Source organism: Dendrobates tinctorius, unplaced genomic scaffold, assembly GCF_039654945.1.
Source record: "Dendrobates tinctorius isolate UK_male_01 unplaced genomic scaffold, ASM3965494v1 ptg000006l, whole genome shotgun sequence".
NCBI lineage: Eukaryota > Metazoa > Chordata > Amphibia > Anura > Dendrobatidae > Dendrobates > Dendrobates tinctorius.
The window spans coordinates 17,364,115-17,508,293 of NW_027361674.1; the positions used below are offsets into that span (position 1 = coordinate 17,364,115).

At 44.7% G+C, this 144,179-nt stretch overlaps 2 protein-coding genes across 2 annotated transcripts; both read left to right on the plus strand.

The window, feature by feature from the left end:
* The first annotated feature begins 35,068 nt into the window (after positions 1 to 35,068).
* On the plus strand, positions 35,069 to 85,726 carry CUNH14orf39 (chromosome unknown C14orf39 homolog). The gene is made up of 5 exons (XM_073571175.1): positions 35,069 to 35,158; positions 35,220 to 35,276; positions 49,759 to 49,882; positions 53,696 to 53,785; positions 84,951 to 85,726. The coding sequence occupies exons 1-5, from the start codon at positions 35,110 to 35,112 to the stop codon at positions 85,144 to 85,146; spliced, it is 516 nt and encodes a 171-aa protein (XP_073427276.1). The 5' UTR covers positions 35,069 to 35,109; the 3' UTR covers positions 85,147 to 85,726.
* Positions 85,727 to 125,361: 39,635 nt separating this feature from the next.
* On the plus strand, positions 125,362 to 135,376 carry LOC141085799 (uncharacterized). Its single transcript, XM_073571368.1, has 5 exons — positions 125,362 to 125,589; positions 128,005 to 128,204; positions 130,206 to 130,305; positions 134,871 to 134,925; positions 135,195 to 135,376. Exons 1-5 carry the CDS (start codon positions 125,503 to 125,505, stop codon positions 135,374 to 135,376), a joined length of 624 nt encoding a protein of 207 aa, XP_073427469.1. The 5' UTR covers positions 125,362 to 125,502.
* Positions 135,377 to 144,179: the final 8,803 nt, after the last annotated feature.

The window sequence follows — 144,179 nt, forward strand, 5'->3', positions numbered from 1 at the left end:
TGGATTAGACGTGATTGGACAAAGGTGAGAAAGGGTAACGTATCACCGGATTACAGGTATGTATAGCATAGTTTACACATTAAAAACCTATGTCTATAGATCAGGAGGCAGGCTCAGACGGTCTCAGGCCCAGTATGGATTTGACCAGCTTGTACAAAGTTGAGAAAGGGTACATTATCACTGGATAGCAGGTATAGCATAGTTTAAATATTTAAAATCTCCATGTTCTCAGTATGGATTAGACAACAATCTAAAAAGTAGAAAAAAGGAAATGTATTTGAAGCGTATACCAGTATACACTTTTGGTGGTATTTTTAAATCTTCATATATATTTCTGTCTCAGTAAGACAGTCCAGACTCTCCGCAATAGGAAATGAGATGCATACAATTACTGACATAAATTCTAGTGATTGCAGAAATCTAGGAATCCCTATTCACGGGATAATCTTCCGTCACAATTCTCAGAGGCGATGCAGACCCTCAATTAATTAGTGTGTGGAGACAGCGAAAACCTTTCTTTGTGAAGAAAGTGTTGCTGTATCGCAGTACTGTTGATCCCATCGCCATTACTCATATCCATATAATTTTGATCACAGGGAGAGATGTAAACATGGTGCGCACTGCCTATCATGCTCTGTCACGTAACTTTGGAGTGCAAAAGACAGAAGCCACAGGCCGTAGGCGATTCATTTGGATTGGCATGAGAGGGCACATTTAAAAATGTGCGCTGGAATGTCACACGCCTGTGGGTAGGAAAACTGTGAAAGCTGATGAGAAACCACCACTGCATCTCATTGTGAGTCGACGTCCATAAGAAATGGAAGCCATTGATCATCTGAAGCTAGATCCCGGCCAGCGGGACAGGGCATAGCTACGTCTTAACCATCATCTTCTATCAGTTCACCAAATTTGTAGTGGCAGTCCCAGTGAAGGATTTGACAGCCCAGACTACACAGCGGAGGAGCAGGGAGAGGTAAACATTGCAAATGCTGGGGCCCTGCCCAAGCAACGGGGGCCCACTCGTGGGTGTCAGTACTGGCACTGGGCCCCTCATAGTACGGCGGTGTGTCTGATGTCGGGTGTGCACCCCCACCGTCAGAGACACTTGATTGCACTATGAGGGACCCTGTGCCAGTGCCCGCGCCCAAGAGTCGGCCCACCCACCTGTCCAGGGCAACGGCACTCGCACGGTTGCGTGCGCTAGATGGTGACCCCGGCCATGGGGGGAGGAGGCAGCCCAGTTAGGGAGGTTTACAAAATGGCATATGTTGATGTGGGACATTCACCTGCTGCTAAAGGCAAAATTGGTGAAGTCCCAGGAAGAGGCGGACCAAAGAAAGCCATTTTTCTGTCAACCCATGTGTCATCAGGGTAAGGTGTGACAAAATCCTTGGCAACCCATGCATGGTTCATTTTAATGAAGGTTAGATCATCCACATTTTGGGTCGACAGACGTGTCCTTTTTTCTGTCAGGATTGATCCAGCAGCACTGAAGACTCCTTCCGATAGCACACTTGCAGCTGGGCAAGCGAGCTCCTGTAAGGCATATTGTGCCAATTCAGGCCAGGTGTCCAGTTTAGCTGCCCAATAGTCAAATGGGAATGACCTGTGAGGGAGAACATCGATATGGGAGGAAAAGTAGTTTGTAACCATAGTTGACAAGTGCGGTCTCCTGTCACTTTCAATTGATGCAGTATTACCAGTCGTGTGAGCGGGACTTGAAAAATCAGTCCACAACATGGTCATGAAACCCCTGTCTCCAACGCCACTTCTGATATGTGCACGACCAACACCTCTTCCAAGTTGCCCCCGGCCCCTACGGCTCGTGTGACAACCATCACCGCTGCTGTGTGCTGGGAATGCCTCAACCAACCGGTTTACCAGAGTTGCTTGTTTGTTAGCCAATATTAGGTCAAGGTTCTCCTGTGGCATGATGTTTTGGAATTTGCCGTTATAGCGTGGATCCAGGATGCTGGCCAACCAGTAGTCATCATCGTTCATCATTTTGGCAATGCGGGGGTCCCTTTTTAGGATCTGCAAGGCATAATCTGACATGTGGGCCAATGTTCTCGGTGTCAATGATGCACTGCGAGTGCTGGGTGGAGGAGCAATTTCAGGCAAATCCACATCCCTCCAGTCACGCACAAACCCAGTACCAGACCTTGCCACGCCAACATTTTCTCTTGCCCCATGAGAAGCATCCTCCTCCCCTAAATAATCATCCCCATCATCATCCTCCTCCTCCTCTTCTTCCTCCACCTCGTCCACGATAGTTCCCTTAACAGACAATGGCTGACTGTCATCAAGGCTTCCCTCCTCCTCTTCCTCATCATCCTAGGCTGCAGACGCCTGCTCCTTGATGTGCGTCAAAGTTTGCATGAGCAGACGCATAAGTGGGATGCTCATGCTTATGATGGCGTCGTCTGCGCTTACCAGCCGTGTGCATTCCTCAAAACATTGAAGGGCTTTTTCAGAGGTCTTTCAGCTTCGACCACTGCACACTTGTCAACTCCATGTCTGCCCTCAAAGTGCCTGCCCGTGTATCCTCCCACAAATGCATTACGGCCTGCCTCTGTTCACACAGCCGCTCAACCATGTGCAGGGTGGAGTTCCACCTTTCTGCAATGTCGATAATTAGGCGGTGCTTGGGGGAGCAATCGCTGCAGCTTCTGCATACGACTGGAGTGTACCGGCGACCGGCGGATGTGTGAGCACAGTCTTTGAACCTTATGGAGCAGGCCTGTTAACTCCAGATAATTAGTGAGGAAGCACTGCACCACCAGGTTCAAGGTGTGAGCCAAGCAAGGTATGTGTCTGAGTTTTGAAAGGGCTATGGCCGCCACAAAATTCCGGCCGTTATCACTAACTACCTTGCCTGCCTCAAGATGTAGACTGCCCAGCCATGACTCAGTTTGTCACTGAAAGTAGTCTGCCAGTACCTCTGCCGTGTGTCTGTCGCCCAAACACATCATCTGCAACACAGCCTGCTGATGCTTTCCAGTAGCTGATCGATAGTGGGACACATCGTGTGCACCACTGTCAGCTGCAGATGCAGTGCTCATGCGATTGCGCTCTGTGGATGAGCTTTTGCTTCTGGAGGAGGAGGAGGAGGGTCGAACGCCTACAGCCAACTGTTTCCTATACCGTGGGCTAGGCAGCACTGTGCCATCACAGCTGTCCCCTGTGGACCCTGCATCCACCACATTAACCCAGTGTGTAGTGCTGGACACGTAATGGCCCTGGCCATGCCTACTGGACCATGCATCAGTTGAGAGGTGCACCTTTCCACTCACTGATTGCTTGAGTGCATGGACAATGCGGTCTTTCACATGAAGGTGGAGGGCTGGGATGGCCTTGCGAGAAAAGAAGTGGAGACTGGGTAGGTCATAGCGTGGTACTGTGTAGGCCATGAGCTCGCGGAAAGCTGCGCTTTCAACCAACCGATAGGGCATCATCTCTAACGAGATTAGTTTGGCAATGTGGGTGTTCAAACCCAGTGTATGCGGATGAGAGGATGAGTACTTTCTTGTCCTACTCATAGTCTCTGGTAGGGTGAGGTGGACTTGAGAGCTGCATATGGTGGAACTAGCGGTGGACATGGCGGACTGAGAGAGGGTTGATGATGGTGATGGAGTTGGTGCTCTTTCTGATGGCCTAGATTCAGTCTTTCGTTGCAATAACAGTGTGATTCCCTGACTGATTTGCCCTTGCGACGACAACTCAACATTTGCTGCTGGTGGTGTGCTAACCGGTGGACTTATAGTGGGGGAAACAATGCAGCGTTGCTGACTACCTTCTTTGGGAGCAGTAGCACATGTGGTACGTGAGTTTTGGTAGTCCGTCCACGCTTGCAAGTGCATGGTGGTTAAATGTCTTAGCATGCAACTGGTATTCAAATTTCTCAGATTTTTCCCTCGGCTAAAGGTCTTTGCGCACTTCTTACAGATAACCTTTGCCTGATCATTAGGATTTTGTTCAAAAAAGTGCCACACTGGACTCTTCCTACTATGGAAGACATTTTGAGGCCTTGCACGCTGTGCTATTTTGAGCGTCTGGCCAAGCTGTCCTGCAACTCTTTTGGTTTTTGTAACCCGTTTTTGGACTGCTCCGGGCCTGCCAGATAACAGCTGTTGCGATGTTGATGCCCGCTGCGGATGCTCCTCCTCTTCTTCTGAGCTATTGGCAGTGGCACCCTCTACACTCAATGGATGCCAGTCTGGGTCAACAACTGGGTCATCCATCACCTCCTCTTCAATGTCATGTGCACCTTCCTCTGTGTCACCGTGTATGGTGGTATAGTATGCGGGAAGGGGCACCTGAGTTTCATCTGGGTCAGATTCTGGCTCAGTACACTGCGAGGACAATGTAGTGCTCTGAGTGAATGTACCAGCAGAATCATCTATCAGTGGCTGTGCATCAGTACACTCCATGTCAGATTCATCTTTGCCTGGGTAATTCGCGATTTGACTTGATAACCCAGGCATGGTATGTGAAAACAGCTCCATGGAGTAATCTGTAGTGTGTCCTGCCACATCCTTCAATTTTGGTTGGGGTGAAGGACACAAGGAAAGGTGTGGTTCATGAACATGAGCCTCCAATGATGACTCAGTGCTTTTATTTTTTAAAACTTCAGAAGAGGAGGCGATAGAGCTGGAGGCTGAGTCAGCAATGTAAGCCAAAACTTGTTCTTCAAGCTCCGGCTTTAAAAGCAGTTTACCTACTCCCAGAAAAGGGAGCCTTCAAGGCCTTGAGGAGCCAGACTATGACACAGGCTCAACACCTCCTGCATTAGGTGCTATTTTGCTTTTGCCACTACCAGCAGATCCACCACCAACACCATCATTACCAGCTGCCAACCGCCGCCCACTTCCACGGACTCTTCCACCACACTTCCTCATTTTTTGGGAAAATGTACCCAAAAAACCACCAACTATATGGTACTGTAAAACAAGGTACAAGGTGTATATAGTAGTGGGGAGAATTGGAATCTCTGTAGACTTCAGGACACAGTTGGATTCTGTCAGGCCCTGTTTATTTTACACCGCAATGTGACAGGCAGATTCTGGATGGTGTAATAAAGGTGGATAGAGGACTGTGGAGAATTGGAATCTCTCTACACTTCAGGACACAGCTGGATTCTGTCAGGCCCTGTGTATATAACACCGCAATGTGACCGGCAGAAATTGCCTAGTGTATGACAAACTACAAGGTGTATATAGAATTGGGCAGAATTGGAATCTCCCTAGAGTGTAGGTCTGTAAGAACGGACAAACTCCTCAGCTTTTCCTTACAGAGTCACACACGTAGATAGCTTCAATTTGGCCGTGATAACAGCCGTTACACGGTACTGAGAGAGGAGCGTGCACATACACCGCTGTACGGTGTATGTAAAATTGTCAAGCTCCGTGTTTTTGAATACGGACTGACACACGCTGTCTCTCTCTAGTTTTGAATGTAATCAAAGAGCAAATATACTAAACTGTTTGAAAAATGGACAAAACTATAAGGTGTAGGTCTGTAAGAACGGACAAACTTCTCGACTTTTCCTTACAGAGTCACACACGTAGATAGCTTGAATTTGGCCATGATAACAGCGGTTACACGGTACTGAGAGAGGAGCGTGCACATACACTGATGTACGGTGTATGTAAAATTGTTAAGCTCCGTGTTTTTGTATACGGACTGACACACGCTGTCTCTCTCTAGTTTTGAATGTAATCAAACAGTAAATATACTAAACGGTTTGAAAAACGGACAAAACTATAAGGTGTAGGTCTGTAAGAACGGACAAACTCCTCGGCTTTTCCTTACAGAGTCACACACATAGATAGCTTCAATTTGGCCGTGATAACAGCCGTTACACGGTACTGTGTGAGGAGCGTACACCGCTGTACGGTGTGTGAAAAAAATGAACACTCACTACCTCACCAGGACAAAACAATACAATTTGGATTGCTTTTAAAAAAGCAGTTTGAACACCAGTGTGCACACAGCAATGCAGCTAGCCTTAAAAGGCAGGCTAATCACCACCAGCGCTGCTGCACAAAAGCAAAAATCTTCACCTTTTACTGCACAGTAACTACAGTGAAAAGCGCTAGCAGCAGAAGCAGTTTTTTTTTTTCTTTTTGCCTTCCTAACGCTCTCCCTACAGAATCAGCAGCTGCAGCAGCTCTCCCTATTCTGAGATCAGCATGAGTAACATGGCGGTCGGCGTCCCCGTCCTTTTATACCCCCTGTGACGCCACACAAAGCAAGCCAATCACTTGCATGCCCTTCTCCAAGATGGTGGTGACCACTGCCTATGTCATCACGTTGCCCACAGTGTCCGTTCTTCTTGATTGGCTGAAAAAGGGCGCTAAAGCATCTTTTGAAATGCGACTTTGGCGCTAAAGTCACCGACCTCGTGGCCGACCTCACGCTAAGGTCGGGTTTCGTTTCATGAAACCCGACTTTGGCGAAAGTCGGCGACTTTTGAATTTTTTCGACCCGTTTCGCTCAACTCTAGTCAACAGTACTTGCGTTATTCTTTGTTTGGTATTTCGTTATTTACTTTCATCGATTTGAGATCTTTCCTTTGGTTAGCACACTTCTCTTCTTATAGGTAATTCACACTCTGCTCTGTCCTCCGGTTCTTTAGGAGGATTGTGAAACAACTCTTTGGCCTTTAGGCAGTTTAGGCCAGAGTTGCTATCTACTAGTCTACTAGTCTGTGGGCAGGTCTATCTCTGCACCTGCAGGAACCACTAGCGACTGCAGAGTCGGAATATCTAGTCCGTAAAGGACCTGGGAGGGTTTATTGCAGTTTTCAGTTTATAACCTATTTTCCCGAGTGTGTTGCAACAAAGGCAGAGCTATACTAGGAGCTGTTAGGAGCATTCAGGGTGAGTTACAATCCAGTGGGGGTGTCATTTCATTATCTGAGGGTGCCAACCTGCGTGGTCAGGTAGGGACAGACCAAGGTCAGAGTAAAACTTTTACCAGTCTGAAAAGGGATCTGTCAGGTTCAGGTATTTGTGACCCTGATTTTTACGTGCCTTTGTGCATGTGCTTGTGCAGTCATAACATTATCATTTTGTGTAAATGAGCTCTTCCAGGCTATGGGGAGGATGGGGATAGATTAGTTTAAAAAAATGGGGAGTTACCAATGTGTTGTAAGGGTGTGGCCTTTACTGTTGCGTTTCTGCCTCTGCATTTTTTATATCTATTATATAAAGCTCAATGTGGGTGTGTATGTGCGTATGTATGAATGTCCGGGATTGGCATCCGCACTGTTGCAGCTACAGCCAAAAAATTTGGCACAGTCACATGTCTGGACCCCGAGAGCATCATAGGCTATGTTGTGAGGTGAAATTTTAACCCGTGCGTTCCAATTCACCAAACAATTTTGCCCCTATCTACATAATGGGGAAAAAGTGTGTGTGTGTATCAAGCCCCGCCCCTCATTATGATGTCATAATGGTTGACATGGCGACGCTAATGTCATAATAGGTTGCAATGGCGAAGATGATGTCACAATGGTTGCCATGGTGACGTTGTCTTAATAGGTTGCAATGGTGACGATTATGTCATAACGGTTGCCATGGTGATGATGATGTCATAATGGGTATATGGGCACGGGACTCTGGAATGGAGGATGTGTATGAAGGGTATATGGGCACAGGACTATGGGATGGCGAATATGTATGATGGGTATATGGGCACGGGACTATGGGATGGAGGATATGTATGATGGGTATATGGGAATGGGACTATGAGATGAAGGATGTGTGATGGGTATATGGGCACTCGACTATGGGATGGCGAATATGTATGATGGGTATATGGGCATGGGACTATGGGATGGAGGATGTGTGATGGGTATATGGGCACTCGACTATGGGATGGAGGATAATTATAATTTGTTATAACTAAACAAAGTTAGTTACTATGCCCGGGCAGCGCCGGACTCTTGCTAGAATGTATATATAGTGTCATAGTTTAAACTATGTCTTGCAGTTTTGAAATGTATTAAGGAGTCATGTGATATAATGTGAATTGTCATATAAAGGTTATGCATAATGTGATAAGTGTATAGTGGAAATTAAGTATTGGGTAATGCATAGATTAGGATTTAGGACAGAAGATAATGAATGTATTTAGATGATTACAATAGGGTAAGATATAGTTAATATTTGGGACTAGCCCATAGTGGGATGGACTAGTGCCAGTAAAAAGGACACTGCTTCCTGTCTGAAGACAGTTAGCTAGAGAGATAAGGTCAAGTTCAAGGTGCAGTGAGCTGATAATGGAAGCAAGTACATATTGTTCTGGGTGGTACAATGCTTTACAAGAATACAGGTGCTATGGTGAGCACTTCAACCCTTTCTTTACAGAGGATGATGGACGTGGAACCATGTGTGGGAAAGGTAACGGATTTCGGGTGTACTGCGGAACTGGACTGGGACTGACAGGATCATGGAATGTAGTGATAGTCCAGTTAGAACAGAAATAAATTATGGAAATATACTGTACTATGGAAACAAGAAAGGAAAGAGTGTTGTGCCGATACTGTGTGTTACAATCTGATGTACCTGAACTGTTGGATAAAATTCTGTTTGTTGAAATGATCTGAGTGTCTCATGATCTATATGTAGTAGCTCCTGAAGGTGAAGACTTGGAGGCTAGGAATGAGCCAACCTGTGGAAGTTTGGGCTCTGGTAACCAACCCTAACTTTATTTAAAAATTTCGGTTTGGGTACCAGAACTGTACCCAATCTTCAACCAAAACCCAAAGACCATTGAAAACAATGGGGACACAAACAAACTTTTGATCTGGAAAATACTCTTTCTCTGCAATGGAGATCCCCCAGAACTCTGAACATTGCAACGGACGTCCGGGAGAAGTCTCTGTTCGGCAAATAGCACCAGACACTAACTGTCCGGTACGAACCCCAAACTTTTAAGATCGTGTTCGCTCATCTCTACTAGAGACATCTGAGGCCTGCGGCCTACAAGTAAGGCTGGAGTCACACACAACGTATAAAAATACGGTCTGTATTTTACGGTCGCAATACGCAGAAATGTTCCCTGAACAGTGATCTGTATGTCATCCATTGTCAAGACGTGGCCGCATTTTTTGGGCATGCAAGCATCCGTATGAAATCCGTATTGCATCCGTATGCCAAGTTTTTCTCGCCGGCTTGCAAAATGGACATATAATGGATCCCAATGACAGGTTAAAACACAAACGAAAGAGTAGATATAGACACATAGAATACATATACTGTATATATGTATATATATGTCATTGAGACACATATTTCAGAGTTCTACATAGCATAATAGCCGCTAAATCAATTGCCAGCTTCTGTAAAATCATTACAAAACCCGACATGAAAAGACACATGGTTTACATACAGTAAACCATTTCATTTCATTTATTTTTTTATATGTCTTTGACTAATAATTAGATTAGTGTATGTGTGTAAAATTTTGGACATGTATGTGTTAAATTAATGGGTAAATTTGTTGGAAAAAATTGCGTGGGCTCCCGTGGTAATTTCTTCGCCAGAGAGGGAAAGCCAGTCAGTGAGGGCAGATATTAATAGCCTAGAGAGGGACCATTGTTTTTGCCCCCCCGGCTAAAAAAAAATCTGCCCCCAGCCACCCCAGAAAAGGCACATCTATAAGATGCGCCTTTTTTGGCACTTAGCCTCTCTATTCCCATTGCCTTTAGCGGTGGCTAATGGGTTAATAATAATGGGTTAATGTCACCTTGCTATTGAAAGGTGACATTAAGCTGGGTTAATAATGGAGAGATGTCAATAAGACACCTCTCCATTATTAACCCTAGAATAGTAAAGGGTTAAAAAAAGACACACACGCAATAATTAAAAATTATTTTAATGAAATAATCACACAAAGTTTTTGACCACATTTATTGTTCTGCTAATCCAAAAAAAGCCCTTGTTCTGTAAAAAAAATGAAAAAAATAAACAATATATACCTCTCCGCCATTCAGTCAGGTCCCCCGCTGCAATCCAACACAAGGAGTTAACTATGTTACAATGGGGACCGGTGCTAATGCTACCGACCCCGCTGTAAACCACTGCAGAATGAATTAAATCTTGTCTGTGCAGGCGCCCCGACGGACCGGAGATGAACTAATAAGCGTTGGAAAGTTTCTGAACATTTTCCCACGCTCCTGAGTTCACGTCAGGTCAGCCAGGGACTCCGTGCAGCCTCACTGACTACCGCTGACGTCACCCTCTGTTACGCCCCTGTTACAGGTACATTACCATCAGGTATGCCTGCTATTAACCTCCCGCAGCAAAAATCCCACAGCAAAATCTGAAGTGGCCAGGCGGCACATTTCACCCTTTGCATTGCTTTCCAAATCTCTTCTGTCACCTGATCTGTCAATTTATCCTATAGATATCCTCTATAGTGTGTGCAGAGAATATCACTGTGATTTTCTGACCGTAAAATTCATTGCCTTTTGCGAAAGTGGAGACATACCACTAAAGGGTCTGACCAGGCTTTTCATGAAAGTCTTCATTCACTCTTTGTGACTGCAGACTTGTGAATCCTCACAGCACTCACTGTGTTGCTAGCAGTGATACTGGGAAGTCATACGACTGCAAGTATACAGTATGCATATTTCCAGCTACATTCTGACTAGTCTTGAGTGGTCTTGCTCAATAAGTGAATTGAGCGAGACCGCTAGTCATAAAAAAATACCTGAAAGCCTCCTCCTGGTGGCCGCACTTTTAGTACAGCAGCTGTACAGTCATTGGCGGACACAGACAGAAAAGGGCTTCTGTGTATGAACAATATAGGGGCCCTTTGCAGCCCAAGAGCCCCTAAACATGCAAAATTGCACCTGCTTTGGAGGTATAAATGGGCCCCTTTACCTCTTGGGCCCCTGTGCAGCCTCACAGGTTGCAACAATATGTCAACCCCTGCTGTCAGGAAAATATGAATCATTTCCCATTATCCGGGTTACACAACCAAAGCTGACTTACTGCCCTTCCCCCCATTGGTTTCTACATAACCAAAAGCCTGCTACATCCCCCTTGCTGCTGCAAGCCCCCTCTATTTCAATCTGTGAAATTCTACTCTCTCCCCCCTCCCTCATGAATGCGAGGTTATTGCCTCTAGCATGAAGATTTTCCCGCCAAGAATTTCTTTCTTCCTATCCCCACATGCTCAAAGTCAAATTTGATAACTCACAGATCGTTGCTCTGTGAGCTTCCCAGCCTAAGATATGGAGAATAGGCATTTTTGATAATTTTCAAAAAGAGCTGTACCTTCTTGAACACAGCCCACCTGTGAGGCCAGCAGAAGGAGGAGTCACCAGGTTTGTGGGCGAAGCATAAAACCCAAAACGTACAGTTTTGGATGAGTTCACAGCCAGAGAGACAGACAAGGGCACTGTTCTGCCCTCTTAAAAGGGCAAAGAATGTTTTATTATTGCTGGGTTAATTATAGCACCATCTAGTGGTGGCTGAATTTATAGCAGTGTCTTCAATAGCATTATAAAGCCTGTGACTTTAACAGAAGCAATGCACCATGGGCTTAAAGCAGTGCTTTGTGGGAAGGAAGCAATGTATTCTGGGATGAAGAAGGGCCATTTTGCTTCTGTGGATCTCATAGGATGCACATGCTATTTTGTCCTCCTGTGTAACCTTTGTTTTTCTTGCAACCTCTCTACTAGAGTCACTACCCGGCTAAAGCATATCTGGTAAGCTTAATCTTTCTTGCAATGCAGTGATTCAGAGAGGTGTTATTTACTGTCATTAACCCTTTAGTTGCCAGTTCTCAGTAAATGTAATCATAAACTAATGTATTCCTATGTAATGTTTGCATCTCAATGTACACTTCTGTGATTGTGTTAGCTCAATACTTATGCATGTTATTTGTATTCCTTGTAGTTTTACCGCGCATGTTCTATACTCTTCACAAATAAACAAGTTAGTCTACAGAGAACAGTCTGCTTATTTTGGAAGACAGAGCTGTGGTCTATACTGTATGCTGGATTGCACATCGTGTCAGCGTGCCTTAAGGCAGAATAGTAAAACAGATGCCAGACGCCTGCGATAGTGAATTCAGGCTGTAAGGGACTGCTATCACCCAGAGTGCTCCGCATACGGGTACTACAGCAGCTGCCATGCAGCCGCAGGAGACAAGTCCAGGGCCTAGTTAAACAGATGGCCATATGCCTGCGACAGTGAATTCAAGCTGTAAGGGACCGCTATCACCCAGACTGCTCCGCATACGGGTACTACAGCAGCCGCCATACAGCCGCTGGAGGCAAGCCCAGGGCTCAGTAAAGGACCGCTGGTCGCACGTGGTGATTACATAGACTGTACGGGACCGCTAACACCCACTGCTCTGCATACAGGTATCACAGCAGCCGCCATACAGCCGCAGAATGCCACTGCAGCCCGCCAAGTAGTGCTACATCTTTCCCGCCACGCGGAAGCCCACCATACACAGACTGTTTCCCTCCAATATACTCAGCAGTACTTAGCCAAACGCACAATGTCTCGGAAAAGCACATCCTCACTCAAAACGAGGTCACGAGCAAGGTCCAGCAGATCGCCATTAGCAGAGCTAGCAGCTGTCGCTCGCGCCGAGGCTGAGGCAGCCAAAGCAAGATCTTCCTTCGCTGAACTCGAGATGCATCTAAAGCTGAGACAGGCAGATCAAGATGCAGAAACTGCCCATTTGCAGGCAGAGAGAGGCGAAAGCTGCACGCCTGCAAGCCGAAAATGCACGTCTGCAGGCAGAGAGAGAGGCGGAAGCTGCACGCCTGCAAGCCAAACCCGTACGTTTGCAGGCAGAGAGAGAAGCGGAAACTGCACGTTTGCAAGCAGAGCTAGAAAGACTTGCGGCAGACAAAGAGACAACAGCCGCAATGGCTAAAGCAGAGTATTTGGAAGTTATGAAAGATCCTGATTATGAAAGACACAGCAACATTCTCGGACCAGATCTAGAGCAGCAAGATCCAGAGCAACGCGTCGCAGAGTACGTCCGTCAACATTCCAGCGTAGATAACAGCCCTGGCGCATCATATCGATCAGCCCATGCCGATTACCAGCGATCCAAACCTAAGCTTCACTACCATAGGCGAGGAGACGTCCAGCACAGAGAGGTCGACTACAGCTACCGTTCCACTGAAAAGAAGGTACAGCTCCCATCCCGCCTTAAAGAGACACCTTCTTCATCAACAAGGTACCGCACAGGCTATCCGGAGTCACAAGTGTCTTACAGGTATGGTGATGCATCACACACTAGACATGACTATTACACACCGGCTCGTGCCAGCACTGACGGAGCCATCAAAGACCTTGCAAAGTTCCTTGCCCGCCAAGAACTGGTTACAAAGGGACTTGCAAAGTTCACTGACAAACCCTAGAACCATCGGTTATGGTGAGCTTAGTTCCGGAATGCCATTCATGGTCTGGACCTTTCTTGTGGTGAGGAGTTAGATCTCATAGTAAAGTGGCTCGGAAGTGAGTCAGTCGAGCATGCCAAAAGACTGAGAGACGTTAATGTAAAACATCCTCGCACAGCCCTACATAAAGTGTGGGAAAGACTTGATGAATGCTATGGGTCAGTAGAAGTCATAGAGAATGCTTTATATAAAAGAATTGAGGATTTTCCTAAGATAGGACCTAAAGGTTATCTAAAGCTTAAAGAACTGAGAGATTTATTGAATGAGTTGCAGGTTGCTCAGCAGGAAAGAGACTTGCCCAGATTGGCATTCTTACATACAGCTAAGGGTGTCAATCTGATCAGAGGTTTATGTGAGTATTCCCGGCCTGGGACTGGTGATATGCATACCTCCCTCACTGCAGAGTGCCCAACAGCCAGTACGTGACAGAGCAGCCTTTCCGGCGACTACTTATCCTAGGTGCAGTTCCGTGACTGACCTGAGGGTAAAGGGGGAGCCAGAGAGCTGCAAATTCCTAACTGGAACTGTAAACGAAAGTGGTTTTCTTGACACCTGCATACAATTATTAATCTGCAGATTAATCCCACATCTGTAGGGGAAAAAGCATTTGGGGACATGACAGGTTCCCTTTAAGTCTGTGTATTTTAATTTATTCAAAATATTATTTTTCAATCATTAAGGAACACCTTAAAGTGTGAACCTTATCTCACAAACTGGACCGTTCTCAACATCAAATTAGAAAACCTGCTCCACGTATAAATGTATTAAAAGTGAATGTGTTTTTCCACTGTGGGTCCAAAAGCCAAGCTTCACCCTGCGTAATACAGTAAGTGCTCCAGCTCTGGATGCATCGGTTCAGATTTCATTATAGATGGAGGAAAGGCAAACAGTGAGAAACATATTATGCTGGAAATAATGCAACAAAAACAGCACTGGGAGCTGTCCATGAGATCCGATAGCTCCAGATGGCTCTTCTCTTTTAACAATGCAGCCACAGAAAAAGAAAAAAAAACAAGTAAGATAAAGCCAAAAGTTATAAAACTGGAGAAGCAGAACGGCCATCACGTGGATTATAACCATACCATGCTTTTGATTAAAACTCACTAATCAGAAAAAAAACTTGTAGGTTTACTCTAGTGGACTCACAAGGAACTTTGGAGCTTAGTATTGGAGTCCATCTAACTTAGGTAAAAGTAAACCTGTTTCCTTGAGAAATGCTATTAACCTCCAGATATACAGTTAGTCTGTCGATAAGTAGTGTTTGAACTCTTTGTAGTCAGCTGACTGGGAGAGCAGTGACAGAAAGAAAATGATGTTATATTCTCCCTACCACCGCTCATTTCCAGTTATCAGGACGGTAGTAGGGATCGGTTACAGTCATCACTCACTACACAGTGAGTGCTAACTGTATTCACTGCTCGGTACTTTGATTGCAGCATGTTTGTGCAGAGCTGGCTGTCAAAGTTCCGGGGAGTGAATACAGCTGCACTCTTTGCTGATGACATGCTGATTGACAGCCGTCACCTTATTACCTACCTGCAATGAGGCAGTTGACAAAGCAGAGCAGAAGAGTCACCTCCTGAACGGAGAGAGATCGTCATAGAGTAGAACAGACAGGTTTAAGCTGCCTGTGTGTACATGAGGAATAACACTATTGCTGGCCATTATATGACATGTATCCTGTATTTTTTACAAGTTTTCTCCTATCCTGCATATCTTGCATCTGTAATTGTCATTAATCTTTGAGCTGGCGGATGGATACTAGCTTAGTACACATGGATACCTGCACTTCTTTCTCTATAGAACACAGATAGAAGTAGATGCAGCATAAAGGACATTATACATCAGTACTGAGCAGTGTATATGTGAATCCAGCACTGAAGTGAAATGCATATGTCAGAAGCTGCTGTCAGGATTCAAACCCAGCAGCTCTTTCCTCTGAGCAATTCAGCTTGCTGGACAGTTCCTAAATCAGATACTAGTACCTGTCTTGTTCCTGATGGTCTCCAACCTGAGTTTCTGATTGTCTCAACCCTGCAATCTCCTGATTGAACACCCTACTTAAACCTGGCACTGCACTTCATTCCTTACAAGATTGTTGAGCTCACAGCCTTTAGTCTAGCTTCTTTCCACCTGCTGCTTATCCTCAAAATTCTACTGCTGCTACCGTGTACGAACCTCTGGCTATTTCCTGACTACGATTGCTGCTTATCCTCCCAACTATATTGCTGCTCCTTGTACCGACCTCTGGCTATCTCCTGACTACGATACCTGCTTATCCTCCCAACTACACTGCGGCTCCGTGCACCACCTCTGGCTATATCCTGGCTATGATTCCCGCTTATGCTCAAGATCCTACTGCTTCTCCGTGTACCTGTAAGCAGGTTATGGGATGCAGTGACATGACAGACAGAAGGCAGAGCAAGGGTTAACAAATGTAAGAGTTTTAATTTATCAGGGGGTTAACTCCTCGCAGGGAAATAAATGGTTAAACGAGGGTTAAACAGTTAAATGGCAAGCAATACGCAAAGTTAATGAGCGACAAACAAGATAACGGCAGTTCTTTAAATCACTCATCATGTCAGAGGCTTCCCTGTCCACAACTGAACCTTTGAAGGCAGTAGCGCCAACAACAGCTGGTGTGGCGCTGTTCTAGTGGTGTCCTGCAAACAACGGTCCGTCTTCTGGCGGCAGCGGTCGGTCTCCGGCACCTTTCGCTGAGCCCCTAGTCCATAATTTCGTGCGGTCAAAGTAAACAGGGTCGCAGCACTGACAGAGTCCAACGTGGAGTGGCAAGTGTCAACTGACATGGTAGGCCACAAATGTCTGTCCAGTACTCGACTTTCTCTATGCGGCACATGCGCTGTACTCACAGTCACGGCGCACACGTGTCTCTCTCTGAGCAGCTGTCGTCACCTGAATGGCTGCTCTGCACAGCTCTGCTCTGTTTGCGCTGCTCTGCGCGTCCTCCAATACCAGTAAATTTCTCACGCAGTAAGTCTCTCACACAGCTGTCCCAGGTCTGTGCTCTGCGGTCGGGAGCTTTTCCCAACCAACTCTCGCTCGGAGTACTCTGACCAACAGGGGTGCTGCTGCCCATCTATCAGTCTTGGGAACACACCTCAGGATCCTGTACCTGGTCCCTGCTCCTCCGTGCAAGCACTGCACTCTGCAAAACCAGGCACACTGTGCTCTGCACACACACTGTCTCACCAGAGCGCCCGCTGAAGTTCTGCTGGAGCACAGCTCCGCACTGCCTCTCTTGCTGTGGAGTCCACCTCACACCTGCCTCCGCTCTCACTGCTGGTGGAGAACTGACTCTTTCTTTGTGCTCTTTCTCCTCACTGCCTGGCTTAGCCACACCCCCTCATCCTGGGTCAGGGCCTGTCCTGTCCAATAATCTTTCTACCAGGCAACATGGGACGCAGCCTCAGCAGTTTCGAACCCAGCATGATGCAGGCACCTGCAGCCTGGTCTTCCTCCTTACATACCGACCTCTAGCGATTCCCTGCTGGTGCTACCCCTAGTGGTTGCAATATCACTACTCCAAACAACTCAGATTAGTCCATAACAGCTGCAGTATAATCTGCCCCCAACACTGGGGGCTCATCACTTCTTCACTCTCCTATGCTCTATAAAATGTAAAGGGAATCAGTCAGCAGGTTTTTGCTTTGTAATTCAACAGCAGCATGAGGTTAGGACATAGACCATGATTCTAGCACTGTATCACTTAGTTTACTGGATGCAGCTGTTTTCTCTGCAGATCATAGTGTTAACAAGTGGAGAAAAAAAGCTGATTTCTATGATGAGATATATTACAAAGTTTCTTACATTCACTCGTAGTGTTGGTTTATGCTTTGTTTGTTGAAACAAAAGTGACCATTTATGGACTTTTCGCATCTGTCAGAAAAATATCATGCTGTGATTGTCAGCGTACTACGGCCGAAATACACGAATGCAAGTCTATGGATGCGCAAAAAAAATGCATTACACACGGACCAGATGTGTGACTTACGAGAAATACGCACCCGGTGTCCTTTAGAAAAGCCGGCAATTCAGTGCGCGATACAGTAAAATCACACTGAAAGGTTTAATAAAGAAACGAAAGAATAGATATATACACACAGAATACATACTGTATATATATATATATATATATATATATATATACACACACACATACACACATACACAGTACATGTCATTGAGACACATATATATATATATATATATATATATATATATATATATATTTATATTTCATAGAGTTCTACATAGTAGAATATCCGCAAAATCAATTGCCGGCTTCTGTAAAATCATACAGTAAACCATTTCATTTCATGTATTTTTTATATGTCCCTGACTAATAATTAAATTAGGGTTTGTGTGTAAAATTTGGGACGTCTAGGTGTTAAATTAAGGGGTTAATTCGTTGGAAATAAATGTGTGGGCTCCCGCGGCAAAATCACAACCAGAGAGGTAAAGCAGGTGAGTGAGGGCAGATTTTAATAGCCTTGAGAGGGACCATTGTTTTTGGCCCCCCGGCTACAAAAATCTGCCACCCCAGAAAAGGCGCATCTATAAGATGCGCCTTTTCTGGCACTTATCCTCTCTATTCCCATTGCCCTGCAGCGGTGGCTAATGGGTTAATATTAATGGGTTAATGTCATTTTGCAATTGGAAGATGACATTAAGCCGATTAATAATGGAGAGGTGTCAATTAGACACTTATCCATTATTAACCCTAGACTATTAAACGGTTAAAAAACACACACATAGATGCACCTTTTCTGGGTTGTCTGGGTGCAGATTTTTGTAGCCGGTGGGGGCCAAAAACAATGGTCTCTCTCAAGGCTATTAAAATCTGCCCTCACTCACCTGCTTTACCTCTCTGGTTGCGATTTTGCCACGGGAACCCACACATTTTTTTCCAACGAATTACTCCCTTAATTTAACAACTAGACATCCCAAATTTTACACACAAACCCTAATTTAAATATTAGTCAGGGACATATAAAAAAAATACATGAAATAAAATGGTTTACTGTATGTAAACCATGTGTCATTTCATGTCAGGTTTGGGAATGATTTTACAGAAGCAATTGAATTAGCGGCTATTCTGCTATGTAGATCTCTATGAAATATAAATATATATATGTATTCTATGTGTATATATCTATTCTTTCGTTTTGGGTTTTAACCTGTCATAGGGATCCATTATATGTCCATTTTGCAAGCCTGTGAGAAAATCTCGGCATACGGATGCCATACAGATTAGGCCTCTTTCATACTTCCGTTTTTGACCATCAGTCAAAATCCGCCAGGTTTTGAAAAAAACGGAACCGCCATTTTTTTTTGCTGATCCGTTTTTTTCCCCATTGACTTGCATTACTGGCGGATCTTGACGGATGGCCATCCGTTGGATCCGTTTTTGTGAGGATCCGCCAAATCTTTTGCATCCGCCGGCATGCCTGGACGGACCTTGCAACATTATTTTTGCTGTTGGATCCGCATTTTCCATAGCGCATGCCCGGAGAAAGGAAGTCAGGGTGAAAATTAACCGGCGGACGGAAAAACACTCTCTCTCTCTCCTTCCCGGCCAGCAGTTCCTTTAAAAATTCTTCATTCTGCGGATCCGTCACAAAACGGATCCTGTGGCATCCGTTCCCATCAGTTAGCAATGGATCCGCTTTTCCGCCTTTTTGGCGGATTTTAACTGACACAAAAAACTGAAGTGTGAAAGAGGCCTTAGATACGGATTCTTACATGCGCAAAATACGTGACCACACCTTGATTATGGATGACATACGGATCACTATTTAGGGGACATTTCTCCGTGTTACGCATGTAAAATACGGACTGTATTTCTCGTTGGTTAGTGTGACTCCAGCCTAACACCAACGGTTATATATCACAGATCTGCGAACAGGTGGCGTTCTACGGTGTGTGCTACTTTCATGAAAGGCTATATACTCCTCCTTAAAAGGGGTATTCACATTCCAAGATCCTATTCCAATATGTAGTAGGTGTAATAATAATAATATTAGCAAATACCTCAAATTAGAAATTTAGTCTAGTTTTTCTGATTCACTATGTCTCTTTGATCATGTTTTGATCATGTGCAGGCTTTACAGGCCTTAGGTAGTCATAATTATGAGCACTGATATAGTGACAGTTAGTTAGCTAGTTGCTAATGGTCGTAACCAGGGATACCTAAAGTCCTGCAATCAGGGGTTGATTAAGGGTAGCCAGGGCCCCGGGCTGTTCAGACTCTGTGGGCCCCCCGGTCATGTGACGGGGTCGGGAAGTCACTAGTTTTCAAGATGCATACTGTGCGTCAAGGGGCAGGAAGGGGTTAATTACTAAGGTAAAAAAACTGCAAATACGCAACGTGTGCACGAGGCCTCACAAATACTGAGGTAAAAAACACCAAATGCTCAGCGTGTCACAGTGATCTTGGGGTTCTTCTTTACCTCTCTCATCAAGTCTCTTCTCCCACAATTGCTCAGTTTTGCTGGGCGGCCAGGTCTAGGAAAACTTCTGGTGGCCCCAAACTTCTTTAAGGATTATGGAGGCCACTGTAATCTTAGGAACCCTGAGTACTGCAGAAATTCTTTTGTAACCTTGGCCACGTCTGTGCCTTGCCACAATTCTGTCTCTGAGCTCTTTGGCCAGTTCCTTTGACCTCATGATTCTCATTTGATCTGACATGCACTGTGAGCTGTGAGGTATTATATAGACAGGTGCATGCCTTTACAAATTAAGTCCAAATCAGTTTAATTAAACACAGCTGGACTCCAATGAAGGAGTAGAACCATCTCAAGGAGGATCACAAGCAAGTGGATAGCATGCGTGTCTGAGCAAAGTGTCTGAATACTTATGACCATATAAACACAGGAGAAAAAGGGGGAGTAGTGGATTCAAACGTAGTTATGAAAATGCAAAATTTATTAGTAAATGCATGTACAGAAAGACATTACAAGTCAAAATGCAATTTTACATAAAATCATAGGACGCAAGACAGGACAGACCCCGACGGGGAGAGAGAAGTAGACAAACTGTGCACACCAGCAATCACAGAAGCACAGATAATGCAAAAAGATCTAAAATGTATATATATATCCATATATTTATGCAGAATTAACCCAATTCATATGTATTGTGGCCAAAAGAATTGTTTTCATAGGCAAAGGTAAAAGAATTCTCTGCAAGGATATACTAAAGTGCTGCTAATGATAGCAGTAGGTAGTCACCACTAGAGTACTCCCCAGATCACTAATAGGTAGGAAGATTAATGGCAAAGGTATAATATAGTGCTGCTAATAATAGCGGTGAATAGTAGCCACTAAAAAACTCCCAGATCTATTGTGGGTACATATAAGGTAACAATAGGTTTGCCTACCAGAAGTGCACAGATGACCAGGTCCAGACGGCGACCCCCGACGCGCGTTTCGCGCCTACTGCGGGCGCTTTCTCAAGGGAGTGAAGGTTGAATGTGGAAAGGACTTTTTTATATCATAGCATCGCAATCACATGCATAGTCATGTGATAAAAGTGGGTGAGTGCCAATGGATGCGTTTTTTTTACCGCTAAGGAAACGCTTAGCGGTAAAAAACACAGCATGTTCATTAATTTCCACTTAGGTCTGCGTTTTTGGCTATTTCCTATAGTCCAAAAGACGCGCGGAAAAAAACGCATCAAAAACGCGCGTTTTTTGTGCAAAAATAGCGGCAAAAAAGTGAGGTTTCTGGGAAGGAGAACCCGTTTCCTGAGCGTTTAAAAAACGCTACATGGGCACATAGCCTGAATATTCCCCAGTGACTGAGGAACAAAACCTGAAGAATGGCCGGGCTTTCTTTTATCTGAGGCACAGGATTAGTTAGCTGCCCTGTATACAGTATATACATATATATCCCAGCCATGGCAGAGTCACTTGTTGCTATGCATTCCCCCCTAGCAACCAGTGACTCTGCCATGGTAGCTGCCCCTAACTTTGACCCTCACACGACGGCAGTAAGGTAAAATAGCCCATAAATCACGTTCAGTGACCACAAGCTTATCAGACTTCCATATTATTTTACTGTCACTGAATTATTTTATTACAAGGTATATAAGTTGGCATTATGGTATAGTCTATGCATTGGGGCACACTGCGATTATTATGGTGGACGCTATATGTATTGTACGCTGACTAGATATATCCACAAGTATTATGTTATATTCCAGATTTAATCATTTATACATATTTATATAAAAGAAGAGTTTAATTTCTTTACCTCACAAGTCGCCATCTGCAGAAAATGGCGGCCACTGGCATCAGTGCAAGACGACTAGTGGCTGACTTTCCAGAAGGACTTTAAACTGTTTGAATGCAAATAGGCTGAGGTAATGACACTGCACTCTGCTACTGTGATTGTCCTTCACCGAAGAACTAGAAACCGATGGAAAGTAATTTTTGGATTGCCCGTTGAAAGTTGCTTTGAGAAAGACGACAAGATGGAGGCCAGTACCTGCTGGTATCCAGCTGATAATGTCTCTTAGTCATGAATATGGATACAATGCGTATGTACTGTAAAATGCACAGGACAACTACAAGTCCTAGCGGAGCCAGCCCTCTTGAATACAGGGAGATGGCAGCCGTTTTGAGACAAGGAACAGGCAACCATTTTGAGAAAGAGAGCCGTCAGCCATTTTTAGACAGGGAGCTGGCAGCCATTTTGAGACAAGGAAAAGGCTGGCATTTTGAGACAGGGAGCTGGTAGCCATTTTTAGACAGATAGCAGCCCTATAGATGCTTTAGAGCTCATGGATAAGAACCAGTGACATAGTAACAGTGAAATTGCCAATGACAACCAATCAGAAAGCAGATTACCTCAGGCTGAAATGAAAAGCACATTATTGATTGGCTGACATAACCAACACCACAATTTTCCTTCATGAGCCCTAAGATACAACGGGGCGGGTATCTAAATGTATGCTTGTCTTATTTTTCTGTCAGAAAACACGACATTCGGTGAGAACGCCATATTAATAATGTCTCTGCACCAAATATGCTTAGGGCTTCAAGTTTATGTCAAACAGCACTCATGTGTGAAAGCTTTATACATCACCCCCCACAGATAAAAGATGGCTGCTGTTGCCACGTGTTGTTTACAGATTGAATATAAAGGATGGAAGACAGCCGATTAATAAGATGTATTGACCCTTTCAAGACCAATACACTTTTAGTTTTTGCGCTTTTGTTTTTTGCTTTTGTTTTTTTCCTCCCCTTCTTTTTAGACCCACAACTTTTTTATTTTTCTGTCAACATCGCTGTATGGGGGCTTTTTTTTTGCAGGACAATTTATATTTTTTGAATCACTCCATTCATTTTACTGTCTAATATCCTGAAAAATAGTGAAAAAAAAAACAACAATTACTCCAATTTTTTTTTCCAAGTATGCACGTTAAGGCTGTGTGCACACGATGCAGATTTGCTGTGGTTCCGCAGCGGATTTTACAGCGCAGAAACGCTGCATATCCGCATTGTGATGTACAGTAGCCTTAAAATCAATGAAAAAAAAAAAAAAACGCTGTGCAGACGCTGCGGATTTTTCCGCGGTACAAAATCCGCAGCGTGTTACTTCTTTTGTGCGGTTTACCATCTCCCCTGTCACCAAATCCGCAGGGGGAAAACCGCACAAAAACCGCATGAAAACCGCATGAAAAATGGAAGAAATCCGAGTAAAAATGCAGGTCATTTGACCTGCGGATTTCTTCCATTCTGCGCGGAAAAACCGCAGGGCCAAAAAGTCCGTCTGCACTCAGCCTTATGGTGATACTAAAATTATATGACTCTTTGCAGGTTAAAGAGTGGAACTTGGAAAAAAAATAAAAAAAAATAAAACCAAAACATTTTATTTGTTTCACTATTTTCTAAGACCCATACTTTTTTTTCCTGTCCATGTAGCTCTGTGAGGGGTTGTTTTTAGCACACTGAGTTAACATTTTTATTGATGCCATTATGCGGTAAATACATTTGGATCACTTTTATTGCATTTTTTTGCGGTAGGAATACATTGACCGAAAAATAGCAATTTTGAAAATTTCTTTTTTATTTTCTTTTTGTCAACTACCTAACTGTTTCAGTAATTTTATATTTTGATAAGATCAGACTCTTATGGACACGAAGATACCAAATATATTACTTTTTTTTTTGAACAGGGAAAAAGGGGTTGATTTAAACTTATCTATTTTTTTTAGATGTTTACTTAATTTATTCAGTCTTCCTAGAGGACTTCAATCTACAATCATTTGACCACTTATACTATTTACTACGGTACTATGGTATTGCAGTATACAGTGCAACTGAAGGGACCAAGATGGTGGCCATGATCAGGATCCAGGCTGCCATGTTAACCTATTAGCTATCTTCGGTCATGTTGTGGGGAACATAGGGAGCTGGTGAGAGCACACATCGCCAAACAAACCATTTGATTGCTGCTGACAGCTATTGACAGCGTCATTTAAATGGTTAAACAGCAGCGATTGGAGCTAGGTCGCTGCTGTTACAGTCAGATGATGGCTGTGTAACATAACCAGCATCTCCCATTATAAAGAAGGCTTAGCAATTAAGCTCACTCCTTACCCCCTGAAGAACGTGACCCAGAAGCGTAGCTAAGGGATTTGTTCAGGGGTGGGCGAAACTTCTGAGTGGGCCACTAACCGGGTAACCCTGATTACAATTATGGTGGCGCACCCTAATAGTGGATATAGGAGAACCTCAGCAGATTATCTCGTTGTTACTAGAAAAAAATCTATATACGAAGATCGCCACTAATATTACCGCCATATAGTAGCCATATAGTGGTAGATACCTGTCACGATATGAGACTGGCCCTGCGTGGCGCGACCTGACGACCGGTCGGTCACCAAACAAGACAAACAAGGGGACACCGGGGAAACAATTACAATGGTGGGCCTGCTATAGGGAACAGGGAAAGGCACACCACCTGCACTCTGCTGCGGCTGAGTCCTGGACTAACCTGACGTCCCTATACGGCTTCTTTCAAACCGTCGCCGAGCAGGATACCTTGTCCCTCACTTACCCTGCACCTATCCCTCACTAGGGAATTGGTAAGTTCGGACACTGGTCCCATCGCTGCACTAATAAAACACCAAGGGGGTGTTTTATTAGTGCAGGGTTAAACAAAATAACACTTAGCTTTCTCTGCTGCTAATGCTCTGTGTAGCAGAGTAAGGCTCCTGAACTCAGCTTTCAGCAGAATCACCACTACTCCAGAAAGCTCCTCTCTTCAGCAGAACCACCACTGCTCCCGGTAAGCTGAACCACCACTGCACCAGGTAGCTCCAGTCTTCACCATGGTTGGTATCCAAAAAGGACCTGTCATAACCAACAGTCAGCTGATGAACCAGGTGACCTTATATAGGAAGGTGGGAGTGGTCACCACCAGCAGACTAACTAAACATGTAGTAACACCAGCGGCCACAGCGGGGGGGGGGACTGACATTAACCCCCGATGGCCTGAAAGGAAAAAAGTTTATATCTGAGAACACCAAACTGACACAGATCCAAAAATGGATTGTGACAATACCAGTGCTGCAGAACATGTAAGAAATTACAGTACAATTACAGATAGTGACTTACAGCTGACCTTATTTCTGGTGGAGTCATTCACTTTTCGCCTTCTTTTCCATCTGGCCCAGACCGACATAACTTTTTCCAGCCAGGACTCGGCTGCAGAGATTACAACAAAGACACAGATAGTATACTGCACTCCCCATAGTCCTCCATATAGTATATTGCATTGCCCATATTCCTCTTAGTATACTGCACTTCCCATAGTTCCCCATATGCTGCACTCCCCATAGTCCTCCATATAGTATACTGAATTTCCCATAGTCCTCCATACGGTATAATACACTCCCCATAGTCCTCCATATAGTATAAAGCACTGGAGAATCCTCCATATACTATAGTGATCTCCCCATAGTCCTCCATATAGTATAATGCACTTCCCATAGTCCTCCATATAGTATAATGCACTCCCCATAGTCCTCCATATAGTATAGTGCACTCCCTATAGTCCTCCATATAGCATAATGCACTCCCCATTATCCTCCATATAGTATACTGCACTCCTCATTGTCCTCCATACAGTATACTGCACTCTCCATAGTCCTCCATATAGTATATTGCACCCCCAGCTGAACACATTACACCAACAGACTTTTATCCATTGAAAGCAAGTAGAGATCTTGAAGACAAAAAGGAGTTGATGGAAAAAAATATTACAGACCAGGAATGGTTTCTTTAAATGGAATTGGACCCAGAACAAGCTATTCCCCCCCACTCCCCCAGTGAATTGCAGAGCCAGGGGTTTATCAAAATGTGTTGGGGTCATGATTTTGTGACACTTACTAATATAGAAGAATTACAGATTCTCTTCCTTTGTCTTTTAGTGACGTCTTCTTCGCAGACTGCACAGCTCTCTTGTCCACAAAATGGCTGCTGATAGAAGAGCATGTGACCAGACCTGACCATTTGCCTCCTCCAATGGAAAAACATTTCCATGTGTAGAGCTATTCCATTGGAAGATGCTGATAGTAAGTCTGGTCACATGCTCCTTCATCACTGACCATTTTGTAGGCAGGAGAGCTGTGCAGTTTGTGTGGAAAGCTGCATTAAGAAGAGAAAGGAGGAAAACCTGAAATAGTAATATATTAGTAAGTGACATAAAATCATGTCCCTGACACAGCTATTGAATTAATGATAAACTAAACAACCCCCTTTAAGTGGCCACTTCCAAGTTGAAGTGGGCTAAGAAATCTCATTTTATGAGGTGTAGAACAGTCGACAAAGAATTTATAGTCCATTTCGGCCATTAATACAGACTTTTTAAACTTATTTTCTGCCTGTTCCAGGTTGCAAACTTGGCATATGCAGTGGGCACTGACTATTTTGGAGTGTCAGATTACTGACTTAGAGGTAAGCTAAAAAAAAAATAGCCATGGGATGTATAACCTGTCCTGTCACTGAGGCCTTATGGATTTTTGGACTGTGTGGTAGTAATTGATTAGTTCAGGTGTGGTCAGCCTGTTACTGCAATTCTCATGGTGGACGCTAGAGGGAACGCTTTCACTCCGACTTACTGAACCATTCCTAGCCCTGATTTTACTGCCTGCCACGTTTCCCACCTTTTTCGTTACCTCAGAGGAGTCGACGCCCGGTTTATCTTCCACATCTGTGTAAATATGAAGTAAAAAAAAAAAGTGGCAGCTTGTAAAATACACATAGTGAAGACATTTGTGATGTTAGGATATGACGTGCTACACATCTTACAGACACATAACGAGAAGTTGTGTAGGTCGTAATAATGTGCCATAAATACATATAATTGTCTTATAAAACAATCATCCAAGGTGTGAAACATGCCATGGTCTGAGGAACTCCAGACAGAGGACATTATTGGTTATGATGAAGGATATATGACAATATTAAGGCGGCCTCGCCCGCCATTTTTTTTTTGGGGGGAGGGTGGTGTGGGGACATCGAAAAGGGACATAATGAAATAACATATGGCACCCCGTATTGTTTATTGGCGTGTGCCACTTTCTCCTTTCCTTTTACAGACTGGCATATTGCACTCTGCCGTACCAACCTTAAAGGGATTGCCAGGTATATTCTCGTACCCCATTTGACTTTGGGGGCAAGAGATGTGACTACTGGTTGAGGGGTATATATTTGCCAAGCTAATTACTGGCACCAGTGCACAATACTCACTGGGTGTTGCTTGGCTGCCACGATAACTGTACAAACCAGTGTGTAGTTGTGTTGGCCAACATGGCGCTCATATTTGCTGGCCAATGAAGCATATATTGGATATACAGTATAGGTGTCCATTGAGGGTTCTAGCACCGTCCTTTAAAATGGGGACCGAGTTTCCATTATTTAGGGCGCTCTATGGTCAGGATAGCACAGCTAACCCTCTACTACTTGTGTTGTGAAACTACAAGTGATAGAATGTTCTGTTTACCTCATGCATGCTGGGAATTGTAGTTCTGCTGTCTGTATTACAATTAAAGACATACCGGATGCATACACACAGTATATATATCTCAAAGCACAATCATAATACTAATTACACACGATACTATGGAAAATGGGGGCCCCATTTTTAAAGGCATCCCCAGAGACTTCCCCCTCTCTGCTCACTCTCTGTCCTCAGCATTTTGCCTTGTGAGAACCCAACAAACAGGGTGATAGTTGTATCTGTCAGGGTGACGGGGTGAGAGAGGCTGACAATAAGGTGACTTCCTGTAACACCGGGTAAGATAACACATCTGTTTTTATGGAGCACAATGCATTTTACAACAATGTTTCGGCACAAAGGCCTTCATCTAGCTCGGCAGCACTGTCTCCTGTGTAAACAACATGTGCTGCAGAAAATGATAATCAATGTGCACAGAACGATTGTATTATTGTGCATATAGAGTAATATATAGCCATTCAGTCGTTTATCTGACTGTGTATAAATGCACCATAGTACCACCATTTCATACACTGGTAATAGTCCATAATACAAATGCAGTAAAAAATAGGACAAATTTGTTGCATTTTTGCCTGTTGGTTGCGTAAATAGTCGCTCATTATACACAACCGGCGTGCACTAAATTTCAACTTTTTTATGGCAGCATTCTGTGGCGTTACGTCGATAATAGCTTTCCACACAGTCTTTTGCACAACTTCTGTGTTGTCTGATGTACCGGTTTGGAGATTCTACTCTAAATTTGAGATTTTAGACCAATTAGTTTGGTTCATTTGTTAAGCTGCAAGATTTTTTCCTTTAAGCACATTGCTAAGGGACTTGTCCACAACATGGACAATTCTTTTATGAATCAGCAGATGATGTTATTTAATGCCCGAGTTCCTCTGAACAAGGTAAATGTTGATCCTAACCCTTATAGTAAGCATTAATCACTGGAGGTTTCCGAAGAAACTTCTTTGGCCGGAGTCACACTGGCGAGGAATAAGGGAGAGTGAGAGGCGCTAAAAGCACGCATTAGACACGGACAAATGATTCTCTATGGGGTCACTCGCACCAGCCGTATATTTCTCCTCCGTATCCTACGCTCCATGCCACTCGCAGCATGCTGCGATTGTCAGCGTACTACGCCCGTAGTACGCCAATGCAAGTCTATGGGTGCGCAAAAAATACGCATTACACACGGAACACACGTGTGACCTGCGAGCAATACGCAGGTCTTTTGGCTGGTGAACAGGAAATGGGCCAATCCATCATCAGGAAGCCTAGACATGCAAATGAGCTCAAAAAGCGCTCCAGACATCCAGGAAGTACGCCTCCACGGAGTACAGCAGCAGCATGGCGTCCACATATATTAATGTAGAGATGCTAATTGTGCTGGTGCAGGAGCGTCCAGAAATATGGGACCCACGCGACGCAAACTATTCGAACCGCACAAGAAAGGAGGCGTCATGGAGGTGCATCTGTCGCCAGATGTACCATGACTTTGGTGACAGACCACGTGATGAGCAGCATAAAATTCGTAAGTGCAACCATAAAAATATAATTAACGTTAGCGCGCGCTATAAAATGAATCTACAATCAGCCCCCCCCCTTCCTGTGCATGTACTTTTATTAGCCTCATGAGGCCGTTACATTAGGATGTGACACGTGGCTTCACACAGCCATAATTAGGGGTTAGGCCACAAGCTCCTCATCCTCCTAGCCACTAATATTAGTTTCAGGGGAGCTAATGAGACCCTGGGTATCGGCACAATTACATATGCCACCATGGGTAGAACGCACACCCCATAAGGCCCCATGCCTAGACTACTGTTTGAAAATGTGACCTCTCAAATATCTGATTTTGACAATCTTTCCTGTCACATTGCAGTGGAAGATGTGATGAAACGGTGGAGAAGCATCCGGGACCAGTACCGCCGGGAACGCCAGCAGCGGTCCAGGAGTGGGGATGCTGGCCATGTCAAGCGCAAATATATCTACTATGACCGGCTGAACTTCCTCGCCCCAATTCTGGCTCTGAGACCGTAAGTACATACCTCACACCACATGACACAAAAACATTACACAAATACTTTACAGGGACAAAAATATTGATGTATTTTTGCCTCTGTTCTATTTCATAACAGAACTCAATCCACCCTTACGGATCGAGGAGCGGCCTCAGAGGCAGAGCCCATTATAGATCCTGTAGGGGATGAGGTGGCTGGCCCATCTTCTCCCCCTACAAGAAGGATGGCTGAAGAGGAGGCATCACCAGAACACACAATGGCTGCCCTACACAACACAACACCAGGACGGTCTGCAGCTGCAACCTCACCCATCCTGGAAGAGATGGGCAACTTGAGCAGCAGCCCAACTGCCCAGATCAGGCCCTCCCCACAGGCTGCTCTAGCATCACGGCGAATAAGAAGAAGGCGCCAGGTCACCATTCAAGAGAGCAGGACCAATGTGGACACTGGGGTGCTGAATTACTTGTCCAGAGTCACTACAGATGATGGTGAGGAGGCCTATGCACGTAGCCTCACCCTTTATCTCCGTGCCCTTACCCGTGAGGTCAGGCTCCGTATTAGGGGGTGTATAAAGATCCTGCTTGATGCAAGCACCCCCCCAATACCCCATATGAGGTGTTTGAATTTCTGGAGAGGTGGCAGCTCTCACCAAGAAATTTAATGCGCATGAGACCATCCACACAGATGCTTGCTCAAGCAGGGTCTGAACAGCCCCTAATACGTGGGCCAACACCTCAACCCCTTCCTCCCCCTACCCATCCATCTATTCCGCAGCCCCAAATGTCTTCATCAAGCCAACCCCACCAATATGGCCACTTGTACCCACCCAGTGTTGGAGGCTGGTCCCAACCTGGTTGGGGACGATCTGGCTATCTTGGTGGGTATGAGCCACGGGCCTACCAGAGCCAACAAGAAGCCCCTCACCATCATCATTATTACTCTGGCCAGTATCACCAACAGGCCCAGGAGGCTGGACAACAACAGCATCATGGGCAACAGTATGGCCCCACACAGGGCGATGTTGGCCACAATGTCCAGCAGCACCCACAGGCTGTTCCTCCCCATTCCCCTTCCCCTACATATGAGGATTTATGAATCAAAAGTTTGGAGATGTCCAGTAACAGGTAACTGGTGCTTCTAATCTAGTCAAAAAAACAGGTGTTCTCCTTCACCAACATTTAGAACATAATTTAACACTCACATTTTTAAACAATGTTTTCCAAACATATGAAACAATCCATCATGACAGGCAACGCTACCTCACGCCTTTCACACAGATATTACATGTGTGTATAAAAGAGAATATTTAAATGCGCTATAGTTACCTGAAAGGATGAAAATACACTAATCACTTGCTAATGCATAGGAAAGGCGTGCTTGCCTTTAGTTAAGTAGTCAACTTTGTTATTAGCATTCTCTAGTAAAACAATTTGAGGCGACCAGCATACAGAATATAACGCTCTCTCTATGTCTTAACAAGTGAGTTTTGTATTTTCATCCTTTCCAGTATAGCATGCTTAAATATTGTCTGTTCTACAGACAGGTAATATCTGTGTGAAAGATGTGAGGTAGCCTTGCCTGTCATGGTGGAAGCTTTCTATGATTGGAAAACATTATGAGGAAATGTGAGTGTTATCTTATTGACTTTATTTAGGTGATGGAGCTCACCCTTTGTTGCCTAATCAAGGTTAATGTAGGCATGCAGCAATGTTGTTATTGCATAATGTTTGTTGCAGTTTTTTTCTGTAATGTTAATGTTACACCAAGTTAAAGAAGGCCCAAAGGGTCATTTTGGCCATTGCCAAATTTGTGTTATGGCAAAATTATGTTTGCCTTTAAGCAAAACCCCCCAAAAAAAGGCAAAACTAAAAATTTGTCTACTCTAGTTAAAGTCTCTGTGTGATTTCTCACTATCCCTCACAACATACTAACAGACACCAACCAATGCAAAGAAACACTCATAGAATCATAAAAAGGCTTGAGTAATATACACTCACTGGCCACTTTATTAGGTACACCATGCTAGTAAGGGGTTGGACCCCCTTTTGCCTTCAGAACTGCCTCAATTCTTCGTGGCAGAGATTCAACAAGGTGCTGGAAGCATTCCTCAGAGATTTTGGACCATATTGACATGATGGCATCACACAGTTGGCGCAGATTTGTCGGCTGCACATCCTTGATGCGAATCTCCCGTTCCACCACATCCCAAAGATGCTCTATTGGATTGAGATCTGGTGACTGAGGAGGCCATTTGAGTACAGTGAACTCATTGTCATGTTCAAGAAACCAATCTGAGATGATTCGAGCTTTATGACATGGCGCATTATCCTGCTGAAAGTAGCCATCAGATGTTGGGTACATTGTGGTCATAAAGGGATGGACATGGTCAGCAACAATACTCAGGTAGGCTGTGGCGTTGCAACGATGCTCAATTGGTACCAAGGGGTCCAAAGAGTGCCAAGAAAAAATTCCCCACACCATGACACCACCACCACCAGCCTGAACCGTTGATACAAGGCAGGATGGATCCATGCTTTCATGTTGTTTACGCCAAATTCTGACCCTACCATCCGAATGTCGCAGCAGAAATCGAGACTCATCAGACCAGGCAACGTTTTTCCAATCTTCTACTGTCCAATTTCGATGAGTTTGTGCAAATTGTAGCCTCAGTTTCCTGTTCTTAGCTGAGAGGAGTGGTACCCGGTGTGGTCTTCTGCTGCTGTAGCCCATCTGCCTCAAAGTTCGACGCACTGTGCGTTCAGAGATGCTCTTCTGCCTACCTTGGTTGTAACGGGTGGCAATTTGAGTCACTGTTGCCTTTCTATCAGCTCGAACCAGTCTGCCCATTCTCCTCTGACCTCTGGCATCAACATGGCATTTCCGGCCACAGAACTGCCGCTCACTGGATTTTTTTTCTTTTTCGGACCATTCTCTGTAAACCCTAGAGATGGTTGTGCGTGAAAATCCCAGTAGATCAGCAGTTTCTGAAATACTCAGACCAGCCCTTCTGGCACCAACAATCATGCCACGTTCAAAGGCACTCAAATCACCTTTCTTCCCCATACTGATGCTCGGTTTGAACTGCAGGAGATTGTCTTGACCATGTCTACATGCCTAAATGCACTGAGTTGCCGCCATGTGATTGGCTGATTAGAAATTAAGTCTTAACACACAGTTGGACAGGTGTACCTAATAAAGTGGCCAGTGAGTGTATATTTAGACACACTTTGAAAAAAAAAAATTAAAACATAGACACAGCATTCTCTTGCCAAGAAGTTGCCCCCTCAGGTGAGATAAAGTAATTCGTGAATATATCACGCACTTTGAGGCCAGAGAGCGGTCTACGTTGAGGGATGATAGGTGGTCTCACCCTGCGCACATTGTCCGGCCTACGCACAACACCATCAGAGGAGGAACAATCATGTATCCTGGTGAAGTTATGCAGAACAACACAGGCTTTGACAACTTCATTCACATTTTGCTCACTCAACTGAATGGCAGACTGGAGTACCCGCCATTCGGCACAAAGAATCCCAAAGGAACACTCCACCAGTCGCCTAGCACGTGATAGGCGCAAGTTAAAAATTCTGCGCCTGTGGTCAAGGTTGCGCCGGGGATATGGCCTCATGACATTACGTGATAACTGAAAGGCCTCATCTGCCACAAGGACATAAGGGACTGATTGTTCGGGGGAGCCTGGTAGCTGGCGTGGTGGTGGTAGATCCAACTGGTTGGTGCGTAGCCGCCTACCCATTATGGAAGTATTGAAGACTCTAGAGTCTCCCGTCCTTCCATAGGCCCCAATGTCAACAATTATAAACTTGTATTGAGGGTCTACCAGAGCCAACAATACAACAGAAAAGTATTGCTTATAATTGAAGAATTGGGAGCCTGAGTTCGGCGGCTTACGCACCCTGATATGTTTGCCATCCAGGGCCCCAATACAATTTGGAAACTGGCAGTCCTCCTCAAAGTCCCTTGAAATCCTTAACCAGTCTTCCATCCTGGGCTCGGGTAGGACCACCTGATGGAGTCTTGTCCAGATTTCTGCACATGTAGACCTCACTATGCCTGAAATGGTTGACTTTCCAATGAGAAACTCATGGTGGAGGGCGGCATAAGACAGGCCAGTGGACAGGAAGCTGTAGAACAGCAGAAATAGTACAGGTTAGAATGGGTAAAGTAAAAAAAAATCAGTTACATGCCGACCAAACTTGGTAGGGAATGAGAGAAAACAACACACACATATTTGGTGGCACAATGACTAAGTGATATGCAGTACATATTAGATGTAACATTCTGCTGTGTCAGGTGAAACATATTTTGAGTAAGATGAGGGTATTAAACTTTGTCCAAGAAGGCCAAAAAACATAAATTAACACACACATTATGAACATAGAGAATGTGGTCGTGGAGTACATACCGTATTGTGAGTAGAAGTCGCTCCTCTGCAGATATGGCTTTGCGCATCCTAGTGTCCTGAAAGGTGATCCCAGGGCGCACTGTCTCCAAGAGGCGATCAAATGTGGAAATGCTCATTCGACAGTACTGGTAAAATTTGTCCGGATGCTCCCGCAGAGACGAATAGAGGCGGTGAAAATGACCTCTTGTGAGTCGTTGCCTCAAAAGTGGATGTACCCACATGCGTCTCCTCCTCCGCGGATCCACTATCACAGGATATGGTTGGCCAAAGCGCCGTGACAAAAGCCAGGTAAAGAGAACCTGCTCGGTTGTATTGAATGTCAGACCCTCGGCCATGCTGCACAAAGAACACCAACACACCTCGTGAAAGCAAGGTGAGAAATGTACAGAATGTAGGCAGCCACCTGTTTCTGAGTGTCTAAATAGGGTGCAGGCTAATGATTTAAATTGCTTGCAGGCCTCAAAACCGTTAAATGTCCATTTTGCAAGGCTGCGAGAAAATCTCGCCATACAGATTGAATACGGATTACATACGGATACACACATGCGCAAAATACGCGACCTCACCTTGCTTACGGATGACCTACGGACCACTATTTAGTGGTCATTGATCCGTATTACGCATGTAAAATACTGACCGTATTTTGCGCAGGTTAGTGTGACTCCAGCCTTTGTTGCATTTACTCTTAAGCGCTGGAAACAAACACTGCCAAAACTCAGACACATTTTATATGAATATGTATATGATTATATTTTAGTTTTCTTTCTTTCAATGTTCTTTTTACTGAAAAAGTTTAAATGAGATAAACAGTGAATGAGACATGGCTAATATCAACAAGAAAGCATTAACAAGTACTTCCAGTAAGGATTATTTAAGCTGATTCATATACCGTACTCAGTCACTTTGGTTCAGTAATTTATAGAAAACTAGATAATCGATATAATAAAAGAGAAAATGAACAGAAAAAGAGGGGGACTTTAGAATTTTTGGACTCGAACATCCTATTACTCAACAATTATGTCTTAAGCTCTGTGCAAACGTATATCTCAAGGTGCTGCCCCCCCTTTTTTCACCCCCCCACCTCCTCCCTATATTTTATTTTTCAAGTGAAACCATTCTCTGTTACCCTTTGACCCTTTTCATATTTTCTGCAGGTTTCTTGACATCATTTAATGGTTCATTTTGTCCAAAATGAATGAAGTGGACTTTAGTGATTTTAACAAGTTTCTGTTAGAACTAGGTATGTATGTTATGCAACGCCTGTGCACATCTATTTTCTTCTGTTCTAATACCGTCCTTAGTTTTTCAGAATGAGCAAGAATCTGAGAATAAGAGAACAACCAAGGAACTCATTCAACGTAAGTTTCAATAATTGCGAATGACTATTACTAGCAACATTCATCTTGATGAAATTTGCAAACTCACCTATCTTTGTACACCATCAGCTGTATTTGCTCCTGTACTACTACTGCAAAAAGATTTCAGAAAATGGCCCGATTGATACGAAGCATTAATAAATGTCTCGGGATAGATTGGAAGGTTTATTCCTTGACACTATTTATATTTAGGAAAAGTTTGCCCAATCTTACAGAAAATAATTAGTACTGTTAGGGTTGATTCATATTGACAGTTGGTGTTTTCACCCCTTAGATACCCACAGCAAAAAGTCTTGCATTCAAATTTACAAAGGACAAAAAACTGACTGGCACGTCCAGACTAGTGTGAATTGGTGTATACCAGGAGGAGCTACCTCCATATACAATACACAAAATAAGGTTGCACTCTATCATGCTAAAGCATGTCAATATAGAATATATGAAAACTGAACAGCAATACAGCTATGGAGTATTAAGAAAAAATACGAGACACTTGGCCAAATTATATCTGCCCATCAACCAACGTCAAGGTGGCCTCAAAATCTGATGGGGACCTACACTGTGTGAATACCTCTCTAAGGCTGATGTCTGAATTCCTGGGTGAATGTGGACACCTCTGTCAGCAATGCCTGCATTTATGGGTAAGTAGGGACCTGCTGTAGTTAAAATCACCACCTGGTGGAGGGCGGAGTGCTCGGTCAGTAAGCTAATATACAAAAGACAAAAAACTGACTGGCACATCCAGACTAGTGTGAATAGATGCATACCAGGAGGAGCTACCTCCATATACAATACACAAAATAAGGTTGTACTCTATCATGCTAAAGCATGTCAATATAGAATATTTGAAAATTGAACAGCAATACAGCTATGGAGTATTAAGAAAAAATATGAGATGCTTAGCATATAACTTGGCCAAATTATATCTGCCCATCAACCAACGTCAAGGTGGCCTCAAAATCTGATGGTGATTTTAACTACAGCAGGTCCCTACTTACCCATAAATGCAGGCATTGCTGACAGAGGTGTCAACATTCACCCAGGAATTCAGACATCAGCCTTAGAGAAGTATTCACACAGTGTAGGTACCCATCAGATTTTGAGGCCACCTTGATGATGGTTGATGGGCGCAGATATAATTTGGCCAAGTTATACGCCAAGCGTCTCATATTTTTTCTTAATACTCCATAGCTGTAATGCTTTTCAATTTTCATATATTCTATATTGACATGCTTTAGCATGATAGAGTGCAACCTTATTTTGTGTATTGTATATGGAGGTAGCTTCTCCTGGTATGCACCTATTCACACTAGTCTGGATGTGCCAGTCAGTTTTTTGTCTTTTGAATATTAGCTTACTGACTGAGCACTCCACCCTCCACCAGGTGGTGATTTAACTACAGAAGGTCCCAACTTACCCATAAATGCAGGCATTGCTGACAGAGGTGTCCACATTCACCCAGGAATTCAGACACCAGCCTTAGAGAGGTATTCACACATTGTAGGTACCCATCAGATTTTGAGGCCACCTTGACGTTGGTTGATGGGCAGATATAATTTGGCCAAGTTATATGCTAAGCGTCTCATATTTTTTCTTAATACTCCATAGCTGTATTGCTGTCCAATTTTCATATATTCTATATTGACATGCTTTAGCATGATAGAGTGCAACCTTATTTTGTGTATTGCATTCAAATTTGTCACAAAATGCTACAGAATTACCGAAGATGAAATCCACTGCAATTCTGCTGTATTTCCATGTCATATCCACATGGAAGACAAACAGATTTTGCAATGGATTTGTTAGTGGTGAAAAATTTACAGCCTGTGTAAATCCACCCTTAAGGCTCATACCCATCACTGTAAAAAAAAAACAGTTGGATTTCGGTTCAGAAAAGTGGGACAAGTGTCATGATTTTTAACATTTAGCATCAGATTTACATCCGAATATATGCAAATGCGATCCAAATTAACATGAGCTTTTACATAGAGCAATTATCTATGTAATTTACACATAGTTTTCCAAGGAAATATTCTTCAAGATTATACAGTACAGACCAAAAGTTTGGACACACCATCTCATTCAAAGAGTTTTCTTTATTTTCATGACTATGAAAATTGTAGATTCACTCTGAAGGCATCAAAACTATGAATTAACACATGTGGAATTATATAATTAATAAAAAAGTGTGAAACAACTGAAAATATGTCTTATATTCTAGGTTCTTCAAAGTAGCCACCTTTTGCTTTGATTACTGCTTTGCACACTCTTGGCATTCTCTTGATGAGCTTCAAGAGGTAGTCACCGGAAATGGTTTTCCAACAGTCTTGAAGGAGTTCCCAGAGATGCTTAGCACTTGTTGGCCCTTTTGCCTTCACTCTACGGTCCAGCTCATCCCAAACCATCTCGATTGGGTTCAGGTCTGCTGACTGTGGAGGCCAGGTCATCTGGCGTAGCACCCCATCACTCTCCTTCTTGGTCAAATAGCCCTTACGCAGCCTGGAGGTGTGTGTCATTGTCCTGTTGAAAAATAAATGATGGTCCAACTAAATGCAAACCGGATGGAATAGCATGCCGCTGCAAGATGCTGTGGTAGCCATGCTGGTTCAGTATGCCTTAAATTTTGAATAAATCCAGAACAGTGTCACCAGTAAAGCACCCCCACACCATCACACCTCCTCCTCCATGCATCACGGTGGGAACCAGGCATGTAGAGTCCAACCGTTCACCTTTTCTGCGTCGCACAAAGACACGGTGGTTGGAACCAAAGATCTCAAATTTGGACTCATCAGACCAAAGTACAGATTTCCACAGGTCTAATGTCCATTCCTTGTGTTCTTTAGCCCACACAAGTCTCCTCTGCTTGTTGCCTGTCCTTAGCAGTGGTTTCCTAGCTGCTATTTTACCATGAAGGCCTGCTGCACAAAGTCTCCTCTAAACAGTTGTTGTAGAGATGTGTCTTCTGCTAGAACTCTTTTTGGCATTGAGCTGGTCTCTAATCTGAGCTGCGATTAACCTTCAATTTCTGAGGCTGGTGACTCGGATGAACTTATCCTCCACAGCAGAGGTGACTCTTGGTCTTCCTTTTCTGATGCGGTCCTCATGTGAGCCAGTTTCTTTGTAGCGCTTGATGGTTTTTGCCACTGCACTTGGGGACACTTTCAAAGTTTTCCCAATTTTTTGGACTGACTGACCTTCATTTCTTAAAGTAATGATGGCCTCTCGTTTTTCTTTACTTAGCTGCTTATTTCTTGCCATAATACAAATTCTAACAGTCTATTCAGTAGGACTATCAGCTGTGTATCCACTAGACTTCTGCACAACACAACTGATGGTCCCAACCCCATTTAAAAGGCAAGAAATCCCACTTATTAAACCTAACAGGGCACACCTGTGAAGTGAAAACCATTTCCGGTGACTACCTCTTGAAGGTCATCAAGAGAATGCCAAGAGTGTGCAAAGCAGTAATTAAAGCAAAAGGTGGCTACTTTGAAGAACCTAGAATATAAGACATATTTTCAGTTGTTTCACACTTTTTTGTTAATTATATAATTCCACATGTGTTAATTCATAGTTTTGATGCCTTCAGAGTGAATCTGCAATTTTCATAGTCATGAAAATAAAGAAAACTCTTTGAATGAGAAGGTGTGTCCAAACTTTTGGTCTGTACTGTATATATATATATATATATATATATATATATATGAGAGAGAGAGACTGAGAGGGATACTGAGATGGAGACTGAGGGAGAGACTGAGAGAGACAGAGAGAGAGAGAGAGACAGACAGATAGATACAGAAAGATATATATAAATACGTGAGTGAGATATATAGTATGTATATATATAACTAGCTGAAGAGCCCGGCGTCGCCTGGGCATAGTAACCAACTGTGGTTAGTTATAACAAATTATAATGATTATATTGCACATAAAAACATTTCACATCATATATTCAACACTACAGATTTGCAACAAAAATTAACTAAACAATTACCCAAGTATTGATAGTATTTTATTTTCAACTCATTCAAGAGCCTTTTGATAAACATGTGTATCTGTGTACCGTATCTAACCCTATCCTGTGTGATAATGTCTGCTGAGCTGTGTACCTAATCCTCCCCTGTGTGATACTTTCTGCTGAGCTGTGTATTTAATCCAATCGTGTGTTACTGACTGCTCAGCCGTGTATCTAATCCTATCCTGTGTGATACTGACTGCTGAGCAGTGTATCTAATCCTATCCTGTGTGATACCATCTGCTGAGCAGTGTATCTAACCCTATCCTGTGTGATACTGATTGCTGAACCATGTATCTAATCCTATCCTGTGTGATACTGAGTGCTGAGCCGTGTATCTAATCTCATCCTGTGTGATACTGACTGCAGAGCCGTGTATCTAATCCTATTCTATGTGATACTGTCTGCTGAGCCATGTATCTAATACTATTTTGTGTGATACTGTGTGCTGAGCTGTGTATCTAATCCTATCCTGTGTTATACTGTCTGCTGAGCCGTGTATCTATTCCTATCCTGTGTGATACTGACTGCTGAGCTGTGTATCTAATCTTATCCTGTGTGATACTGACTGCTCAGCCGTGTGTCTAATCCTCTCCTGTGTGATACTGACTGCTGAGCCATGTGTCCAATCCTCTCCTGTGTGTTACTGTCTGCTGAGCCATGTATCTAATACTATTTTGTGTGATACTGTGTGCCGAGCTGTGTATCTAATCCTATCCTGTGTGATACTGACTGCTGAGCCGTGTATCTATTCCTATCCTGTGTGATACTGACTGCAGAGCCGTGTATCTAATCCTCTAATCCTATCCTGTGTGATACTGACTGCTGAGCTCTGTATCTAATCCTATCCTGTGTGATACTGACTGCTGAGCCGTGTATCTAATCCTATTCTGTGTGATAGTGTCTGCCGAGCCGTGTATCTAATACTATTCTGTGTGACACTGTGTGCTGAGCTGTGTATCTATTCCTATCCTGTGTGATACTGACTGCTGAGCTGTGTATCTAATCCTATCCTGTGTGATACTGACTGCTGAGCTGTGTATCTAATCCTATCGTGTGTGATACTGACTGCTGAGCGTGTATCTAATCCTATCCTGTGTGATACTGGGCTCCCCTTGCAGTCTGTGTCAGAGGGTGGTCTGTGTTGGTACGGTAATAAATTGTGTTATTTCCAGCTTTATAGAAGGACGATAACACCATAGAAATTACAAGAATAATAGGCAAAATTGTTTGGTGAATTGGAACGCGCAGGGTTGAAATTTTGCCTCATAACATAGCCTATGACGCTCTCGGGGTCCAGACGTGTGACTGTGCAAAATTTTGTGGCTGTAGCTGCGATGGTGCAGATGCCAATCCCGGACTTACACACATACATACACACACACATTGAGCTTTATATATTAGATGAGTGCTTTGCTTGTGTAGCTTACTGTACAAGTATTTTATTACCAAATAAATTATTTTCTAAGAAATATGGCGTTAGGTCTCCCGGCATTTTATTATCCAGCATGTGCCATTTCTGGGGTGGCTGATGGCTTTAGTCTTGGAGGGGGCCAATATCCATGGCCCCTTCCTAGGCTATTAACCCCTTTACCCCCAAGGGTGGTTTGCACGTTCATGACAGGGCCAATTTTTACAATTCTGACCACTGTCCCTTTATGAGGTAATAACTCTGAAATGCTTCCATGGATCCCAATGATTTTGACACTGTTTTCTCGTGACATATTGTACGTCATGTTAGTGGTAAAATTTATTTCAATTAACTTGCGTTTATTTGTGAAAAAAATGGAAATTTGGCAAAAATTTTGAAAATTTTGCAATTTTCCAACTTTGAATTTTTATGCCCTTAAATCACAGAGATACGGCACACAAAAAACTTAATAAGTAACATTTCACATCTGATTAATTTACATCAGCACAATTTTGGAACCAAAATTTTTTTTTGCTAGGAAGTTATAAGGGTTACAAGTTGACCAGCGATTTCTCATTTTTGCAACACCATTTTATTTTTACGGACCACATCACAATTGAAATCACTTTGAGGGGTCTATTGATAGAAAATACCCAAACGTGACACCATTCTAAAAACTGCACCCCTCAAGGTGCTCAAAACCACATTCAAGAAGTTTATTAACCATTCAGGTACTTCACAGGAATTTTTTTAATGTTTAAAAAAAATGAACATTTAACTTTTTTTCACCAAAAAATTACTTCAGGTTCAATTTTTTTTTTATTTTACCAAGGGTAACAGGAGAAATTGGACTGCACAAGTTATTGTGCAATTTGTCCTGTATACTTTGATACCTGATATGTGGGGGGAACCACTTTTTTGGCGCATGGCAGAGCTCAGAATGGAAGGAACACCGTTTGACTTTTTCAATGCAAAATTGGCTGGAATTCAGATCGGACGCCATGTCATGTTTGGATAGCCCCTGATGTACCTAAACAGTGGAAACCCCCCACAAGTGACCTCATTTTGGAAACTAGACCCCCCAAGAAACTTATCTAGATATGTGGTGAGAACTTTGAACCCACAAGGAAGGAGCGCCATTTGACTTTTTGAATGGAAAATTAGCTCCAATCGTTAACGGACACCATGTCGCGTTTGGAGAGTCGCTGTGTGCCTAAAACTTTGGAGCTCCCCCACAAGTGACCTCATTTTGGAAACTAGACCCCCCAAGAAACTTATCTAGATATGTGGTGAGAACTTTGAACCCACAAGGGCTTCACAGAAGTTTAGAACATACAGCCGTTCAATTAAAAAATCATATTTTTTCCACAAAAATGATCTTTTCACCCCCAATTTTTATTTTCCCAAGGTTAACAGGACCCTAAAAGTTATTGTGCAATTTGTCCTGAGTATGCTGATACCCCATATGTGGGTGTAAACGACTATTTGGGTGCTGTCATGATCTGAAGTGATCTGACAGTTTTAAAAGCACTGTGTGAACTTTTTTTCCTTTTGGCAAGTTGCAAAAGTGACTTGACTGTCCCCGGTGGTGGTTAGTGGTATCACACCTTAGGTTTCAGTTTAATGTGCACGTAATTAGGAATCAGGTGTGGGGCTCTATAAAGGAGTCTCAGGGGGTGTAATCACTGCTGGTGATACTGACTGATTCATTTATTCTGAGTTTGTGAGAGCCTGGTGAAAGGATGGAGCTGAGGAGGAGTCCTGCGCAGCTTAGCCAGGGGGGACGTGTGTCAGCGATGGTGTCTGGATGAAGTGCTGGCATGGCGTGGTGGAGTCGCAGTGATGGTGTCAGTGGGAAGTGTCTGCATGGTCTGGTGGAGTGGCTACTATGGAGAGTGGCACTCACCATGTGGGACTTGGCTGCTGAGCTGGACTCAAGCATGCTTGACTTCGTGGCAGAAGCTGAACTTATCCTTGGGACTCTGTTATTAAGCTGCAGCAACTGGTGGTGGACTCTGCTCCTAGGCAGCACTATGGTGCAGGATCCTGTTATGGTGATGGATCCGGGTGGAGGAGAAGACGCACGCAGGTGGAGGGCTCTGTTGCAGGAGCATAAGCACAGAGCATAAAGCTAAGTGGTGTCCCCCTGTATTGTCTCTTTCCCTCATGTGTGTTATTAGTGCAGTGGTGGGATTAGTCTCCGCACCGACCTATTCCCTAGTGAGGGTTTAGGGTCAGGGCGAGCTAGGGCTTTGAGGTACGCGTGCGGCGCCCGGTGCGAAACCGGCATAGGGAACGTTAGGAGTGCAGGGACACTGGCTCAGGGGAGCTCAGGAGGTCTCCAATTCCCTTTTCCCTATCGCAGGGCCCACCACTGTTAATGTTTCCCAGGTCCCCCTTATTATTTAAATTCGCCATACTGGAGGCGGGGTTTCCAGAATGTTTATTAACGTGTAATACCTAAATTCGCCAGGTGAAGGCGGTGTATCCATCTGCACTTATTATTATTTAAATTCGCCCCACTGGAGGCGCTGTATCCAGGGTCACGTGTGTTATGGGTTCGCCTTGCGGTAACACCTGCGCCCAGACACACAGTGACCATGACAGGTGCATTGCAGAGCTCGGAAGGGAAGCAGTGCCATTTGCCTTTTTTGGCTGGAATTGAGATCGGACAACATGTCGCGTTTGGAAAGGCCCTGATGTGCCAAAACAGTGGAAACCCCCCACAAATGACACCATTTTGGAAACTAGACCCCCCAAGGAACTTATCTAGATGTGTGGTGAGAACTTTGAACCCCCAAGGGCTTCACAGACGTTTATAACGTACAGTCGTAAAATTTAAAAAATCACATTTTTTCCAAAAAATGATCTTTTCACCCCCAATTTTTATTTTCCCAAGGGTAACAGGACCCTAAAAGTTATTGTAAAATTTCTACTGAGTACGCTGATACCCCACATCGCGCTGCTCCGGGGAGCTCATGGAAGCACGAAGGGAGCCCCCTCCCTGCCGATGCTTCCCTAAACTCCTGGTACACTGCGATCGCGTTTGATCGCAGTGTGCCAGTGGTTAATGTGTCGGGGGCAGTCCGTGACTGCACCTGACACATAGTGCCGGGTGTCAGCTGTGATAATCAGCTGACACCTGGCCGAGATCGTACTATCCCGTCCATGGGAATAGGGGCCCGGGTCCCATGGACAGGATAGTACGTCAGATGTCAGAAAGGGGTTAAAATTAGCCCACCGCTGTCTGTCTAGACCAGACCTGGGCAAGGGGCGGCCCCCGGGCCGCATCTGGTCCGCCCACTGCCTGTGACCGGCCCGCGGAGGGGTCCTGGACTTCTCCGGTTCCTGCATTCCTCATGAATCATTCATGAGGAATGCAGAGGAGTCCCGGCAGATGCGGCGGTCAGCGGAGCGGACCCCGACCTCCTGAGAGCGGCACAGAAACATTGCCTCCAGCGCATCGCCGTTGATGGCATCTGCTTGCAGCAGTATACATCACACCACGCCACCAACTCTGTGCTAAATCGTGCGGGCGTGGAGGCGTGGTGTGATCTATACTGCTGCAAGCAGACCAGTGACACTGTGGTGCAACGTAAGGCTAGCATCAATTACTTTAGACTGGGTCTGGACTGGGTGTTTTGGTCTGGACTGGGTGTTTACGTCAGGCCAGAGTCTGGGACTCTGGGTAGAGTGGTCAGTGCCTAATAAAGCCCCTCTGAGCAGCACAGGAGTGGTACACAGATACCACTTGCTTCCTCCCCTGTGCCCTGCAGCAGCCACGTTCTTCTGAAACTTGGGCAGAGACTCCCATTGGAAGAATTAGGCAAGGTTAGCTGTTATAGCCCTTAAATATGTCGACTAAAAAAGAAAGACTGATGCAGAATGCAGAGTTTTTAACAAGGAATGGACTTCTAAATATTTATTTGCTGAAGCCAAAGCTGTGTGCTTAGTTTGTGGAGAGCACATAGCTGTGTTTAAAGATTACAATTTGAGTTGCCATTACGAGACTCCATATTTTCATTATATTGTAAATCTTTGCATTGTTTAACATACTGTTTGTTTATGAAAAGATAGCATATGTATACTATATATTATATACATATATAGTATTGGGTACAACTGAGTTAATTATATTAGTCCGGCCCTCTGACCCCATCCCAATTTCTAATGCGGCCCCATGGCAAAATTAATTTCCCACCCCTGGTCTAGACTTTGCTAGTAATTATAATGGGACGCTACATCATTTTTTTGGGGGGTCCCCCATTTTAATTACCTGGAAAGGCTAAGTGTACTGCTGTGAGCTGATAACCTGGTAAGCTCCATGGGAATTACTCCCTTCCCAGGAAATAAACATCTGCCCATGCTGTCTGCTTTCTCTCTGCTAGTTAATAAAATGTTGGGGGATCCCGTGCCATTTTTCTCAGAAAATAGTTTATTTATTAAAGAAAATACATGTAGAGTAAGTTACACAAACACTGTACTCATTATACACTCACTGGCCACTTTATTAGGTACACCATGCTAGTAAGGGGTTGGACCCCCTTTTGCCTTCAGAACTGCCTCAATTCTTCGTGGCAGAGATTCAACAAGGTGCTGGAAGCATTCCTCAGAGATTTTGGACCATATTGACATGATGGCATCACACAGTTGGCGCAGATTTGTCGGCTGCACATCCCTGATGCGAATCTCCCGTTCCACCACATCCCAAAGATGCTCTATTGGATTGAGATCTGGTGACTGAGGAGGCCATTTGAGTACAGTAAACTCATTGTCATGTTCAAGAAACCAATCTGAGATGATTCGAGCTTTATGACATGGCGCATTATCCTGCTGAAAGTAGCCATCAGATGTTGGGTACATTGTGGTCATAAAGGGATGGACATGGTCAGCAACAATACTCAGGTAGGCTGTGGCGTTGCAACGATGCTCAATTGGTACCAAGGGGCCCAAAGAGTGCCCAGAAAAAATTCCCCACACCATGACACCACCACCACCAGCCTGAACCGTTGATACAAGGCAGGATGGATCCATGCTTTCATGTTGTTTACGCCAAATTCTGACCCTACCATCCGAATGTCGCAGCAGAAATCGAGACTCATCAGACCAGGCAACGTTTTTCCAATCTTCTACTGTCCAATTTCGATGAGCTTGTGCAAATTGTAGCCTCAGTTTCCTGTTCTTAGCTGAGAGGAGTGGTACCCAGTGTGGTCTTCTGCTGCTGTAGCCCATCTGCCTCAAAGTTCGACGCACTGTGCGTTCAGAGATGCTCTTCTGCCTACCTTGGTTGTAACGGGTGGCAATTTGAGTCACTGTTGCCTTTCTATCAGCTCGAACCAGTCTGCCCATTCTCCTCTGACCTCTGGCATCAACATGGCATTTCCGGCCACAGAACTGCCGCTCACTGGATTTTTTTTCTTTTTCGGACCATTCTCTGTAAACCCTAGAGATGGTTGTGCGTGAAAATCCCAGTAGATCAGCAGTTTCTGAAATTCTCAGACCAGCCCTTTTGGCACCAACAATCATGCCACGTTCAAAGGCACTCAAATTACCTTTCTTCCCCATACTGATGCTCGGTTTGAACTGCAGGAGATTGTCTTGACCATGTCTACATGCCTAAATGCACTGAGTTGCCGCCATGTGATTGGCTGATTAGAAATTAAGTCTTAACACACAGTTGGACAGGTGTACCTAATAAAGTGGCCAGTGAGTGTATATGTCACTGACATTTTTATATCTATCTATTCTATGTTTAGGCTAGTTTCACACTAGCGTTTATGAGCGCGACGGCCTGCGCACGGCCGCCGCTAAGCCCCGTCCCTGCCGCGCCCCGCCGGTAGCTCCGCCCACCGGCGCATGACGCTGCATGCGCCCTGCGTCCCCTATCTTTATCACAGGGGGCGCAGGCCCTGTGCAGTATGCGTTTGGCGGCGCATGCGCCTTTTTGACGGTGCGCCGACGCAACCAAACTGCAGCAGGTTGCGTTTGGCGCAGGTCGGCGCACCGTCAAAAGGACGCATGCGCTGCCAAACGCATACTGCGCACGGCCTGCGCCCCCTGTGATAAAGATAGGAGACGCAGGGCGCATGCAGCGTCACGCGCCGGTGGGCGGAGCTACCAGCGGGGGCGCGGCAGGGGGCGGGGCTTAGCGGCGGCCGTGCGCAGGCCGTCGCTGCGCTCATAAACGCTAGTGTGAAACTAGCCTTACATATCTATTCTGTTTTGTCAGGTCACGCTGTGATTTTACTGTACACGACTGCTGAAATGTTTGATATTCAAGGACATGGGTGTGTAAAAATTGTATGGCACTCGCTTGGTTGAGTGTTGACTTGTACTGGCGAGTATCATCTGAGATACGAGGAGAATTGCAGCATGCTGCAATTTTTTTCTCAGTCCGATTTCAGCTGAGAAAAAAATCACAGATGAGCAGGGAATCATACATTTTTATTGGATTGCACTCGTCCATTTTACTTGTAGATGAAAATGAACCCTTAAAGATAATCTGTCCCGAGATTTTTGTTACCCCTTCAGAGAGCAGCATGATTTCATGGCAGAGACCCTGATTCCAGTGATATGTCACTTACTGGGCTGCTTGCTGCAGTTTTGATAGAATCCCTGTTTTATCGGCTGCAGATCTAGCAGTTCTCTGAATGCTGAGCTCTGTATATCCCCACCTCCACCGCTGACTGGCCACTGTATGTACTGTATACACTGTGTATAGACAGAAAGCTGCCAATCAGTGGTTGGGGTGGGGTTATACTCATGAATATGGAGGACTACATGGCAGCAGGTTTACTAGTCCTCTAGTGATAATCTCCTGCTGATAAAACAGTGATTTTATCAAATTTATAGCAAGCAGCTCAGTAAGGGTACCGTCACATTTAGCGATGCACCAGCGATCCCGACAATGATACGACCTGGTCAGGATCGCTGGTGCATCGCTAAATGGTCACTAGTGAGCTGCCAAACAGGCAGATCTCACCAGCGATGCAGCAGCGGTCGGCGGTCGTAACTTACCTGTCAGACGCGGCAATGAAGACGTCCTCCCACCCGCGTCCACGTAGGTTGCCCTGTCTCACCCAGGGTAGCAGGGTACTCGGTCCTGGGCCGGTGTCAGGGGGATGCGTGTCACAGCAGCGGTGACCCGGTCCGTGGCCCTGGGCGCCCAATATCAATGGCGGTGATGTTGTAATATAGTTTAAATGGATAGTTCGTGACCCCACCAGTGGTGTTGGCAAGTAAGATGTTGAGCCAACGCTGCGGGCAGATCCGCTGGGACTGATGGTGTGGTGCAGCAAAGATGGTGTAGCTCCCCACAGATGGAGCTGTAGTCCCAGGGCAGTGTAGGTGCAATGATGAGGAGTGGCGCAGAATGGTATAGATGTTGTTACCCAGGTGTAGCGGTGCTGGAATAACTGGAGGACACCAGGGTGTGCGGTTCCAAGGCTTTACTCACTGTTTGCAGTTCACACACACGCCCGCCTCCGTACTGTGTTCTCCAGGTCAGGGCTCCAGCCAACCTCCAGGCCAGATAGGGTTCTCCCTTCCACACTCCACCAATATGTACCTTCACTGAATGACTCCTCTAATGCGCCTTTAGGTGCGAAGCACTCCAGTACTTAGTTACCCTGGAATGCCTCTCTCTAGGTGTTCCTAGTCTCTACTTGTATGACAGACAGCTGTAGCCTGCTTCGGGGACTCCTCACTGCGTCCCGGCTCTCTATTCAGTTGCTGTTGTGTCCCAAGTCTATGATGGGAGCAAGGCGTTAGCGGCTCACTACTCCTCCTGTGTCTGTTGCCAGACATAAAGATCCAATCAACCTCGGGGACCGGGCCCCGTCCTTTGCGCCCTGGACTGGAAGGGTTCTATATCTTTCATCAACCAGCTCCCCACCGTCCTTCTATTCTCCTTCGTTCCGATCTGTTCTCTCTCTCTTATGGAAGGTTAGGTTATCAATCTTATCAGTCTCTTTCTCTGGTCTTTCTCATGCCAGCAGCCCAGATCACTGGGACCTGCTGCAGCACATCTTTCAGACACCCATCTTCTCTCTCTCCAACTAACCAACTAACTCTCACTCTTCCCACTCTTTTGTATCATCTCACTCCACCTGCCTCCCAGCACATCTCGTGTTACGAAGCAGGGTTCCACGAGGGGTGCTCTGCTAACCCCCAGCCTGAAGCTGTTAGGTGGCCCCACTGAACTATCCTGTGTGTGGAATGCAGGTGTGGAGTGTGGTCAGGAGTTCCCACCTTACCTGGATGGTGGGGCACTACACCTTAGGAGAAGGTGCAGTACCTCTGTGACGACTGAAACCTCAGGGGCGCTACACACACGTCGCTCGTCGGCGCCAGCAGGAAGCGGCCGACGAGAAATGGCCCAGGACGTTCTCGCGCGATCAGCAATAGACAGCGGGGGAGCTGGTCGGAGGTAAGTATCACACATAGCGATATCGCTTGCAATATCGCTGCTGTGTCACAAAATCGGTGACGCTTAAGGGACATCGCTAGCGATCTCGCTTAGTGTGACGGGGCCTTTAGTGATACATTACTGGGGCTGCAGGGTCGCTTGATAATAGGGGATAATTAACTGATCGCTGGGGGTCTGAGTGATCCTGAGAATGGGGCTCATTTCAATAGAGCGCTGTTTCAGCAAGCACACTTTCACACGTACTCTCATTTCATCCTCTAAGGGACTTCCCAAGATAACCAAGTACTGCGCTTAGCAATTTCCAGCAGTCCCAAGTCATGGTGCACATACTTGACCAACGTTCAAAAGAGTCTGTTCTCAAGATTGGTAGGGATACTAATAGTGAAAACCCCAGCGATGAATACGCTTGCCCTTATTCTATCAAAAGGGGATAACTTTGTCCCAGTGGTCAGAGCCTCGTAATCAATAAGTTACACACGATCCTGCGACTAGGCGATAACTTACCATTTAGGTGTAAAATTAAAACCCTGTAATTGTCAAGCACTTCTTAGTATAGATGTACCGTACATTTCCATAATTCACCCTTACCACAGTATTTTTTTTTTTACAGGTTATAGAGCTAAAATTTTACATGAAAAAGAACAAGTTCTGGTCTTGAAAAAGGAAATAAGTTTAAGCGATGAAATTATTTTGGATTTACAAAGATATGAAAGAAACAGTGATAGCCTTATGATGTAAGTACAGCAAAAAATATTTCACTGCATATAAAGGACTGTAATATACCCTCATCTTGATATATGACTACCCATACCAGTGGGGATCCATCATTACATCTTCACTGGTCGCATCTCTGTGTTCCAGGTTGTGTCCCCCATAATTCGGTTAATCCTCCGTAATGCGAACGTCTTGCACTGAGGTTACACTGCACGCACTACTTATTACAAGGTTTTTTTCTGTATAATAATCTGTTTACAAAATGCCTCCCTTCTGGGACCTGAGCAAGACAGAACAGGTCCTCCAAAGTGAGAAATGATTTTGGTTGCCCTTCTCCACTCCAGCCAAGAGATGAGGATCTTAAATAGAGGATATCCCATAACCCCTTTAATTAGTGATGCACAAAATGTTTTACACTACCTTGGTCCTGTGTCCAGAACTCCATGAGCGTCTGCTCAGGGCACCGTAAACTCCCACGTCCGTCCCTCATGATGCCACAGGGGCTTTGTAAATGCAAGAGGCACATAGGATGTCGGCATTCAAGTGCCATCCGAGGGAATTCGCTCTGCCCTGGTCCGAATGCCATGGAAGACTGAAATGAACACTTGATCAGTGTAGTGAAAATCTTTTTGCTCATCTCTAACTTTAAACCAGGGCTGTGGAGTCGGTAAGCCACAGTTGCGACTCCGACTCCGACTCCTGGATTTTATCAGGCTCCAACTCTGACTCCGGCTCCGACTCCGGCTCTGACTCCGACTCCTTCATAAATGGCCAATTCATAACAACAAATTTACTGTTGTAAAATATTAAACATCGTGCTTATGCAGTTTCTCACCATCATATAAGTAATCAGACCACTTAGAGCAAAAGCTACATTTATTAGAATACAATTAGAATATAGGAAATAACTTTTATAAACTTTTCTAAACTGTAAGTAAATATGCAATAAACACTTTTATGCAGTTAAGAAGAAATCTATAAATTTGTCCTCAGAAAAAGTATTGCCTCTGTCAGATCCTCCTTCATGGATGCCCTCAAATCTGATCTAATTATTTTGAGAGCAGAGAACAACCTCTCTACACTAACTTGTGTTGGTGGCAAAGCAGTAACCACTCGGGCAACATCTCTGACAATGTCAGGATACAGAGGAATCGCTTGTTGCACTGTTATTTTTGATGAACGGTCAAATTTCTCAATTTCTTTTAGTGCACATGAAAAATTCTGCTGAAATGTACTGGCTGTGTTCCTTGATGGGGATGACTCTTCTTCTATGCGGGAACGCTTTGCACGGTCCTTGTGATCCAAATATTTTTCGAAATTAAATTCTTCATCAGTTGATGATGAGGGTGAAGATGTGGCAGGACGACCAAATTCTTCTTGTTCCTCCTGACTGTTCTGCAACCCTTTCATCCTTACTGCTATTTCAAACAGAGCTTCTTTTCCTTTACTTAGCTGTTGATCATCTAGAAGAATCCGATGCATTGGGTCTACATAAACAGCTGCCAAAAGAATGTTATTTTGTAATAATAGCTCCTCTCTCCGTTTCATTGATGTAGCAATGCCACTTGCAATTAACCCTCCTCTTTGGGACAGGCGAAACATCAGGTTCTTCCACTCCTTTAAGAAAATACCTGGAGTTAAGTCCTCTGCTTGTAATTTTTTAGTCACTGTAAATGGGTGCTCTAGCAATTTTTCCAGCTCAGTCACCTGATTCCACTGACTTTCATTTAGCGTCAGTTGAGGGTTAGCCATGTCTACAAGAAAGGTTTTCAGTTCAACCAAGCTCTGAATCATTAAGTAAGTACTGCCCCATCGTGTGGCTTGATCAATAATTGCCCCTTTTCCAGCACGTCTCTTCAAAATTGAGTCAACTTTAGGGGTTCTGGCAACAGTAGCCAATTTTCTCACCTTGCCAATCAGTGCAGCAGCATGTCCTTCTTGCAGACTGTCTCTTATAGCCAGCTGTAGCGTATGCACAACACAGCGCATGTGATGAATGAAAGAACATATTGACACAGTTTCAACAAGATCATCTAAACTATCATGTTGCTGTTCATCTGAAGCAACTTCAGTTTGCTCCTCAGTTACAATACTGTGTTCCTCTATTTCAAACATTTCTGTGTCTGTGGACCCAGAATGTTCTTCTAGCTGCTGGTCACCATCATTACTCTCATTCATTAGCTTAATAGTACTTATCATATTTGAAGCATTGTCAGTTACGACAGAACTTGCTCTTTTTTAAGTTCATAGTCTTGCAGAACCTTTTCCACCAAGACCTGGAGAAACTCACTGGTGTGATGAGTTTTGGTGTCTTTTACTGCCAATGTCTTGGTAACTATTTCATTTTTGTCACAAACAAATCGGACATTGATGGCAAAATAGTTCACTCTGTGACGTGTGCAGGCATCCATTTTAAGAAACAGAAAGCGTCCCTTGAGAGTTTTTTTAAGTTCTTCCTTTTGTTTAAAAGCTTCTTCGATTACTAATTTTCTAATACTCTCTCTCTCTCCAGAGAAACACCAAGCTTGCGGGCCATTTCCCCATTCAGACACATAAAAGCTGGTCGTGAAAATAATGAAATAGGCACACTATCCTTTACAACAAGCTCTATGATCTGTTTTTTAAATGTATCTACTGTCATTGTCACAGTAACTTTGTCACTGACAAAATATCTTGCAACTGATGGCTGCAAAGTTCTCTGCTCCTTTGTTTGGCTGGAAGAGCTGGGCACTGGTTCATTGGTTTGGATGCAGTCTTTCTCATCCACTGCTTTCAGTACTTCTGGATGAAAGCGCTGTAAATGTCTCTTTAGATTAGAAGCTCTGGTAGGAGCATTTTTATCTTTGCCTGAATATGCACTCATCTTGGCTTCACAGCATTTGTTTTCGTCTGGATCATTTGTCATACACTGACAGACATAATGTTTTCTATCTTGAGTGATGGTGAAATGTTCAAATACAGCTGATTTAATGTGATGCTTCTTTGACATTCTCAGGTTTTTAATTCTGCATTCACAATCCAAATGACAATTGTTTTTCCTAAAAACAATTGTACAAAATTATTGCCAAGTCGTACAACTGATATAGTGGTCAGTAATACTGTTATTATTCCTCATGTACTCACAGTTAACTGATGCAAAGTTTGTTGAAAGGATAATACTTCTTACAGTCTTCCTCTTCTGAGTAGCAGGCTGCTGTGAGATGCTTGGAAGACGCACACCTAGTATGATCTAGTCTAGAGGAGGAGCTTTACTACTAAGAATTTGCAACACATTTTCACTTTCAGTTTCATACATTGTAAGTAGGGGGGTTGGGGCAGCATGAGGTTAACCAAGTATAAGATTAGATAAGGGCAGTGGAGAACAGTGACACTCAAGAAGTAAGAAATGTCTCTATCTCCAGCAGAACTGCTTATCACTGTTGTTCATAGTTTGATAGAACATATATATTTGAGTAACATTTATAAAATTCATATGAAAGTTCAATTATGAAATATTAATACATTTTTTTTAAAGCTGGAGTCGGAGTCGGTACATTTCTTCCGACTCCGACTCCAACCAAAACTAACTCCGACTCCGACTCCGACTCCACGACTCCGACTCCGACTCCACAGCCCTGCTTTAAACCTTCAATATTTTTTTGGCATGTTGCAGGAAACAAGAGAAAATCCACACAAACAATACAAGAGCATAAAAACTGCATCTGCAGATGGTGTCTTAAACTGGATATAGACAAAAAAAAAACAATTCTGCAAAGCGACAGTGCTAAGGGCTTAGCAACCACTGATAAAATCCTTAAAATTTAAATTCTGCTTTTTGTGTCTTATTGTCTCAGATGCACATCAACGTCTGCAATGCTTAAAAGAGAGGAAGAATGTCTGCAAATCCAGTTGGAAAATGCATTAAAAATATCTGAAAATGATAAGTATGGAGATTCATTGTATAATCTTATTGTACATTCAAATCACATTTGTGGATTATGGACGGCAGGTCAAGGTCCATCTACTTTATGCCATACACATGCCTTTTTTCAAACACACACATGTGACAGAGATCTTGGTATTGTATTCCTTTTCTTGCACCTCCAAGTTGTCCTACAAATTTTGATATTAAAGGCAGGTACGGACTGGGGCTGATATTGAGCCCTGGCATTTGAAATCACACAGACCCATGCTGTCCCCATCCCCAAGCACCAGATGGGATATATTAATATTACCCTGGATGGAGGAAAGCAAGATTTACTACAAGACCAATATTTCTAATGATACCCGTGGCCTGCTGGGGTAAGTGATGGAGCCAGCAACTTTGTGCTTCGTCACAATGCTTAACAGTATGGGTGTCTTGAAAACACAGATTCTGTTATCAATGTAGCAGACAAGGCGGCCCACAACCAAAGCAGCCCTTCTGGCATTTGCCAGAATTGCCAGATGGCCAATCCGGCCCTGATTAAAGGGGTTGTCTAGGACTATGCACCTACTTTTTGCAGACTTCCTGCTCTGTCTGGAATGTGCAGTAAATCACCGACTGTAGTGGTGACATGTTGGTCACTGCTGCTGCTACAACATTGGCTGCAACAATCACACATCTGTCAGCATGCAACAGTAAGTACAGAGACAGTCACTGTACACCCTTGTAACAACCCTGCTGGCATCACTGCATGGCCTTCCATCTCCCGCACACCAACTTACTCATTGCTCCAGGTCATGCTGTGATTTCTGTCTGCTGCCAGCTCCATACGTTTTGCCTCTTGTCTCCTGCTTTCTCTCTGCATGTTACCTGGCTGTGTGTATAGGGGACGGTGCCTGAACTCTCTGCTTCTTATGGAGTCAGGGTGTACCTGGCTAATGTGTCCCTGACCAATTACCTAGAGCCCTCTAGTATTTAGGGCTGCCCCACCCACTGGAACATTGCCTGTGCAATGTCTAAACTCAGTGTTTTGCTGCTGAGTAAGCCAGACCCTGTTCTGTGTTTCTCCTTCTCTGGAGGCTACACTCCTAGCTTTGTCTTGTGCCTGTCTGTCTGCCCTCCAGGAGGCTGAATATCCTGGTCTCTGTGCTATAGCTCCTGACCTTGTCTTGCCTAGCATCTCCATCCGCCTTCCAGGAGGCAGTATATCCTGGTCCTTGAGTCTTTGTCTCTGTGCCTTGTCTGAACTCTGTCCTACTCCTGCCGCCTTGTCTTTGGCTTCTTTCCCTGCTGTGTCTTTCCCTGTGTCTTCCCTGTCTGTGCTCTGTACCCTTGCAGCTCCGCCTGCTCTGCACCCTTGCAGCTCCGCCTGCTCTGCACCCTTGTAGCTTCGCCTACTCCACCTGCTCTGCAACCTTGCAGCTCTGCCTGCTCTGCACCCTTGCAGCTCTGTCTGCTCTGCATCCTTGCAGCTCTGTCAGCTCTGCACCCTTGCAGCTCTGTCGGCTCTGCACCCTTGCAGCTCTGCCTGCCCTGCACCCTTGCAACTCCGCACTCCTGCTGCTCCGCCTACTCCGCACTCCTGCGGCTCCACCTACTCCGCACTCCTGCCTATATCCATACCTACTCCTCCCATGAGAACAGGTCCAAACCTGTTCCCGTTAAATTTCACTCCCTCCTATCAGTTCCTGTACCTTCACCTCCTGTGTGATCAGAACCCTACCTGTTCCTCCATATTCCATTCCTTCCAGCCAGTACCTGCTCCTGCTGTGTGAACAGGTCCCTACCTGTTCCTTCATACACCACACCTGCCTGCCCTGTGTCTCAAGCCGTGCCTGCCTGCCCTGTGTCTCAAGCCATGCCTGCCTGTCCTGTGTCCAAAGCCGTGCCTGCCTGCCCTGGGTCTCATTCGTGCCAGCCTGCTGTGTCTTGTCCATGCCAGCCTGCCCTGTGTCTCCAAGCCATGCCTGCCTGCCAGTGTATCAAGCCGTGCCTGCTTGCCCCATGTCTCAGCCGTGCCTGCTTGCCCTGTGTCTCAACCGTGCCTGCTTGCCCTGTGTCTCAACCGTGCCTATCCTTAAAAAGCCAACCCTCGACCCAACCGCTATCGCCCAATATTGCTGCTCCCATTCGCTTCCAAACTCCTGGAGCAGCATGTCCATGCTGAACTTTCCTCCCACCTCTCATCTAACTTGCTCTTTGACAATCTACAATCTGGTTTCCCCCCCATCACTCCACTGAGACAGCCCTGACCAAAATTACTAATGACCTACTTACAGCCAATGCTAACGGACAATACTCTATACTCCTCCTTCTAGACCTGTCTACTTCAGATCCTCTCCTCCTTTGGCATCAAAGACCTCGCCCTATCCTGAATCTCCTCATACCTTTCCAACTGTACATTCAGCGTCTCCCACTCCCACACTACCTCCTCATCCCACCCTCTCTCTGTTGGAGTCCCCCAAGGCTCTGTTCTAGGACCCATACTATTCTCAATCTATACACTAGGCTTGGGACAACTCATAAAGGCCCATAGATTCCAGTACCACCTGTATGCTGACAACACTCAGATCTACCTCTCTGCTGTCCAGAATCCCAGAGTGTCTATCAGCCATATCCTCCTTCTCCTCTCGCTTCCTGAAACTCAATGTGTACAAATCTGAACTCATCATCTTTCCTCCATCTCACAGATCCTCCTTACCTGACCAATCGATCACAATTAATGACATCACGCTTTCCCTCGTACCGGAATTCTGCTGCCTTGGAGTAACCCTTGACTCTGTCCTGTCCTTCAAACCGCACATCCAAGTTCATTCCACCTCCTGTCGCCTCCAGCTCAAAAATAATTCCAGAATCCATCCTTTCCTTAACCCTCAACTGCTAAAATGCTTGTGCATCCTCATCATCTCCTGCCTCGACTACTGCAATATCCTTTTCTCGCACCTCTCCAGTCCATCCTTAACTCTGCTGCTCGAATAATTCACACCCAACCGCCTCCAAGACTTCTCCCGAATATCCTCCATCCTCTGGAATTCTTTTCCCCAACACGTCCGACTATCAACCACATTCGGATCCTTCAGATGGAACCTGAAAACCCACCTCTTCAGGAAAGCTTACAGTCTGCACTGACCCCTCTGCCTCCTCACCACTATTGGAGCTACCGCCTCAACATCACCAGAGCTGCTGCACCCCCCAACCTACTGTCTCCTTCCCCACCATCCTGCAGAGTGTAATCCCGCAAGGGCAGGGTCATCTCCCCCGTATCAGTCTGTGATTGCTAGTTTGTTTACTGTAAGTGATATCTGCAATTTGTTTGTAACCCCTTCTCATGTTCAGCACCATGGAATCAATGGTGCTACATAAATAAATTATAATAATAATAACTTTATAAACAGCATACAAATCTAGCAACTGAACACTCAGACAGGAATGGAGTTGTTGCACCAAACATATTCCAACACCCCCACTCAACAACTACTTATCCTGTTAGTCCCATTGCGGTTCTGAAGACCACAAACTTGGCTCTTGATAATGGCTTTGTCACACCATCGGCTATCATCTTGTCATACTCGCAATAAACAAATTTGAGTACACCACATTCCACTAAGTCATGTAAGTGATGATGTTTTACATCAATGTGCTTAGTCCTTGCACTAATCTTCTTACTGCTGGCAAGTTTAATGCATCCTTGGTTGTCCTCATAGATAACTGTTGGTTGAGCTAATGGCTTGCCGAAATCTTCCAAAAGTTGTTTCAACCAAATTACTTCTTGACTTGCATAAGCATGAGACATATATTCTGCTTTTGTAGAAGATAATGTGACTGACACTTGTTTTCTGCGGGACCAAGAAATTGAATTTTCTCCTAACTTGAACAAGTAACTACTTGTTGATTTCCGATCACTTGAATCTCCAGCCCAATCTGGATCCACATAACCTCTGAGAGTGAGATCTCTTGATGGAGATATCTTAAGATTTAGCCTTTGAGTTTCTTTAAGATATTGAAGAACTCTCTTAATTGCATTCCAGTCTCTTTGGCGTGGCTTGCTTACACGTCAGCAAAGAATTCTGACTGTGGCTGTGATATCCGGACGAGTTGTGGTTGCTATGTACAGAAGCTCCCCCACTGCTTGTCTATAACTCTTATTGCTGGGTAGCAGATCTTCTCTTTCCAACTTTAAGTAGGATGGATCCATTGGTGTTGACGCACCTTTGGCTTCTGATATTCCAAACTGGTTTAGGATTGCGGAAATTTTAGAACTTTGGTTGAGAAGAAAACTACAATCTTCCTCTCTCTAGATTTGGATTCCCAAATAATAAGTCACATTTCCAAGGTCCTTATTCTCAAAGTGCTGGTTGACAATTTCACCTAACTTTGCAATTTCTTTTTCATTGTGGTAGCTCAGTAAGCTTCCATGTCTGGAGTTGGTGAAGGGACTCCAACTCTTCATTAGCAGCATTTATCCACTTATACTTCTCGTGGACAGGCAGTTTTTGCATCTCTTGCCATGACTGTGGCTCTGGTTCAGGAAGTGTTCTGACCATATAAGAAAGGTGTCTATCTGGGATACCTTTGTTTGGCCTTTCTCATCTCCTGACTGGAGGTTGACTTGGTTCTTCTGTGTCTTCCTTGGTGGCTTCAGAGCTTATCCATACTTCATTGTTTTCCTTTTCGGTGTCTGGAATTGATGGTTGAGATTCTTGTTCTTGCTTCTTAGGTTGAATAACTGGTGTAACTTCATGGAATTTGAGAAATAGAGTTTTCATTAATCACTACATCTCCGCTGATTGATACTGTGTTGGTCTCTGGGTGCAGGATTCTGTATCCCTTTTGAGTTTCGCTATAGCCCAACAGAACTCCTTGCTTTACATATGATTCCCACTTGAAACGGTTTTCTTTGGGAACATACATAAACGTTTTGCTTCCTAATATCCTGAGGTGCTTCAGGTTAGGCTTCTCGAAGTTCCATAGTTCATATGGAGTTTAATTTATGGCTTTACCTGGCACTCTGTTTTGAAGATAGCAAGCTGTCATGATGGCTTCTCCCCAATACGTTGTAGGTAGATTCGCATCAAACAACATACTTCGTCCACTTTCGCAGAGAGTATGGTTCTTTCTCTGTACAATGCCATTTTGTTCTGGGTTGTATGGAATGGTAGTCTGGAACAAGATTCCATCCTTTTTCAAAATGGTTTGCACCTTATCACTTGTATATTCAGTTCCATTATCTGCATGCAAGGCTTTTGGCATTCTTCCAAATTTGTTAAACACTACAGTAAAATATTCTTCCAGTTTCTGTGGAACTTCATCCTTACTGTGAAGCAGGTAGGCGACTGTATACCTGGAGTAGTCATCAATAAATATGAGAAAATGTCTCTTCTTGCTAGGAGTTTGAACACTCATTGGACCATATACATCTGTAATGTGACGCGAGTCACGGCAGTAAATATATATACTACTTACTGTTAGTGATGAGCGAGTATACCTGTTGCTCGCGTTTTCCCGAGCATGCTCGGGTGTCCTCCGAGTATTTTTACGTGCTCGGAAATTTATTTTTCCTCGTGTTATCTGCATGATTTGCGACTTGTAGACAGGCTGAATACATGAGGGAATTCCCTAGCAAACAGGCATTCCACACATGCATTCAGGCTGTCTAGTAGTCGCAAATCATATCAGATAACAGCACAGACTGACATCCCCGACACAAAGTAACAAAAAGACAGAAACAGAGTGGAAATCATGACATGTATGTATCAGATCCAGTGGCTGTGCACAGGGGCTGGCTGGGCCGGGTGGCAGGGAGGCAAATGCCCCCCGGGCCACTCACCCAGCAGCTGTGCAGGGCCGGCCACCTGATGGCTGCACACAGCAAACTGAGTGTGGCCGTGTCTGCTGTGCAGCACAGTACTGTCTGTGTAATGCGGCTGGCAGCAGGGTTTGTGTCTAGATCGGAGTTGATTTCTTGAGGTAATGCTGTCACTGGAAGGGGTGGGGCCTCCTTCAGTCCAGTGACGATCCAATAGCAGGAAGTGAAGCTGTGTTTTGGCAAGGCTGCTGGAAAAGGAAACTGAGGGGCTGCACCATGGAGCCCTGTGAGGAGAGGACTGAGGGGCTGCAAATGGGAGTGAGGACGCAGAACTTGGTGTGAGGACCCTGAGGATGTATTTTGGAAAGGAGTTGATGCCACTTGAGTGGGCCTGCAAAGGGAAGATTGTGATGAGGTGCTGTGTGGGGAATGGGGGGGATGATGAGGGGCTTTGTGGGGAGAAAGGCTGGGTGATGAGGGGCTGCGTGTGCTGAGAAGGGATGATGAGGGGCTGTGTAGAGATAAGGGGCTGTGGGGAGAAGGGGGGATGATAAGGGGCTGTGGTGAGATGATAAGGGGCTGTGGGAAGAAGGGGGATGATGAGGGGCTCTGGGGAGAAGGGAAGATGAGGGGCTGTGGGGAGATAAGGGGCTGTGGGGAGATGAGGGGCTGTGGGGAGAAGGGGGATGATAAAGGGCTGTGGGAAGATGAGGGGAGTGGGGAGAAGGGAAGATGAGGGGCTATGGGGAGAAGGGAAGATGAGGGGCTGTGGGGAGAAGGGAAGATGAGGGGCTGTGGGGAGAAGGGATGATGAGTGGCTGTGGGGAGAAGAGGGGCTGTTGCGAGATACGGGGCTGTGAAGAGAAGGGGGATGAAAAGGGTTTTGTGGGAAGATGAGGGGCTGTGGCAAGATGATAAGGTGCTGTGGGGAGAAGGGGGGATGATGAGGGGCTGTGGGGAGATGGGCTGTGGTGAGATAAGGGGCTGTGGGGAGAAGGGGGGATGATGAAGGGCTGTGGGGAGATGAGTGGCTGTGGCAAGATAAGGGGTTGTGGGGAGAAGGGCGGATGATAAGGGGCTGTGTGTGCTGAGAAGGGATGATGAGGGGCTGTGGCGAGATGATAAGGGGCTGTGGGGAGAAGGGGGATGATGAGGGGCTGTGGGGAGAATAGATGATGAGGGGCTGTGGGGAGAAGCGGGGATGATAAGGGGCTGTGGGGAGAAGGGGGATGATAAGGGACTGTGGGGAGAAGGGGGGATGATAAGGGGCTGTGGGGATTAGGGGATGATGAGGGGCTGTGGGGAGAAGGAATGATGAGGGGCTGTGGGGAGAAGGAATGATGAGGGGCTGTGGGGAGAAGGGGGGATGATAAGGGAGTGTGGGGAGAAGGGGGGATGATGGGCTGTGGGGAGAAGGGGGATGATGGGCTGTGGGGAGAAGGAGGGATGATAAGGGGCTGTGGGGAGAAGGGGGATGATGAGGGGCTGTGGGGATTAGGGGATGATGAGGGGCTGTGGGGAGAAGGAATGATGAGGGGCTGTGGGGAGAAGGAATGATGAGGGGCTGTGGGGAGAAGGGGGCTGTGGTGAGATGATAAGGGGCTGTGGTGAGAAGGGGGACGATAAGGGACTGTGGGGAGAAGGGGGGATGATGAGGGGCTGTGGGGAGATGAGGGGCTGTGGCGAGATAAGGGACTGGGGAGAAGGGGGATGATGAGGGGCTGTGGGGAGAATGGATGATGAGGGGCTGTGGGGAGATGAGGGGCTGTGGCAAGATGATAAGGGGCTTTGGGGAGAAGGGGGATGATAAGGGGCTGTGGGGATAAGGGGGGATGATGAGGGGCTGTGTGTGCTGAGAAGGGATGATGAGGGGCTGTGGCGAGATGATAAGGGGCTGTGGGGAGAAGGGGGATGATGAGGGGCTGTGGGGAGAATAGATGATGAGGGGCTGTGGGGAGAATGGATGATGAGGGGCTGTGGGGAGATGAGGGGCTGTGGCAAGATGATAAGGTGCTGTGGGGAGAAGGGGGGATGATGAGGGGCTGTGGGGAGATGGGCTGTGGTGAGATAAGGGGCTGTGGGGAGAAGGGGGGATGATGAAGGGCTGTGGGGAGATGAGTGGTTGTGGCAAGATAAGGGGTTGTGGGGAGAAGGGCGGATGATAAGGGGCTGTGTGTGCTGAGAAGGGATGATGAGGGGCTGTGGCGAGATGATAAGGGGCTGTGGGGAGAAGGGGGATGATGAGGGGCTGTGGGGAGAATAGATGATGAGGGGCTGTGGGGAGAAGCGGGGATGATAAGGGGCTGTGGGGAGAAGGGGGGGATGATAAGGGACTGTGGGGAGAAGGGGGGATGATAAGGGGCTGTGGGGATTAGGGGATGATGAGGGGCTGTGGAGAGAAGGAATGATGAGGGGCTGTGGGGAGAAGGAATGATGAGGGGCTGTGGGGAGAAGGGGGGATGATAAGGGAGTGTGGGGAGAAGGGGGGATGATGGGCTGTGGGGAGAAGGAGGGATGATAAGGGGCTGTGGGGAGAAGGGGGATGATGAGGGGCTGTGGGGATTAGGGGATGATGAGGGGCTGTGGGGAGAAGGAATGATGAGGGGCTGTGGGGAGAAGGAATGATGAGGGGCTGTGGGGAGAAGGGGGCTGTGGCGAGATGATAAGGGGCTGTGGTGAGAAGGGGGGACGATAAGGGACTGTGGGGAGAAGGGGGGATGATGAGGGGCTGTGGGGAGATGAGGGGCTGTGGCGAGATAAGGGACTGGGGAGAAGGGGGATGATGAGGGGCTGTGGGGAGAATGGATGATGAGGGGCTGTGGGGAGATGAGGGGCTGTGGCAAGATGATAAGGGGCTTTGGGGAGAAGGGGGATGATAAGGGGCTGTGGGGATAAGGGGGGATGATGAGGGGCTGTGAGTGCTGAGAAGGGATGATGAGGGGCTGTGGCGAGATGATAAGGGGCTGTGGGGAGAAGGGGGATGATGAGGGGCTGTTAGGAGAATAGATGATGAGGGGCTGTGGGGAGAATGGATGATGAGGGGCTGTGGGGAGATGAGGGGCTGTGGCAAGATGATAAGGGGCTTTGGGGAGAAGGGGGATGATAAGGGGCTGTGGGGAGAAGGGGGGATGATGAGGGGCTGTGTGTGCTGAGAAGGGAAGATGAGGGGCTGTGGCGAGATGATAAGGGTCTGTGGGGAGAAGGGGGATGATAAAGGGCTGTGGGGAGAAGGGGGGATGATGAGGGGCTGTGTGTGCTGAGAAGGGATGATGAGGGGCTGTGGCGAGATGATAAGGGGCTGTGGGGAGAAGGGGGTTGATGAGGGGCTGTGGGGAGAATAGATGATGAGGGGCTGTGGGGAGAAGCGGGGATGATAAGGGGCTGTGGGGAGAAGGGGGGATGATAAGGGACTGTGGGGAGAAAGGGGGATGATGAGGGGCTGTGGGGAGAAGGAATGATGAGGGGCTGTGGGGATTAGGGGATGATGAGGGGCTGTGGGGAGAAGGAATGATGAGGGGCTGTGGGGAGAAGGAATGATGAGGGGCTGTGGGGAGAAGGAATGATGAGGGGCTGTGGGGAGAAGGAATGATGAGGGGCTGTGGGGAGAAGGAATGATGAGGGGCTGTGGGGAGAAGGAATGATGAGGGGCTGTGGGGAGAAGGGGGGCTGTGGGGAGAAGGAATGATGAGGGGCTGTGGGGAGAAGGGGGGCTGTGGCGAGATGATAAGGGGCTGTGGTGAGAAGGGGGGACGATAAGGGGCTGTGGGGAGAAGGGGGGATGATGAGGGGCTGTGAGGAGAAGGGATGATGAGGGGCTGTGGGGAGATGAGGGGCTGTGGCGAGATAAGGGACTGGGGAGATGAGGGGCTGTGGCAAGATGATAAGGGGCTTTGGGGAGAAGGGGGATGATAAGGGGCTGTGGCAAGATGATAAAGGGCTGTGGGGAGAAGGGGGGTGATAAGGGTCTGTGAGGAGAAGGGATGATGAGGGGCTGTGGGGAGATGATAAGGGGATGTGGGGAGAAGCGGGGATGATAAGGGGCTGTGGGGAGAAGGGGGGATGATAAGGGGCTGTGGGGAGAAGGGGGGATGATGAAGGGCTGTGGGGAGAAGGGGGATGATGAGGGGCTGTGGGGAGAAGGGGGGATGATGAGGGGCTGTGGGGAGAAGGGGGGATGATGAGGGGCTGTGGGGAGAAGGGGGATGATGAGGGGCTGTGGGGAGAAGGGATGATAAGGGGCTGTGGGGAGAAGGGGGGATGATGAGGGGCTGTGGGGAGAAGGGGGGATGATGAGGGGCTGTGGGGAGAAGGGGGGATGATGAAGGGCTGTGGGGAGAAGGGGGATGATGAAGGGCTGTGGGGAGAAGGGGGATGTGAATGATGAGGGGCTGTGTGAGAAATTGGGGGTGATGAGAGGCTGTGAGGGGAATTGGGGGTGATGAGGGGCTGTGTGGGGAGAAGGGATGATTAGGGGCTGTGTGGGGAATAGTGGGTGATGAGGGGCTGTATGTGGAATGGGGGAATGATGGGGGCTATGTGAGGAATTGGGGGATGAAGAGGGGCTGTGTGAGGAATGGGGGATGATGAGGGACTGTGTGGGGAATGGGGTGACGAGGGTGTCATGATTTGTAGTCTTGCCCTGTCCTGTATTTTGTATAATAGGTCATTTAACTTTCCTCTGATTCATTTGCTGTAAATTAACCATGTCTCCTTCCCCCAATACTTTGCAATGTCTTGTGATGTACCTGGACCATAATCTAATTTAGGCTTGTGTCAACAGCTAGTGGAACTTTGGCTATTGTTTTCCTAAGCAGAAGATAACCTACAATACACATCCTGTAGACTAAGTGGAGCCCTTACATTTCTAGAATCTTCTGATGGACCAAACCATTGAATAGTAGGTGTGACCCCTACCCCCCTTCAGATGGACTGATCCCAGGAGCCCTGACAATACATTCTTGCTTTAAGATCAGATGTGAGTTGGATGCTAAAAGAGAAGGATGAGGCTGTCTGAGGAAGCTTCGGCCTCTGTGTGATCGTGGTGGATTTCTGGGACTCTTAAAGGACTATGGTTTTGTGATCTGGCACAAGGATTGTCGGGAGGTGCCCCCGAATCAGTTTCCTGTGGACTTATTTTGGGACTCTGCAAATTACCTTCGTGTTGTTCCTGTTTTTTGGTCAATAAATCTGTTGGATTATTCCCAGGCCTGTTGTCCCTCCTTGCTCTGGAGAATACTCCCGTCACAAACTGGTTGGCAGCGGTGGGATCAGAGCAGAAGAAATGGAGGACAACGGCCCATCAACTTCTGGAACCAGAGCCTCAGAGTACAAGAACTGGACTGCAAAGAACCTACAAACAAAGGCCCGTGAACTGGGAGTCAGCTGCAAGGGACTCTCCAAGGAGCAGCTGATTGAAGCTTTGGAAGCAGTTCGCCTGCAAGATGATGCTGAGGAAGGATCCTCACAGCAAAGAGAGGAAAGGCGGCAGTCGGAGGTAAATACCCAAAAAAGTCAGTGGGTTGTGTGGTACGAGGAGGAGATGGCCTTACTGGGAGAAGAGGCTACCATAGAAGATAAGAGGGAGGTCATGCGCACAGCCAAGGAGAGGCAGCGCAGGATGGAGGAGAGGGCAATGCTGGAGAGGGAGATCGCTTTGGAGGCAGCGAGAAGCTCCAGACAGACTGTACCCACAGCATCCCCCATGAGGGAACTCCCCAGAGTGTCCCGCAAAGACTTCAAGCCGTTTAATGAGGCTTCCGGTGACATTGAGGGCTTCTTCCTGGACTTTGAGCATCAGTGTCGATTAATGGAAGTCCCGGAAAGGGAGCGCGTCCGACATCTTGTGGGGCTCTTAGAGGGTGGAGCTGCCGCAGCCTATAGAGCTATGGACCCTCGGTGGAACTGTGAGTATGCAGAGATTAAACGGACTGTTCTAGAACATTATGCTGTGACCCCAGACACTTACAGGACCCAGTTTCGTACTTTAGCCTGTAATGAGGAAGTGTCTTTCAAGATGTATGCCCACAGACTCAAACAAATATGTAATCGCTGGCTGGAGGCAGAGGAGGCCTTAACCTGGAACACCTGTCTCCAGGTTATCCTAAAAGAACAACTTTTTGCCCAGTGCCCCGCTGAGATCAGGGAATGGGTGCGTGAGAGGAAACCTGCTACAGTGGAAGAAGCTGCATCTCTCGCTGATGAGGCTCTCACCATCAAGCCTCGGTGGAGAGTTCTGTTGGAGGATGGAGAGAGGCCTACCAGCTCCACAACACCGGTGGCCCCCAGTTCTTCTGTCCCCATTGTTCCCCGTTCCTCTGAGCCACCACCTCGTGTTGATACCTGTGTTAATGTGCCTCCTGTTGCTTCCACTGCGTTTTCTGGAATACGACGAGGAGAGGAAGTAGCAGAGCGCAGGTGTTATGGTTGTGGGCATCCGGGGCATCTGCAGGCCTCATGTCCAGCCAGCTCATGGAGGAATCGTCCTCAAACCCCTACAGCACCTTCAGGTGGGAGCCGACCGGCAGGTTCCCTTACTCCTCGCCCAAGAGGACGCATTGGATGGAGTGAGACACAGCACAGATGCTATCGATGTGGGCAGCCTGGGCATCTGCAAGCCTCCTGCCCAGCTGTTCAAATGAGGATTGATCCTGTACCCAATCATATTATTAATTATGTACAGCCAAGTGCCATGGAGGAAGACGTGTCACCACTAAGTGAGGACTGGCCTAGTGCCTCACCCACCCATGTTGCACCACTAGGAGTTTATGGTGTGCGACCCGCAGCTATGACGACTTCAGCTCATCGAGGTAAGCACTTGCAGGAGGTCGTGCTGGATGGACAAAGACTTGTTGGATTTTGTGACTCAGGAGCTTTCCTCACGCTGGCTGATCCCCGAGTGGTTCGGCCTGAGGCAATCCATAGAGGACCTGGAATTGTCATTGAACTGGCTGGTGGACAATGGAGGACTATTCCCACAGCCACTGTGGATCTGAACTTTGGTTTTGGGGTCAGGCGATGTTTGGTTGGGGTGATGGGTGGTCTGCCTGCAGCTGTTCTCCTGGGCAATGATGTGGGAAAGCTACGATGCCAATTCGTGGCTGCATGAAGCCACATGTAAGTTACGCCATGCCTGTGTGTACTTAACCAGTGACCTGTAGAGGTCCCTAGTACGTACACAAATTAGGAGGGGAAGGGATTGTCATGATTTGTAGTCTTGCCCTGTCCTGTATTTTGTATAATAGGTCATTTAACTTTCCTCTGATTCATTTGCTGTAAATTAACCATGTCTCCTTCCCCCAATACTTTGCAATGTCTTGTGATGTACCTGGACCATAATCTAATTTAGGCTTGTGTCAACAGCTAGTGGAACTTTGGCTATTGTTTTCCTAAGCAGAAGATAACCTACAATACACATCCTGTAGACTAAGTGGAGCCCTTACATTTCTAGAATCTTCTGATGGACCAAACCATTGAATAGTAGGTGTGACCCCTACCCCCCTTCAGATGGACTGATCCCAGGAGCCCTGACAATACATTCTTGCTTTAAGATCAGATGTGAGTTGGATGCTAAAAGAGAAGGATGAGGCTGTCTGAGGAAGCTTCGGCCTCTGTGTGATCGTGGTGGATTTCTGGGACTCTTAAAGGACTATGGTTTTGTGATCTGGCACAAGGATTGTCGGGAGGTGCCCCCGAATCAGTTTCCTGTGGACTTATTTTGGGACTCTGCAAATTACCTTCGTGTTGTTCCTGTTTTTTGGTCAATAAATCTGTTGGATTATTCCCAGGCCTGTTGTCCCTCCTTGCTCTGGAGAATACTCCCGTCACAGAGGGGCTGTGTGGGGAATTTGTGTGGAGAAGGGGGGATGTTGAGGCGCTGTGTGAGGAATGGTGGTGGTGAGGACCTTCATAATGTGTTTATATATATACTGTATATATATATATATATATATATACACACACTAGCTGAAGAGCCCAGTGCTGCCCGGGAATAGTAACTAACTGTGGTTAGTTATAACAAATTATAATTATCCTCCATCCCATAGTCCTGTGCCCATATACCCATAATACATATCCTCCATCCCATAGTCCCGTGCCCATATACCCATCATACATATCCACCATCCCATAGGCCCATGCCCATGTACCCATCATACATATCCTCCATCCCATAGTCCCGTGCCCATATACCCATTACACATCCTCCATCCCATAGTCCCGTGCCCATATACCCATCATACATATCCACCATCCCATAGGCCCATGCCCATATACCCATCATACATATCCTCCATCCCATAGTCCGGTGCCCATATACCCATTACACATCCTCCATCCCATAGTCCCATGCCCATATACCCATCATACATATCCGCCATCCCATAGTCGAGTGTCCATATACCCATCATACATCCTTCATCTCATAGTCCCATGCCCATATACCCATCATACATATCCTCCATCCCATAGTCCCGTGCCTATATACCCATCATACATATCCTCCATCCCATAGTCCCGTGCCTATATACCCATCATACATATCCGCCATCCCATAGTCCAGTGCCCATATACCCGTCATACATATCCTCCATCCCATAGTCCAGTGCCCATATACCCATCATACATCCTCCATCCCATAGTCAACCATTATGACATCATAATGAGCGGCGAGGCTTGCAACCTACAGTTGTGGCCAAAAGTATTGACACCCCTGCAATTCTGTCAGTTAATACTCAGTTTCTTCCTGAAAATGATTGCAAACACAAATTCTTTAGTATTATTATCTTGATTTAATTTGTCTTTAATGAAAAAACACAAAAAGAATTGTCCTAAAGCCAAATTGGATATAATTCCACACCAAACATAAAAAAGAGAGTGGACAAAAGTATTGGCACTGTTCGAAAAATCATGTGATGCTTATATAATTTGTGTAATTAACAGCACCTGTAACTTACCTGTGGCACCTAACAGGTGTTGGCACTAACTAAATCACACTTGCAGCCAGTTGACATGGATTAAAGTTGACTCAACCTCTGTCCTGTGTCCTTGTGTGTACCACATTGAGCATGGAGAAAAGAAAGAAGACCAAAGAACTGTCTGAGGACTTGAGAAACCAAATTGTGAGGAAGCATGAGCAATCTCAAGGCTACAAGTCCATCTCCAAAGACCTGAATGTTCCTGTGTCTACCGTGCGCAGTGTCATCAAGAAGTTTAAAGCCCATAGCACTGTGGCTAACCTCCCTAAATGTGGACCCAGGAAGACCCCGCTTCTTAACCCGAGACGTAAAAAAGCCAGGCTGGAGTTTGCCAAAACTTACCTGAAAAAGCCTAAAACGTTTTGGAAGTATGTTCTCTGGTCAGATGAGACAAAAGTAGAGCTTTTTGGGCAAAGGCATCAACATAGAGTTTACAGAAGAAAAAAAGAGGCATTCAAAGAAAAGAACACGGTCCCTACAGTCAAACATGGCGGAGGTTCCCCGATGTTTTGGGGTTGCTTTGCTGCCTCTGGCACTGGACTGCTTGACCGTGTGCATGGCATTATGAAGTCTGAAGACTACCAACATTTTGCAGCATAATGTAGGGCCCAGTGTGAGAAAGCTGGGTCTCCCTCAGAGGTCATGTCATGGGTCTTCCAGCAGGACAATGACCCAAAACACACTTCAAAAAGCACTAGAAAATGGTTTGAGAGAAAGCACTGGAGACTTCTAAGGTGGCCAGCAATGAGTCCAGACCTGAATCCCATAGAACACCTGTGGAGAGATCTAAAAATGGCAGTATGGAGAAGGCACCCTTCAAATATCAGGGACCTGGAGCAGTTTGCCAAAGAAGAATGGTCTAAAATTCCAGAAGAGCATTGTAAGAAACTCATTGATGGTTACCGGAAGCGGTTGGTCGCAGTTATTTTGGCTAAAGGTTGTGCAACCAAGTATTAGGCTGAGGGTGCCAATACTTTTGTCTGGCCCATTTTTGGAGTTTTGTGTGAAATGATCAACGTTTTGCTTTTTGCTTCATTCTCTTTTGTGTTTTTTCATTTAAGACAAATTAAATGAAGATAATAATACCAAAGAATTTGTGTTTGCAATCATTTTCAGGAAGAAACTGAGTATTATCTGACAGAACTGCAGGGGTGTCAATACTTTTGGCCACAACTGTATGATGAAATCAGCGTCGCCATGGCAAGATTGTGACATCATAATGAGGGGCGGGGCTTGATACGCACACAGTTTCCCCAGTATGTAGATAGGGGCATTATGACATCATAATGAAGGGCGGGGCTTGACGCACAAACACTTTTTCCCCAGTATGTAGATAGGGGCAAAATTGTTTGGTGAATTGGAACGCGCGGGGTTAAAATTTCGCCTCACAACATATCTTAGGACGCTCTCGGGGTCCAGACGTGTGACTGTGCCAAATTTTGTGGCTGTAGCTGCGACAGTGCGGATACCTATCCCGGACATACACACATACATTCATACATACATACATACACACTTTGAGCTTTATATATTAGATAAATATATATATATATATATATATATATATATATATACATACAGTGGGGAAAAAAGTATTTAGTCAGCCACCAATTGTGCAAGTTCTCCCACTTAAAAAGATGAGAGGCCTGTAATTGACATCAAGGTAGACCACAAGTATGAGAGTCAAAATGAGGAGACAAATCCAGAAAATCACCTTGTCTGATTTGGCAAGATTTATTTTGCAAATTATGGTGGAAAATAAGTATTTGTTCATTAATCAAAGTTCATCTCAATATTTTGTTATACAGTATATCCTTTGTTTGCAATGACAGAGGTCAGACATTTTCTGTAAGTCTTCACAAGGTTGGCACACACTGTTGGTGGTATGTTGGTCCATTCCTCTATGCAGATCTCCTCTAGAGCAGTGATGTTTTGGGCCTGTCACTGGGCAACACGGACTTACAAATCCCTCCAAAGGTCTTCTATGGGGTTGAGATCTGGAGACTGGCTAGGCCACTCCAGGACCTTCATATGCTTCTTACGAAGCCACTCCTTCATTGCCCTGGCAGTGTGCTTGGGATGATTATCATGCTGAAAGACCCATCCACGTTTCATCTTCAATGCCCTTGCTGATGGGATGAGGTTTGCACTCAAAATCTCACAATACATGGCCCCATTCTTTCTTTCATGTACATGGATCAGTCGTCCTGGTCCCTTTGCAGAGAAACAGCCCCAAAGCATGATGCTGCCTCCCCCATGCTTCACAGTAGGTATGGTGTTCTTTGGATGCAACTCAGCATTCTGTCTCCTCCAAACATGACGAGTTTTGTTTCTACCAAACAGTTCTACTTTGGTTTCATCAGACCATATGACATTCTCCCAATACTCTTCTGGATAATCCAAATGCTCTCTAGTAAACTTCAGATGGGCCCAGACATGTACTGGCTTAAGCAGAGGGACACGTCTGGCACTGCAGGATCTGAGTCCCTGGCAGCGTAGTGTGATACTGATGGTAGCCTTTGTTACAGTGGTCCCAGCTCTATGCAGGTCATTTACTAGGTCCCCCGTGTGGTTCTAGGATTTTTGCTCACCGTTCCTGTGATCATTTTGACCTCACGGGGTGAGATCTTGCGTGGAGCCCCAGATCGAGGGAGATTATCAGAGGTCTTGTATGTCTTCCATTTTCTTATTATTGCTCCCGTAGTTGATTTCATCACACCAAGCTGCTTGCCTATTGCAGATTCAGTCTTCCCAGCCTGGTGCAGTGCCACAATTGTGTTTCTGGTGTCCTTCGACAGCTCTTTGGTCTTCACCATAGTGGAGTTTGGTGTGTGACTGTTTGAGGTTATGGACAGGTGTCTTTTACACTGATAACAAGGTCAAACAGGCGCCTATTATTAGTGCAGCTGTTCTGCATTGTTGATCCTGGGGAAGGCAAAAAACCCACAGAGTAGAAGCCAATTTTCTCCATAGGGAAAAAAATTCCTTCCCCTAAGCTGGGTCAACCATCTACCTATAATATTCTGTTATTCGTAACCTTCTATACTGTTACTCACAAGAAAAGCATCCATTCCTTTCTTAAATTCATTCAGTGAGTTGGCTATCACCACTTCCTCAGGAAGAGAATTCCAGAGCCTCACTGGTCCTACCGTGAAGAACCCTCTTCTATGCTGGTGCAGAAATTGTCTTTCCTCTAAATGAAGAGAATGCCCCCTTGTTTTTGTCACAGTCCTTGGTATAAACAGTTCATTGGAGAGATCTCTGTATTGCCCTCTGATATACAGTACTTGTACATATATATTAGGTCTCCCCTAAGTCTTCTCTTTTCTAGAGTAAATAGACCTAATTTTGATAACCTTTCTGGGTGTTGTAGTGAACCAATTCCATTTATCATTTTAGTAGCCCGCCTTTGAACCCTTTCAAGTTCAGTAATGTCTTTCTTGAGCACCGGCGTCCAAAATTGCACACAATGCTCCAAGTGTGGTCTGATGAGTGATTTGTACAGAGGGAGAATTATGTTTTCATCTCGTGTCCCCAGACCTCTTCTAATGCATCCCATGACCCTATTTGCTTTGGTGGCAGCTGCCTGACACTGGGCACTCCAATTTAGCTTCTTATTGACTAAGATGCCTAAGTCTTTTTCCATGTCTGATTTCCCCAGCAGTTTCCCATTTAGTAAGTAATTGTAGCATCTGTTTCTCCTTCCCATGTGCATAACCTTACACTTATCTGTGATAAACCTCATTTGCCATTTTTCAGCCCAATTCTCCAATTTACTCAAATCTGTCTGTAGTTGCAAACTGTCCTCCTTTGTGTTAACTACCTTACATAGTTTTGTATCATCTGCAAATACTGATATTTTACTGTGTAAGCCATCCACTAGATCATTAATAAATATAGAGGAAAAGGTCGCACTCAACGGAATGAAGTAAATCTCTTTTTTATTGACACATACAATTACATGTCAGGTCAGAGTTAAAGTGGCATGAGTGCTACGGGCTGACAATAAAAAAGAAATTTACTTCATCCCATTGAGTGCGACCTTTTTCTCTACATGGATTCAAAGATTTGATTGCTGCGAGGTCAAGCACCCGGGAGTTCCAAGACGACTGCATGCTACCTGACGCATACCACCAGCCGGCATATGGTAACAGCGGTGCCGTCCGCTTTTTCTACTTTGCTACGTCATTAATAAATATATTAAATAGTAGGGGGCTCAATACAGAACCCTGTGGTACCCGTGATAAAACACTCCGGGATCGCCTTTGCTGGGGTCAAAGGTCACGTGTGTTCAGCATGAAACTCAGGCGCAGAGCTGGGATTCGGGTATAACTGACACTGGGTCTGGTTTATTAATGGTGAAAGCAATGCATAAAGAAATAAAACATAAAACAAATCCTTGCCTGTCCGGCACTAACTAAATAAAGTACAACCTAACTACCAACTGGCGGGCTTCTCCCGTCCAGCCAAACCACAGTTGCAGTGGGCACTGCTTTCACTCATGTGTGTCTCTCACACAGACAGGCTCTCTGTGTTCCCAGGCTGAGACACTCACACAACCACCTGGCATCCTTTTATATCCACCTCCCGTTATTCATTAGTAAGCAGGTGCGATACTGACCAGACTAGGCCACATAGGAAAGGAATCTGGGCGAGATATACCTGCCCTCATCCACTATTCCCACATGATTCTCACATATCCCCCCCCTCTGCTCAGACCACTCCGGTCGAGCAATGACACCCGCCAAACAGTGCACTCGAGACAGAGCATCTGCATTCCCCATCTGTACCCCAGGGCGGTGCTCCACCGTAAAAGTGTAGGCCTGCAGGGCAAGGAACCACCGGGTCACCCGGCTATTCCGTTCCTTGTTCAAGTGCATCCACTTGAGAGGGGCATGGTCAGTGATCAGCCTGAACTTTCTGCCCACCAGGTAATATTTGAGGGCCTCTAGAGCCCACTTAATGGCGAGGCACTCTTTTTCTATGACTGCATACCTTTGCTCGTGTTTATTCAGCTTCCTGCTGAGATAGAGGACTGGGTGTTCCACTCCGTCCCTCACTTGTGAGAGTACGGCCCCGATACCGGTATCAGAGGCATCCGTTTGTACCACAAACTCGCTGCGGAAGTCCGGAGTCACCAGTACGGGCTGAGAGCAAAGAGCCCGTTTTAGGCTATGGAAGGCTTCTTCAGCCGCTAAACTCCATTTAATCATGACGGAGTCTTTCCCTTTTGTAAGATCCGTCAGGGGGGTAGCGATGGCTGCAAAATTGGGTATGAACCAGCGATAATAGCCGGCGATCCCCAGAAAGGCTTGCACCTGCTTCTTGTTGACAGGTTGCGGCCAGTCCTGAACCGCCTGAATCTTATCGAGCTGGGGTTTAACAACACCCCTCCCAATTACATACCCCAAATACCGGGCTTCTTCCAGCCCGATATGACATTTCTTGGGGTTCGCGGTTAGACCTGCCTCCCACAGGTCGTCAATCACAGCTTGTACTTTCTGGAGATGAGTCTCCCAGTCCAAGCTGTAAATGACAATGTCATCCAAATAGGCTGAAGCGTACTGCCTATGTGGCCTCAGGACTCGATCCATCAGTCTCTGGAAGGTCGCCGGTGCTCCGTGCAGTCCAAACGGCATATACACATACTGAAATAGACCTTCCGGCGTAGCAAATGCCGTCTTTTCTCTGGTAGCCTCCGCCAGAGGGATCTGCCAATACCCCTTTGTTAGGTCTAGGGTCGTAATATATCGGGCTTTACCTAACCGATCTATTAACTCGTCGACCCGGGGCATAGGGTAGGCATCAAATTTTGAGACCGCATTCAGTTTCCTGAAGTCATTGCAGAACCGGATTGTGCCGTCCGGTTTAGGAATTAACACAATCGGGCTGGACCAAGCACTGTGCGATTCCTCAATGACACCTAACTCTAACATTGCCTTCACTTCTCGGGAAACGGCTTCACGGCGCGCTTCCGGAATTCTGTAGGGTTTCACGTGAACAGTAACACCAGGTTCCGTTACGATGTCATGTTTCATTAGCGTAGTCTGCCCTGGTTTTTCTGAGAAAAACTTTTGGTTGTGAAGTAGAAACTGCTTGACCTCAGTCTTTTGCCGCTCCGAGAGAGTCTCTGCAACCCGTACCTCCGGTACGGTATGCGAGCAGACGGGACGGGCCAGCTCCGCTGACAAGGCAGACCGATCTTTCCAGGGTTTTATCAGATTTACATGATAAATCTGTTCAGGTTTCCGTTTACCTGCCTGGTATACTTTGTAGTTTACTTCACCAACTCTTTCCTTAATCTCAAAGGGGCCCTGCCACTTTGCCAGGAACTTACTGTCCACCGTGGGGACCAGGATCAACACCCTATCTCCGGGTGCAAACGTACGAATCTTGGCGCCCCTATCATAGATTCTTTTTTGGGCTCCTTGAGCCTGCATCATGTGTTCTTTGATTATAGGCATAACAGCCGCAATATGGTCCTGCATTTGTGTGACGTGATCTATCACCGTTTTAAACAGAGTGACCTGACCCTCCCAGGATTCTTTGGCGATGTCTAACAGTCCGCGAGGACGTCGGGCGTACAACAACTCAAAAGGCTAGAACCCCGTGGAAGACTGGGGCACTTCCCTGATGGCAAAAAGCAAATACGGAAGTAAATAGTCCCAGTTCTTCCCATCCTTGTCTATCGCCTTTCTCAGCATCTGCTTCAGAGTTTTTTTGAACCATTCGACCAACCTGTCTGTTTGAGGGTGATACACGGATGTGCGTAACGGTTCGATTTGTAACAACCGGCAGAGCTCCTTCATTACCCTGGACATAAAGGGGGTCCCCTGGTCGGTGAGTATCTGTTTTGGTATAACGACCCGACTAAACACATGCACCAGTTCCTTGGCAATCGTCTTGGTGGCCGTGTTACGCAAAGGGATGGCCTCCGGGTAACGAGTGGCATAATCCAAGATGACCAGGATATGTTGGTGTCCACGTGCAGACCGTGGAAGGGGCCCAACTAAATCCATCCCAATCCTCTCAAACGGGACCTCAATAATAGGTAGGGGTACCAAAGGGCTACAGAACCGGGGCTTAGGCGCAGAGGCTTGGCAGTCAGGACAAGACTCACAATATACACGAATATCGTGATGCATACCTGGCCAAACAAAACAGTGTAATATCCTTTCGGTGGTTTTCTGGACTCCCAGGTGACCTCACATCACATGTCCGTGGGCCAGGTCCAGCACCTTCCGCCGGTAGGGTTTTGGCACGACTAATAGTTGCACCGTGTCTTCCCCCTTTTTCTCTATCTGATAGAGTAAATCATTCTCCAGAACCATGTAAGGACATGCCAACCTAGAACCAGGTTCTACGGGTACCCCATTTATTACTTTTACATTTGTCCTAGCCTGAGAAAGGGTAGGATCCTTTATTTGCTCACTTTGGAAGTCATCTTTCTGAACTTCTAAATCCGGCAAACGGGGAGGTGGACGGCTGTCGGCCTCCTCCTCTACCCTGGTCTCCTCCGTATCACCCGCCATGACTGAAAACGGGAACTGCAGGTCATTTCCAGCAGACTCTTCCCCCGAGTCTTCCGGGGAGACCTCTTCCAGGGGTTCGGGACCCACACGCGCCCTGGGAGAAGAATCATGTACACTATTACCCTGGGGTATCAACTGATTCTCCCACAATTGCCAGAAGTGGGGAAAATCCCGGCCCAGGATAACATCATGCAATAACGCCGGGACGAGTCCCACTTTATGTTGCACAGACCCATAGGAAGTAGTAATGCATATGACCGTGGTGAGGTACGAACAGGTGTCTCCATGCACACACGTTACAGAAAATTTGTCTGCTGGTCCAGTCGGGGCTGACACCAGACTGGCCTTCACCAGAGTCACCACACTTCCCGAGTCTAACAATGCCACCACATTTTTTCCATCAACAGTTAAATCACACAAGTGTTTTTCCACCTCCTTTTGACCAGCACTCACACTCACTACCCGTGCAACCATAGACATGCGGTTTTTAGAGTCTGTGACATCGCACTGCATGGGTTCAGTAGTGAACGGACAGTTCGCAACAATGTGTCCCATCTCTTGGCAGCGGAAACACCTAACGGGCCCCTTGCTTAGACCATAGTTCGTTACTCTCGGCCTCGCAGTGCGGGCAGTCCCATTTTCCTCCCCCACTGTCTTAGGGATTTTTCCATCTCCCCTACTCCCTGGAACAGTCTTACCGGTTCCACGTGGAGACGATGAAGAACTAGGTGGGGTAGCGTCGTCTTGGAGTCCTTCCACCACGGAGTAACGTTCAACCAGATCCACCAGTTGATCTGCCGTCGTAGGATTTCCATGGCTTACCCACTTCCTCAGGGCTGGCGGTAGAGCTCTCAGGTACTTGTCCATGACGGCTCTCTGGATTATCTCTGGCGCTGTCAGCACCTCGGGTTGTAGCCACTTCTTCATCACGTGGATCAGGTCGAACATCTGTGACCTCGGTGGTTTATCCGGCTGATAAGTCCATTGATGCACTCTCTGTGCACGGACAGCGGTCGTCATTCCCAGCCGGGCCAAGATCTCGGCTTTCAGTTTGTCAAAGTCCTGCGCAGCTTCAGGCTCTAAGTCATAATAAGCCTTTTGGGCCTCACCGGAAAGAAACGGGGCAATCAGGCCGGCCCATCGTGCCTTCGGCCATTTTTCTCGCACCGCCGTCCGTTCAAACGTGGTCAGGTATGCCTCGACGTCATCTTCAGTCGTCATCTTCTGCCAGTACCAACTCACGTGAATCACTCTCGACTCGGCTTCCAGGTTAACCTCATGTAGGCTTGCCAGGCGCTGCGCCACTTGCTGGAGAAGCGAACGATCGGTAGCTGTCATGTCCACCAACTCCTTCAGCTGGGCCATCATCACCCGATTAGCTTCTTGCTGGACGGCGGTGGACTGTACCAGCGCTTTCACCACGTCCTCCATGCTCATGCTTGCAACGTGATGCCCGCATTCTCCACCACTATGTGATAAAACACTCCGGGATCGCCTTTGCTGGGGTCAAAGGTCACGTGTGTTCAGCATGAAACTCAGGCGCAGAGCTGGGATTCGGGTATAACTGACACTGGGTCAGGTTTATTAATGGTGAAAGCAATGCATAAAGAAATAAAACATAAAACAAATCCTTGCCTGTCCGGCACTAACTAAACAAAGTACAACCTAACTACCAACTGGCGGGCTTCTCCCGTCCAGCCAAACCACAGTTGCAGTGGGCACTGCTTTCACTCACGTGTGTCTCTCACACAGACAGGTTCTCTGTGTTCCCAGGCTGAGACACTCACACAACCACCTGGCATCCTTTTATATCCACCTCCCATTATTCATTAGTAAGCAGGTGCGATACTGACCAGACTAGGCCACATAGGAAAGGATTCTGGGCGAGATATACCTGCCCTCATCCACTATTCCCACATGATTCTCACATACCCCACAAGTAACCCTGGCCCAATCTGAGTATGCCCCATTAATAACCACTCTTTGTTTTCTATCACTAAGCCAGCTACCTACCCATCTACACACATTTTCCCCTAGCCCAAGCTTTCTCATCTTACTTACCAATCTTTTATGTGGGACAGTGTCAAATGCTTTAGAGAAGTCGAGATAAATGACATCTAATGATTCTCCTTTGTCCATTTGAGAGCTTACATCCTCATAGAAGCTGACTAGGTTAGTTTGACAGGAGCGAGCCTTCATAAATCCATGTTGATATGGAGTTAAACATTTATTAACATTGAGATATTCCATAATGGTATCCCTTAGAAACCCTTCAAAAATTTTACCCACAACAGATGTTAAGCTTACCGGCCTATAGTTTCCAGGTTCCCTTTTACACCCCTTTTTGAATATTGGTACCACATTTGCTTGCCGCCAATCAAAAGGAAGCGGTAATGAGCGGAGGACAGAGGAGCCTCTTACAGAAGAAGTTACAGGTCTGTGAGAGCCTGAAATCTTGCATGTTTTTAGGTGACCAAATACTTATTTTCCACCATGATTTGCAAAATAAATCTTACCAAATCAGACAAGGTGATTTTCTGGATTTGTTTTCCCATTGTGACTCTATTAGTTGTGGTCTACTTATGATGTCAGTTACGGGCCGCTCTCATCTTTATAAGGGGGAGAACTTGCACAATTGGTGGCTGACTAAATACTTTTTTTCCCCACTGTACAATACATATAGGACAGTGAGGACCTTCATACTATATATAGGGGGCAGTGGGGACATCATATTGTATATAGGGGCTATGTAGCCATTTTACTATATATAGGGAGCTCTGGGGTCCTCAATGTATTATAAAGTGCTTTGGGGACCATCATATTGTGTATTGAGGGCTGTAGGACCATAATTCTGTATATACAGAGCTGTGTGGGTACTCAGAGGACATTATTTGTTATAAAAGGGGACATTATTAGTTTTGATAGGGGCACTCAGGTTCCATTATTTATTCATTTTTGTTCTGGGGGGCATTATTAACTTTAAGTGGACACTCAAGGGTATTTGTTGCTGGAAGGGGGCACTTGGGATATTATATAGAATACAGGCCTTTGCACAGTAGGGGGATTAATACTTTCTATGGGACACTTTCATTTTTTGGGGAGGGAGTAATCCTAATAATGGCCCAATATTTTAAATACTGGGGTCAGTGCTCCACACCGCAAGTGCACGCAGAGTGGGGAGTTTTTGTAGGTTGGAAATAGATGGCGACGTCGCTGAAAATGTGTTTTTGTTGTGCCGGCAAGCTGTGGCTGGAGAAGTGGTAATGGAGGTCTGGGCCACATGGAAAAGACTGGAAAAGTGAACGACCCGAAACATGTGTAAATTAAACTGTACTGTAATCACGTGTATGTTATGTGGGACTGGTATCTACCAATATATGGTTACTGTAAGGTGGGAATATTGCTCTTTTTAGTAGTGTTTTTATTTTTTTATTTAGTAACAGCTTAATGTGTTTCAGTCATTATATAGTATTAGGTGTGTGATGGTGTCATTGGTCTTTGTATAGAGTGTCTTGCTATGTAGAGGTAATGGTCATATTATTATGTATTCTCTGTGTAGTGGTGATCGTAGTGGACATTGTGCAGCCGTATTGTTTTGGTCTTTTATAGTAGTCATTTTGATAATATTGGTCTTTGCATTGTGTGTTGTTGGCTAGCATAAGTGGTATACTGTAATTACATATGTACAGATGCTATTTTATATGGCTATAGGGGGTCATATGGGGAAACATACACTTTGGGGCTTGAACCCCTGATGTTTTAGGACCCAGCAATGCCCCTGCGTACTGTGTGTTTACATGTCCGTGTTTCTGGAGTTGTATATATGTTTGAAGGTAAGCTCAGTTATGGTACCATATCTAAGCAGTAAGCTTGGTTCTGGTACTGTATCAATGTAGTAATCTAGATTCTGGTACCATATGTATGCCATAAGCTTGGTATTGTTCCCGTATTTATGTAGTAGACTTAGTAAGCTCGGTTCAGCCCCCTTATCTCTGTAGTAAGCTCTGTTCTGCCCTCATATCTCTGTAGTAATGTCCTTTCAGTTCCTATATTTCTGTACTAACCTCAGTTCTTCTCCCATATCTCTGTAGTAAGCTCTGTTCTGCTCCCATATCTCTGTAGTAAGCTCATTTTTGCTCCCATATCTCTGTAGTAAGCTCCATTCTGCTCCCATAGCTCTATGTAAGCTCAGTTCTGCTCCCATATCTCTGTAGTAAGCTAGTTTCTGCTCCCATATCTCTGTAGTAAGCTCGGTTCTGCTCCCATATCTCTGTTGTAAGCTTGGTTCTGCTCCCATATCTCTGTCGTAAGCTCATTTTTGCTCCCATATCTCTGTAGTAAGCTCCGTTCTGCTACCATAGCTCTATAGTAAGCTCAGTTTTGCTCCCATATCGCTAGTAAGCTCAGTTTTGCTCTCATATGTCTGTAGTAAGCTCGGTTCTGTTCCCATATCTCTGTAGTAAGCTCGGTTCTGCTCCCATATCTCTGTAGTAAGCTCTGTTCTGCTCCCATATCACTGTAGTAAGCTCGGTTTTGTTCCCATATCTCTGTAGTAAGCTCTGTTCTGCTCCCATATCTCTGTAGTAAACTCCTTTCACTTCCCTTATATACGTAATAATCTTGGTTCCGGTCTCGTGTCTATGTAGTTAGCTTGCATCTGTTACAGTATCTATGTAGGCAGTAAGCTTGGTTCTGCTCCCATATCTATGCAGCAAGCTTTGTTCTGTTCCCATATCTATGTACCAGCCTGTCTTTAAAGCTTGTCATCTCTGCTGCTTTAATGCAGCGGCCAGAGATAAGTTGGGCAGAGGTGGGCCACCACAATTCGAGGGCCACTGCCTTGTGATTGCCCCCCAGGCTCAAAAGTGCCAGCCAGCCCCTGGCTGTGCAGATCTAGTGGTGCTAATTTTAGGAAAAGATTTTCTGGACATTTTCCCTTTAAGGCAGCTAGTGCGCTTCATCATTTGACTACACTGGTTGATTTCAATACCATTTGCAAGTTGAGCTAGCTTCCTTACTGCTTCTGGGTCTCTGTGCCCAAGACGTCTGTGCCATACATGGATACAGTTCTTACGTAGATCTTGTCTAGCATTGTACACTCTTTCTTTGCATTCTAGCTGATAAAGTTCATCTTGTTTTTTTCCTTCGGCAAGAGTGTTACCTTTCTTTGACATGATGCAGCTATTATCTCTAAAAGTAACTACATTCCCCTTTTGCGTGAACTTTATCACTGACAGAAGATTGCTTTCAAGGCTGAGAACATCCTTTATTGGGATCTTTCTGCTTTGTGCTGTGGAAATTGGACAGTGGAGGTAGCCGTCTCCTATTCCTTCTGAAGTCATATAGTGACCATTAGCTAAGATTGCCTTTTCTGACTTGCTTTCATTAAGGTCAGTGAAGAAATCCTTGTTATTTGTCATATGGGTGCTTGCACCAGAATCTATACACCATATATGCTTTGCAGATGGGCCTGTACTGGCATTAAATGCAGCCGCAACACATGCAGAATCTTCCTTTACAGCTGTTTTAACCCTTTGATGACTGTTCTGCTTTTTAAGCTGACTCATTCTTACTTTCCAAATTCTGCAGTCTGCTATAAGGTGGCCAGGCTTTTTATTGACAAAACATTCACAAGTTTCTCTTAGATTGCTCTTATATTAAGGGAAATCTGGTGTCTTTAATGCTGTTTCTGCTCTAGATTCATTACTGCTACTTACATGCTGCATTTTTCTTTTGAATTCATCCACAAGTTTGCCTTTAACATACTCTAGTGTCAGCTCATCATCTGGCCATGCATCTAGTGCAGTCACGAGTGTGTCATAACTCTCTGGAAGACCACTTAATAGAAGTGCAGCAACATGAAAATCTTTAATTTCTTCTCCAATACCCCTGAGACACCACTCTCTAGGGTATTTCTTATATAGTCCTGCATATTCTGTCCATTACTTAGCTTAGACTGATACAGCTTTCTCATGAGATAAAGCCTATTGCTGAGATTTGATCTTTCATTCACTTTCTGTAACTCATCCCACATCTCCATTGCAGTTTCACACTTGCATATATGCATAATCTGATTTTCATCTACACTAAGGGAGATCTTGCTTTGTGCGTTCTGATCCTTCTCTAGTCAATCATCTGGTAATGGATGAGGCACTTGTTCTTGAGTATATTTCCACGTACCTCTTATGAGCAGCATCTTCACCTTGAATTTCCTGGAATGGTAGTTCTGAATAGTGAGGTTTGGCACTGAGAACTTGACAGGATTGACCACAAGAGGTAGTAATGGCAGCTATAACAGCTTTTAAAAAAGGGCTGGATGATTACCTTGATGCACATAACATTGTGGGTTATAGTTAAATTACCAACAAATTGTATAATTGGTGCAGAAAGGTTGAACTTGATGGACTTAGGTCTTTTTTCAACCTATTTAACTATGTAATTGTCATGGCACTCACATGATGAAGTTTGGCATTTTTCTCAGCTGATAGACCACTATTGATGAGAGGGATGGTGCTGTTTGTCTTTCCGTGGGAAATCTTCTCCATGCCTACATCTTAATTGGAACCAGTGACCTTTCATTTGGGAATCAACCTAATAACACACTGAGCTATTAGGGAATGTAAGAACAGGTTGTATTTTGTTGTATACAGGAAGAAAAAGATTTTTCCATCATCAGGAACAGAAAAATAACAATGCAGTGACATGACAAGAATCTGTATAACTAAACATATGCTAAATAGTTGCAAGTCAAATTTATGTATGAGATAGCCAAGATGATTGTCTTTAAAATGATGGCAGACTCACATTCAAAGCTGTAGTGGATGGTGAGATATGGAGCCTGAAAGTCAAAAGTTCAAAACATTTACCATTTTGCTCGTCACTGTATATATATCTTGCCGGATAACTTCTGAAATGATTGTTGTAAAATACAGTACATATTTCAAACTATTAAACAAATGTTTTTCATCAATTTCAGATCTACACCGTTTCACTCTATATTATGTATAATACCAAGCAATTTAAAACTAGCTTTTTTGGTTTGGGCTGGACGAGTCTCAGGAGGTTGATTGTGGTAGAGGAATTGATGAAAACCACTTAGGAGCCTCTTCAGTATGGTACATACCTTTTCAAGTGAAAGGGAAATTGAATCCCAAGAGAGGCTGGATTTATTATTGAAAATGTATTTTTTTTTCTTTGAGTGGGCTACAACATTATTGAACTCAACATTGGCAATCAACTTTTGCAAAACAGCGATTGATCCTAAAAATAATAACCGCACATTGTGCAACAATTGTGTATTAGGCTCACTCACATTTGTTCAAATAAGTAAAAAAACTGACTTAGTTACAATTTTTCAAAACTTTTCTAAAGTTTGGATTGAAATGTTAATATAAGGTCACTCAATGAATACACTATTGATTTGGAGTGCTGTAGTATTTTAAACCTGGTCAGGCGCAATAGGCACTGCGCCTGAACTAGGGAATGCCAAAGATGTGCCTGACCCAGGGTTAAAGAGTATGAATATTTATTTTCTTACTATTAATAGTGCTCATGTTTTTGGTGCATTATGTATTCATGTAAATTTTATTATGGCAGCCATACACCCTATATGTTGAATTCCATATAAATCCCAAATAATGGCATGCTCCATCAGACACCTTAAAGGGAGAGTGTTTCTATGTAATCTGAGAGCAGCATGATGGAAGGGCAGAGCACCTGATTCCAGAGATGTGTTTCCTATTGGGATGTGAGTTGCTGTATCAATAGAATCAGTGTTTTGTATCATCAGGAGATTATCACTACAGGGCTAGGTGTCTTATGCCTTATGGTCCTGCCAAGCTCTCACCACTAATTTGCAGTTTTCTGTCTATGCATATCTATACAGGAAGCTGCCAATCAAGGGTGTGGGCGAGGTTATATAAGGCTCAGTAGTTAGAGTTGTGCTAGATCTGCAGCAGATAAAACAGTGACTGCATCAAAATGAAAGCAAGCAGCCCAGCATGTGACCCTTCACTAGAATCAGGGTTTCAGCCCCTACATCATGCTGCTCTCAGATAACAGAGTAAAAACCTGCTGATGTATTCCCTTTAAGACCGGGATCACACATGCGAGAAACACGGCCGAGTCTTGCATGCTAATACCCGGCACTGCAGCCGGCATTCAGGAGTGGAGCGTGTGGCTGCATGTATTGCTATGCGGCCGCACGCTCCGATCCGAGTGCCAGCGGCAGTGCCGGGTATTAACATGCAAGACTCGGCCGTGTTTCTCGCATGTGTGATCCCGGCCTAATACTTAACAATATTCCCCAAGAAGCATAGCACTGCAAGGCTTATGTGAACACCTCTTTAATCCAACATTTTTCTGTTTTCTTTCTGTTTGTTCTTTCACAAAGCCGCTGAAGCAGCTACAGCGGGAGTTTCGCTGTCTTTTTTGGAGCATCTTCGTCCTACATCTACATCTACTTCGTCCTACATCTTGTATTATAGAGAGCGGTTGCGTTCCATACAAAACCACCCAAAGAATGAACATGTTACTTCTTCTAATTGCTCCAGAGCTTATGAACCCTGAAGTGGTTACAATAAGTGACATTACATGCTTTACGGCCACTTTTTGTGGCGATTTTGCTGCACTTTTTCAGGCGGATTTGTTGGCATGTCTACCTGTGTTTTGTTTGTTTGGTTTTTTTTAGGTTAAAAATTCCATCTAGCCAGTTTTATTTTAGCCCATTCGTTACTTCCTCACCCTCCCCTTCTTCCGAAAGCCATAATTTTTTTTTTTGTCTGACTTTTGTGGGATGAAGTTGTATTTTTCTAGTAAATGTATTGGAAAAAAATTCCAAGTGCAATAAAATTTCGCCATTTTCTTTTTTTCAAGTAAAAACTACCAAGAATCTGTGAACAAATGTAAAGAAATATTAAAGCAACATGAATCTAAATATAGGGAGTTCACATTTTCAAAGGAATACCATGAAATTAAAGAAGAGCTTGATAATGTGCTGAACGTCATCCAAAAATACGATGAGCAGCGAGAGAAGAAGGCCAGGATCCTTCAAGATATTTCGGGTACCTGATTTATTCTTTTTTTTTTTTTTTTTAACAGTATATAATTTACAAAATTTTATTTAGATTTTTACGAATTCTAATTACATTTGTTTCTTTTTTTCGTTTGTTAGAGCCTGCTTCATTCAGATCCTACATCGACTGGAGTTTGAGGCTGTATCCATTTTGCTGCTTCAAATACTTAGCGACTGAATTGACACAGGGATATAAGTTTAAAGGGGTTGTCTTATATTGATTGCCTATAATTTGGATAGGTCATCAAAATCAGATCTGTGTGGATCCGACAAATGGCACCCACTGTGATCAGTTGTTATTAGCTGCTGGATGAAACACTGGAGACTACAGCTCTGGATCGGTCATCAAAATCAGAACTGTGGTGGTCCGACAAATGGCAACCACACTGATCGGCTGTTATTAGCTGCTGGATGATACACTGAAAACTATAGCTTTGTTCAATGTGTAGCGACCTCTGTCGAAAACTACAGATCAGCAGGAGATAATCAGCAGCACTTGGCAGCGGCTGCATACTTATGAGAATAGGTGCTGATCTGTAGCTCTCGGCAGCAGCTTCTCCACATTGAACAGACACTCACCAATCTGATATTGTGTACTTATCCAAAGGATAAGTCAACTACATTATGCACCCGGACAACCCTTTTAAGTGTGAGACAGAATTTAAAAATTATCTGTCCTGGATTTTAAGTTCATACTCGCTCCTTAGAAAAGTCCATCAGTACATGATCACATGGGTCCGATCCCCAAAAAAGGGGCTAAGATGTAGTACTAGACACAGCCAAATAAAGCTGCAGGAGCTGGAGGACTCATATGTGAAAGAAATACGCAATATATATTATATAAAGGATTGGTAGAGAAGGGGGTGACTAGATATGTTTATGTTAATGACTTTCCACAAAAGGCTATTATGGTGAACGACATTGTACGAGGATAATGGAGCAATTTCTGAATTCCCAAACTTGGCCAACAAATTAATTTTTGCCACCACTGCCCTATATTGGTTTGTTTGCTGTATAGCATAAAATTGTGCAGCAGTTTCATTGGCCTAACACCATTGATAGTAATCATCGCAGCAACACAGTAAAAAAAAAAAAAAGAGAGAGACACCATTTTCCGAGACCCATTACTTTTTTACCCCTTGTTCTTGGAGCTGTTTGATGGCTTAGTTTTTTGCTCGCTGACATTCCATCACTCACTTCTGCGTCTGTCTGGTGGGCACTTCAGTCTGGATTGTCGGCCTCTGCGGGAAGCATATCCCATCTGTGATTGCTCTTCACTCCACGACCTGGAAACAAATTTTGACATTTTTTACACCATTTAAGGGTACATACAGTATGTGGCTGGGCTTCATAGTAGGACCAAGATGGCAGTTACAGGGGCTTCCACAAGGCTTTCAGCTGCCATCTTAACCCAGTGGTTCTCCATCATGGGGGGACCGATGGGATCCAGGGACGTCATTTAGATGCTGCTGTCCGAAATTGACAGCAAGATTCTATTGGTTAAACTGCGACAATCGGAGCTGGCTCCAGTCACTGCAATTACAGGCAGAGGTCAGCTGTGTAATACAGTCGGCTTCTGCCATGTACAGTCATGGCCAAAAGTTTTGAGAATGACATAAATATTAATTTTTACAAAGTCTACTGCTTCATTTTTTCTAATGGCAATTTGCATATACTCCAGAATGTTATAAAGAGTGATCAGCTTAACAGCAATTACTTGCAAAGTCAATATTTGCCTAGAAAATTAACTTTATCCCCCAAAACACATTTCAACATCATTGCAGCCCTGCCTTAAAAGGACCAGCTAACATCGTTTCAGTGATTGCTTCATTAACACAGGTGTGGGTGTTGATGAGGACAGGGCTGGAGATCAATCTGTCATGATTAAGTAAGAATGACACCACTGGACACTTTAAAAGGAGGCTGGTGCTTGGCATCATTGTTTCTCTTCTGTTAACCATGGTTATCTCTAAAGAAACACATGCAGACTGTAGCGGACAGGGAATGGACAATGTCCGAGAGTGGACCCTCTGGGTCACGGATCTGGAGCCCCTGGGTCGAGCGCCAGGTGATGACCGACCCCTATACAGGGATCGTTAGGGGCAAAACCGCAGAGGACAGAACCGCGACAGCCGGTACCAGGAGGGACGGCTCGGGGACACAGAGCAACAGCGTGACCAAGAACACTGGAAAGAGGTGTAGAGAACCCGAGCAGGGTTGTAGGATGAGGAGACGGCAGGCAGCCGCTACTAGTAGGGACACAGGAGGAGGCAGAGAAAACGCATGAAATATCATAGGACCCGGAAGTGGGCGGTACGCACCGCCCTCAGCGCCGCCCGCCGCCGACAGAAGAGAGAGCGCTGGCGCGCGCCCGCGACCTAAGGAGGGGGCGCAGGGACGTCGGAGGACAGAGAGCTGGGTGAGAGATCACGCTGCGGCGAGGGTGCTGGTGGGAGGTGGTAACAGCTGGCGCCGCCGGAGCGGAGGCGAGGCCGGGCACGGCCGAGAGCGTTACAGTACCCCCCCTTACATCCCCCCTTTCTGAGATTGGCCAGAAATCTTTTCAATATTATGGGGGCGTTGATGTTTTCTCGAGGCTCCCAGGACCTCTCCTCAGGGCCAAACCCCTTCCAATCAATAAGAAAGAGGGATCTCCCCCTGACCTTTTTCATGGCTAAAATGTCCCTTATTTCAAAGATGTCATCCGAGCCAACAGGCGAAGGAGGGGCAATGGAGACCGGTTGGAACCGATTCAGAACTACAGGTTTCAGGAGCGAGACATGAAAGGCGTTGGGGACCTGGAGTGAAGCTGGTAATCTCAGTTTATAAGCCACCTCATTGATGCGTTTTAGCACCTCGAAGGGGCCGATGTAACGAGGACTCAACTTATAGGAAGGAACTTTCAAGCGGATGTGCTTGGTCGAGAGCCAGACCTTGTCGCCAGGACGGTACGGAGGAAGGTCCCTTCGTGTCTTGTCCGCATGTTTCTTGATTCGGGCACTGGCATTCACGAGGGACTCTCTGGTCTCCTTCCAAATCTTTGAAAATTCTATGGCGAGAGCATCAGCTGCGGGAACTCCTGATGACGTGATAAAGGGCAGTGGAACACCCGGATTGTGGCCAGAGACCACAAAGAACGGAGATTTGGTGGTCGACTCACTGGGGTGGTTGTTATGGGCGAATTCTGCCCAAGGTAGAAGTGAGACCCAGTTGTCCTGATGAGCATTGGAAAAGTGACGCAGATAGGTTGTCAGGCCCTGATTTATCCGTTCCACTTGCCCGTTGGTCTGTGGATGATAAGCAGAGGAGAAATCAGTGGATGTACCCATAAGTCGGCAGAGAGCCCTCCAAAAGCGAGACGTAAACCGAACCCCACGATCAGACACAATCTGTAGGGGGAGACCATGTAACCTGAAGATCTGGTGGATGAAGATCTCGGCCAACTCTGGAGCTGACGGCAATCCGGCCAGGGGGACAAAATGAGCCATCTTAGAGAAGCGGTCCGCTACGACTAAGATGGTGGTGCAACCGGCTGAGCGAGGCAAGTCAGTCATGAAATCCATAGCAATTTGCTGCCATGGAGCCTCCGGAACAGGCAACGGATGGAGAAGGCCGGAGGGAAGGGTTCTTGGGACCTTGTTCCGAGCACAGGTTGTGCAAGAAGCAACATAATCCACCACGTCTTGGCGGAGGGTGGCCCACCAGTAATAACGAGCGAGAAGCGAGAGGGTCTTCTTGGTCCCGACGTGCCCAGCAACCTTGGAGAGTGCCCCCAGCCTAATACCTCCAGACGCTTATTCCTAGGCACGAAGGTCTTGCCTGGTGGAGGGGCAGAAAAGTTCACAGGGGCCACTGTGATCATTTTGGTAGGCTCAATAATATATGATGGACCCTCGTCCTCCTCAAGCGACTGTAAGGACCTGGAGAGTGCATCCGCCTTGACGTTCTTATCGCCGGGCCGGAAGTGCAGCTTGAAATCAAACCGAGAAAAATACAAGGCCCATCTGGCCTGTCTGGAGTTGAGCCTCTGTGCGGACTGCAGATAGGCCAAATTTTTGTGGTCCGTGAAGATAGTAAAGGGATGCACCGCCCCCTCGAGCAAGTACCGCCATTCTTCTAGAGCCATCTTAATGGCCAGCAATTCCCGGTCTCCAATGGAGTAGTTGCACTCTGCAGGTGAGAAGGATCTGGAAAAGAACCCGCAGGGCACCAGTTGTCCTGAGGAGGCTTGCTGAGAGAGAACCGCCCCAGCTCCGGTGGAAGAGGCGTCCACTTCTAGAACAAAAGGCCTACTGACCATTGGCCGATGTAAGACCGGCGCTGAGGCAAAGGAGCGTTTTAGCGCCAGAAAAGCATCTTCAGCCTCGGGAGACCAGCTGTTTGGCTTAGTTCCTTTCCGGGTCAGGGCCGTGAGGGGTTTGGTCACCGTGGAAAAATGCGGCACGAACTGTCGGTAATAATTTGCGAATCCAAGGAAACGCTGGATGGCCTTTATACCGACAGGACGGGGCCACTTGAGTACCGCAGAGAGTTTCTCGGGATCCATCTTTAGACCGGAGTCTGTGATAATATACCCCAAGAAGGGTAGCGAGGTCTGTTCGAAGAGACACTTTTCAATTTTGGCGTAGAGGTGATTCTCCCGGAGTCGGTGCAGAACCATGCGTACGCTTCTCCGATGAGAGGATAAGTCAGGTGAAAAGATAAGAATATCATCCAGGTACACTACTATGCACGAATACAGGAGATCCCGAAACACTTCATTAACGAACTCCTGGAACACGGCTGGAGCATTGCAGAGACCAAACGGCATGACCAAATACTCATAATGGCCGTCACGGGTATTGAAGGCCGTCTTCCACTCATCCCCTGCACGGATCCGGATCAAATTGTTGGCTCCCCGTAGATCCAGCTTCGTGAAGATCCGAGCCCCTCTCAGCCGGTCGAACAATTCCGGAATCAGCGGGAGCGGGTATCGATTCTTAACCGTGATATTGTTCAGACCCCGGTAGTCGATACATGGTCTGAGGGATCTGTCCTTCTTCCGAACGAAGAAAAAGCCTGCGCCTGCTGGGGATGCGGATTTCCGAATAAACCCCTTGGCCAAGTTCTCCTGTATGTACTCAGTCATGGCCGTGGTCTCAGCTGGGGACAAGGGATACGTTCTCCCTCTGGGCGGCGTGGCTCCAGGAATCAGGTTGATGGGGCAGTCATAGGCCCGATGCAGGGGCAGGGAATCGGCTTCTTTTTTACTAAAAACGTCGGCGTACGCGTAGTACGGTGCGGGAAGACCCGGAAGATTGGCTGGCATAGGCAGGGAACGAGGAAGAAGGATGGGCAGCAAACATTGTGCATGGCAGGAATGACCCCAGCGTAGGATCTCCCCAGAGCGCCAGTCGACGACTGGCTCGTGCAGCCGGAGCCAGGGTAATCCCAAGAGGACAGCGTGGGACAAATTAGGCAGGACATAGAAGGCAATTCTTTCAACATGAAGCGCTCCAATTTGTAGGTCTACTTCGGCCGTAACCATGGTGACGAGCTCGGGAAGAGGTTTTCCATCAACGGAGGTGATAGCATACGGATCCTTTAAGATGACCACTGGAATCTGGAGTTTATCCACCTCATCTTGCCGGATAAAATTACCCGCCGCACCCGAGTCCACATACGCCTCCACAGATCTGCGCTCCTGACCTGAAATAATTAAAGCTGAAAGGGTAAGGGGCAGAGAGGAATTATGATCACCTAGGGAGACCCCTCTTACCTGACCTAGATGGAGGCGTTTCCCGGTCTCTCCGGACAGGTGCGCACAAAGTGATTGGCTCCACCGCAGTACAGGCAGAGCCCTTTCGTCATCCTCTCCCTGCAACGCTGCTCAGTCAACCTAATCCGATCTACCTGCATAGGCTCGGGACCAGTACTAGTAGAGGGAGCTGAGGAGCGCGGAATGGGCGCTTGATACAGCCTGAAGGGTCTGCGCTCCCTAACCGATTCTCGAGCGCGCTCCAGAAACCGCAGGTCTATGCGCGTGGCCAGGGATATGAGATCCTCCAGGGTGGTTGGGGTATCCCGACCGGCAAGTTCATCCTTAATTTTACTTGAGAGGCCTCTCCAGAAGGCCCCCACAAGTGCCTCATTATTCCATCCAAGTTCCGACGACAAAGTCCGAAAACGGATGGCGTACTGTCCCACCGTAAGGGACCCCTGGCGGAGGTTAAAGAGGGCCTCTGTAGTAGACGCTAAGCGTCCGGGCTCGTCAAAAACTTTGCGGAACGTTTCCAGAAAGTTTTGAATACTAGACACGACAGGATCGTCCCTCTCCCATAGAGGATTCACCCAGGCCAGGGCGTCTCCCTCAAGATGGGAAACAATGAACGCCACCTTGGCGCAATCAGTGGGGTATTGTTGGGGCAAGAGCTCAAAGTGCAGTCTGCACTGACTAGGCTGCGTCCCTGGGTGGGGTAGCGGCGGCCGCGGCGGACTGCAAGGCAAGCAGTCTGTCGTCAACGGACGCCATATAACCCAAAATGTGGGACTGGGCATCGCGCTGCTGCGCGAGCTCCTGCTGAAGGCTGACTAGGAGGGGGGCGTGCCCTGGGTCAGAGGTTTGCAGAGCAGACAACCGGGTGTCCATGGACTTCATGAAGGACATTATCCGGGTCTGATTTTCACGCAGGAACAGCAGTTCCTTCTGCGTAGCGGCCGCGGCACCGGCGGGGTCCATGGCCTGAGGATACTGTAGCGGAAAGGGGAATGGACAATGTCCGAGAGTGGACCCTCTGGGTCACGGATCTGGAGCCCCTGGGTCGAGCGCCAGGTGATGACCGACCCCTATACAGGGATCGTTAGGGGCAAAACCGCAGAGGACAGAACCGCGACAGCCGGTACCAGGAGGGACGGCTCGGGGACACGGAGCAACAGCGTGACCAAGAACACTGGAAAGAGGTGTAGAGAACCCGAGCAGGGTTGTAAGATGAGGAGACGGCAGGCAGCCGCTACTAGTAGGGACACAGGAGGAGGCACCGGAGCAGAGGGAGTGCATACCAGGAGGACACAGATGGAAGTATAGGGACGGGTTACATACGAGACCTAGGGAGCGGGAAGAGGGAGAGACAAGGAGAAGGCGAGACAGAACGGAGACCAGCAGGAGGCGGGAAGAGGACCTAAACTAGATCCCTGTAAAGACAGAGAGGGCCAGAACAGAGTGTAAGGTAACACACTATCCTCAGGTGTCCTCTCTACAGAGAGAACGCCTGAAATATCATAGGACCCGGAAGTGGGCGGTACGCACCGCCCTCAGTGCCGCCCACCGCCGACAGAAGAGAGAGCGCTGGCGCACGCCACCGACCTAAGGAGGGGGTGCAGGGACGTCGGAGGACAGAGAGCTGGGTGAGAGATCGCGCTGCGGCGAGGGTGCCGGTGGGAGGTGGTAACAGCTGGCGCCGCCGGAGCGGAGGCGAGGCCAGGCACGGCCGAGAGCGTTACACAGTCATCATTGCACTGCACAAAAATGGCCTAACAGGGAAGAGTATCACAGCTAGAAAGATTGCACCTCAGTCAACAATCTATCGAATCATCAAGAACTTCAAGGAGAGAGGTTCCCTTGTTGCCAAAAAGGCTCCAGGGCGCCCAAGAAAGACCAGCAAGCGCCAGGATCGTCTCTTAAAAGTGTTTCAGCTGCGGGATCGGGCTACCAGCAGTGCAGAGCTTGCTCAGGAATGGCAGCAGGCAGGTGTGAGTGCATCTGCATGCACTGTGAGGCGGAGACTCTTGGAGCAAGGCCTGGTCTCAAGGAGGGCAGCAAAGAAGCCACTTCTCTCCAGGAAAAACATCATGGACAGACTGATATTCTGCAAGAGGTACAGGGAGTGGACTGCTGAGGACTGGGGTAAAGTCATTTTCTCTGATGAATCCCCTTTTCGATTGTTTGGGACATCTGGAAAACGGCTTATTTGGAGAAGACCAGGTGAGCGCTACCACCAGTCTTGTCTCATGCCAACTGTCAAGCATCCTGAAACCATTCATGTGTGGGGTTGCTTCTCAGCCAAGGGAATGGGCTCTCTCTCAGTCTTGCCTAAAAACACAGCCATGAATAAAGAATGGTACCAGAATGTCCTCCAAGAGCAACTTCTCCCAACCGTCCAAGAGCAGTTTGGCGATCAACAATGCCTTTTTCAACATGATGGAGCACCTTGCCATAAAGCAAAGGTGATAACTAAATGGCTCAGGGAACAAAACATAGAGATTTTGGGACCATGGCCTGGAAACTCCCCAGATCTTAATCCCATTGAGAACTTGTGGCCAATCATCAAGAGACGGGAGGACAAACAAAAACCTTCAAATTCAGACAAAATAAAAGCATTGATTTTGCAAGAATGGACTGCTATCAGTCAGGATTTGATCCAGAAGTTGATTGAGAGCATGCCAGAGAGAATTGCTGAGGTCCTGAAGAAGAAGGGTCAACACTGCAAATATTGACTTGCTGCATTAACTCATTCTAACTGTCAATATAACCTTTTGCTACTCATAATATGATTGCAATTATATTTCTGTATGTGATAAAAACATCTGACAAACACACATAAAAAACAGAGGGCAGCAGATCATGTGAAAATATAATATTTGTGTCATTCTCAAAACTTTTGGCCATGACTGTATAAAGCAGACTGAGCTCCTGAGCTTCTTACATTCTTTATCGACCTGTCACAAATATGTACATCGTAGGTTGTTAATGGGTTAAGTTTATAAAATGTGTATTGTATTGTATAGAAGGAAATGAGAAAATAATCGGCACAGTTCGATTTATGTAATGACAAAATGCGAGTTATATTTTTGCTTATCTTGTAAGTGCAACCCTAAGAAAAAGCACCAATGAAATCATCCATCGTATTTCTCAAACTTCACATACAACATCGGAAATTATGCAGAAAATCGATCAACTTGAAGAGAAGATAAAATATATTAATGAGGTAAATTTAAATAAAAAATGAAAAATACATATCTTTACTTGCCCAATGCAGAGACCCTAAAAAGCAACGCATTTGAGCCACATGGCCCCTTCAGCTGGCCATACACATTTGATGGCTGTCGGTAATGCTCTGACCAATCATTCAGCTTACAGCCATCTTGGTCAACTCTGTTCTCTATGAGAAAGCCGCCAGCTGACATGTCGGCCGGCGGCTAGCTCAGGGAGAACAATGTAATCCGCAGTCCAAAATCAGTCATGACTGATCAATATCTTACTCAACGATCAGTTGGCTGTTTCCATGAAAAATTTAGCCTAGGTTTTCTGATTCACAATGTCTCTTTCCACATGTGCAGACATTTCAGGACCTTAGGTATCCATGGTTATAACCACTGATATAGTCACAGTTAGTTAGCTAATTGCTAGTGGTCGTAATCATGGGTACCTAAGGTCCTGCAATACCTGCATATTAGGAAAGAGACAAAGGTAATCAGAAAAAAGTATACTTTTTTTCTAATTGAAGGTCTTTGCTAATATTAATATTACTCCTACTATATATTGGGATAGGATCTTGGAGCTGGAAATACTCCTTTAAGTCCTGTATAAAACAAGTCTACACATTTTGGTTCATATCAAAATCATATTAAATAAGGTTAAACTTTTTTCTTTCTTCAGCATACCAAAGATGACAAGGAAAATGAAACTGGAAGAAAAGAAAGTAATAAAAATAACGCAACTGAAGTGTGAGGTTTCCAATTAACTAATTACGTAAATTTGTAGATAATTTCTAAAATGTTATAATTTTTTTTGTGTTTCCACCATCTATTTTTGCTGCAGTCAATGAAGAAACAGTGAAACAAATTGATAAGTTATCATCACTTGAAGTTGTCCACCTCTGTGGACAATGTTTGTGTTTTTTCCTCTATTTAAATGCATGTATTTGTGGCTAAAAACTATTATTGCAGTTTGGTTCCATTAAAAATGTGGCTTTTTCAGGCTCCTGCACATTCAATTTTCATGAGGTCTGTGGTCAAAAATCAGAGGAGAAGAGCTAAAAAAAAAAACCCAAACAGATACAAGAGATACAAACTTTCCCAATAGACCATCAGAACAAGCTCACTGATGGATTCTAAGTTAACTCTTTCTGCGACCTCAATAGACAGGGCAACACAAAAATGTTGCAAAATTTTAAATGAAGTCCAGTTACAAAAATTATTCTTAGGAAAAAATACATCCATTTACATGAGAAGAATATTGTCCCAAAGGTGAACAACCCCTTTAATCCCGATCAATTGAAGGTATCTAGTAGTGAAGACCAAACTTTCTCAGATAAGGTGTTATCAGAACATGCTCGGGTGCTAACCTAATGTCTTCGGCGTGCTCGAAAAATGTTAGCATCCCCGCAGCGGCACGTCTCACGGCTGTTCGAACAGCCGCAACACATGCAGGGACTGCCTAACAAACACGGAATCCCTGCATGTGTTGTGGGTGTTGAACAGCCATGAGACATGCAGCCGCGGGAACGCGAACATATTTTTCGAACACCCCGAAGTCACTCGGTTAGCACCTGAGTATGTTCAGATAACACCTTATCTGAGTATGTTCACTTATCACTAGTAGCTAGGCATCTAAAGCCCTTTTTTAAATAAAGCAACTAAAATTGCATCTGGTATGGCATTTCCTTTGGTTATGCTATAAATGTTTGATAAAAAGGTCCAAACTCAGCACCTCTGAGGAAGAACAGTAAGACCATCGGTGGAGTCATGGCAGAGTCATGGCTAGGAGCAAAAAATCCATTGGTGCAACCTGTGCAGCCTAGGGGCTCAAGAGTAAGGGGAACACTACCACCTCCAAAACAGTAAGCAACTTTTGCCTCAGACACATTGAGACACACTCTTCCATCTGTGTCCACCACTGGTCATGGCATATGGTCACAGTAAAAGAAGTTGGCCAGAAACGTCAGAAGACTTGGCTGACGAGCAAGCAAAGCTTCTCTCTGCAGAATCTGCTTACCTGTCTGTCCACAGGGGATGACAGATCCATTGGGATGACAGGTAATTGGGACCAGACTTAGAGAAGTAAGTGGACGCCAAGTACGGGGCGAGTCCCTCCCTCAAACTAACAGGCCCCAGAGCAACTGCGTGGTCTGCCTCTGTTGGAGATATACCAATGAGTCCCTTTTTCTTGGCAGACATGGGTGACCATTCCTGGTCCCTATTTATTACAATGAATGGACTTTCCCCAAAGCATTGACTAAGTAATTTCCATGTGTCCCATTAATTATGATATGAAGATGATACATATTTAGGAAAATCAATTCTGTATTGACAGACACAACTACAAAGGGTGCACACTGAATAAATATAATGGACGGCATGTTAAAAGCAGAAAAAATATACAAAATAAAATGCAGCACAAAAACATAAAAGTGTTAATAAATCATGTACGATTAGATTTTGCCCCAAAGTCTAATTTCCTAATAATAAATATGGTATAAATTGACTTTGCTCTCTGCATACCACTATCTTCTAGTTAATCACATTGCAGCATGCAGTAGGGTGGATTGCCGAAAAATCATTCATCTGACACAGAAGAAAATAATGGTTTGCTTTGTATTAGGTCACTTCAGCAGTCCTAGCCTTATTAGATCCTGTTGAGTGCTTTTTGTGCTTTCTATATCTGGAAAATACTTAGGGATATGACTTCAGATATTTTGTACTAGAAAGAATTGCTACAAGTTCATCTTGTTCAAGCAATGTATAAATTCACTTTATATCAAGAACTGAAATCCCACATTATACCGGGCAGAATGTTCTGTGCCTGCACAACCAACATGAAAAGGTCAGGTGTAGCAGAAAAGTAGAACATTGTGTATCTTTTAGATACTGGCTGTCATTTGTGATATGATACAACAGTTAACATCTCACTATTGGTTGTGTTACGTAGTTACACATTAACTGCTTTTTTTGCTTTTTCTACCCTGAGTTTCCTGGGTTTTTAAAAGGTAAAGTTGTTATACACCTTATGCATTATGTTAAAGGGCATGTATCAACAAATAAAACGACCTGTTTAATACAAGGGTTGTACATTAAATGTAACTTTTATTTTTAATTTGGTAATATTTTTTTCATTTTCAAATCACGATCTGTGTTAAAACAGAAAAGTAGAAAATCTTGCCATTTTTATATTGTTCACTGGGGCTATTTTGTAGACTCATACTTTCTGTTCTTTTAGTACATTAGCAGGCAATAAACAGATTCTTAGCCTTTTGTTCGTATTGAAGTAATGAGTGTGTGCAAAGATCCTTGTTAAGGAAGAGTGAGGAGGTGAGCTGTGGCATAGCCTATTGTGAATGGTGGATCTTGTGTTATCTATTGTATATATAGGTCTTATCAGTCAATGTGCAGAAGAGGGAAAAGATGAGCTGTGACATCACCTATTGTGAATGGTCAGTGGTGTTACTAGAGCCTGATGGGCCCTGGTGCAAGATTTGGACAGGTCTTCCCCCATTGTATATATGTCCCTCACCCTGATATATGTCCCTTATCCTGGGCCCCATCCTGGTATATAAATCCCCATACTGGTATATGACAGAACTGTAGAAAAATACATGGACCGCACGTCCAAAAAATATACGTTGCTCTAGAGCTGCTACGTAAAAATGTACAAAACTGAACATTAAGTTCTCAGTGTAACATTCTGATCAGAATATGTATGTAGCCCACTGCCATGTCACAGCGAACCTCCCAGTGGGTCCTGAAAGGTGTGGTGCTGTGCGTAAACCACCATCATAGTGACAATGCACTAGCAGAGTGGGCAATCTGGTGCCTCACAGCACCTATACCTCGAGGCTGAGTCCCATAACTTCCATCCTGGTATATGTCCCTTATCCTGGGCCCCAACCTGGTATATACTGTATAGTATATTACAAAAGTTAGTATACCCCTCACATTTTTGTACATATTTTATTATATCTTTTCATGGGACAACACTGAGGATATATACAATGTAAAGTAGTCAGTGTGCAGCTTGTATAACAGTGTAAATTTGGTGTGCCCTCCAACTAACCGGGAAGCACGGTGGCTCAGTGGTTAACACTGCAGCCTTGCAGTGCTGGAGTCTTGGGTTCAAATTCCACCAAGGACAACATCTGCAAGGAGTTTGTATGTTCTCCCCGTGTTTGCGTGGGTTTCCTCCGGGTATTCTGGTTTCCTTCCAAAGACATACTGATAGGGAATTTAGATTGTGAGCCCCATTGGGGACAGCAATGATAATATGTGTGCAAACTGTAAAGCGCTGCAGAATATTTTAGCGTTATATTGAAATAAAGATTAATTAATATTAATAACTCAATACACAGCCATTATGTCAGGGTCCTGACAGCGCCGGCGTACAGCCTCCGCTAGGCAGGGACTCCTGGGGACAAGAACAGCTGGAAAATAAAGATGCACGGGACCTGAATGTAGAAGTTTAGAAAGTAGGCACAGGACCTATGGTCATGTGAACGGTCATGTGACTGCAAGGGGGCGGGGCTTAGTGTCCTGCTTTCAAAGAAGGTAGAAAACTCAAAGTCGGGCAAAGCGGGGGTCATGCACAATACAGGCAAGCGAGGTACAGGAGGGATAAACAGATGGGAGGTCAGTCAAAGCCAAAGGTCATACACAAGATCTCAGTAAAGTACCAGGGATGAGACTGAACGGATAGTCAGAGCCAAGCAGAGATCAAAACCAAACCGACGTAGAAGGTACCAGGCAGAATCCAAAGAACAGACCGAGTCATACACAGAGATTCAAGCAACCAGAACACAGCACTAACACTCTCAGTGGTCACCATACAATGCCAAGGGCGAAAGTATAACTGACGGGGGATGGGAGCTTCCTGAGGCTATAAGAAGCCTCCCCAGAACCAATGAGAGGCCACCATAATAGGTCCCAGGTGTGCAGGTGAGAGTCTGCACTGAGGTCAGAACATTAACCCCAGCAGTGCCGGTCACCCAGCACTGGTATCATGACAGTACCCCCCTCTCAACGGGGGGCCTCTGGACCCCCAGGCTTGCCCGGGTACCTAGCATGGAAAGCCCGAACCAGGCGATCCGCATGCATCAACCAGACCGGCACCCAGGACCTGTCCTCTGGCCCATACCCCTTCCAATTAACTAGTTACTGTACTGACCGCCATACCAACCTAGAGTCTACGATGTGAACAATCTCATATTCCACATGTCCCTCAACCGAAACCGGAGGAGCAGCGGACTCGGGTTCTCCCCGGACTGCTTCAAACGGTTTCAGTAGAGATCTATAGAAGACGTTAGGGATCTTGAAGGAGGGTGGAAGGCATAGCCTGTACGCTACTGGGTTGATTTTTTCCACAATCTTGTACGGGCCAATGAATTTGGGGCCTAACTTGGCTAACGGAATCTTTAACTTAATGTTTCGCGTGGAGAGCCAAACTTTCTCTCCAACCTGAAACATGGGACCAGGTGTTCGTTTCCTGTCCGCGAAAAACTTATACCTGCCTTGAGACCCAGATATACGCCGCTGGACTTCTGCCCATGTATTTTTTAACCGCTGAACAGAGTCCTCATCCCCGGGGCACCCCGAATCCAGACGAGAAAACTCACCAAAATGAGGACTGAACCCATAGTTGATCAAGAAATGGGACATACCATTGGATTGACTCACCCGACTATTGAAGGCAAATTCAGCCAACGGCAGTATATCACACCAGTCATTCTGTCTAGCAGAAGTCAGTCATCTGAGGATCTGTTCCAGAGACTGATTAGTGCGTTCCGTCTGACCATTACTCTCAGGATGGTATGCAGACGAAAAGGACAGAGATATCCCTAATTTTTTGCAGAAAGCACGCCAAAACTTAGCCACAAACTGCACACCACGATCAGACACCACATTCAGGGGTACCCCATGCAAGCGGACCACATGCTGCACAAACAATCTGGATAAGGTCTCAGCAGAAGGTAATGCGGACAGGGGTACAAAATGAGCCTGCTTTGAAAATCTGTCCACCACTACCCATACCACCGTATTACCCCTGGAAGAGGAAAGATTGGTAATAAAATCCATGGACAAATGGGTCCACGGTCTTTCGGGAACTTCCATGGGCATCAGCTCCCCTGCCAGCCGGCTATGGGAGCTTTTAGAACGAGCGCAGACCCCACAACCAGAAATTAATTTCTTTATATCAGCACCAAGAGTAGGCCACCAGAAGATCCAAGCCACCGCCAGTCACGTGGCTGATATACCAGGGTGAGCACACAACTTGGATTCGTGGAACTCTTGCAAGAGTTTAAGGCGAAGTTGCTCTGGGACAAACAACTTGCCCCCTGGCTTGGCCGCAGGAGCCAGCGACTGGGCCCCCTCAATTTCCAGTTCCAATTCAGATGAGATCCCTGCTACCACCACCCCAGGGTGCAGAATGGAGGCCGGTGGCTCAGGGGCAGACACAGGATGAAAACTACGAGATAAGGCGTCAGCCTTGACATTCTTTGACCCTGGACGGAAAGTAATAGTAAACTGGAAATGAGAAAAAAAAAAGTGACCTACAGGCCTGTCTGGGCGTTAATCTTTTAGCAGACTCAATGTATGACAAATTTTTGTGATCAGTGATCACAGTAACCCGGTGACTGGCCCCCTCCAAAAAGTGCCTCCATTCCTCAAACGCCAACTTGACCGCAAGAAGCTCTCTATTGCCTACATCATAATTTCTTTCAGCAGCAGAGAACTTCCTGGAAAAGAAAGCACATAGCCTGAGGTTGGTAAGAGTGGCAGACCCTTGAGATAACACTCCCCCATCCCCACCTCAGAGGCATCCACCTCCACCACAAATGGTTTGGAAGGATCTGGCTGTACCATGACAGGAGCAGACATAAAACATTTTTTCAGCATTGCAAAGGCCTCTTTTGCGAGCGAGGACCAATTTCTCACATCCGCACCTATGCATGTTAGATCCGTGAGAGGTTTGACCACTTGCGAAAACCCCCGGATAAATTTGCAGTAATAATTGGTGAACCCCAAGAAGCGCTGAAGACCCTTAAGATCTCGGGGTTGCACCCAATCCGCAATGGCCTGCACCTTCTTGGGGTCCATGTGAAAACCCTCAATTAAACCCACAAAACCCACAATTAATCCCAAAAATGACAATTCTTGCACACAGAATACACATTTCTCCAATTTGGCATACAGATGATTTTCTCTCAGTCTTTGGAGAACAGTTCGTACATGTTCCAAATGAGAATGCTTGTCGGAGGAGTATATCAAAATATCATCTAAGTAGATAACGACAAAACGACCAATGAGATCTGAGAATACCACATTGATGAAATTCTGAAATATGGCGGGGGCGCTGGTAAGACCAAATGGCATGACTAAATTTTCAAACAGTCCCTCGGTCGTGAGGAACGCGGTTTTCCATTCATCCCCCTCTCGGACCCTTATCAAATTATATGCCCCCCGAAGATCCAGTTTAGAAAACCACTTTGTCCCTGATAGTTGGTTACACAAATCGGGAATCAACGGAAGGGGGTACGTATTCCGTACCGTAATATGATTAAGCTCCCGAAAATCGAGACAGAGACATAACCCGCCATCTTTTTTCTTTACAAAAAAGAAACTTGCCGCCACAGGTGAGACTGAAGGACGTATGTGTCCTTTGCGCAGACTTTCAGCAATGTACTCCTTCATAGCGAGAAAATAGGGGGGTAAGCCAGCACTGCTTAAGGTTAGAACGCATAAATTGAAGTGCATATGCACATAATATCCAGCTGTATTCAAAAATGAGATATTTGGCAAAAAAATTGATCAATTCAATTGAGCCACCCCACCGCGCCAAGGCAATCTCATGTGGGGGGTCCTACTCTACATTTATAATAAATACTGTGCCATTATGGCCTCCTAAGAGCATGACCACATCAAGTGCAATCTGTACCTGAACATTGCTGGATCGCTCCCATGAAACCAGATGAAGCAAGTGCAGATGAAGGCCAACCAGGTCTGAACACAGACATAACAGGATTGACCTCCACACATTGCCCAACCAGCAAACATAGATGAAGGGCGATATTGGCCCGGACACAGGTGCACAATTAAATAAAGCTTGGGGCAGGGCGGGGCTGCCGTGTGTGTGCACAGCAGCCTAGATCCATCATAATGAACACAGAAAAATTTATAGCGGACATAGCCAAGCGTGCACGGCAGCAGTGGTGGTGAGCCACAAACCAACAACAAGAAAATAGAGGGGGAAGCCAGCACTGCTTAAGGTTAGAACGCATAAATTGAAGTGCATATGCACATAATATCCAGCTGTATTCAAAAATGAGATATTTGGCAAAAAAATTGATCAATTCAATTGAGCCACCCCGCCGCGCCAAGGCAATCTCATGTGGGGGGTCTTACTCTACATTTATAATAAATACTGTGCCATTACGACCTCCTAAGAGCATGACCACATCAAGTGCAATCTGTACCTGAACATTGCTGGATCGCTCCCATGAAGCCAGATGAAGCAAGTGCAGATGAAGGCCAACCAGGTCTGAACACAGACATAACAGGATTGACCTCCACACATTGCCCAACCAGCAAACATAGATGAAGGGCGATATAGGCCCGGACACAGGTGCACAATTAAATAAAGCTTGGGGCAGGGCGGGGCTGCCGTGTGTGTGCACAGCAGCCTAGATCCATCATAATGAACACAGAAAAATTTATAGCGGACATAGCCAAGCGTGCACGGCAGCAGTGGTGGTGAGCCACAAACCAAAAACAAGAAAATAGGGGGGAAGCCAGCACTGCTTAAGGTTAGAACGCATAAATTGAAGTGCATATGCACATAATATCCAGCTGTATTCAAAAATGAGATATTTGGCAAAAAAATTGATCAATTCAATTGAGCCACCCCGCCGCGCCAAGGCAATCTCATGTGGGGGGTCCTACTCTACATTTATAATAAATACTGTGCCATTACGGCCTCCTAAGAGCATGACCACATCAAGTGCAATCTGTACCTGAACATTGCTGGATCGCTCCCATGAAGCAAGTGCAGATGAAGGCCAACCAGGTCTGAACACAGACATAACAGGATTGACCTCCACACATTGCCCAACCAGCAAACATAGATGAAGGGCGATATTGGCCCGGACACAGGTGCACAATTAAATAAAGCTTGGGGCAGGGCGGGGCTGCCGTGTGTGTGCACAGCAGCCTAGATCCATCATAATGAACACAGAAAAATTTATAGCGGACATAGCCAAGCGTGCATGGCAGCAGTGGTGGTGAGCCACAAACCAACAACAAGAAAATAAGGGGGGAAGCCAGCACTGCTTAAGGTTAGAACGCATAAATTGAAGTGCATATGCACATAATATCCAGCTGTATTCAAAAATGAGATATTTGGCAAAAAAATTGATCAATTCAATTGAGCCACCCCACCGCGCCAAGGCAATCTCATGTGGGGGGTCCTACTCTACATTTATAATAAATACTGTGCCATTACGGCCTCCTAAGAGCATGACCACATCAAGTGCAATCTGTACCTGAACATTGCTGGATCGCTCCCATGAAGCCAGATGAAGCAAGTGCAGATGAAGGCCAACCAGGTCTGAACACAGACATAACAGGATTGACCTCCACACATTGCCCAACCAGCAAACATAGATGAAGGGCGATATTGGCCCGGACACAGGTGCACAATTAAATAAAGCTTGGGGCAGGGCGGGGCTGCCGTGTGTGTGCACAGCAGCCTAGATCCATCATAATGAACACAGAAAAATTTATAGCTCCTTCATAGCCAAGCGCTCAGGACCGGACAAATTAAACAGACGGGCTTTAGGTAATATAGCCCCCGGGACCAGCTCAATAGCGCAGTCAAAGGGTCTATGTGGCGGTAACGTCTCAGCCTCGCTTTCGGAGAATACATCTTCGAAGTCCTTCAGGCATTCTGGAATACCTTCCAGCTCGACAGATGATACAGACACAGATTTAACAGGTTCAACCAGCAGTGCGGATTTATCACATAACATAAAATCATTAAACCCCCATTGAACAATCTCCCCCGTTTTCCAGTTAATAACTGAGTTATGATGTTGTAACCAGGGCATGCCCAGCACCAACCCTGCAGGTAGATTGTCCAGAACAAAACAACTTAGGTTTTCCACATGAGTAGCGCCCACTCTGAGTGAAAACAAGTCAGACATAAAGAGAATTCCCTCCTTAGTGAGGGGAGAGGAGTCAATGGCCATCACCTTGATCGGAACCTTGAGCCTAACTGTCCCTATCTTACAGTGTGTGACCAATTGGGAAAAAGAACTACCGTTCACAAACAGTTCCACATGCAGTAAGACTTTAGAAAATGAGGAAAAGGGTACCTGAGGGTCTGAGTAGTCTCCCCGTTGACTACCCAGACCTAGTCGTTTCCCGCCGACCAGGTTGAAGACGGGCAATCAGGACACTCCCTTTTCCAATGTCCCGTTTTACCACAGTAAAAGCATAACTGCTTGTCCTTCCAGCGTTTCCTCTCTGTATCCTTCAGGGAGAGGGCGCCTACATCCATGAGCTCAGGGGCAGTCTCTTTTCCACTGGGGAACAATGGAGTTTCCACCTGCATCACCCCTCTGGCCCGCAGCCTGCGGTCCATCCGGACGGCCTGGGTCATGGCGTCCTCGAGAGTTAGGTGGGGGATGTAATGCCAAGGCATCCTGCAGCCGCTCGGACAAGCCTCTGCGAAAGAGTCCTCGGAGTGCGGCATCGTTCCAAGAGATCTCTGCGGCCCCGTGGCGGAATTCAGTACAAAACCACTCAGCTGAGTGTTTCCCCTGACAGACGCTCATCACCATGTCCTCTGCCAATCGCACTCGGTCAGGCTCATCATAAATGTGCCCGAGGGCCTCAAAAAATGCATTCACCGACACTCTCTCAGGGGCAGTGGGAGGAAGGGAGAAAGCCCAAGCTTGTGGGGACCCTCTTAACAGAGAAATAATGACCCCAACCTTCTGACTTTCGTCCCCAGAGGAACGTGGTCTCAAACTAAAAAAAAGTTTGCACCCCTCCATGAAGACCCTGAACTCTTTTTTGTTTCCAGAAAAAAAGTCAGGCAGTTTAACAGGTGGTTCTGGGGACACCAAAACAACATCACTCGCCCCAGCCCCCAGAGATCCAGCAGCTAAAGCCCCCCGCACTGTCTCAGAAACCTGCTGCTGTGAACGAGCCAGAGCTTGCTGCTCCAGAGATAGACCCTGAAACATCTGACTCAGACTTTTCATCTGGTCAGCCAGAGACTGTATGGGATCCATAACTCTCTGCACAAAAAAAACCCCAAAAACTTAATAGTCAGTTATAATGTCAGGGTCCTGACAGCGCCGGCGTACAGCCTCCGCTAGGCAGGGACTCACCCGCACTGTAGGGACTCCTGGGGACAAGAACAGCCGGAAAATAAAGATGCATGGGACCTGAATGTAGAAGCTTAGAAAGTAGGCACAGGACCTATGGTCATGTGAACGGTCATGTGACTGCAAGGGGGCGGGGCTTAGAGTCCTTCTTTCAAAGAAGGTAGAAAACTCAAAGTCGGGCAAAGCACAATACAGGCAAGCGAGGTACAGGAGGGATAAACAGATGGGAGGTCAGACAAAGCCAAAGGTCATACACAAGATCTCAGTAAAGTACCAGGGATGAGACAGAACGGATAGTCAGGGCCAAGCAGAGATCAAAACCAAACCGACGTAGAAGGTACCAGGCAGAATCCAAAGCAGAATCCAGAGAACAGACCGAGTCATACACGGAGAATCAAGCAACCAAAACACAGCACTAACACACTCAGGGGTCACCACACAATGCCAAGGGCGAAAGTATAACTGGCGGGGGATGGGAGCTTCCTGAGGTTATAAGAAGCCTCCCCAGAACCAATGAGAGGCCACCATAATAGGTCCCAGGTGTGCAGGTGAGAGTCTGCACTGAGGTCAGAACATTAACCCCAGCAGTGTCGGTCACCCAGCACTGGTATCATGACACATTAATATCTAAACCACTGGCAACAAAAGTGAGTACACCCCTAAGTGAAAATAGCCAAACTGTGCCCACAGTGTGAATATTTTGTTTGGCCACCATTGTTTTCTGCTTTAGCTCTCATGGGAGTGGCGTTCTGGAGGGAAACCCGCTCAGCTCTAGTGAACTCCATGCCCAAGAGAATTCACATATCTACTTTACATTGTATCAAAATGTTATACTGTATCTTCAGTGTTGTCCCATGAAAAGATATAATAATATATTTACAAAAATGTGAGGGTATACTTGTGACTTGTGTTGTACCGTATTTCCCCCATTCTGGTATATGTCCCCTGTTCCACTGCTGTTCTTTAAAGGGAACCTGTCAGCTCTTTTGGCCTCTATAAGATGCGGCCACCGCCTTTTAGGGCTTATCTACTGCATTCTATAATGCTGTAGATATGCACCCCGATCCAACCTGCAAGATAAGAAAACTAACTTTTATTATACTCACAAGGGGGTGGGGCGGTCGCGCCTCCCATCTTCTTTGGCCGCCGCCCTCCTGCTTGCTTCATGGCTTCCGGGCATCGCGTTCCTGCGCAGGCGTACTTCTCTGCACTGTTGAGGGGAGAGTGAAGTACTGCAGGGCGCAGGTGCTGGGCCTCTCTGACCTTTCCTGGCGCCTGCACACTGCAGTTCTTTGCCCTTAACAGGGCAGAGAAGTACACCTGCGCATGAGCGCGATGCCCGGAAGCGATGAAGCAAGCAGGAGGGCGGTGTCACAAGAAGATGGGAGGCACCGGACCCAGATCCGCAACACCCATCGGACCGGACCGTTCCCCCTTGGGTGAGTATAATAAAACTAGTCTTCCGCATATAATGCACCCCCCTATTCCTCCATATAGTATAATGCACCTCCATATGTAATGCACAGCTTATAGCCTACATATAGTATAATGCACAACACATAGTCCTCCATATAGTATGATGAACCACATAGTCCTCCATATAATAAAATGCCCCCCATAGTCCTCCATATGTAATGCAACCCTATGTTGCTCCATATAGTATAATGCACCTTCACATTCAATGCACAGCCCATAGTCCTCTATATTAGTATAATAAAAAGCCCATATTTTTCATATAATATAATACACAGCCCATAGTCATCCATGTAGTAGTAAGGCCATCGTGTACTCAGTAATTTAAAAAAAAGCTTCCATTCGCTCCCATGCCACATGCTGGCCAGCACCCGGCAACAATAGGAAGATTTTCCTATCACAGTGATCAAAAAAAAAAAAAATTTAAATAAACCCCCCTTTATCACCCCATTAGTTAGGGAAAAATAATGAAAGAAAATATATTTATTTTCATTTTCCTATTAGGGTTAGAGTTAGCCTAAAGTGAGTTGGGTGTTATGAATGGGACACCGAGGAGGATAGCAGGCCCAGGCTGCTAACTAAGCCTAAAGCAAGAAAGGGGAAATCTAAACTGCCCTGGAGCAGACCTCAAAGGAATAGATAGTCCCCAAACATATATTGTCGGTGAGACAAGATGAAAACACAAATGCAGGCAGGAAAATAGACTGAGCAAATGATGGGGCCCACACTGACTAGACAGGACAGTGTTGTGAATTCGCTTTCTGGCCTACCTCTGGTTACTAGTGAAGGTAGTGGAGCTGGCTATATTGACAGAGGGGTCGCGAGTTCTCTTCCCGGGCTCCCTCTGGTGGTTACTGGAGGTAATGGAGCTGATCTAATTAACAGAGGCCTGCCACCTGATAATGAAGAGGATGACTGGAGATCTGGAGTTTCTGACTGGATTTAAGACAGCCGACTCCCTCTATACCTGCTGGTGATTTTTTCCTGCCTCCTGAGGTCTTAGTTTCCAGCTCAGTCCCTGCATGCTCAGCTGAGTGTTCTTTCGCTATTGTTCACATTTGATCTGGTTTTGTCTATTTCAGTTTTGTGTGGTCAGCCAGCTCCGGCTGGGCTGTGCTGAATTTCCATCCTTATGTTACTGCTTGTGCCAGTTTGTTTTTGTCCCTTATTAGATTGGCCTCTTTTTGCTCTGCTTTCAGAATATACCAGAGTATCAGATCAGCGCCACTACCTCCAGTAACCACCAGAGGGAGCCCAGAAAGAGAACTTGCAACCCCTCTGTAAATCTGACCAGCTCCACTACCTTCAGTAATAACCAGAGGGAGGCCAGAAAGAGAATTCACAACAGTTGGGCTAAAGTTAAGGTTAGGGTTGAAATTAGGGTTAGAGTTAGGGTTGAAATTAGAGTTAGGGTTGGGATTAAGGTTAGGGTTATGATTAGCGATAGGGGTATGTTGAGGTTAGGTTTGTGGTTAGGGTTATGGTTGGGATTAGGGTTGTGGTTAGAGTTATGGTTAGGGTTGGGATTAGGGTTAGGGTTGTGGTTAGGTTTGGGATTAGGGTTAGGGGTGTGTTGGGGTTAGGGTTATGGTAAGGGTTGGGGTTAGGATTAGGGGTGTGTTGGGGTGTCGGCGTGTTCAGGAGAAATTGCACAACAAATTTTGTGGTTCACTTTCTCTTTTTAGACTTGTGAAAATAAAAAAAATTGGTTCTGAAGTGAAATGTTTGTAAAAAAAAAAGATAAATGTTAATTTTTTCCTTCCACATTGCTTCAGTTCCTGTGAAGCACGTAAAGGGTTAATAAACTTCTTGAATGTGGTTTTGAGCACCTTGAGGGGTGGAGTTTTTAGAATGGTGTCACTTTTGGGTATTTTCTGTCATATTGTCCCCTCAAAGTGACTTCAAATGTGATGTGGTCCCTAAAAAAATGGTTTTCTAAATTTTGTTGTAAAAATGAGGAAACGCTGGTCAACTTTTAACTCTTATAAGTTCCTAACAAAAAAAAATTTTGGTTCCAAATTTGTGCTGATGTAAAGTAGACATGTGGGAAATGTTATTTATTAAGTATTTTGTGTGACATATCTCTTTGATTTAAGGGCATAAAAATTAAATTTTGAAAATTGCAAAATTTTAAAAATTATCGCCAAATTTCTGCTTTTTTCATAAATAAATGCAAGTCACATCAAAGAAATTTTACCACTAACATGAAGTACAATATATCACGAAAAAACAAAGTGTTCCAGAGTTATAACCTCATAAATGGACAGTTGTCAGAATTGTAAAAATTGGCCTGGTCATTAAGCTGCTAATTGGCTCCGTCACTAAGGGGTTAAATACAGATTGTGATATGAAAAAAAAGATTGTATACATTCATAACACATTCAATACGAAAACTTGATTTAAATGATAGGTCATTTTCTGATGGTACACTACCTTTAACCCCTTTCCGACATTGGGCGTACATTTACGTCAATGTCAGATTCCATCACTTTGATGTGAGATCTGGTGGTGAGCCCACAACTTTCCTGGCACATATCAGCTGTTTTGAACAGCTGACATGTCCCTGGAACAGCCACAGGTGGAATCGCAATAAACCCGAGGCTATTAACCCGTTAAATGCCGCCGTCTCCCATGGAGACTATTGATCACGAAACAATCACTGACCTCAGGGAGACCAGTCAAAGAAAACACTGCGGCAGCCGGCAAAGGCGCTCAATCAGTGAAATCCTAGGTGCATTCCTCCCTGGGAAATACAAATATGCAAATAAAGTCCGTGGAGCCTCATTTAAGAGTCTACAAACACGGGACTAGCCAGGTCTTCCTCCAGGGAAGGACCCAGCCAAGGAGTGGCTCCTTTCGGAAACCACTATTACCACCATATTAAGTGGCCTTTTAAGTCAATATCCAGCTCTTTATGAGTTTACAGATATGACAAGGGAAGGTATCCATCCACAGACAGCTGTTTCGGGGTGTTGTCCCTCATCAGTGTGGAGTAGGATTTTGGCTAGGTGGGAGCAATGCCTAGCAGACCAACATCGCGAAACAATCACTGACCTCAGGGAGACCAGTCAAAGAAAACACTGCGGCAAAGGCGCTCAATCAGTGAAATCCTAGGTGCATTCCTCCCTGGGAAATACAAATATGCAAATAAAGTCCGTGGAGCCTCATTTAAGAGTCTACAAACACGGGACTAGCCAGGTCTTCCTCCAGGGAGGGACCCAGCCAAGGAGTGGCTCCTTTCGGAAACCACTATTACCACCATATTAAGTGGCCATTTAAGTCAATATCCAGCTCTTTATGAGTTTACAGATATGACAAGGCCAGGTATCCATCCAGACAGCTGTTTCGGGGTGTTGCCCCTCATCAGTGTGGAGTAGGATTTTGGCTAGGTGGGAGCAATGCCTAGCAGACCAACATCATGAAACAATCACTGACCTCAGGGAGACCAGTCAAAGAAAACACTGCGGCAGCCGGCAAAGGCGCTCAATCAGTGAAATCCTAGGTGCATTGCTCCCTGGGAAATACGAATATTCAAATAAAGTCCATGGAGCCTCATTTAAGAGTCTACAAACAAGGGACTAGCCAGATCTTCCTCCAGGGAAAGACCCAGCCAAGGAGTGGCTCCTTTCGGAAACCACTATTACCACCATATTAAGTGGCCCTTTAAGTCAATATCCAGCTCTTTACGAGTTTACAGATATGACAAGGGAAAGACCAAGGCCAGGTATCCATCCACAGACAGCTGTTTAGGGATGTTGCCCCTCATTAGTGTGGAGTAGGATTTTGGCTAGGTGGGAGCAATGCCTAGCAGACCAACATCACGAAACAATCACTGACCTCAGGGAGACCAGTCAAAGAAAACACTGCGGCAGCCCGCAAAGGCGCTCAATCAGTGAAATCCTAGGTGCATTGCTCCCTGGGAAATACGAATATTCAAATAAAGTCCATGGAGCCTCATTTAAGAGTCTACAAACAAGGGACTAGCCAGATCTTCCTCCAGGGAACGACCCAGCCAAGGAGTGGCTCCTTTCGGAAACCACTATTACCACCATATTAAGTGGCCCTTTAAGTCAATATCCAGCTCTTTACGAGTTTACAGATATGACAAGGGAAAGACCAAGGCCAGGTATCCATCCACAGACAGCTGTTTTGGGGTGTTGCCCCTCATCAGTGTGGAGTAGAATTCTGGTTAGGTGGGAGCAATGCCTAGCAGACCAACATCACGAAACAATCACTGACCTCAGGGAGACCAGTCAAAGAAAACACTGTGGCAGCCGTGATGTTGGTCTGCTAGGCATTGCTTGTAGACTCTTAAATGAGGCTCCACTGACTTTATTTGCATGGAGACTATTGAAGCATGCCAAAAGTAAAAAAAAGTGTTTTTAAAAATATAAAAGTTCAAATAACCCCCCTTCCATTCAAAATAAAACAATAAAAAAAATCAAGCATACACATATTTGGTATTGCTGCGTTCAGAATCACCCGATCTATCAATAAAAAAAATTAATCTGATTGTTAAAACATCAGAATTACATTTTTTTTGGTCGCCGCGACATTTGCATTAAAATGCAATAACGGGCAATCAAAAGATCGTATCTGCACTAAAATGGTATCATGAAAAATGTCAGCACGGCACACAAAAAATAAGCCCACACCCAACTGGAAATCACGAAAAATGGAGAGCCTACGGGTATCGGAAAATGGCGCAAATTTTTTTTTTTAACAAAGTTTAGAATTTTTTTTCATCTCTTTGATAAAAAAGAGCCTAGACATGTTTGGTGTCTATAAACTCATAATGACCTGGAAAATCCTAATGGCAGGTCAGTTTTAGCATTTAGTGAACATTGTGAAAAAAACCCAAACAACAAGAGTGGGATTGCAGTTTTTTGCAATTTCACCACACTTTAAATTTTTTCCCATTTTCTGGTGCATGATATGTTAAAACCAACCATGTTTTTCAAAAGTGCAACTCGTCCCGCAAAAAACAAGCCCTCACATGGCCATATTGACCAAAAAATAAAAAAGTTATGGCTCTGGGAAGAAGGGGAGCAAAAAAACGAAAACGCAAAAACGAAAAAAGATCTGGTCATGAAGGGGTTAAGCGACTGATATAGACTGGTCTATACTTATTTGAATCTGATGGAGGCACTGCCCAGAAGGATTCAGGCAATATTGAAAGCCAAAGGTAGATTTACAAAATACTTACAAAATAATAAAAATTTAAATTTAGATCTTTAGGAGCAATACAGTAATAATGCAGTGCAATGACAAGAATCTGCATAACTAAACATATGCTAAATAGTTGCAAGTTAAATTTAAGTATGGAATATCCAAGATGATTGTCTATAAAATGATGGCTGTCTCAAGTTCAAAGCAGAAGTGGATAATGAAATATGGAGCCTCAAAATCAAAAGTTCAAGACATTGTTACCCCATTCTTGTACATGCCCCCCTCCTTGTGTATGCCCTCCCATCTTTACATATGCTCCTCAATCCTGGTATATGGCCCAATCCTTGTATATGCCCTTCATCCTTATATATTACCCTCATCCTGGTATATACCCCTCATCTTGGGATACGCCCTTCATCCTTTTATTTGCTCCTCATCCTTGTATATGCCCCCCATCCATATATATGCCCTTCATCCAAGTATATGCCCTCCATCCTGGTATATGCCCCATCCTTGTATATGCGCTCCCATCCTTGCATATGCCACCCCATCCTCGTCTATATGTTCTCTAAAGAGATGTTTTCCCTCTGTTAAAGTACTCAGTTAGCCCTACTTTTTGATACAGGAAAGATGTATATCTTTGTACCGTGTTAGCCAGTAGATAGAAACATATTCAGGATTGAGAGTCCTCAGTAGTTGATACCTTTTAATGGCTAACTGAAAAGATGGTAACACATTGCAAGCTTTCGAGACTACTCAGGTCTCTTCATCAGTCTAGCCTGATGAAGAGACCTGAGTAGTCTCGAAAGCTTGCAATGTGTTATCATCTTTTCAGTTAGCCATTAAAAGGTATCAACTACTGAGGACTCTCAATCCTGAATATTTTTCATTTAGCCCTATGTTTCACAACTATTTATTATAGAGGTAGCTGTGTCTGAGGTCTGGGTTGAGACCATTTTGTCACAGGGGTCATCTCCTAGTATGTGGCGCATTCTTCTAAAAAAAATATCACCTGCTCAAAAGAAAATATGGCAATGGTAATAGAGAATTTTTGCCTATTAAGTTAACCTTTGAGAAGTGGCATCATTTTCTGGAGGGGGCAGCTCACCCTGTCAAGATTATTACCGACCATAAAAACTTGTACTTAGAATCCGCTAGACATCTCACTCCAAGACAAAACAGGTGGTCTTTGTTTTTTAATAGGTTTAATTTCTTCATCACTTACCTTCCTGGGGTTAAAAATGTCAAGGTGGATGTCTTAGCCAAGAGTTTTCCTGGGGGAGGTAGTATTGAGAACTCTATTCCTGTTCGAGAGGTTGTTGCTCTTTCTATTGTATGATTAAATCTTGAGGATCAGGTATTAAAGGATCAAGGGGAGGCTCCTGCTTCCTGTTCAGGGAAATTACTTGTGCCTTTACCTTTGCGTCTAAAAATGTTAGAAGAACATCATCTCTCGGTGCATGCAAATCATCCAGGTAGTAAAGCCAGTTTGGACCTCATTTCTTGTAGTTTTTGGTGGCCTAGGTTGTATCAGAATAGTGTTGATTTTGTGTCTACCTGCTATACTTGTGCGCCTTCCAAGACCCTGCATACTGGTCCGTCCGGGTTTCCCCTACAATTACTTATTCCTGTAAAATGTGAACGCATCTGTCTATGATCTTCCTCCATCTGCTGGAAAGACAGTGATCTTAGTGTTGATGGACAGGTTTAGCAAGATGCATGCTTCATTCCCTTACCGACCACCAAATGCTGTCTTTTGCCCTGGTGTTTATCAGTGAGATCTTGATGCTTCACGGGGTTCCCTCTGTTGTGGTCTCAGATCGGGGGGACCAAGCTTGTTTATAAATTTTGGAGGTATTCTTGTTCCTGCCTGGGAGTGCATCTATCTTTTACTTCAGCTTTTTATCGTTAGTCGAACAGTCAGACCGAACATATGAACCAAAGTCTAGAGACATACCTTAGGTGTTATGTTTCTGAAAACCAGGAAGATTGGTCATCATACTTACATTTGGCTAAATTTGTGATAAACAATTGTCGTCATGAGTCCACTGGTAAGTCACCATTTTTTGGTGCGCATGGTTTCTATTCTCAGTTCAGTACTTTTGGTAGGGAGGAGTCTTCGAGGGTTCCTGGGGAGGAGCGTTTTTCTTCGTTGCTCTCCTCTATGTGGCAAGGGGTTCAGAACAACTTGAAGATGATGGGTGACAGATAATAATGTATGGCTGATAAAAACATGCCAGGTCTAGACCTTTGTGTGAACGACTATGTATGATTACCCACCAAAAACATTACATTGAAAGCTCCTTTCTGGGAACTGGATCCCAGGCTCATTGGTCTGTGTAAGGTAATAGCCTTCATTAATCCTATGGGTTTTTACCTGGAGTTACCACAAGCTCTTAAGATTCATAATTTTTTCAGAGATCTTTGCTCAAAAAATATTTTGCGCTGCATGATCCAGCACCTTTACCATCGCCTTCAATCATTGTGGATGGTAATTTAGAATTTCAGGTTGCTAGAACTGCTGATTCTCATTTTGTTCACCTCTCTCTTTAATAACTGGTGCATTGTAAAAGCTATGAGGAGAGAATGTGGGTACCAGTGTTAGAAGTGAATGCTGGTAGATTGATTCGTTCTTTCCATGTAGCTCATCCAGATAAACCTGGTCATGGGGGTTCGGAGGCCCCTCTTAGAAGGAGGGGTACTGTCATGAATGTGCCACACCCTGCTGGGACCTTTGCTTCGTCTGGTATTAGAAGATCACAGCAGTTAGCTGATAGGTAGAGTAGGGTATAGAATTAAGTGAGTGTTTTGGGGTCACCATCTTTTCCCTCTCCCTATCATCAGGGCTCCCCTTTTTCTGTTTCCGCACCTCTCCTTTGCGTTTCTCACTGAGCATCTCTCTGCCCTGGTGTGAGACTTGGCAGGGAGGTTGTTTCAAACATCTTGGAGAACTAAACACAGATTTTCTGTGTATAAGGCTTGTGCAAATCCTTCTGTGTCTTCCTGTAATCCCAGACAGACTGGATGGTCCTGAGATCAGGGCTCTATGGTGCCCAGATCATCATTTCCAGGACTCCCTGTTTTTCTTTATGCGGAAGATATTTCTTAATGACATTAGCTGTATGTTTGGGGCTGTTCTCCTGCTGAAGAAGAAATTGGTGCCCATCAGACTTTTCCCTGATGATATTGCATGATGGATAAGTGTCTGCCTGTTTTTGAGTAAAGCTAATTAGCAAAGCCACTAAAGAAGACTCAAAGTCTCCAAAAATTCAATTTAAACAACAGACAAAAATGAAGCAACACTTACAAGCCATCCCATAAAGCAAGATGTTAGCAACACAGATGCAAAATACCAGATCAACAGCCACTCTCCACCTACACATTCCTGGAGGGGGTGACTGTCCAGTACATAATTGCACAATAAAGGCCCGCATAGGGCGTTGTTCACACAAGGGTACCACATAGTGTCTGGTTCACATCCTATTAGTCACCCCCCTACTTTTCGATTAGGTGGGCTGGCCAGCACACTCTCAATGCATCACAGTGTGAACACCCCTCATGCGAGACCAGACGTGTTTGGGCTTGGTTGCACCCCGAAAAATATAGTGCAAAAAATACAAAAATAGTGAGGTATTAGTTGATATTTTGGCCAAAATGCATAATCTCATAACCCGCACCAAGTATCCCCACGCTTACTAGTCCCTACACTAAACTAATTAGCAAAGAGTGGCCTTTGATCCGGTATTTTGCACCTGTGTTACTAACATCTTGCTTTATGGGCTGGCTGCACCCTGTAGTGCATTTGTTCCAAGACCTGTTTTTGAGCAAGCCTACTTCTTCAAAAAACAGTTAGGGTGATCAATGAGTGGAACAGGCTGCTGCGACAGGTGATGAGTTCCCTTCAATGGAAGTCTTGAAACAGAAGCTGGACAGACATCTGTCTGAGATGGTTTAGTGAATCCTGCGCTGCATTGAGCAGGGTCTTAGACACGATGACCTTTGAGAATTCTATGATACTATGAAGATCTGAGATTAGTTCTCCATGATGTTTGGAACAAACTCCCTGATGAGTTCCTTGAAAAACTGTGTACAAGTCCAAGTACCTAAAAGAACTGATGCTGTTTTGAAGGCAAAGGGTGGTCACATTAAATATTGATTTGATTTAGATTTCTCTTCTGTTCCTTTATTTTGCATTTTAATCAATGATAAAAAAAACTATTAACACTTTGCATTCTTTCTTTGCAGACTTTTTTGTACACCTGCCTAAAACTTTTCACAGTACTGTATATATCAAACATTTTTTGTAATTTTTTTTGTAGATTATTGGTACCTTTATGGTTAGATTTTCTTGAAAGGAGTCGCATAAATGTAAAAAGATTTCACAAAATTACTGTTGGCAGCGGATTATTCAGGATACTCTCCAAGCGTGTGACAACACAACTTCTTTATTCAAGAACAAACAGGAACAATATATGATAAGCTTAATAGATCAGGACTAAATCATTTGTGTGTCTCTATCTGTGCAGCATCTGCAGCAGGCTGCTTCTCTCATACACAGACACAGGAAAAACAGGAAAATACAGTCACATGATCTTCCTGTGTGAGCCTCTGGGAGTTTTTTTGTTCTAACTTTATAAACAACATACAAATCTAGCAACTAAACACTCACAGACAGGAATGGAGTTATTGCACTAAACACATTACAACAACTGCATTCAGACCCTACGGAAAAATCAAACTCATGTGAGATTTCTTCCACAACTTGATGTAGATATTAGTCATTGTTTTGTGAAGGCTGAAATCAGCTTTAAAATCTGCATGCAAATTAACATGGCAATACACACAGAGTTTACAAGGACACTTCTGAAAATTCATTGGCACAGGAAAGGGTTTTTCCTATCAATGAACGTTATTATTACCTATCTTCAGGATAGCTGATAAAATGCTGATTTATAGGGGTCTGGGAACCCCACAGATTCAGAGAACGAGGCTCTAAAATTTTCCATGGAAATGGAGCCCTTTATGAATGGTACTGCTTTATGACTTGTCTGTGGAACTTCTGGAAAAAAACAACTGCTGTACTCAGCTATGCTGACAGTGAACTGCATGGTTGTGCTCATCTGTGGCCAAGTCTCCATTCTGATGGGCCATTTCAGAGCACTGTTCTCAGCATTGATGTCCCCAACCGATCAGAAAGTTAATTCCTATCTTGTGAATAGGTGATAACTTTCAATTTTGGGAATAACCATTTATTATGGTATTTATCTCTAAAAAAAACCCAATTCTTATTTCTTAAAATAGGGATATCAATAAAGACGAAACAAGACTAAACAAATCAAAAGAAAAGAAATCACACTTGTTACACCTCCCAGGCTTGCCAAAAAAGTTAATGCAACCGCTTAGAGAGACTAAAAAGTTATCTGTGCACTTCAGTGAGACAGGTATTGTTCACTTTCTTCTTATATCTTATTTTTTTTTTTTTACTGAAGATTGAATAGGTGGCATCATTGTGACACATGCTGCACATATGTTCTGCTAATTATTTGTATAACGATTGCAATCTTTTCATGCAGGAACAGACAAAGGAGGAAATGTTGGTGACTTCCAAAATAGCAACAGTATTGTTTCAAACCAAGAGAAGAGTATGGAAATGGACACTGGGGTAATCTTCTTATTGTTTTTACATTTAGAAGACAAAAAGCTCTTTGGTAACCAAACTATGGCACTGTTTTCCATTCTACTGTACAGTCATGGCCAAAAGTTTTGAGAATGACACAAATATTAATTTTTACAAAGTCTACTGCTTCATTTTTTCTAATGGCAATTTGCATATACTCCAGAATGTTATAAAGAGTGATCAGCTTAACAGCAATTACTTGCAAAGTCAATATTTGCCTAGAAAATGAACTTTATCCCCCAAAACACATTTCAACATCATTGCAGCCCTGCCTTAAAAGGACCAGCTAACATCGTTTCAGTGATTGCTCCATTAACACAGGTGTGGGTGTTGATGAGGACAGGGCTGGAGATCAATCTGTCATGATTAAGTAAGAATGACACCACTGGACACTTTAAAAGGAGGCTGGTGCTTGGCATCATTGTTTCTCTTCTGTTAACCATGGTTATCTCTAAAGAAATACGTGCAGTCATCATTGCACTGCAAAAAATGGCCTAACAGGGAAGAGTATCGCAGCTAGAAAGATTGCACCTCAGTCAACAATCTATCGCATCATCAAGAACTTCAAGGAGAGAGGTTCCCTTGCTGCCAAAAAGGCTCCAGGGCGCCCAAGAAAGACCAGCAAGCGCCAGGACCGTCTCTTAAAAGTGTTTCAGCTGCGGAATCGGGCTACCAGCAGTGCAGAGCTTGCTCAGGAATGGCAGCAGGCAGGTGTGAGTGCATCTGCATGCACTGTGAGGCGGAGACTCTTGGAGCAAGGCCTGGTTTCAAGGAGAGCAGCAAAGAAGCCACTTCTCTCCAGGAAAAACATCATGGACAGACTGATATTCTGCAAGAGGTACAGGGAGTGGACTGCTGAGGACTGGGGTAAAGTCATTTTCTCTGATGAATCCCCTTTTCGATTGTTTGGGACATCTGTAAAACGGCTTATTCGGAGAAGACGAGGTGAGCGCTACCACCAGTCTTGTCTCTTGCCAACTGTCAAGCATCCTGAAACCATTCATGTGTGGGGTTGCTTCTCAGCCAAGGGAATGGGCTCTCTCAGTCTTGCCTAAAAACACAGCCATGAATAAAGAATGGTACCAGAATGTCCTCCAAGAGCAACTTCTTCCAACCGTCCCAGAGCAGTTTGGCGATCAACAATGCCTTTTTCAACATGATGGAGCACCTTGCCATAAAGCAAAGGTGATAACTAAATGGCTCAGGGAACAAAACATAGAGATTTTGGGACCATGGCCTGGAAACTCCCCAGATCTTAATCCCATTGAGAACTTGTGGTCAATCATCAAGAGACGGGTGGACAAACAAAAACCTTCAAATTCAGACAAAATAAAAGCATTGATTTTGCAAGAATGGACTGCTATCAGTCAGGATTTGATCCAGAAGTTGATTGAGAGCATGCCAGGGAGAATTGCAGAGGTCCTAAAGAAGAAGGGTCAACACTGCAAATATTGACTTGCTGCATTAACTCATTCTAACTGTCAATATAACCTTTTGTCACTCATAATATGATTGCAATTATATTTCTGTATGTGACAAAAACATCTGACAAACACACATAAAAACCAGAGGGCAGCAGATCATGTGAAAATATAACATTTGTGTCATTCTCAAAACTTTTGGCCATGACTGTACTATAAGGAAGCCTGGCTGTTGGTTGTGTCCATCACTCTTTGCAGTTGTTCTCTGCTCTGACTAATATAGGGGAGACCCAAATAACTATTTGGGTCTCCCCTATATTAGTCAGAGCAGAGAGCAATATAACATATAACATTTTATGTAAATAATAAGAATAATAAATAATATAAGTCAAAGGAGAAGCTATGCTTGTATCTTAGAAAATTGAATATGCAGCAATATCTTAGTACAGCTCCAATATAGGAAGCCCTATTCTTCTGGGAATAATGCAAACATAGAGCACAAATGCCACAAGGAAACCACATTCCTAATGCCTTCAATGCAGCACATCAGCTTGCATTAAGCAAGTTTATGTATGCTCTCTAATGTACACAGAGCTCACCAACAACTTAGTAGTTTAAAGATATTTCAGATTTCAAGAGTAAAGAGAGGGGAAAGTATCTACAGTCTCAGGGAGGGAAGAAAAATCTGACTATAGAAAATTAGGAAAGAATATGAAGAAGAAATAAGTGAAGGATAGAAGCTGTGCTGATATATGAGCTCACGACAACAGTAATACCCTAGATATACATAGCCCTCATAAACAGCCTATATTACCACGAGGAATACTCTCACAAGGTGCATGCCAGGAGATCTAAACAAGGAATTTAGGAATGAAGATTTCAGACTGAAATTTAATGCAATTTTAACAATTAAGAGTAACATATTTAAAAATATTTTATCCACTTCAAATGTGTCCATATCAAATGAGTTTTGACATGTCAGAATGGTCACAGATATTTATTGTGTGTTCATCGCTGAAAATCTTTGACAGTTTACAGTATAATACATTTGGATATGTTTGTGCAAACCGCATCCACACATAGCAGAAAACCTGCTCAGAACACAGGGCACACAGTATTTGTTATCAAATCTCCCCCTTGGTCATTGCAGAATTTTAACATATTTCCACATCGATTTTCACACTCAAATCTGCAGCAAAATTCGAAGGTAGCACATGAAAATATTCTATGTCTGACCTATGCCTTAATGGCTTTACATATCTGCATAAAATATTTGGAGCATATAGTTATGCTGTTTCTTTTTCATCAGGAGCCATTAATGAAAAATATTAGTAAGGACTTGATTCCACCAAGTACAAATTTGCAGTGCCACGGTCAATTAAGGTAAGAGTTGTAAACATTGTGTAAGTTGGTCCCTATAGCATATTTATGGTGAGAAAACTGCTCTCCTCACATAAAAGGTGTAGCACAAGGCCAGGACAGTTGTTTATCTGTTTATTAGGGCTTGTGAACGCAACCAATTTTTTTGTGAATGGTTTTCACATGTTAGATTTTTTCCTCATACCGAGTGGTCCGTGAAAAAAAAAAAATCCTAGACTAGTAGTCAGATTTTGATCTGACTGATCAAAATTAGCAATGCAAGTCTATGGGTCCATGGAAAACATTTTCATGGACTGATAGAATGGAGAATTTTTTTTTTCCTCTCCATGTCCAAGAAAAACTGATGCCATGTTGATCAAAGTGTGACCACAAAAATTGGACCATTTTTCTCAGATTAGGAGAAATCGGTCATGTAAATCTACCCTTGCAGCAAGATAATCACTATGCAAAAAGTCTGTGCTCATACATATCAGTTCTGTCTGGTCACTTGTTTCATGACAGAGCAGGATTCAAACAGATGAGTAAAGATATGCACTTTGTCCAGTGACCAAAGCGGGAAAAAACCATCGCAGCATTTTTCAGTGTTGCTTTTTAACGTGCCGAGATGCAGTGTCCATGGGCGAAGTACTCGTCTTCAGCAACCCAGCACATTAACTGAAGATGGGAATCCTGGCTGAGAGTGTTGACTTGTGCTGTGAGGGCACTATGCCCGTGCAGGCCGGATGTAGCCCGTGGTGTGGCCTTGCCAGGACCAAGTTTTCCACATTTCAGTAATGGAAACCACCGTTCAAAAATAACCTCTTTTATTGAACGGTAACTTTGGTATGGAATATATACAAGGGATAGAGGTACAAAGACATGGACATTTCCTTTACAGTGTAAAGCATTTTCAACACAGTATCCTTCCTTTGTAGTCTACTACAGGGCCAGTGAAGCACACTGCTTCTCTCTACTTCTCCACAACCTAGCTTTAACACCACAGTCCTAATCTGCAAGTATAATTACTTGCTCAGTGGTTCCATATCCTTCTTCTTCCACTACTGGTGCTCTGCAACCCTTGCACTTGAAACCCCCCTTTGTCCCATGTACTCAGCTTTGTTAGGCATGTTAGCTTCTGCGTTACAAGCTCTGGGGTTCATGACTTAGTGTCCTCTCCAAGGATCCTTCTCCGGAAGACCACTCTATCTCATCAGTCGCTTTTCTTTAGGATCTCACTATCGCTCGTCCTTAGTCTCCTCTCACTGTCACCCTGAGATGCAGCTCAACCCACTCTGCACTCCAAACCCTATCTGCCTAATGAACAGGAAACAGTCACTTGTCCTAAAACCAGCCACACCCTTGTGGGCTAGGCCCAAATATTAACGCTATCTTACACTATTGTCACTACCTATGCTATACTCTACACTCTGCATTACATTACTATGCACTATAATACATTACATTATCGCATCCTACATTATATATTAATAACATTACCTATAACACGATGCATAACCATATCATAATATATACGAAAGACGCATAGCCTAATACACACAGCGCAATTGGTGTCTTCAGGGGTAGGAACGTGACAGTTCAAATCTCTGTTCCCATATGAAACTTTCAGATCAGTTTCCCTCAGGGCTTTTTGTATTATATTACAAAAAACATGAAGGTTGGGAAATATGTGAGGCACCAATTATAGGCTATTTTGCGGAAATTCATGACTTATGTCATTTGTATGATATGTCTATGCTCAGATGCAAATGCTAATACTTTATACTTTACTTTACAGGTTTAGTCTCATTCAAAAGCAAATCCATTCCAAGCCGAGTATCAAAGAAACAGGTAATTAGAATGTTGAACCTTTTTGCTATATTTACCATATTTTTCGGATTATAAGACGCACCCCAAATTTCGAGGAGAAAAATAGGAAAAAAAATTTTTTTTTAATAAAACGTTGGTGGTTCTTATAATTCATGCGTCTTACTGCTTACCAGGGGTGGTGGCTGTGGTGAAGCGGGTTCCCAGGGTTGCTGCTGGAGGAGGCAGGAGTGGGGTGATACTGCAGGCCGCAGGCTGGGATGAGGGGGTGTCCAATGTGCAGTGTGCCACTGCAAGTGTCCAGTGCTGCGGGTGCCTGGTGGGGCTGCGGGTGTGTCCGGCGGTGCTGCAGGGGTCTCTGGTGCTGCTGCGGAGTTCCGTGGTTTCCTGTGTGGTGGACTCCGAGATAATGGTCGCCGGGGGGTGACACATGCGCAGATGAAGATCTGAGCATCAAGATATCGGAGATGAGATCTCAGCTCTGAAATCTCACCTCCCAAGATCTTGATGCCGAGATCTCTATCTGCGCATGTACCGCCCCCCGGTGGACATTTCCCCAGAGTCTACCGCACAGGAAACTACGGAACTGCGGGGGCTCTGGCCTTTCCCAAAATGTCAGCAGAGCCCCTCGCAGCAGCAACAGAGACCCCAGCAGCACCACCAGACACCCAGGCAGCACAGCCGGGCACCCCCTCATCCCAGCCTGCAGCAACGGTACCGGTAAGGTATATATGCATTAATAGACACACTCCCATTTCCCCCCCAAATTTTGGGGAAAAAAAGTGCGTCTTATAATCTGTAAAATATTGTATCTTTTATATACAGTGGGGAAAAAACTATTCCGTCAGCCATCAATTGTGCAAATTCTCCCACTTAAAAAGGGGAGAGCGGCCTGTAATTGACATCATAGGAAAACAACGGAGAACAAGCAGCAAACGATGGTATCTTGATAAAATCGTCAGTCAATTTTATTAATCAGTATACAAAAGTAAAAAATACATAACATTATGACTATAAAGTTCCGATCCAATACAGAAACAAAAACCCCCAAGAGACCCCACCACAAGATGGAAACCACCTCAAACAAATCCCATATGTGAACATATATGTTCAGTGACTCAGAAGGGATAATGTAAAGCTCCAAAACAGCTAATGAGGGACAATAGAAGCACTAACATGTAACCATGAGTGTTCCTGAGTGGACTCAAGACAAAGTGCCCCATAGAAAGTCAATTACTTAAAAGAGCTTACCAGCAGATGGATGGGGAGGAGAGGAGCCGGGGAGGAGAGGAGTTGGGCAGTGTACCACGACGCGCGTTTCGCATCAGCAAAAGGCCGCTTTCTCAAGAGAATGTGACAAAAGGTCCCAACAGGACCTTCAAATAACCCGGCGAACCCGGTCATCTGACCAAAATCGGCCGTGTCACAGAATGTCAAATAAGTATAAGTCCATTCAAGGTACACAGCTGTGATCCATACATAATGGGGTTGAAGTAAGCTCTCATCCATAATATATGGTCATGATCCTTGGTTAAGAGGGACATGTAGTACTATCATTCCTGGGTCCAAAAGAGAGGCCAGATGAAGGTCATGATGGGACACAAAAGGTCAAAGAGGTCACTAGTGATACAAAATGAATTGACGTTAGAAACAAATTAGGCCTCTTTCACACTTCAGTTTTTTTGCATCAGTTCAAATCCGCCAAAAAGTCAGACAAGCGGAACCGTTCTTAACTGATGTCAACGGATGGCACAGGATCCGTTTTCAGACGGATCCTGCAAACGAGGAAGTTTAAAGGAAATGCTGTCCGGGAGAGAGAGAGAGAGAGAGAGAGAGATAGATTTTTTTTTGTCCGGCACCCAGAAAGAATTTCGGGTTAAATCAGTGTCTGGAGGATCCGCCAGAGAAAAAAACGTTGCAAGCTCCATTTTGAAATCTTTGAGGATGGTGACGGACAGCAACTTTTGGCGGATCCTCAAAAAAAACGGATGCAACGGACAGCAATCCGTCACAATCCGCCATTAATGCAAGTCAATGGGGAAAAAAAACAGATCCTCAAAAAAAATTGAGGATCCGTTTTTTTTCAAAACCTGGCGGATTGTGACTGATTGTAAAAAACGGAAGTGTGAAAGAGGCCTTAAAAGCAAAACATAAAAATAAAAACAACACAAACTGCCACTGTGGGGGGGGGGTGTCTCTTGGGGGGGTTTTGTTTCTGCACTGGATTGGCACTTTATAGTCATAATGTTATGTGTTTTTTTACTTTTGCATACTGATTAATAAAATTGACTGATAATTTTATCAAGATACCATCTTTTGCTCTTTGTTCTCCATTGTTTTCCTATGTTACTGGAGTTGATGTAGTTAGTATGGGGGGTGGGTAGCATTATCTACCATCTCCCTGGCTTATAAATATGCATTTGGGATTTTTGTTGCTATTAATTGACATCATAGGTAGACCACAACTATGAGTCAAAATGAGAAAACAAATCCAGAAAATCACCTTGTCTGATTTGGCAAGATTTAGTTTGGAAATTATGGTGGAAAATAAGTATTTGGTCATTAACAAAAGTTAATCTCAATATTTTGTTATATATCCTTTGTTGGCAATGACAGAGGTCAAACGTTTTCTGTAAGTCTTCACAAGGTTGGCACACACTGTTGGTGTTATGTTGGCCCATTCCTCCATGCAGATCTCCTCTAGAGCAGTGATGTTTTGGGCCTGTCGCTGGGCAACACGGACTTTCAAATCCCTCCAAAGGTTTTCTATGGGGTTGAGATCTGGAGACTGGACAGGCCACTCCAGGACCTTCATATGCTTCTTACAAAGCCACTTCTTCGTTGTATCCTATTTAAAGGGGGCCTTAAATGATTTTTCTACTAAAAAATGTACATAAATCAACAGTAAGAAGTAAGTTACTAATAATGTATAGTTTACTGAGGCCAGATATCCTAGACGTCTGGTAGCAGCATTTTGATTTCTAACAAAAAGCTAGTGCTTATATTCTTCATTCATTTCTATATTTAGTATGTATATACAGTAGCATATTACAGGAATAGCATAAATTACATTTTCATGTGTTTTTATTCAAAAGAAGAAGTAAGCATACAACAGTCCCCGGAAATCCCAGATACCTCCAAAGACTCAGGTTATGTTTCTCAGGTACAATGTTTATGTGTGATAATTCGACTAGGACTCAGCAAATTTGTTTTGTTACTAATATTATAATGAAACAATTATAACTGTACAGATTGTGCAAAATCTCCAATTCCAGAGCTACACATAGGCGGTAATTTATCAAGGCTTTTTCAACAGATTATTTTCTTCAAAATGTCACTTCTATTTTTTGCCAAAATTTGGAACTTTTTGCAATTTGATGCAGGTTTCCCAACTTTTAAAATTGGGTGTGATTAGCAACTGATGCTTAATGACAGGTTTATTATTTAGGGTTTAAAAAAAAAAAAAAAAAAAAAAAAAGGGTTCACGTTTTCCCCCATGGGCACCGCCATATTCCAAACGTGGCAGATTCATTCATTCATTCCAGGTACATTTTAATCACTGTGATAAACCCTATGGAGTTAGAATTGAGGTGTTTCCACCATTTAGGCACATCAGGGGCTCTCCAGACGCGACATGGTGCCACCATTGATTCCAGCCAATTTTGCGTTCAAAAAGTAAAATGGTGCTCCCTCCCTTCCGAGCCCCGACGTGTGCCCAAACAGTGGTTTACCCCAACATATGGGGTATCAGTGTACTCAGGGCATATTGCACAACAACTTTTGGTGTCCAATTTCTCCTGTTACCCTTGTGAAAATAAAAAATTGAGGGCTAAAAAATCATTTTTTGAGGAAAAAAGATGATTTTTTATTTTCATGGCTCTGCATTATAAACTTCTGTGACACACTTGGGGGTTCAAAGTGCTCACCACACATCTAGATAAGTTTCCTGGGGGGTCTAGTTTCCAAAATGCGGTCACTTGTGAGGGTTTTTCCACTGTTTAGGCACATCAGGGGCTCTGCAAACATAACATGACGCCCTCAGACCACTCCATCAAAGTCTGCATTCCAAAACATCACTACTTCCCTTCTGAGCCCTGACGTGTGCCCAAACAGTGGTTCCCCCCACATATGGAGTATCAGCGTACTCAGGACAAACTGGACAACAACCTTTGGGGTTCAATTTATCCTGTTACCCTTGTAAAAATAAAAAATTGCTTGCTAAAAAATTCATTTTTTGAGGAAAAAAATGATTTTTCATTTTCACAGCTCTGCGTTATAAACTTCTGTGAAGCACTTGGGGGTTCAAAGTGCTCACCATACATCTAGATAAGTTCGCTGGGGGGTCTACTTTCCAAAATGGGGTAATTTGTGGGGGAGCTCTAATGTTTACGCACACAGGGGCTCTGCATACGCGACATGGTGTCCTCTAACGATTGGAGCTAATTTTCGGTGTAAATTACCCAACAAATTTTAGGATTCATTTTATCCTGTTGCCCATGTGAAAATGAAAAAATTGAGGCTAAAAGAAAATTTTCGTGAAAAAAGTACTTTTTCATTTTTATGGATCAATTTGTGGAGCACCTTCGGGTTCAAAGTGCTCACTATGCATCTAGATAAGTTCCTTGGGAGGGGTCTAGTTTCCAAAATGGGGTCACTTGTGGGGGAGCTCCAAAGTTTTAGGCACACAGCGACTCTCCAAACGCGACATGGTGTCCGTTAACGATTGGAGCTAATTTTCCATTCAAAAAGTCAAATGGCGCTCCTTCCTTTCCGAGCCCTGCTGTGCGCCCAAACAGTGGTTCCCCCCACATATGGGGTTTCAGCCTACTCAGAACAAATTGAACAACAACTTTCGGTGTCCACTTTCTCCTATTACCCTTGGGAAAATAAAAAAAATTGTTGCTAAAAGATCATTTTTGTGACTAAAAAGTTAAATGTTCATTTTTTCCTTCCATGTTGCTGCTGCTGCTGTGAAACACCTGAAGGGTTAATAAACTTCTTGAATGTGGTTTTGATCAGCTTGAGGGGTGCAGTTTTTAGAATGGTGTCAGTTTTGGGTATTTTCAGCCATATAGAATCCTCAAAGTGACTTCAAATTGAGGTGGTTCCTAAAAGAAAAATGGTTTTGTAAATTTTGTTGTAAAAATGAGAAATCGCTGGTCAACTTCTATCCTTTATAACTTCCTAACAAAAAAAAATTGGTTCCAAAATTGTGCTGATGTAAGGTAGACATGTGGGAAATGTTATTTTGTGTCACATAACGCTCTGGTTTAACAGAATAAAAATTCAAAATTTGAAAATTGCGAAATTTAAACCAAATTTCCGATTTTTTCATAAATAAACGCAAAAATTATTGACCTAAATTTACCACTAACATGAAGCCCAATATGTCTCAGAATCGCTAGGATCCGTTGAAGCGTTCCTGAGTTATTACCTCATAAAGGGACATTGGTCAGAATTGCAAAATATGGCCACGTCATTAAGGTCAAAATAGGCTGGTTCATGAAGGGGTTAAAAAGTTAATGTTTGTTTAAAATGTACGATCTGCTTTGATCGATTGTCCATTTCAATTGCGCAGGGAAACTCTGTAAGTTTCGAAGACATGGACTGCACACCCGATGGAGGAACATCACCAAATGAAGTATTTGCATTACCAAAGATCCCATCACCATTTATAAAACCTGATCCTCCGTCGAGCTCAACAAATGTACTCATTAGAAAATCTGATCGGAACAAAGGGAAAAAAATCAAGAACGTTACAAAATCAACAATGGATTTGTATGTAGTGTACAGAGCAAGACGACGTTGATATACTTATATACAAACAAATTTATTACCAATCCATCTTTTTTGAGTGATTTCAAAATAATACTATTATCCTGTTTGTGTTGGTGAATTTTTTAATGAACACAGACTGGAACTCCATATTTTTCTACAATACTCCAAATACACTGCATACATTAAAGGATTCTGTGTTAAATTTGTAAACTTCACAGCAGAAGTTCTGCTCCCCACTCCAGAGCTGCTGCTACTAGAGTCTCCGCTGGACCGAAAGTGACGACACCCTGACCACCAGTCATCTGACTCTGCTGCCAATCAGTGGCCTCAACATCCAGATCACTGACTGCTGTGGCGTCATCACTTCAGGTGAAGCGTTCACAGTCGAAGCAGCAGCTCTGGAGTCGGAGTGGTATCCATTGGCAAGTACCTTATGCCTTCTTTTAAATTTTAAAATTCCTATTTTCTGAAGCTAACACTAGGAAAAGTTTATGATTTTTTCAGAAAGTTTATTATCATCAGCTGTAAAAACATTTGAGCTGCTGATAGCCAGAATCTTATATTTTTATTGTAAAAAGTAGCTGCCACCCAATCATAAATGGGTATTTTTTTCTGTCATTTTACTCCCACTGATCCCGAGTATTTATTTAACTCATTTATATAGCAAAATTAATTCTACAGCGCTTTACGGTTGTTTATTTTTTCTAACACGTCATATGGTCCCAGAGATATCAAACGTTGTATTTAGTGTTGCTTTTTATGGTCTTTACTGCCGCCTACTTAGTAAAAAACATAAAATATAGCACCAAATAGAAATGAGGAAATCTTTGGAATCAGATTTTGACAGATTACAAAAAAAACAAAACAAAAAAACCCCCTGAAAAATACTTTGGGGAGCAGCGGGAATAAAATAAGAGAAAAAAATTGCCACTTTTGGCCTGGTCATTGGTCCTCTTTAAGCAAAGGATTTGAAGCACCGTTCAATCGCTATAAAAATATAATTGAAAAAATTGGTTAAGGGTGGACATTTACACTCATTACAGTTTGCAGGTCCCCATGCTAGTAAGTCATGAAAATAGCTCCCATGATAGGCGCTATGTTCAGTTGCTATTGATGAAAGAACAAAAAATTAAATGATCACTGTCATTGCCTCTTTTAAAAAAAACAAAGCATCGAATCGTGTGGTGTTTGTTGCTTTTAGTAGACACTAATTACTGTCCTTAAAAGAACCATCTTTGCTAGATTTGTCTGACCTTAAAGGCTCATAGAAAAAAGGGGTTATCTGAACCCAAAGTTTAGTTTTTAGCCATTCTGAGCTTGATGCAATATGATGGGTCAATGTGTATTAAATTTATTAAATTAATGCTTTTCTTTACTAACATATTAAATTCTAAAAGTGAATATTTTAGTTAGCATCCACCAAGGACTGAATTTGTATGTCAGATCCCCCAGACATGCACTCTTCCAGATAATTATCTGCAATCAATTTTACCTTTGTTGACAGGTCTATGGTTTCCATCTTATAATCCACAATATTTTCTTATGCACTAAATAATGGCCATTAATATGTGTATCACATATGATTGTCATTGGTGACAAATTGAAGGGGTGGGAAATTATATAAAAGCTTTTTTTCCCCCAAAAAACTTAAAAGCTAGGCTCACAATAATAAATGGCTCTCCGTTGAGAACTATGTCAGGGTTCCTGTCAAAATCCTTAAAAAACTGAATTCTGACAAAAAACATTAACACATGGTTAATGATGTTTTTGTGCATACCTGAAAAACACAAATACTGTGAGGAACAAATACCAGACAGTGTCCAAAGCTTCATACAAGTGAATGGCTATGTTGGGGGGCCCCTTTGGAATACAGTTTTTTGAGGATCCTGAAAGAAACTCCAAAGTGCTTAACGAAGAGCACATTATTAATGCAAACTTAACTTAACTGACACTAAAATATATTTTTTCACTTCTAAAATTATGCTATCAATTTCTCTTTAGATTCTTCAGAAACAAAGGACAAGCATCTCCTTGTTTAAATCTTTTTAAGACCTCCACGCCTAAAACCCCGAATTTTTGTAGCTTTGAATCATTTACAACAGTAAGTTTTCAAGACCAGGTAAAAATTAATATGTAACTGGATGAGACAGTTATTGTTTATTTCGAGAGAGCATAAAAAATCTAAAGGGTTTGTCCTATCAGTGATGTAAAACAAAAATAGCTTATTTAAGCAATGTTTCAAATTGGTCAGAGTAGAAACCCTTATTTAGGACGGCTCCTTACTCTGTCTAAAAGAGTGTCAGGAGTCTAGAACATTGGCAGGTCGGTTTTATACCAATTAACCCCTTCACGACCTTTGACGCCACATAGGCGTCATGAAAAGTCATGCCAAAATGACCCATGACGTCTATGACTTTAAAGCCCCCCTGCGGGTCGGGTGACTGGGGGTCACTGAAAGGTCACCCGACCCGCAGACACAGGGGGCTTTGTTCTTCGCTACAGGAGGCATGGCTTCGTCCCCACGTGGCTACGATCGCTCTGATTGGCTGTTAAAAGTGAAACAGCCAATCAGAGCGATAGTAATATTTCATCAATAAAAATTGATGAAATATTACAATCCAGCCATGGCCGATGCTGAAATAGCATCGGACATGGTTGGAGACACTAAGTTAACCCCCCCGCCAACTGACGGCGCCAGTCGGGCGCCGCCACCGACTGACGGCGCCGGTCAGCCGCTGCTGTCACAATCTGCCCCCCTCCCCTTCCCTCCGCTCCCCCCACCTTACGATTCCCCCCACGATACTCACTAACCCCCCTTGCTGTCCCAGTGTCCCGCCGTCCGGCCGTCCCGGTCTATGGGCACCGCCATCTTGGAAATTGGCTGGCGCATGCACAGTGCGCCCGCCGGCATTTCCCGGCGGCAGATTCATTTTTTTTTATTTTGATCACTGTGATAAACTCTCAGAGTGATCAAAATAAAAAAAGTAAATCACCGCCCCCTTATCACCCCCCATAGGGACAAATAATAAAATATTTTTATTTTTCAATTAGGGTTAGAAATAGGGCTAGGTTTAGGGCAAAGGTTAGGGCTAGGGCTAGGGTTAGGGCTAGGGTTAGGGCTATGGTTAGGGTTAGGGCTAGGACTAGGGTTAGGGTTAGGGCTAGGGCTAGGGTTAGGGCTAGGGCTGGGATTAGGGTTAGGTTTGTGATTAGGGTTAGAGATGGTATTAGGGTTAGGGGTGTGTTGGGGTTATGATTAGGGTTGGGATTAGGGTTAGGGTTGCGTTGGGGTTAGGGTTGGAGATAGGATTGAGGGGTTTCCACTGTTTAGGCACATCAGGGGGTCTCCAAACACGACATAGCGCCACCATTTATTCCAGCCAATTTTGCGTTCAAAAAGTCGAACAGTGCTGCCTCCATTCCGAGCCCTGACGTGTACCCAAACAGTCGTTTACCCCCACATATGGGGTATCAGTGTACTCAAGAAAAATTGCACAAGAACTTTGGGGGTCTAATTTGTCCTGTTACCCTTGGGAAAATTAAAAATTGGGGGCTAAAAAAATAATTTTTGTGGAGAAAAAATTATTTTATATTTCCACAGCTCTGCGTTATACACTTCTGTGAAGCACTTGGGGGTTCAACGTGCCCACCACACATCTAGATTAGTTGCTTAGTTTCCACTGTTTCGGTACATCAGGGGCTCTGCAAACGTAACATGACGCCCGCAGACCATTCCATCAAGTCGACATTTCAAAACGTCACTACTTCCCTTCCGAGCCCCAACGTGTGCCCAAACAGTGGTCCCCCCACTTATGGGGTACCAGCGTACTCAGGACAAACTGGACAACAACTTTTGGGGTCCAATTTATCTTATTACCCTTGTGAAAATAAAAAATAGTGGGCTAAAAATCATTTCTTGAGGGAAAAAAATATTTTTTATTTTCACGGTTCTGCGTTATAAACTTCTGTGAAGCACTTAGGGGTTCAGAGTGCTCACCACACATCTAGATAAGCTCCTTAGGGGGTCTAGTTTCCAAAATGGGATCACTTGTGGGGGAGCTCTAATGTTTAGGCACACAGGGGCTCTCCAAACACGACCTGGTGTCCGCTAACGATTGGAGCTAATTTTCCATTCAAAAAGTCAAATAGCGCTCCTTCCCTTCCGGGCCCTGCCATGCGCCCAAACAGTGGTTTATGACCACATATGACGTATTGGTGTACTCAAGAGAAATTGACAAACAAATTTTAGGATCCATTTTATCCTGTTGCCCATGTGAAAATGAAAAAACTGAGGCTAAAAGAACATTTTTGTGAAAAAAAGTACTTTTTTTTTATTACGGATCAATTTGTGAAGCACCTGGGGGTTCAAATTGCTCATTATGCATGTAGATTAGTTCCTTGGAGGGTCTAGTTTCCAAAATGGGGTCATTTGTGGGGGAGCTCAAATGTTTAGGCACACAGGGACTCTCCAAACGCGACATGGCAACCGCTAAATATTCTAGCATATTTTCCATTCAAAAAGTCAAATGGCGCTCCATCCCTACTGAGCCCTGCCGCGTGCACAAGCAGTTGTTTATGATGACATATGAGGTATCGGTGCACTCAGGAGAAATTGCCCAACAAATTTTAGGATCCATTTTATCCTGTTGCCCATGTGAAAATGAAAAAACTGAGGTTAAAATAAAATTTTTGTGAAAAAAAAGTACTTTTTTTTTTTACAGATCAATTTGTGAAGCACCTGGGGGTTCAAATTGCTCATTATGCAACTAGATAAGTTCCTTGGAGGGTCTAGTTTCCAAAATGAGGTCACTTGTGGGGGAGCTCCAATGTTTAGGCGCACAGGGGCTCTCCAAACGTGACATGGCAAATGGTAAATATTCCAGCATATTTTCCATTCAAAAAGTCAAATGGCGCTCCTTCCCTTCTGAGCCCTGCCGTGCGCCCAAACAGTGGTTTATGACCACATATGAGGTGTCGATGTACTCAGGAGAAATTGCCCAACAAATTTTATGATCCATTTTATCCTGTTACCCACGTGAAAATGAAAAAATTGATGCTAAAAGAAAATTTTTGTAGGAAGAATTAAAACATCCATTTTTTCCTTGCACGTTGCTTTAGTTCCTGTGAAGCACCTGAAGGGTTAATAACCTTCTTGAATGAAGTTTTGAGTAGCTTGAGGGGTGCAGTTTTTAGAATGGTGTCACATTTGGGTATTTTCTGTCATATAGACCCCTCAAAGTGACTTCAAATGTGAGGTGGTCCCTAAAAAAAATGGTTTTGTAAATTTTGCTGTAAAAATGAGAAATCACTGGTCAACTTTTAACCCTTATAACTCCCTAACAAAAAAAAATGTTGTTTCCAGTATTGTGCTGATGTAAAGTAGACATGTGGGAAATGGTATTTAGTAACTATTTTGTGTCACATACCTCTCTGGTTTAACAGAATAAAAATTCAAAATTTGAAAATTGCAAAATTTTCAACATTTTCACCAAATTTCCATTTTTTTCACAAATAAACGCAAAAATTATTGACCTAAATTTACCACTAACATGAAGCCCAATATGTCACGAAAAAACAGTCTCAGAATCGCTAGAATCCGTTGAAGCGTTCCTGAGTTATTACCTCATAAAGGGACACTGGTCAGAATAGCAAAAAATGGCCAGGTTATTAAAGTCAAAATAGGCTGGATCATGAAGGGGTTAATTAAGGCATACTCACCTGCTCGATTCCCCATGGATGTGGCGTTTGCTCCTTTAGTGGTTATATGGTCACTTGACCACCACAGTAGATCAAAGGTCTTAAAGGCCCCGTTACATTTAGCGATGCACCAGCGATCCTGACCACGATATGACCCAGTCAGGATCGCTGGTACATCGCTAAATGGTCGTTAGTGAGCTGCTAAACTAACGACGCAGCAATGCTCGGCGGTCGTTACTTACCTGTCAGAGGCGGCGATGATGACCGTCTTCCGCTCGCGTCCATGGCTCGCTCGTCGGCGCCAGCAGGAAGCCGGCGACGAGAAATGGACCAGTGATAGCCAGCGGGGGGGCGGTCGGAGGTGAGTGTCACATGTAGCGATATCGCTAGTGATATCGCTGCTGCGTCACAAAATCGGTGACGCTTTAGCGATATCGCTAGTGATATCGCTATGTGTATCAGGCCCTTAAGGAGTCATGAGATTGATGAACAGATATCATCACTTTATGTCCTGGCACAGAGCAGCCAACTCTGTATCCATGGGGTTTAGATTTGGTGATTATGCCTCAGTTTATTGCATTTTCAAACTGCCTATACCATTTGCAAGACTTTTTTAAGTAGTCGTAAAACCACTTTAAGTTTCTAGTTCAAGATCAAATGCACATAATATGAGTAGTGGGGGAGGGAGGAAGAACAAATACATTTAATTTTATATCCATGTACCTAAGTATTTTCTAACTATAATAACAGTGGGAGTTTTGTAAATTCTGCATAAAAGAGAGTCCAGGAGATCATAGTAACCAGATAACCCTGATGATGGGTGAATATGGCCAACACTGGCACTGTTGCCTGCACAAGTTTTCTTTTGCATAATGCTCATTAATTTTAATATGAAATCATAAGTAGTTAAGTATTTAAATAACATATTTTACTATTTTCTGTGTGTTTTATATTTGTTTTTAATTTTAGCAAGAAAATTTTACTGCAGCGAATACCAATACACCACCACCTCCAAAAAATATAGGTTGGTATCACTACATGCATAAGTAATGCTGCAACTCACACACTTTACCTCCTTACAACACATTATGGATGTGTTGCCAATATCTGCACCAAGAAAGGCACAAGTTGAACATGACTACTGAGTACTAACATGATCCTTTTTTGGAGCACTTGGGGCTTGAATCAGTTTAGTGATTAGTGACTGTACATACAAAAATACATTCAAAATATCTACGTTATATATGTACGCGTTCCAATTTTTTAAAAAAATCCTTTAAATCCCTTTTTTAGGAAATCTGTTCCAGAAAATGGAAGGAGAAGATGATTTTGCATTTTTATTTCCTTCAAAGTCTTCACAAGCCTCAGATGATGACAAAGAAGACTTTGGTTTTATGTTACCATTTGGACAAGATGCAAGAAACTCCATGGAGCTGGAATCTGCTCCAAGCCAAACAGCATTTACATTTTTTTAGGTCCATATTTGTCCTCTACTCCTATATCTCTACATGGTTGTCTCTCAGATATACAATTTACATTCATTTTTAATAATTTGTGCTAAGCAGGTTACATTTTTGATGATAAATAATATTTGACCTGTTGAATATTGTAGTAAAAGCATCCTTGATGACGATTTTATAGTAACTGCATAATCTACATAAAAAGATAAGTCACTTACAAAATATTGTTGAGCTTCTCTAGGCTACAGAGCTGAAATCTCTTAACATTATTTGCTGACTTCCTGTTTACACAGAACTTTTTCTGGTAAATTGTATTCAGGGATGTATTGTCTTAATTTTTGTCTGTTGTCAACAAGTTTGACAACCAGTTAAAGCTGTGAGTACAGCTACGGGACTTTAATACAAATTACAAACGTTTTCCATTAGTCTTTTAAAAATGGCCAGAGTGGTCTACATAAAATCTAGAGAAAAGTGTTACTTATCACTCCTGTGACACCACTATGGTGGACTCCCTGAAGAGAAGATGCCCAATCCATTCAGTCACCTAACCACTCAGACCACTGATTGGCTGCAGAGTCAGGTGACTGATGGACAGAACATCATCACTTCCATTGAGCTCAGTGGCCTCTGTGGTGGGTTGGTAACTAAATGGACTGGACATCATCACATTCAGTCCTGATGAAGACCAATTTAACAGAGGCACTAGAGCTGTGGGGTATTTAAAGAATCGTTTTCTTTATTTTAGTGTGCAGTCAGAAAATCATATAAATCGGACCGCAATGGCCGAGTCTCTCTTGACCCGAGCATGACAGCTACATAGAAATATATGAGGCTGTCACGCTCGGGTTGGGAGAGCCGCCGTCCAGTCTGTGCATTGCGGTTTGATCTCGGTGCAATTTATATGGCCGTCTGCAAATAATGATACAATCTGCTGCAAATGTAGTTACTTTTCAAAAAATGTTAGAAAATCCCTTTAGTCAAGAGAAGTACTGCACCTTATTTACAAAGTTACTAAACTTTTTATGTATCTTATGTCGACCTTAGAAGCATTTAAACCTTAGTTCTAAAAAGGTTTTGCAATCTTATTTAGTTTATGGCTATATTGATGAAGATAAATGTTTGCAATTCACCTTCCTTTAGATTCAGAGGATGTGAGTTCAATCAGAAATATTAGTATGGGCTTATACTTCAAAGGTAAGAATGGGATTAAAGAAACATATCTACTTTGTTCCATAAACAGCACCGTTTTTATTAATTCCTCAACTGCTATGAATGGGGCTGACCTACAATAGCAGACAAAACCCATAAATGGAGGAGGGTGGAGTAGATGCAAAGTAAGTGGGTGGGAAGGTGCAGTGAAATATTTGGCTTCTCCAAGGGGGCACAATGTGACTGTGATTGATTTGAGCAGTCGTTTTGTTCTGAAAGACTCCCTTTAAAAAATAACCTTTCTGCAGTATTTTGCCTTTTAGTCTACTACTAGCAGGTTGTGGACTGAAAAGGAAAATCCTGCTGACAGTTTCCCTTTAGTGTTATAAGGGTAGGTTCACTGAACTGGAGTCTCCATATGCGAGAAAAATGGTCCCATTTTTCTGATAAGACTTTGATCAGATTTTGATCAGGTTTTCTTGGACATGGAGAGAGAAAACAAAGAAAAAAGTTATTCCCACTTCTCTTATGTGACAATCCGTGAAAATCGGACTGCACTCGAATGTCATCCGATTGTCGTCAGATTTTTTTCATGGACCCACAGAATTACATTTTTTCGATTTTGATCTGACACTTGGATCAAACTAGGACATATCTTCGATTTTTTGCACGGACCACTCAGCCCAAGGAAAAAAAATCTGACCTGTGCACAGCCCCAATAAACAACACAGGTACGGGTGCAATCTGTGAAAACCACAGATAGCACTCGGTCATGTGCACAAGCTCTTTGGCAGAGCCAAAAAAAAAGCTGTTGTGTAGCAGAATTTGATTGCCATGTGTTTTCATTGTTATCAACATTTCTTCATTTTATTAAATGTACGATTCAGAAGTAGATTTCTCAGAAAGTGCTATATATACAATGTGTTTCATGTCCAGGTCCACCAAATATTTAGCATATGTGAAAGGGTCGAGTATATAATTGTTGTCTTGTTAATTCTCATTCAGTTTTGCTTGTGTTTATTAATTCATTATTAATAAAGATGCCTTTGTTTTGTTAATATACAATATTTTCAACTATATATTGTAGATTTCTGACTCTAAGACATAATGGGCAATGCAAATGGATCTGCATATACATAAAAAGCAGTAAGAATTGCAGGCTATATAATATTTGACCATTTTTACATTTTGTGTAACTGTGAAAATCTGTTTTTTTTCCAACTTTTTGGCCAGTTATGGAGTTTAGGTGGCCTTAAAGGTATATGTACCATAATATACCAATGCAGCGCCAGACTGGAGCACCTTGGGCCCACCAGAGAAAATCATTCTTGGGGCCCACTATGTAGTGTGAGGCAGTGACCCCTGTTACAGCTAGGGAGCGCTGGATGTGTGCCTCAGGTTACGCATGGAGGCATAACTGTGATGGTGAGACAGTGACCATCATTATTGTAAATGGCCAGTATGTGTCTCAGAGGAGGTCCTCTGCGCTGTAAGCCTGAAATGTTACTGTTCTGGGACTTGTAGCTCCACAAGTGTTTGTTTAGTTTATAAGGGGGCTTACAGGGTTAGTCGGGAGCTGGGCGGGTCTGACTAACCACACATATACCGCCCACCTATGGTGGTAGTTACAGCTACATAATGTGATCAGGGTTTGGGTCACATGGTCAGAGTGTAAGGTCCTGGATGACCTGTGTGTTGGAAGGTCCTGAGAGTAGGATCATATTCCTGAAAAGCTCATGGTGAGGCCATGGACCTGAAGGTCTGTGTGTTGGAAGGTCCAAGGAGTGGATTTCCTGAAGAGCACATGGAAAGGCCATGTATGTGCAGAGTCTGTGACGGCACTGTGTGGGGGAAGCTACCGTCCTTCTGAGGGTCTGGACTGTCGGGAGTGCCCTGGTCGCAACGACAGTGATCCCAGTATGGCAGCTTCCCCAGGAGTGAGGACTGATAAGGAGTCAGCATGTGGAGCTGGAGCTCCAGGAAGGTAACTCCAGAAAAGGGGGTCATAATAACGGCAGAGAAGTATCTGCCATTGGAACAGACTGTCAGTGTTTATTATGTTCCATTGATATATGTAATGAACTGTTCAGCGTGCGGTCACCCACGGTAACAGGATGAAGTGGGAAGTCTGGCATGTTTAGTGACTGCGAGTTAAAGCCGTATGTTATGAGGTACTATGTGTGTGTGTTGCAGTATAAACACTGGTTTATGAGTGAATAATAAACCGCATGGACTGTTTAATGGAGAAAATTGTTCCTGTGTGACTGAATCCCGTTGCCAAGCGAGTTTTACAGTAACTACATAGAAATAAATACAAGACCACCAATTGTGTGGTAAAACGCGCCAATATCAGGGTATAATATAAGGTAGTGCATGTCTTAATTATGTAGCAGGGGTTGGGATACCCCCCTCACAGAATATAAAGTAGCACCCTCATAGAATATAATGTAGCCCCCTCACAGAATATAAAGAAGCCCCCCTCATAGAATATAATGTAGCCTCCTTCATGGAATATAATGCAGCCCTCTTCATAGAATATAATGCAGCCCCCCCATAGAATATAATACAGCCCCCTTATAGGGTATAATGCAGCACCCCTCAAAATATAATGCATCCCCCCATAGAATATAATGTAGCGCTCTCTTATCGTATAATGCAGCCCCTCCACAGGATATAACGTAGCCCCTTCAGAGTATAATACAACCCCCTCAAAAGGCAGCTCCTCATGAAATATAATGTAGCCCCCTCATAGGGCATAGTGCAGCCCCCCTCATATAGTATGATGTAGCCCCCTGAGAGAATAATGCAGCAGCCACACAGAATATAATGTAGCCCCCTCAAAGAATAATGCAGCCCCCTCATAGGGTATAATGCAGTCCCCCTCCACCCCCATCATTGTATTCATCAGCACCTCAATCATTGCCTTCTCACCCACCACCCCCATCATTGCCCATTTCAACACCACCATCACTGCCTTCCCACCACCACCACCACCATTGTCCTTTCCACCAAAACCATCGTTGCCTTCTCCCCCACCAACCCCATCATTGCCCATTCCACCACCTCCATCATTGCTTCCTCCCCCACCACCCCATCGTCCTTTCCACCACCAACAACATTGCCTTCTCCTCCACCACCCCATCACTTCTCTCTCCATCACCCACATCATTGCCAATCTCCAATACACACACACAGCACCGCTCTCACACACACACAGCACCACTCTCACACACACTCTCACACACACACGCACGCACGCACGCAGACAGACAGACTTACACAGCACCACTCACCTCTCTGCACATTCCCCACAGCCGCAGCACATCCTGGCAGCTTTCTCTCTGAAACAGCGGCGCTGAATGATGATGTCATCCAACTGCACTGTGTCAGACAGCTAGTGCCGGGCAGGAAGCAGTTTTGCTCCGCTGCCAAGCTGCAGGGATTGCTCCCTGCCCACAGATTGCCCTCAGGGTTAGCCGCCCCACAGAGGCCCAGCCCCGGGGTCCCAATGCAGCCGCATCTGCTACAAATGTGGGCAGTGTTAGCCTCAGCCTGTGGCTAACACTGCCCGCTATTAAAGTGAAATGATATTAACTCCTTTCGACGCCCATGGGGGTGTGGGGAAGCGTAAATATTCATTTCTCTTTAGCAGCGGGGACAGTCTCCTGTCTCCAGCTGCTGCTCCGCTGGCACCGGGAGGGCCCCCTGACTCAGGGGCCCCATAGCAGCTGGGTTTGCTGCTATTAGCAGCACGCAATTGGCTGGGGGGTGGGGGCCCTAGGAAGCTGCTGGCCATTATGAAAGCAGGTGTCAGTGCCTGGGCACACCGGAGAATCCTCCGGTTCTCCGGTGGGACAGTCCGACCCTGTACCAATATAAGGCAATCACATATTAAAGGAGTTGTTCAGCCTTAGAGTACAAGTCTGCAGTCACTCTTTGTGAGCACTGGGCACTGTGAAAATTCTCCAGTACCAGCACTGGTCAATACTCCCATCCACAGAGAATTTGAAGATGTGTAGATCAGTGGTGGGTTTGACTGGTGGAACCCTTCTGATCTGGAGAAAGGGGCTTTGAAATACCCTGATTGCACTAGATAGTGGTGGAGCGGGTAAAGCCAACACTCAACCATTAATGCTCTGTTGGCCTACAAGTGATAGCTAAGTGCTGTACTTTGCTACCTCCAACAGTCCCATAGACAATTAGAAAGTTTGATGGTCAGTTGTACAATATGAAACAGTTCCTATGCTTCTACCTATGGATAGATTACAGTCTATAGTGCAGTAATCTCGCCTTTTTCTATAACAATAGTGAAACAACTACCGTTTTAATGTGCTTAAGTATTCTAGGAAAATAAATCGTAAATGCTACTTACTGCAGCAGATTGAAATGTGTAGATTTACTGAATTAGAAATTGTAATCTCCCCTCTACATGGTTGATTGCACTGGTAGTATGAGTTAGTTAATCCGCTTCGGCCAATGAAATAAAATAAGGATTAGTTTTTCATTTACTGCTACTGAGTAGGTCATTAAAACCACATAGACACTAATGAGTCTGAACAGGTGACTTGGTTCCCCTTCTACACTAAAAAGATACAACCAGGAGGGCTCTATCTTTATTCATTGGATTAACAGCTACATTATCATTGTTCTTTTCATTAAAAGTAACTAAACCTATGAATGAAGACAGTTATAGTATATATGTCAGTAATATTTTTTTTCTCCAGGAAAAGGTATGTATTATATTGCTAAATTATGTGAATCAGAGACTGAACCACTCATTTATAAACCTGTCATCTAGAATTTATGGACTGCTTAAAAAAACAGTCACAAGTAATCAAGCAAATCTCCTTGAACACAGGAGTCATGACCTCTTAATTATGACTCACACCGAGGTTTCTTTAAGATTAGCAGCTATTCTTTCTGATCCAATGGTTTATGTTCTAATGGTACATACCAAAAGCGGACACAGACAGAAGAGGGTCCTTGAGCCAAACCAATATATGACCCTCTTGCTGACCAACAGCTCATCAAAATGCTAAATTCCACTTGATTTGGAGGTTGTAGTGGCCCCCTTACTACCTTGGACGTTTAGCTATCTTTCTTGACTCCCTCATAAGCATAAACAATTGGCTTGACTGGTCATTTATGTGCTTGCAAAGGGGAAAGCAAAGGAAGAAGCTGCAAGGCTGCTCTGGCAGCATCTTATGTTATGAATGAGTCACCGTAGGAGGCAAAAACAGAAATACTAGCTAAGTCCAGAAAACCAGAGAAGTTGGCAGCTATCGGATTGCAGACCCCTGAACCTAACAACAACAACTAGCAGTAGCCATGGGGGGTTCCTACGGTGCCCTAGACCCCTCGATCACAGCCGGAGAACTACATAGCCTAAAGACAGAAAGGGAAATCTAAACTGCCCCAGAGCAGACCTCAAAGCAATAGGCAGCCCCCAACATATAATGACGGTGAAGCAAGATGAAAAAACACTCACACAGATAGAAAGATAGGCTGAGCAAATGATGGGGCCCAAGCTAACTAAATAGGACAGAATAGAAAAGCTGCTGTCTGCAATCCGCCAAAACCCTCTCAAAAACAAGAGCCAACAGACTGATAGGGAAAAAATCCCTGAAGACGCTAGGCTTCAAAAAGTCAAAAAGACTATCAGTACTCAGGTATTTTCTGAAGACAGAGCAAAAAGGAATTCAGCTCACCCAGCAGGGGAAGGCAGAAATCCAGGAAAACAAGGCAAAACAAAACCAAAACACAAATGCGAAAAACAGAGCAGAAAACTTAGCTTTTGAGGAGCAGGAATCAGACTGGTCTCCTAGAATACCTCAGAGAAATCACCCGCAAGGCAGAAGGGTGTCGGCTGCCTTATATCCAGTCAGCAATTCCAGTCACCCAGTCATCATCATTCTGCTCAGGTGCTTTGTAATCAGCCTCACTACCTTCCTTCACCAGAAGAGGGAGTTCATCAGACCTCATTGGTGAAGGGGAAAATGAACTCACAACAATCTTATCCCTTGAGTACCAAATGGTTCTGGCATTAAAATTCAAATCTTTTCTCCCCTGAAATCACCTGCTGGGAGAGCCGAGAGACCCCAATGCTCATTAGCCAATTGGCCAATTATGCTGATATTGGCCGACTTTAGTCTCACGTTATAGAGCAGGGGAATCTGATCAGATTAATATATATTCTTTATAGGAAAAGTTTCAGTACAACTTGCATTTTGATCATTTACAATGAAACCTTGGGTTATTTGCATAATTTGTTTCGGGAACTTGCTCGTAATCCAAACCACTCTTATATCAAAGCAAATTTCCCATAAGAAATAATTATAACACAGACGATTCGTTCCACAATCTAAAAATATTTTTTCATATAAAATTATTAATACAAAATAAAATATTTAACAAATTAAACTGCACTTTACCTTACAATAGAATTGTTGGTGTGAGGGAGGCAAGAGAGATGGCATGAGATAAGTTATTGACATCCTCCAATCTGGCTTCCGCCCCCACCACTCCACAGAAACTGCCCTGACCAAAATTAGTAATGACTTACACACAGCCAAAGCAAACAGACAGTTCTCCATCCTCCTCCTTCTTGACCTGTCCTCTGCCTTCGGCACAGTCGACCACTGCCTACTTCTATAGATTCTTTCTTCCCTTGGCATCAAAGACCTTGCCCTGTTCTGGTTTGCCTCATACCTTTCTGACCGCACATTTAGCGTTTCCCACTCCACATTACCTCCTCATCCTGCCCTCTCTCTGTTGGAGTCCCCCAAGGCTCTGTCCTGGGGCCCCTACTTTTTTCCATCTATACCCTTGGCCTAGGACAACTCAAAGTCTCATGGCTTCCAGTACCACCTGTATGCGGACGACACTCAGATCTATCTCTCTGGCCCAGATGTCATCTCTTTGCTGTGCAGAATCTCGGAGTGTCTATCAGCCATATCATTTTTCACCTCTCGCTTTCTAAAACTCAATGTAGACAAAACTGAACTCATTATCTTTCCTCCAACTCACGTATCTTCCCTACCCGATTTATCTATTATGGTGAATGGCATCACGCTCTCTCTCGCACCTGAAATCCGCTACCTCGGAGTAACTCTCTACTCTGCCCTGTCCTTCAAACCGCATGTCCAAACTCTTACCACCTCCTGTTGCCTCCAACTCAAAAAAATTTCCAGAATCCTTCCCTTCCTCAGCCCTCAATCTACTAAAACTCTTGTACATGCCCTCATCATCTCCCGCCTTGACTACTGCAACACTCTCCTCTGTGGCCTCCCTGCTAACTCTCTTGCACCACTCCAGTCTGTCCTCAACTCTGCTGCCCGACTAATCCACCTCTCTCCTCGCTACTCCCCTGTCTGTCTCCTCTGCAAATCCCTCCACTGGCTCCCAATTCCCCAACTAATCCAGTTCAAACTACTAATATTGACCTACAAAGCCATCCACAACCTGTCCCCTCCCTATATCTCTGAACTAATCTCCCAATATCTGCCCTCACGTAATCTTCGATCCTCCCAAGACCTCCTACTCTCCTCCACACTTATTCGTTCCTCACACAAAAGCCTCTAAGATTTCTCCCGAATATCCTCTATCCTTTGGAACTCCATGCCTCAACACGTTTGGTTATCTACCACCCTCGGATCCTTCAAACGGAACC

Excerpts from the sequence above, each read along its gene's own strand:
- CUNH14orf39 (XM_073571175.1), top strand. The coding sequence starts at position 35,110 with ATGAATGAAGTGGACTTTAGTGATTTTAACAAGTTTCTGTTAGAACTA. Across the intron at positions 35,277-49,758 it reads AACCAAGGAACTCATTCAAC|GTTATAGAGCTAAAATTTTA; the intron begins GTAAGTTTCAAT and ends TTTTTTTTACAG. Across the intron at positions 49,883-53,695 it reads AACAGTGATAGCCTTATGAT|ATGCACATCAACGTCTGCAA; the intron begins GTAAGTACAGCA and ends TTATTGTCTCAG.
- LOC141085799 (XM_073571368.1), top strand. The coding sequence starts at position 125,503 with ATGTGTTTTTATTCAAAAGAAGAAGTAAGCATACAACAGTCCCCGGAA. Across the intron at positions 125,590-128,004 it reads ACTCAGGTTATGTTTCTCAG|GGAAACTCTGTAAGTTTCGA; the intron begins GTACAATGTTTA and ends TCAATTGCGCAG. Across the intron at positions 128,205-130,205 it reads ACAAAATCAACAATGGATTT|ATTCTTCAGAAACAAAGGAC; the intron begins GTATGTAGTGTA and ends ATTTCTCTTTAG.